The sequence below is a fragment of the Triticum aestivum genome, chromosome 1D, assembly GCF_018294505.1.
Source record: "Triticum aestivum cultivar Chinese Spring chromosome 1D, IWGSC CS RefSeq v2.1, whole genome shotgun sequence".
Taxonomy (NCBI): domain Eukaryota; kingdom Viridiplantae; phylum Streptophyta; class Magnoliopsida; order Poales; family Poaceae; genus Triticum; species Triticum aestivum.
In genome coordinates, this window is record NC_057796.1 from 378,998,794 (window position 1) to 379,142,972 (window position 144,179).

Sequence of the window (144,179 nt, forward strand, 5' to 3'; positions counted from 1 at the left end):
CTTTTCTGCGAAACACTGAAATAGGCAAAAAAACAGCAATTTGCATTGGGCCTTTGGTTAGTAGATTAGTCCCAAAAATAATATAAAAGCGTGTAATAAAGCCCATTAAACATCCAAAACAGATAATATAATAGCATGGAACAATAAAAAATTATAGATACGTTGGAGACGTATCAGGCCCCCGGGTCTATTTTTCGTCATATAAGTTTCCGATTTAGTATTTTGCAATCTTTTACTTTCCGATCTATAAACCAAAAATATTTACTTTATCGTTTGTTACTTTCATCTATATCTATCAGATCTCACTTTTGCAAGTAACCGTGAAGGGATTGACAACCCCTTTATCGCGTTGGGTGCAAGTTGTTTGATTGTGTGTGCAGGTTGTCGGCGTTCTGGGAACGGGGGTCCCAGACCTGCCTGCCTGCGGCCCATGTGGCACCCCGGCTCAGAGCGACCGGTTTACCCTGCATTGCCAGCCCAGAGATCATGTCTTCTGGCAACACACAACATATTGGTACAGAAAACAACCGCTTTATTGATGCTAGCGGAACAGAGTTCATATTACAACAGTGGTCGAGGCCAAGCGGCACACTCGGTGCGGCGGAACAATATGTACATTATTTAGTGAACATAAAGGGGCCTCGACTCGAACAACTACGTGGCAGCGGAATAACGTCGTAGCGGAAGCTCCATATCACAGGGACACTGATGTGGACACGATCTAGACTCGAACAGCGCTCCTTTCCAACGAGACTTTCCTGAAATCTGGCATGACACGCCAGGTTAGTACATTGAATGTACTTGCAAGCTCACCACAAGCATAATCATAATGACAAACAATACCATGATATTTAACCAATTATTAATAGTGCAACATTATATGTCAACATGCCGTGATCAAGCCCGAACGTCCCTCAGGACAGCTTACCAACTGTGATCATCTCTGGACCACATACACACCACCATAGTGGTCTTTCTCAAGAACAACTCGTGATCCTTATGGCGATCACAACCACGACCATCATTTGGTCCCAAATACCTCGATGGCCTTTCTGCCATCCATTGACAATGCAAAGTTCATAGCTTAGTGTGCAATTTTTATTAAACGTTGACTCATGGTGGGACCTAGTACGAGGTGCCCGTGACCGTGGACTCAGCTATCGATAGATAATACACTCTGTAGAGGTAGCACACTGTACCCACACCACGGAACCCATGACCTCGCATTCCCATTCGGGTGGACCAACGGCATTCCGACAAAACCCCTCCATTGCCACAGCACTCTCCCGGCCACTCTGACCCAAATCCCCAACGGGCTGGTCCTGGGTGGCCCCGTGTCTACCAAAGACACCCGACCACCGTCGTGGTCAAAACACTCCCACTCGGGGACTCGGTACCATAATCTCATCAACGAGCACACAAGATTATGTGTGCTTACCGGGCCAGGGCAAACATGACATAATCTTCCCTAGATGGAGGCACCGACCAGAGGCCGTGTCAATGGACCGAATCAAGGCCTTCCCACAAGGCAAATGTGGTTGCACTGGAAAGAAACTCGATTCAGCGGCACAATGACCCAGTCAACGGTATATTCAAGTTGAGTTATATTCAGGATTAACTTTTAACTAAAAATGACCAGTGTCATAGCATGCCATGAAATGCAAAACAACACATGCATCACATATTGATAAAAATGACCGACGTCATCCATATGCACACCAAGCATAAACGTCAACAACTCATATTACTCTACTTGCTCAAAATGACTCACAACTTAACCAAAATATTTTGCAACAAGTTTTATTAATTTCCTACGCAAGAAAGTAACTCCGATAAATTTTTCATATGCTTGACCAAAAGATATCATTATCAACAACTCTTAATTTCTTTATCACTAAGTTGGGTTCAAACATTCTATAAGACAAGTAATATGATTAAACAAGTATTTGACAGAATATTTTCTAACAAATTTTTATCAATTTAAGAATGCAAACACAAAGCTTTAAATAATTACTCACATGCATAACAAAATTATTTCTAACATCACCTCAAATAAATTTTAACTTGCTTTACCCACTTAAACTAGTTTCAACTATTCTGTAAATCAAGCATAACAACTGACCAATACTTAACAGAATACAAATAATTCAATAATTATTTAAATGCATGGGTTAATCATTTCATTTAAGTGAGAAAAATCACAAATATTGAAATGGCATCATAAAAATGTTGTTGTGGCTTGCCTTAGTGTAGATGAGGTTCACAAGCCTCCTGGCAATCCTCAAGACAAGCCTCACCTTCTGAAAATAATTTTAAACACAAAAGGAGAATATCAAGAACACTTCTGAAATTCACCAGAAATTCTAAACAGCTCAGAAAAATCTCATCTTTGGTGAGCTGTTAGATTTCCTTTCAAAGAACACAATGCAAAAAGAATCATCTCATTTGGACTTATGGTTAAAAAGTTAAAATTGTTTGAAGCTCTCTGGAATATAAATGAATTTGAATAAAAAGAAACAGCTGGGGGGTGACGTCGAAGGCGTAAAGCCCAGGGGCGCCACCACTCGTACCACTTCGCGCGTGTACTGAGTCGCTGACTAGCGGGCCCCGCTAGTCAGGTGGGGGAGGAGGGAGAGAGAAATAGAGAGGGTCGCGGCTTCGCCGGAGCTCTCGCCGGCGACGAGGGCTCCTTGGCCCAAACGAGAGGGAGGGATTGAGAGAGGGGACGATGGCGCACCTGCCCGTACCCGTAGCGTGGCTAGGGGTGGTCGGACGGCGTCGGAAACTAGCTCGCAAGCGGAGGCAGAACATGGAGGTCGCCGGAGTTGAGGAAGACGGCGAGCAGAGGTCACTCCAGAGGCTCCAAGTGGGCGAGATGGCCTCACCGGAGAGAGGCGGAGGCCTTGGAGGGGTCGCCTAGGCCTGGGAGGGGCTGGAGCTACCGCGGCGACCAGAGGGGATCGCCGGCGAGCTCGAGCTCAGGGACGGCGGCCCGAGGCCTGCCCGGCTGGGCTACGGCTACCTACTCGATCATGGGGTGTGTGTGAGTGCTGGATGGTGCTCGAGGAGGCCGGGGGTGGCTCTATTTATAGGCGAGCGGCGGGGGTGCTTTGGGCTCCGCCGGTGGACACCTGTCCACGGCGCCCGGCGACGAGCGGCGTCAGTGAGAGGGGGAGAAGGCGACGGAGGTCACGCGGCCACTGTGGGCGAGCGGAGACGAGCACAGGATCAAGGGGATGGTGACGAGCACAGTGCGCTCCGCACTGTTGGGCTGGCCGGACCTTACCCGTGCTCGCTGCGGCGTGCTCCGGCGTCGGCGAGTGCCAGGGAGGAGTTAAGGACGTCGAGACGATGATGGTGGCGGGGTTTGGCATGGTTGGGCAGGCGGGGGAAGCGAGCACGCTCGAACAGAGCACTCGGCGTCACCCAGAGCGCGTCGACACGCATGCCTGGCATCATGGACACGCGTGGTCACCGCGCGAACTCTCTCCTCAGGCCAGCCTTCATCCAAAAATCATGTCTGGCATGTTGTTCGTGGTAGTTTTGAAGTTTACCACGGTTTGGTTTGGATCCAGGTGCAGTAGAGAAGATTTTACAAGCCAGGTGAGTTTCTGGTCAGTAACTTTGTGATGTTACTGTGGTCAAATGGCTGGGAGTTTGGGGCTGTGCTTTGGAGGCTAGTTATAAGTTACTAAGGTAAAGATGCACAAGAAAGTTCAGGTCAAATGGAGCAAGTAAAATGGTAGTTGCTGTAGAAACCACCATTTTGTCTAGAACAGAAAAGATTTTCTGTAGCAAAAATATTCCAAAAAGTGATGAGATATTTTTGCTCAGGGAGGTGCCCTAGGTCCCTAGAATATTTGTGAATTATCTTAGAATTTTCTGAGCCATAAAAATTAGGGTTGCCTTGAAGCAAACAGATGTGGCTTAGGGTTTTTGAGAGAAAATGAATATTTTTCATTTAAGAAAAATATTCCAAAGGTTATTTTGTGGTGGATCAGAAGTGAAGTGATGGTTTGGGAGAGAAGTGAACACTTGGGTGAAAGCCAAGGACGCCCAAGTGTTTAAGTCCAAATGAAAAGATTCAGAAACTCCAAGTTTCAAAAACTTTCAAATGAAATTTCAAGCAAATAAGAAAAGGGCAAAAACCAGGCTGTCACAGCCCACAGCGTGGCTAGGCCAGCAGGCCGTACGGCCCATCTTCATCAACAAGGCATCCAAGACCCTCGCGAGGGTCCAAGCCTCGCGAGGCGGACGACACAAGACCTCCTCGGGAGTGGCCTAGCCAGGCAGGCTCACGAGGAGCGGAGATATCAAGGCGGGGAAAAACCTCACGAGGCTCTTGTGACGTGAACCATGACGATCGACACCAGGTGGGCGCCAGCGAGCGCAGCGTCCTTGTTTCCTCTTTGGTGCTAAGGAGGCCAGCGCGGGCGAGGAGTACCGAGGCATCAGGCAAAGGTTGCTATATTGGTGCAACGAGACCAAGACCAGGAGGACGGCAAGGCGGAGGTCATCGTGGAGCCCAAGACGGCGTCACCACCAGAGCTTTACACAGGCGAAGACCACTTTTGTCAGGATAGCTTGTACTAGCTGTCCGCCTTCAAATTTGCCCGCCGTTGTTGGCTCCCTTCCCCCTCGATATTTGGGAAGAGGACCAGGGCCTATATAAGTAGAGCTAACCACCACAGTAGGGAGAGAGTTCTGATCCACCAGCTCACCGAGCACAAGAACACCTCAACCTCAGGAGGCTGTTCTTCCCTTGTACTGTTCTTCATCAGCCCAAGAGGCAATCCACCACCACCACACTGGAGTAGGGTATTACACCACAACGGTGGCCCGAACCAGTATAAACCTCGTGTCTCTCTGTGTTGCGAGTTCGTTGAGTTCGTCCACGAGATCTTAGCGAGCTAGGGCGTAGATCGGTAGGAGGGAAAGACTTCGCGCGCACCCCAGTGTTCGAACCTTAAGGGTTTGCCGGAACCCCACATCCGACATTTGGCGCGCCAGGTAGGGGTGCGCCGGAGCTTCTTCTCCACCAACCAGCTCGCCGACGCTCCACAGCCACGATGTCCGGCGACTCAAGGGCCGGCTCTGACCGCTGGGCAGCCTGGCCAGCCCGGGCAGCGCCGCCTGCCCATGAAGATCTCGACCCCGCGCTCTAGGCGGCGCGAGCGCCGCCAAACTCCGCCGGGCGCGGGCAGCGCGGCCAGGCATCGTCCACGCTCACCTCGCGGCAAGTACGGGCCGCAGCAATGGCGCCGCACTCACGGCGGGAGCAAGCAAACATACGGGCAGCGCTCACCGTGGCAAGGGAGCTGCTGCAATGCAGGCTGATGGAAAGCGGCCGGGATACACTGCTGGAGCGTGTTCCCGAGCTGCTGGATGCAGCGGCGTCAGGAGCACCACCCTTCTGCTATCGACTTCCTCCTCAGGCCACTGCAGGGCCACGCGGTGAACCTCACCACAGCCGCGCGCCATCAACTACGCCCGGGGGCTTCATCAACACCAGCACAGCCAGCGGCGTAGGGGGCTCCGCCGCCCCCATGCCGCCCGCGACAAGCACGAGCGCAAGTGTCACCCCCATGGTCCCAGCCGGATGCCACGCTACCATCCTCAGGACGCCACCCTGGGCCGAGCAACATGGAGCGTGGGGCACCACGACGAGCTGTTCGGGGTGACAGCCCCGGAGGCCTACGTGCCCCGCATGATGGACCAAGAGTACGCACCGGAGGACGACCCCGGCTCATTCATTGGAGAAGATTGGGGAGAGGGTGCGCTAGGAGCCGAAGCCTTCCAAGAACCACGATGATCGTGCCGGCAACGGCAACTACAGGGTACCGCTAATCTCTCAGGAACAGGCTTATGCTAACCATGGGCTGCAGATGAATCAGGTTGCAGTGTCGATCGACGACCCTGGCACGGTAGCACCCGTTCCAACAAGGGAGACATGCTGGGGGCCACCAGGAGGGAGCCAGGAGCAAGGCCCCTCCCTGCGACGCGCGACGCCTGGCGACACCCGGAGGTAGGCCCTTTGCCGGGGAGGCCTCGACAACCCTTCCCCCGGCAGAGGACCTGTGGTCGCCGAGGGCACCGCTGGCATCCTCTTTCCCTCCTTTGTGTCATCCCGGTGACCGGTCGGCTCAAAGGAGGTCAAGGGTGGCGCAAGGCGGGGCCCTCGTCTGGCGATATGAAGCAAGGCCGGTACTTGTGAAGAAGGCCCAGTGCCGCCCGTGACACTCTCACGTAATAATGAGTTGGGGTTGTACACGCCCCGGAGTCTCAGGGGTGCCGGCCTCAGGCCCTGGGGCTCCATCCCACGCCTAGTGGCAGCACTTAGCTCCGCGCTGGTGAGAAGACTTGAAGACCAGAAGACTAGACTAGGTGTCGGATGCAGCCTTTTGCTTTGGATCTCTCTTTCTGTAGCTTTGCTTTCTGGATCTGGATTTGAGTTGAAGCTGAGTTTTTATCGATGCGCGCGGGGGGAGCCTTTTCTCGTTCGAGCAATTTCTTGCCTTCTGGATCTCGTTTTGTCTGGGACTCATGTCCGTCGCCTTCCCCTCACGAGCTCCTCGCGGGCGGGACTGTGCGAAGCACGTGCACGCCAAGCGCGCGCTAGCACTGCAACTGGTGCTCACCTCTCGTGGGGCCCCTTCTGACGGGGCGACAAGCTCCGCAGGATTCTTAGAAACTCGACGCCTTGCGACCCAGCTCAAAGCTGACGCTGACTAAGGTAAACCATGACAGAACTCGCACCTGGATTCATGAGTCCGCGAGGATACAAACTCACACCGCATAGGAAAGTAAAACTGCAATTTGCTTACATGAGGGGCTCCCCCTCCCAAAATGCTCTTACTAGTTTTCCAAGGGCCATGCCCGAGCTTCGTGTGCAGGACGAAACGACGGGAGAACATGGGATCAGCCAGAAATGTCGCTCGCTACATCACTCGCGGATGTGTCACTCGCGTCATCATCGTCTTCATCGGCATCGTCGCCGCCATCGGCGACGCCCCCGACGCCGTCGTTAACCACGTCGCCTTCGTCTGCGGCGACCACCACCCCGTCATCTTCCGAAGTGAAGGCCCTGACCAACGCGTCCACGTTGTCTTCAACCCAACGCGCCAGGTCATCCCGGACGACTGTGGGAATGGGGGCGATGGCGGCGTCGAAATCAAAGTTGGGGTCGGCATTCGAAAGGTGGCTGAAAACATGGGAGAAAGCGCGCTCAAGCAGGCCACGCCCCCTTTCCTCCACAAGCTGGCGAGCTCTGGCAGATCGAGCCTCCAGGCGCGTCACCACCTCAGTGAAGAAGATCAGATGGCTGGCATAGTCATTCGAGTGAGGGGCCGGCACCTCCACGTCGCAAATATGGCCCAGGGTGGTGTTGGCCCTGTTCCGGAGATCCTGAAGCATAGGAGCATGCTCGCGCTCTAGCGTTCGTCGTTGGAGCACTTCCTCCGTGTTCTGCCGTGCAACGGCCTCAGCGTCATCAACCCGCCTACGAAGGGAGCACAGCTCGGCGCGGGCGGAGGCCAAATCCGCCTGCGCCATAGCTAGGGCGGCGGCCATGGCCTCCGCGCGCCTCTCAGCCTCATCCAACCTGGGCCTGAGGGCAGCGGCCCTGCCTGCATCCTCCGTGCCCGCGAGCTCCAGCTTCAGGTCATACCTACCCTCCAGGTCCGCGCGAACCTCGGCCACCCGGCGATTCACCTCCTCCTCAACTCCGGCCTCGCGAGCCCCGACGGCATCTTCTGCTTGAGCAACTTGACGCTCCCTCGTCTCCAGTCGCTCAAGCTCGAGGCTGTGCTCCACGGCTTCCAGGGCCAGCGTCTCACCACGCTTCCGGACCTCCTCATCCTCCGCGGGCGTCCCCCTCAGCGATGCAAGAGCGGCCCTATGCGCCTCCACCTGCTGCTCAAGGGACGCGCTCCAGGCCTGGAGCTCCCACGCGCGTTCCTCCGCAGCCTCGCGGCGGCGGTCAGCCTCGCGAGCCTCTTCCAAGGCTCGCGAGCGGGCTTCATGGGCGATCTTGAGGGACGCCTCGGCCTTCGCATTCTCAAGGTCGTGCTGGTAGCGACCGAGGTTGATGGCCACCCTCAACTTGTGCCGCTCCTCCACCAGCCGGAGACCTTCAGCCTCAAGGTGCGAGTCGACACCCGCGAGCTCTTCACCAAGTCGGCTCATCGCGCCCATCGCCTCCTGGAAGAGCTCGTGACGAACTACGCTCCGCACGCGCTCGAGCTCGAACGCTCGACCCACCTCATCCTCCACCTCGGGGGCTACGGGTGGGGCGCCAAGTGGCGCGCCACTTCCCGGCAGGGGGCTGGGGGCTGACGCCGCACCTGCCGCCAGCCCGTCCTCGTGAGAAGCTCGAGCCAGATGGGGCTCGCTGCTTGAAGAGGAACCAAAGATCGAAGCCAACCAGCTGCTGCCCATGAGCAAGGGAGGAGTCTTGGGCACGCCCGCCAAGCTCCACGCCAGGCCAAGGGGGAGGGGTGGCCAAGTTGCGGGCTCAGCGCGCCACGAAGGCAGAGATGCTCCTCCAACCGGCCCGGCTCCAAGGGCGGTTAGAAGGCCAGGAACGCTCAAGGCCGATGGGAGAGTTGATGGAGGAGGAGGCCGCTTCTCGGGAGACGCAACAACTTCAACGGAAGGGGCCCTAGAGAACCGACGTCAGGATAAGGAGACTACACGCAGGAAACCGTGACAACAAGATACTTACGCTTCAATGGCGATGTACTTTCGCCGCTTCAACGACCCGAAGATGTTGCTGCCGCTAGGGGATCCTTTCCTCTTGCAGAGCTCCTCGAAGTCCACACAAAGATGACCAAAACGCTGGACATGACGGCCGGTGCGCGGCGGGGCCGAAGAAGAGCCTGGAAGGATGTCTTCAGGGGTGCTCGGTTGCGGCAAACAGCCGGGCACTGTCTCACCGCAACCTCCCGAGGCTCCTGGAGCCTTGGCCTCGGGAGCCGTGTGCTGCGCCTCCTCAATAATCGGCGCCTCAGGAGGGGGCCGCAGGCCCCCAAGGATGACGCCCCAGGATCACCACTCAGCATGTGCTCTGCAGTACTCGAGCCACAGGCCCCCGTCGGAGCTTGCCCTCCCGCACCCTCACCTGGGGCGAGCTCGGCGCCGGCGGCGAAGAAGGGAACCACGACGAGGGGGTTCTTGCGGGGGCCCACCAGTCCGACCGGCCCCAGCCCCCATTCGTCGAAAGAAGGCATGCTCGCTGCCAACTCATCCTTGTTCTTGCAGCGATACAGCAGGCAATTCTTCCCAGGCATTACGACCAGTAGAGGGACACCCGTCAAGACCTTGAGCACTGTCTGCCGCGTCGCGAGAGGGAGCCCAGACTTCTGGAACCTCATGTGGTCCTGACTGTTGAGCAAGGTCCACATTGGGCGAGAGTGGCGCTGAAGTGGAGCAACCCGTCGTTTGACGAACTCCTTCACCACCATAGGCGCGGTCATGCCGCGGTCCTTCAGCAGCCTCGGCCTGGCCCAGACGAGAGCGAGGCGGGGGCTCGAGAGCTTCTGATGGCCCCAGCCGGAGTTCGGAACAGCAGGCCCCGCCGGAACTTGGAGCAGAGGGCTGAGCACACCGGCATCAACGAACACCCATCGCATGCGAAACCCGCTCGTGGATGAAGGGAGCTCGAAGTCAATCTCCGTGCCCGCAGTCGCAGCCACGGCCTGGAAGCCCACACACCCCGAGATCTGCCGGGGATCGGTTAGATGCAATGGGAAGAAGTGGCGAAGCAGGGCCACGGAAGGAGAGATGCCCATCATGGCCTCGCACAAGAAGGCGAAGACGGCGAGAAGGGTCACAGATTGAGGGTCGAGATGAAGCATGTGGATCTGGTAATGCTCGAGTACCGCATTGAGGAAGGCGGAGAAGGGAGGAATCAAGCCAGCCCAGAGGGCGTCAATGAAGATCGGGACCTTAGTGGCTGCCCGATCCATGCGGGTGCGAGACGCGGGCCAAGCCATCGTCTCTCCCCACTCGTTGAAGCTGGAGGCAAGCATGGGGCGCACCTTGTCCATGGCCTCGTTGTTGAGCACACGAGGGCGGCCGAGCGCTGGCTCAAAAGACGGAGGCGCAGTTGGCAACGACAGGGGTTTCTTCCCCTTTTCAGCTTGTTTCGGCGCCATGGCGATGAAGCAGGCGGAGCGTAAGCCGGATTGGCAGGGCAGAGCAGGGCCTCGAGGAAGCAGGGAGATTGGAAGAGACAGGCATGGGTGAAGGAAGAATAACTGTGTAGGCCGCGGGGGCCGCATAGCCAGGCGGATTCGAAGGCATCATGGGGAAGCGGAGACGCCCACGTCCAATCGACCGCCACGCGTCAACCGAGGCCGCAGGCTTTTGGGGCCGGCGGTGCTCCGAACTTGACCCTTGGCTTCGCCGCGAAGCCAAGCCCGAGCACACCTTGGGCCCGGGGGCTACTGTCGGTGTTTTGGGAACAGGGGTCCCCAGACCTGCCTGCCTGCAGCCCACGGTGTGGCTAGGCCAGCAGGCCGTACGACCCATCTTCATCAACAAGGCATCCAAGACCCTTGCGAGGCGGAGGACGCAAGACCCCCTCGGGAGTGGTCTAGCCAGGCAGGCTCACGAGGAGCGGAGATATCAAGGCGGGGCAAAACCTCACAAGGCTCTCGTGACGTGAGCCATGACGATCGACACCAGGCGGGCGCCAGCGCGCGCAGCGTCCTTGTTTCCTCTTTGGTGCTAAGGAGGCCAGCGCAGGCGAGGAGTACCGAGGCATCAGGCAAAGGTTGCTATATTGGTGCAACGAGACCAAGACCAGGAGGACGGCAAGGCGGAGGTCATCGTGGAGCCCAAGACGGCGTCACCACCAGAGCTTTACGCAGGCGAAGACCACTTTTGTCAGGATAGCTTGTACTAGCTGTCCCCCTTCAAATTTGCCCGCCGTTGTTGGCTCCCTTCCCGCTCGATATTTGGTAAGAGGACCAGGGCCTATATAAGTAGAGCTAACCACCACAGTAGGGAGAGAGTTCTGATCCACCAGCTCACCAAGCACAAGAACACCTCAACCTCAGGAGGCTGTTCTTCCCTTGTACTGTTCTTCATCAGCCCAAGAGGCAATCCACCACCACCACACTGGAGTAGGGTATTACACCACAATGGTGGACCGAACCAGTATAAACCTCGTGTTTCTCTGTGTTGCGAGTTCGTTGAGTTTGTCCGCGAGATCTTAGCGAGCTAGGGCGTAGATCGGTAGGAGGGAAAGACTTCGCGCGCACCCCAGTGTTCGAACCTTAAGGGTTTGCCGGAACCCCACATCTGACACAGGTATTCGGTGATTTATGCGTTGTCTCCTACTAGATTGATACCTTGGTTCTCAAATTGAGGGAAATACTTATCTCTACTTTGCTGCATCACCCTTTCCTCTTCAAGGGAAAAACCAATGCAAGCTTAAGAAGTAGCAGCCCCCGGCGCTGAGCCTCCATCGCCCTGGCGCGCTCATGTCGGGGGGCGCCGGATAGTTCGCCCCATGGAGGAGGCGAGCTTCCCGCTCGTGTAGAGAGCGGAGGCCGAAGCCGTTGGCCATTGCCGCGTCACCGGGGAAACGTTCACCCATCGGGCTGTGCGTGCATGCGATGGCTATACGGGGGGAGAGAGGGAAAGATAGGGCGTCTGCGGTGAGAGAGGGGGGCTGCGGGCGGGTGCTTACACCCGCGAGGGAGGGGCGGCTTTTATAGAGGCCGGGGGGCGGCAACGTGTGTACGCATGGCGGGAGGCGGGAGGGGGCGCGTCACCGCACTGCACCACCCGCGAGGAATCAATGGAAGGCTGACCGGCGGCAGCCTTGGCATTGATTCCCTGTGGGAAACTGAGCCGATGAGGACGATGAGGCGCGGGGGTCGCTGACTTGGCGGGCCCGCCGTTCTTTCGCGCCAAAAACGATTGCCCCGACGCACCAGGTTCGGTCTGGGTCCGCGGGCGCCAGTTTCGGGCCTAACCGACAAAAAAGGGCTCCTGGGGCGCGACTGGGCCGTTTTTCTGCGCTGACGCTAAAAAATGGCCCTGGGGGGGCCTGTTGGGGGAGCGACTGGAGATGCTCTTAGGACCTTATATGAACAAACTTACATAGTTTCGGGACACAAAACTGCACTTTCAAACTTATAGCACTAAACTAACACACCTCCAATAGTTTTAGGACCCAAAACTACAGTTTTGAAGCTATAATACTAAACTGACACGCCTTAAATAGTTTTAGGGCTTATGATGGATTTTCCTCTTTATGAAACCTCAAACATTTTTCAAAATCATGAATATTTTTGGAATTCAAGGACGTGAACAACTTTTAAAATTAAGAACTATTTTTGAAATTGCAATCATTTTGTTTAATTTGAGATTCGTGAACAGTTCTCAAAGTAAAGAAACAACTGAAACAAAAAGAGATAGTGAAATAAGAAAAAGGGGGAAAACCTTTTTGAGGGATCCCTGACTTTATTAATTTGAAGCAAAACTCATAGGGATACAAAGGGGGTCAGGTGGATGTAGAAGCCACAAGTGGCGACCCTGAGGAAGCAAAACAGAAAAATTTACAAGATTATGTGCCTCCTTGTTCGAACCTCGGCCTTCGAACATAGAATCACAACTAACAAAACTTGCTCTCCTTATATTTATCTCCTTCACAATTGTGATAAGTAGGCCTCCTAACCCTTTTTGATATTGTCCACAATCAGTTTGCAATTGCATGCAATCACTAGATGACTCAAAGACAAATCAACCGCTAGTGCCAAGCCCTCACGACATGCCATGGCTTCAAGACTTGTTGGATTATTCACTCCGGGTAGAACGATCGCTGAAGATCCAAGGTAATTACCTTGTTCATCTTTGCACACTGCCGCAAGTGCACCCACACAACCATCATGAGACATTCCACCATCTACATAAATCTTTGTGTGGTCGTTCGGAGGAGGGTTTTCAAGCATTTGACGTGCTGATCGCATGAGCGTGTCTCCTCGACATGGTGGTATTTGTGATCCTTCTCAGTCCATCCAACTTGGTAATGAATCTTTCTATAAAGAGGTGAATCGACGTTGTGAAGGCAATAAGCCCTAGAGGTAATAATAAAGTTGTTATTTATATTTCCTTATATCATGGTAAATGTTTATTATTCATGCTAGAATTGTATTAACCGGAAACTTAGTACATGTGTGAATACATAGACAAACAGAGTGTCCCTAGTATGCCTCTACTTGACTAGCTCATTAATCAAAGATGGTTAAGTTTCCTAACCATAGACATGTGTTGTCATTTGATGAACGGGATCACATCATTAGAGAATGATGTGATGGACAAGACCCATCCGTTAGCTTAGCATAATGACCGTTAAGTTTTATTGCTATTGCTTTCTTCATGACTTATACATATTCCTTTGACTATGAGATTATGCAACTCCCGAATACCGGAGGAAAACCTTGTGTGCTATCAAACATCACAACGTAACTGGGTGGTTATAAAGATGCTCTACAGGTGTCTCCGAAGGTGTTTGTTGGGTTGGCATCGATCAAGATTAGGATTTGTCACTCCGAGTATCGGAGAGGTATCTCTAGGCCCTCTCGGTAATGCACATCATAATAAGCCTTGCAAGCAATGTGACTAATGAGTTAGTTACAGGATGATGTATTACAAAACGAGTAAAGAGACTTGCCGGTAACGAGATTGAACTAGGTATGAGGATACCGACGATCGAATCTCGGACAAGTAACATACCGATGATAAAGGGAATAACGTATGTTGTCATAAGGTTCGACCGATAAAGATCTTCATAGAATATGTAGGAACCAATATGGGCATCCAGGTTCTGCTATTGGTTATTGACCAAAGAGGTGTCTCGGTCATGTCTACATAGTTCTCGAACCCGTAGGGTCCGCACGCTTAGCGTTCGTTGACGATATAGTATTATATGAGTTATGTATGTTGGTGACTGAATGTTGTTCGGAGTCCCGGATGAGATCACGGACATGACGAGGAACTCCGGAATGGTCCGGAAATAAAGATTGATACGTGGATAGTAGTGTTTGATCTCCGGAAGGGTTCCGGAATTCACCAGAAGGGGTTCCGGATGTTTCCCGAAATGTTTGGGCACCAGAACACTTTATTTGGGCCAAAGGGGAAAGCCCACACGGTTTTTGGAAAGCGCAAAAGGAAGTTTTGCGGAGTCCAGGGGCCAGACGCCAGGGTCACTGGCGTCTGGGTCCAGACGCCAGGAACCCTGGCGTCTGGCCCTGGAGTCCGAGAAGGACTCTTGCCTTTCGGCTGAAACCGACTTTGTGGAGGCTTTTACTCCAAGTTTCGACCCCAAGGCTCAACATATAAATAGAGGGGTAGGGCTAGCACCCAAGATACATCAAGAAACACCAAGCAGTGTGCCGGTAACCCCGTCCCCTCTAGTTTATCCTCCATCATAGTTTTCGTAGTGCTTAGGCGAAGCCCTGCGGAGATTGTTCTTCACCAACACTGTCACCATGCCGTCGTGCTGCCGGAACTCATTTACTACTTCGCCCCTCTTGCTGGATCAAGAAGGCGAGGACGTCATCGAGCTGAACATGTGCTGAACGCGGAGGTGCCATACGTTCGGTACTTGATCGGGACGGATCATGAAGGTGTACGACTACATCAACCGCGTTGATAAACGCTTCCGCTTTCGGTCGACGAGGGTACGTAGACACACTCTCCCCTCTCGTTGCTATGCATATCCTAGATAGATCTTGCGTGATCGTAGGAATTTTTTTGAAATACTGCGTTCCCCAACAGTGGCATCCGAGCCAAGTCTATGCGTAGATGCTATATGCACGAGTAGAACACAATGAGTTGTGGGCGATAATAGTCATACTGCTTACCACCAACGTCTTACTTTGATTCGGCGGTATTGTTGGATGAAGCGGCCCAGACCGACATTACATGACCACGTTCATGAGACTGGTTCTACCGTTGTGCTTCGCACACAGGTGGCTGGCGGGTGTCTGTTTCTCCAACTTTAGTTGAATCGAGTTTGACTACGGCCAGTCCTTCTTGAAGGTTAAAACAGCAGACTTGACGAAAAATCGTTGTGGTTTTGGTGCGTATGTAAGAACGGTTCTTGCTGGAAGCCCGTAGCAGCCACGTAAAACTTGCAACATCAAAGTAGAGGACGTCTAACTTGTTTTTGCAGGGCATGTTGTGATGTGATATGGTCAAGACGTGATGAGATATAAATTATTGTATGAGATGATAATGTTTTGTAATAGTTATCGGCAACTGGCAGGAGCCTTATGGTTGTCGCTTTATTGTATGAAATGCAATCGCCATGTAATTGCTTTACTTTATAACTAAGTGGTAGCGATAGCCATAGAAGCAATAGTTGGCGAGACGACAACGATGCTACGATGGAGATCAAGGTGTCAAGCCGGTGACGATGGAAATCATGACGATGATTTGGAGATGTAGATCAAAGGCACAAGATGATGATGGCCATATCATGTCACATATTTTGATTGCATGTGATGTTTATCCTTTATGCATCTTATTTTGCTTAGTACGGCGGTAGCATTATAAGATGATCCCTCACTAAATTTCAAGGTAAAAGTGTTCTCCCTGAGTATGCACCGTTGCTACAGTTCGTCGTGCCGAGACACCACACGATGATCAGGTGTGATAAGCTCCACGTTCACATACAACGGGTGCAGGCCAGTTTTGCACACGCAGAATACTCGGGTTAAACTTGACGAGCCTAACATATGCAGATATGGCCTCGGAACATTGAGACCGAAAGGTTGAACGTGAATCATATTGTAGATATGATCACCATAGAGATGTTCACCATTGAAAACTACTCCATCTTACGTGATGATCGGACATGGTTTAGTTGATATGGATCACGTGATCATTTAGATGACTAGAGGGATGTCCATCTAAGTGGGAGTTCTTAAGTAATATGATTAATTGAACTTTAATTTATCATGAACTTAGTCTTGATAGTATTTGCAAATTACGTTGTAGATCAATAGCTCGCGATGTAGCTCCCCGTTTATTTTTGATTTGTTCCTAGAGAAAAATAAGTTGAAAGATGATAGTAGCAATGATGCGGACTTGGTCCGTGATCTGAGGATGTCAAAATTGCATTCCTTCATGGATTTATTAAAGAAGAGTTGTATATGATGCAACCAGAAGGTTTTGTCAATCCAAAAGGTGCTAACAAAATGTGCAAGCTCCAACGATCCATCTATGGACTGGTGCAAGCATCTCGGAGTTGGAAAATACGCTTTGATGAGTTGATCAAAGCATATAGTTTTATATAGACTTGCGGTGAAGCCTGTATTTACAAGAAAGTGAGTGGGAGCACTACATCGATCCATCTAATATTGCTGTTTTGGCGCCCACGGAGTACAAATGGGGAAATGGAGGGAGAGAGGAAGGGGGGAACCATGACTTCAGGGCGCGCTTGTCTCAAATGTGAGGAAATTTACAAACTTAGCCCCCGTTTAAAATTTCCTACATCACAACAATATTAGTCGGTTGGGGATAGGACGGTAATCTCGCATACACCGAATATTTGCCGACAAGAGTTTGTTTTGGCACCCACCGTGTATGAATCGGGGAGGGAGTCGATTTCGGCCGAGGAGACACTATGTTTTGGCGCCCACCATGTATGAATCCGGGTGAGAGGCGGTTATGTCACGTCTGAGTGAAACTACAAACCTACCCCTATCGAAACCTATAGAAATCGAGCCGATAGGCTTTGCGTGGCAGGGATAGGCAGTAATTTCCATCTCGCAGATTTTGGTTTCGGGCGGTTACTGCAACTTTCCCCGCTTCGTTCAAATTTTTGCAGAGCAAGAGTGCATGTTTACCATGCCAACTCAATTCAAATACAGTTTGTATTCTATTTTTGTTCGGGCAGAATCCATTTTTGATTGGAGTAAAATTCTATATACATCATTATATATATACTTTCAAAAGCACAGCAAAGAATTCTGCTCCTTTATATGTATAGTATGATTTACAAATACAATGATCTCAAAATCATGAGGTTGAATTCAAAAAATTTAAACCAAATTATGTTCTACTAAAATGTATGGATCAGTAATATCTACATATTAAATAACATAGATGCGCGTGAATTCATATGAGTATGCATGTTTGATAGATCAATTTTGGTTCGAGTATGAATTACATGTATCATCATCTCGAATTCAAATATTTGAATCCCTTTTATGTTGACTCCTTTCACGCCCATCTCTCTCGCATGCATGCTCCTTCATGTAGCTATCACTCTCTTTTCTCCAGCTCACCCGCACGCTCACTTCATGTTTCTCCTATCTCGCAAACATTGTCTCTCGACGTCTCCCTTGAGAAGTGTCACACTCTCCCTATAGTTATACATTACACGGTTTTCATTATCTCTCACGTCTCTACCGTTCTCTGGTACCACTGGGTACCTTAGCTTTCTTTTTTCACCGCCACACACACAGTCTCACTCGTCTTTCACTTTGTCTTTCTCTCTATGGGGTTCTCTGACACACCCTATATGTCTCTAGATATGACTCATACCACTAAAATTACTCTCTCCTACAGACACAACATTTGTTTCGGTCTCCTTTCCGTCTCCATCCCTGTTATAAAACTAACATTGTTCATTTGTTTACCGATCAGACAAACTCCCCCCTCTCTCTCTCACACACACACACAACTCCTGCCTCCACTCCCCTTCCCGACTACCATCTCTCTCTCTCACACACAAGACTCTCGCTTTCGCACCCCAACTTGTATTTCTCTCACAAACATTTATCGACTAGCCTCTAGATAGGTTTATACACCCGCACACTCGTGCTTCCACTATCGCATACATGTCTCTCTCGCTCTCCTTGTATCTATGTAGATTTTTCTTCCCTTCTTGAGGCACGCCCTCTCGATTGTGCACACACACACTATTGCCTCATTTTAAGCTGATACCTCTCGCACACACACTCTTTGTGTCTTTGTCACACATGCACTCCGTCCTCCTCCTCTCTCCCTCTCTCTCACACACACATGGGCTTTTTGCAACAACTAGCAAGATGCCCATGCGTTGCATGGAACATCAAGATGCATTTGTATGAGTAGTTTATCTTGTGGTAGAAAAGGATGAACGAGGGAAGGCCTTATTTGCAAATGTGGAGAGGGGTGTGGGTATCTTTTTGCAAAATTGCCATAGTTTCCTTCCTATCCGCCAGATATAAATCGGATGGCCTATATTGCAGGATGGCAGGCACACCATCATCACCAACTCTGTTTTTTTATCTCTACTCTTATAAAAAGCATAGTCAGTGATGATGGTGTGCCTGCCATCCTGCAATATATGTCGTCTGATCTATATCTAACGGATAGGAAGGAAACTATGGCAATTTACCCGCACTCCTCTCCACATTTGCAGATAAGGCCTTCCCTCGTTCATCCTTTTCCCCCACAAGATCTTGATGTTCCGTGCAACACACGGGCATCTTGCTAGTAAGAGTAGAAATTAGACATATGCCACTTCTCGAATCTTGAAACCAAAAACATTCCTCCCTTATCTCATCAAAACCGCCAAAGGAATATATTTTGAAACATAACATATTTTTAGTGATATACGTATTTCAAAACTAGACTCTTTTTTTCTATCAAATCGGTGAATATGTATTAATCAACTTTGATCGTGTGGCAACGCATCGTTCCACAATGTAGTGCCTATAGATTTTTTAAGAAGTCAAACTTTGCAAACTTTGGCCAAGTTTGTAGAGAAAAATATTTATATCTACAATAGCAAAAATATATAATGCGAAACTAGATCATATGATGAATCTAGTGATATATGTTTCGCACTCTAGATGTAAATATTTTTCTCCACAAACTTGGTCAAAGTTTGTGGGGTTTGACTTTTCAAAAAATCTATAGGCACTACATTATGGAACGGGGGGAGTAGTTATTACCACTGTATAATTTTTTGGACACCAGACAAACGGTGGAGTACATATACGAAGAGAAGAGGCGCACGCACGCAGTCGGTCTCTCACTGTCTCGCACACATGAGAGTTACGTAAAGGCACCGTTAACAAATAAACCCTAAAACCCTAGGTGCATGATTGCTGCATGCGCGGGTACCGGCTACGTGGTGGAGCGCACCTTTGTAGGAATAGTCAGCTCGTGTGATAATTTGATCCGTAGGAGTTGATGGTCGGGGCCATAGGTGAACGACCTGGAGGCGGTGGCTCGCCAGTTGCCACAGATCGAGTAGCCACGTTAAAAATATCATTTTTTTTAGCGGAGTAAGTAGTTTTTAGAATGATTTGTATGGTGCGAAAATGGAATTCATAACTACTACCTCCTTGGCGTATGGTTGTATGGGTTTATGTTGCGAGATGTTGAACCTGGTAGTTCTAGGGCAAATACTATGGTTTAGATGTTGGTTTTCAGTAATGAAAATCAGAAGGGGGAAACACTTCTTTGATAAAAAACTACTACCTCCGTTCCATTTTACTAGTCCCCATCGTAGTTTGGGTCAAAGTTTGTCCATGAATTTTACTTGTAAAATGTGAACAGAAAACGAAATTTTGTTATACCCAAACAAAAAAGGACTGGAGGGAGTGATTGCTCTGACACGGACACAACATCTCATAGCGCAGGCATTGAACCGGCGCGCCGGCCAAGAGGGCCCCACTCGCTGCAGGCCCGGCTGAACACGCCTCCTCGCAGAAGGAAATATGCCCTACAGGCAATAATAAAGTTGTTATTTATATTTCCTTATATCATGATAAATGTTTATTATTTAGGCTAGAATTGTATTAACCGGAAACTTAGTACATGTGTGAATACATAGACAAATAGAGTGTCACTAGTATGCCTCTACTTGACTAGCTCGTTGAATCAAAGATGGTTAAGTTTAATAGCCATAGACATGAGTTGTCATTTGATTAACAGGATCACATCATTAAAGAATGATGTGATTGACTTGACCCATTCCGTTAGCTTAGCATTCGATTGTTTAGTATGTTGCTATTGCTTTCTTAATGACTTATACATGTTCCTATGACTATGAGATTATGCAACTCCCGAATACCGGAGGAACACTTTGTGTGCTACCAAACATCACAAAGTAACTGGGTGATTATAAAGGTGCTCTACAGGTGTCTCCGAAGGTACTTATTGGGTTGGCATAGATCGAGATTAGGATTTTTCACTCCGATTGTCGGAGAGGTATCTCTGGGCCCTCTCGGTAATGCACATCACTATAAGCCTTGCAAGCAATGCAACTAATGAGTTTGTTGCGGGATGATGTATTATGGAATGAGTAAAGAGACTTTCCGGTAATGAGATTGAACTAGGTATTGAGATACCGACGATCGAATCTCGGGCAAGTAACATACCGATGACAAAGGGAACAACGTATGTTGTTATGTGGTTTGACCGATAAAGATCTTCGTAGAATATGTCGGAGCCAATATGAGCATCCAGGTTCCGCTATTGGTTATTGACCGGAGATGTGTCTCGGTCATGTCTACATAGTTCTCGAACCCGTAGGGTCCGCACGCTTAACGTTCGGTGACGATCGGTATTATGAGTTTATGTGATTTGATGTACCGAAGGTAGTTCGGAAGATGTGATCAAGGACATGACGAGGAGTCTCGAAATGGCCGAGACGTAAAGATTGATATATTGGACGGCTATATTCGGACACCGGAAGTGTTCCGGGTGGTTTCGGAGAAAACCGGAGTGCCGGAGGGGTTACCGTAACCCCCCCGGGGAAGTATTGGGCCTTAGTGGGCCTGAGGGGAGAGAGAGGGCAGCAGCCCAGGAGGTGGCGCGCCCCCTCCCATGAGGAGTCCGAATTGGACTAGGGGAGGGGGCGCGGCCCCTCTTTCCCTCCCCCTTCCCTCTTCCTAGTTGGACTAGGAAAGGGGAGTCCTACTCCTACTAGGAGGAGGACTCCCCCCTCCTTGGTGCACCCCAATGTCCGGCTGGCCTCCCCCTTGCTCCTTTATATACGGGGGCAGGGGGCACCCTAGGAGACACAAGTTGATTGTTCCAAGCCGTGTGCGGTGCCCCCCTCCACCATAATCCACCTCGGTCATATCGTAGCGGTGCTTAGGCAAAGCCCTGAGTCAGTAGCGACATCATCACTGTCATCATGCCGTCGTGCTGACGGAACTCTCCCGCGAAGCTCTGCTGGATCGTGAGTTCGTGGGACGTCACCGAGCTGAACGTGTGCCGAACTCGGAGGTGCCGTGCGTTCGGTACTTGGATCGGTCGGATCGTGAAGACGTACGACTACATCAACCACGTTCTCATAACGCTTCCGCTTACGGTCTACGAGGGTACGTGGGCGACACTCTCCCCTCTCGTTACTATGCATCACCATGATCTTGCGTGTGCTTAGGATTTTTTTTGAAATTACTACGTTCGCCAACAGTGGCATCCGAGCCAGGTTTATGCATAGATGTTATATGCACGAGTAGAACACAAGTGAGTTGTGGGCGATACTAGTCATACTGCTTACCAGCATGTCATACTTTGATTCGGCGGTATTGTTGGATGAAGCGGCCCGGACCAACATTACGCGTACGCTTACGCGAGACTGGTTCTACTGACGTGCTTCGCACACAGGTGGCTGGCGGGTGTTAGTTTCTCCAGCTTTAGTTGAATCGAGTGTGGCTACGCCCGGTCCTTGTGAAGGTTAAAATAGCACTAACTTGACGAAATGTCGTTGTGGTTTTGATGCGTAGGTAAGAACGGTTCTTGCTCAGCCCATAGCAGCCACGTAAAACTTGTAACAACAAAGTAGAGGACGTCAAACTTGTTTTTGCAGGGCATGCTGTGATGTGATATGGTCAAGACATGATGCATGAGATGATCATGTTTTGTAACCGAGTTATCGGCAACTGGCAGGAGCCATATGGTTGTCGCTTTATTATATGAAATGCAATCGCCATGTAATTGCTTTACTTTATCACTAAGCGGTAGCGATAGTCGTAGAAGCAATAGTTGGCGAGACGACAACGATGCTACGATGGAGATCAAGGTGTTGCGCCGGTGGCAATGGTGATCATGACGGTGCTTTGCAGATGGAGATCAAAGGGACAAGATGATGATGGCCATATCATATCACTTATATTGATTGCATGTGATGTTTATCTTTTATGCATCTTATTCTGCTTTGATTGACGGTAGCATTATAAGATGATCTCTCACTAAATTTCAAGGTACAAGTGTTCTCCCTGAGTATGCACCGTTGCCAAAGTTCGTCGTGCCGAGACACCACGTGATGATCGGGTGTGATAAGCTCTACGTTCATATACAATGGGTGCAAGCCAGTTTTGCACACGCAGAAATACTCGGGTTAAACTTGACGAACCTAGCATATGCAGATATGGCGTCGGAACACTGAGACCGAAAGGTCGAGCGTGAATCATACAGTAGATATGATCAACATAGTGATGTTCACCATTGAAAACTACTCCATCTCACGTGATGATCGGACATGGTTTAGTTGATATGGATCACGTGATCACTTAGATGATTAGAGGGATGTCTATCTAAGTGGGAGTTCTTAAGTAATTTGATTAATTGAACTTTAATTTATCATGAACTTAGTCATGGTAGTATTAGCATATCTATGTTGTAGATCAATAGCTCGCATTTAGCTCCCCTATTTTATTTTTGATATGTTCCTAGAGAAAACTAAGTTGAAAGATGTTAGTAGCAATGATGCGGATTGGATCCGTGATCTAAGGATTATCCTCATTGCTGCATAGAAGAATTATGTCCTTAATGCACCGCTAGGTCACAGACCAATTGCAGGAGCAGATGCAGACGTTATGAAAGTTTGGCAAGCTCGGTATGATGACTACTTGATAGTTTAGTGCACCATGCTTTACAGCTTAGAATCTGGGCTTCAAAGACGTTTTGAACGCCACGGAGCATATGAGATGTTCCAAGAGTTGAAATTAGTATTTCAGACTCATGCCCATGTCGAAAGGTATGAGACCTTTGACAGGTACTTTGCCTACAAGATGGAGGAGAATAGCTCAGCTAGTGAGCATGTGCTCAGAATGTCAGAGTACTACAATCACTTGAATCAAGTGGGAGTTAATCTTCCAGATAAGATAGTGCTTGACAGAGTTCTCTAGTCACTATCACCAAGTTACTAGAACTTCATGATGAACTATAATATGCAAGGGATAACGGAAATGATTCCCAAGCTCTTCGTGATGCTGAAATCAGCGAAGGTAGAAATCAAGAAAAGCATCAAGTGTTGGTGGTTGACAAGACCATTAGTTTCAAGAAAAGGGCAAAGGGAAGAAGGGGAACTTCAAAAAGAACGCCAAGCAAGTTGTTGCTCCCGTGAAGAAGCCCAAAGCTAGACCCAAGCCTGAAACTGAGTGCTTCTACTGCAAAGGAAATGGTCACTGGAAGTGGAACTGCCCTAGAAACTTGGCGGATAAGAAGGATGGCAAAGTGAACAAAGGTATATTGGATATACATGTTATTGATGTGTACTTTACTAGTGTTTATAGCAACCCCTCGGCATTTGATACTGGTTCAGTTGCTAAGAGTAGTAACTCGAAACGGGAGTCGCAGAATGAACAGAAACTAGTTAAGGGCGAGGTGACGATGTGTGTTGGAAGTAGTTCCAAGATTGATATGATCATCATCGCACACTCACTATACTTTCGGGATTAGTGTTGAACCTAAATAAGTGTTATTTGGTGTTTGCGTTGAGCATGAATACGATTTGATCATGTTTATTGCAATACGGTTATTCATTTAAGTTACAGAATAATTGTTGTTCTGGTTACATGAACAAAACCTTGTATGGTCATACACCAAATAAAAATGGTTTGTTGGATCTCGATCGTAGTGATACACATATTCATAATATTGAAGCCAAAAGATGCAAAGTTAATAATGATAGTGCAACTTATTTGTGGCACTGCCGATTAGGTCATATTGGTGTAAAGCGCATGTAGAAACTCCTTGCTGATGGGATTTTGGAATCACTTGATTATGAATCACTTGATGCTTGCGAACCATGCCTTATGGGCAAGATGACTAAGACTCCGTTCTCCGGAACAATGGAGCGGGCAACAAACTTGTTGGAAATAATACATACTGATGTATGCAGTCCGATGAGTGTTGAGGCTCACGACAGGTATCGTTATTTTCTGATGATTTGAGCATATATGAATATATTTACTTGATGAAACATAAAACTGAAACATTTGAAAAGTTCAAATAATTTCAGAGTGAAGTGGAAAATCATTGTAACAAGAAAATAAAGTTTTTACGATCTGATCGTGGAGGAGAATATTTGAGTTACGAGTTTGGTCTTCATTTGAAACAATGTCGAATAGTTTCGCAACTCACGCCACCTGGAACACCACAGCGTAATGGTGTGTCCGAACATCGTAACCATACTTTATTAGATATGGTGCAATCTATGATGTCTCTTACCAATTTACCACTATCTTTTTGGGGTTATGCATTAGAGAAAGCTGCATTCACGTTAAATAGGGCACCATCTAAATCCGTTGAGACGACACCATATGAACTGTGGTTTGGCAAGAAACCAAAGTTGTCGTTTCTTAAAGTTTGGGGTTGCGATGCTTATGTGAAAAAGTTTCATCTTGATAAGCTCAAACCCAAATCGGAGAAATGTGTCTTCATAGGATACCCAAAGGAGACAGTTGGGTACACCTTCTATCACAGATCCGAAGGCAAGACATTCGTTGCTAAGAATGGATCCTTCTAGAGAAGGAGTTTCTCTCAAAGAAGTGAGTGGGAGGAAAGTAGAACTTGATGAGGTAATTGTACCTGCTCCCTTATTGGAAGGTAGTTCATCACAGAAATCTGTTCCTGTGACTCCTACACCAATTAGTGAGGAAGCTAATGATGATGATCATGTAACTTCAGATCAAGTTACTACCGAACCTCGTAGGTCAACCAGAGTGAGATCTGCACCAGAGTGGTACGGTAATCCTGTTCTGGAGGTCATGTTACTTGACCATGACGAACCTATGAACTATGAGGAAGCGATGATGAGCCCAGATTCCGCGAAATGGCTTGAGGCCATGAAATCTGAGATGGGATCCATGTATGAGAACAAAGTGTGGACTTTGGTTGACTTGCCCGATGATCGGCAAGCCATAGAAAATAAATGGATCTTCAAGAGGAAGACGGACGCTGATAGTAGTGTTACTATCTACAAAGCTAGACTTGTCGAAAAAGGTTTTTGACAAAGTTCAAGGTGTTGACTACGATGAGATTTTCTCACTCGTAGCGATGCTTAAGTCTGTCCGGATCATGTTAGCAAATTGCCACATTTTATGAAATCTGGCAAATGGATGTCAAAACTACATTCCTTAATGGATTTCTTAAAGAAGAGTTGTATATGATGCAACCAGAAGGTTTTGTCTATCCTAAAGGTGCTAACAAAATGTACAAGCTCCAGCGATCCATCTATGGACTGGTGCAATCATCTCGGAGTTGGAATATACGCTTTGATAAGTTGATCAAAGCATATAGTTTTATATAGACTTGCGGTGAAGCCTGTATTTACAAGAAAGTGAGTGGGAGCACTACAACATTTCTGATAAGTATATGTGAATGACATATTGTTGATCGGAAATAATGTAGAATTTTCTGGAAAGCATAAAGAAGTATTTGAAAGGAGTTTTTCAAAGAAAGACCTCGGTGAAGCTGCTTACATATTGAGCATCAAGATCTATAGAGATAGATCAAGATGCTTGATAAGTTTTTTCAATGAGTACATACCTTGACAAGATTTTGAAGTAGTTCAAAATGGAAAAATCAAAGAAAGAGTTTTTGCCTGTGTTACAAGGTGTGAAATTGAGTAAGACTCAAAGCCCGACCACGGCAGAAGATAGAAAGAGAATGAAAGTCATTCCCTATGCCTCAGCCATAGGTTCTATAAAGTATGCCATGCTGTATACCAGATCTATTGTATACCCTACGCTGAGTTTGGCAAGGGAATACAATAGTGATCTAGGAGTAGATCACTGGACAGCGGTCAAAATTATCCTTAGTGAAATAAGGATATGTTTCTCGATTATGGAGGTGACAAAAGGTTCATCGTAAAGGGTTACGTCGATGCAAGCTTTGACACTAATCCAGATGACTCTAAGTCTCAATCTGGATACAAGATTATTGACTCTAGTGCAAGTGGGAGACTGAAGGAAAAATGCCCTAGAGGCAATATCTAGTGACAAAAGGTTCGTCGTAATGGTGATGTGAACTATTGGTGTTAAATCACATGGCGATGTGAACTAGATTATTGACTCTAGTGCAAGTGGGAGACTGAAGGAAATATGCACTAGAGGAAATAATAAAGTTGTTATTTATATTTCCTTATATCATGATAAAATTTTATTATTCATGCTAAAATTGTATTAACCAGAAACTTAGTACATGTGTGAATACATAGACAAATAGAGTGTCACTAGTATGCCTCTACTTGACTAGCTCGTTGAATCAAAGATGGTTAAGTTTCCTAGCCATAGACATGAGTTGTCATTTGATTAATGGGATCACATCATTAGAGAATGATGTGATTGACTTGACCCATTCCGTTAGCTTAGCATTCGATCGTTTAGTATGTTTTTATTGCTTTCTTCATGACTTATACATGTTCCTATGACTATGAGATTATGCAACTCCCGAATACCGGAGGAACACTTTGTGTGCTACCAAACATCACAAAGTAACTGGGTGATTATAAAGGTGCTCTACAGGTGTCTCTGAAGGTACTTATTGGGTTGGCATAGATCGAGATTAGGATTTGTCACTCCGATTGTCGGAGAGGTATCTCTGGGCCCTCTCGGTAGTGCACATCACTATAAGCCTTGCAAGGAATGCAACTAATGAGTTAGTTGCGGGATGATGTATTACGGAACGAGTAAAGAGACTTGCCGGTAACGAGATTGAACTAGGTATTGAGAAACCGATGATCGAATCTCGGGCAAGTAACATACCGATGACAAAGGGAACAACGTATGTTGTTATGCGGTTTGACCGATAAAGATCTTCATATGTGGGAGACAATATGAGCATCCAGGTTCCGCTATTGGTTATTGACTGGAGACGTGTCTCGGTCATGTGTACATAGTTGTCGAACCCGTAGGGTCCGCACGCTTAACGTTCGGTGACGATCGGTACTATGAGTTTATGTGATTTGATGTACCGAAGGTAGTTCGGAGTCCCGGATGTGATCACGGACATGACAAGGAGTCTCGAAATGGTTGAGACGTAAAGATTGATATATTGGACGGCTATATTCGGACACCGGAAGTGTTCCGGGTGGTTTCGGAGAAAACCGGAGTGCCGGAGGGGTTACCGGGACCCCCCGGGGAAGTATTGGGCCTTTGTGGGCCTGAGGAGAGAGAGAGAGGGCAGCAGCCCAGGAGGTGGCGCGCCCCTCCCATGAGGAGTCCGAATTGGACTAGGGGAGGGGGCGCGGCCCCTCTTTCCCTCTCCCTCTCCCTCTCTTTCCTTCCCCCTTCCCTCTTCCTAGTTGGACTAGGAAAGGGGAGTCCTACTCCTACTAGGAGGAGGACTCCCCCCTCCTTGGCGCGCCCCAAGGGCCGGCCGGCCTCCCCCCTTGCTCCTTTATATACGGGGGCAGGGGGCACCCTAGGACACACAAGTTGATTGTTCCAAGCCGTGTGCGGTGCCCCCCTCCACCATAATCCACCTCGGTCATATCGTAGCGGTGCTTAGGCGAAGCCCTGCGTCATTAGGGACATCATCACCGTCATCACACCATCGTGCTGACGGAACTCTCCCGCGAAGCTCTGCTGGATCGTGAGTTCGTGGGATGTCACCGAGCTGAACGTGTGCCGAACTCGGAGGTGCCATGCGTTCGGTACTTGGATCGGTCGGATCGTGAAGACGTATGACGACATCAACCGCGTTCTCACAATGCTTCTGCTTATGGTCTACGAGGGTACGTGGACGAGACTCTCCCCTCTCGTTGCTATGCATCACCATGATCTTGCGTGTGCGTAGGAAATTTTTTGAAATTACTACGTTCCCCAACACTCACCGCATGCAACCGGCTTTAGACTGCCCCGCCTGCCTCCGTTGAATCCGCGCGTGTGCCGGCAACACGTCCTTCCGCGAGCCGGCCGGCATTTTAGAACACAAAAAATGACCAAAATATAATTAATTACGCATGGTATTGACTTTTTGTGCTCGCAGTGGTAGCAGGAACTAGAGTTTTTTCTTTAATTATAACTCTCCTCACATTTTTTTGGCTTTGAAGTGAATCATGGTTGTGGACATTATCTATGAATGTGCAGATATCCGTGAACATGAGTTTGATGTGGAAGTTTAACTTGGAATGTCGGGCTTGCGCGTGAACTATACCATGTCCAATGCTTCATCTGTTATTGTTTGGAAAGTAATTGTTGTTATTACATGACCCCCAAAAAATTATTTTGTGCCAGATCAGTAGATGCACGGACATCACAACAGGCATCCTGACGGGATAAACATTTGAACCTAGCTATTATGAAGGAAATTTTGTATTGACAACATTTTTAGATAGCAGGAGACGCCTAGCCTGCTGTGCCTCTGCTAGCTTATTTCTGGCTTCTTCCATCTCTTCTTTTGCTTGGGTGAAGAGAGCATCTGATTGCTCTTTTCGCTTCTTCAGGAACTCAGCTACATTCTCAAGGGCTGTCGCACGCTTTCTTTCAGCCTTTACTAGAGCCACGAGGACACGAACAGCTGATGACTCCACCTGGCTTGTGTGTAATCCAGCATCATCTGGGAATTTGCACCTTGTATCTAATCCAGCATCATTAGGGAACTGGCACCTTGTGTGTAATCCAGCCTCATTTTGGAAACATGATCTCGAGGTTGACCATACTTCCCTCCTCGCCGGAACTGCATCCTGACATGAAGTTACTTCTTTTTTAGATCAATACTCAGAGCAACCCAGATCCATTTAGTAGAAGCCAGATAAACAGGACTCGCATAAGTGAATTCAAAAGGAAAAATATAAAAACAGACTACAAGGTGAGAACACCCACTTCCTACATCAAGCTAAAAACCAAAGCATTAGGACGATTAAGACTCTTCTTATTACACATCCAAGAACACGAGGCTAAGAGAAATAGAAACTACAACATATACACATCAAAGAACACGAGGCTAAACGAAAGTAATTGAAAGGGTGTTACTTACCAAAGCTTGTTTTACAGGTTCGGTGCAGCTCCTCTTTAACTTGCCACGCTCCTTGAAGATGTCCCCAATATCTCGTGTTTGGTCTTCATTGCTCCTCTGCATGTTCGCACTCGTGGTTTTAAAATCTCAACATGGCAAGCAAAATATACTACTAGTAATACTCACGCATCTTGTGGGCAACATTAAAGCACTCGTCTGCCAAGTTAGAGCATCTCCAACAGAAGCGCAACGCGCGGAGCTTTAAAAAAGCGTTTACAGTGCTGAGATCGAGAAGTGGAGATAGAGAGTAGAGACTAGAGAGTAGAGGATAGTTCTCAGCATAGATATAGCATAGATAGATAAAAAAATAGATAGTTCAACTACTCCTCGTTGTCCGACTCCTCCTCGGTGATGTCCTCCTCCGACGTCTCAATGTAGGCGTGAAGATACCGATCATCATCGGATTCCCAGGGTGATGCTACTCCTAGCCTCATGTTGAATTGAGTGTCCTCTTTTCGCGTACGCTTGTCCTCACGATAAGCGGCTCGCTCCGCCCTCCTCTTCTCCCTCTGCGCCCTCCTTTGCGCGTAGAACTCGCTCGTTGATGATGTCCTATGGGAAGCGTTGGTGCCACAGCGCCAAGGCTTCCTCGTCCATCTCGGCGATGCCGAGACGGTGCTCCCGCCTCCGGTTGTCGCGACGATACTCGTCGGTGATAAGCCGCGGCAGAGGCGCGAGCTCCTGCGCCCGCTCCCGCGTCGGCACGTTGGGGAAGTTCAATGTTCTATGAGGCCACCGGAGGCGCCACGCCGCCGCGTCGTACGCGCGGGTGGCCTCGTTGGCGGTGTCGAAATTGTCGAGGCCGAGGCGCATCCCGTGGAACCGGATCTCGGTGGAGAATCCGCCGGAGGAGCGCGCGCGGACGTCGCGGTATCCCCAAGTTTCCCGGTGATGCGGCGGCATGATGGCGCGACGGCGGCGAGGCGAGAAAGAGCGGGGAGAGAGCGGTGGCAAGGAACAGAGCGGGGAGAGAGCGGTGGCAAGGCACAAAGCGGTGGGAGGGCGTTGGATTTTATAAAGCGCGCCGGACGCTGCACGCCAAAACTAGCGCGCGCCCGGCCGATTTTTCCCGCGCGCGCGATCCTTTCCCGACGTCCCTGCTATCTCTAATCTCTTCTCTATTGTTATATTTATTTTATATTTAATATTTATCTCTACTTCTCTACTCTCTACTCTTTTTTTCTTTTAATTATAAAACAGAGTTTGTGATGATGGTGTGCCTGCCATCCTGCAATATAGGCCGTCCGATTTATATCCGATGGATAGGAAGGAAACTATGGCAATTTTGCAGAAAGATACCCGCACCCCTCTCCAGGTTTGCAAATAAGGCCTTCCCTCGTTCATCCATTTCTCCCACAACATAAACTACTCATACAAATGCATATTGATGCATGCAACGGATGGGCATCTTGCTAGTTCTAAAAAACTTTTCATCATTTGCCACACTACTGGTTGCAGATGAAGAACCTACCCAAGCACAACGCGATACAGGAGCGACGCACAATTACAAGCTGATATTCTGTTGGACAATGGAGGCTATAACCAATTACTTTTACAGGAACAATAGCAACCAGGAAATTTGAAGGGTAGGTATGAATAAAATTGGAACTGCACATGTGCTGCTAAGTGATTCAATACACACATTACTAATCGAGGAGGAGAACGATGGTCGCGGCGGCCTCTGTGCATTATGGTCGGCAACGGGAGTCAGTTCATTTTCCACGACGGTGGTGCTTCTGCGCTTGGCATCGGCTTCCGGGAAGCAGATCCGAGATCGTGGAAGACGGTGCCGGGGAAGAGGCTCCATGTACGACGACGACGGTGGACCGGCTCCAGTGCGTCGTACGAGGTCATCGATGAGGCAGATGCGCTGCGGTGGACGAGTGCGCCGATGTAGAAGGGGAGGAGCACGAAGGCTGCGGTGCCGTGGAGAAGTCTATTTTGCGGTGGGTATAGAAAATGGGGAGTATTCAGGTGTACTACTCTGGGTGCCGGGGTGGGGTTGGCTGGGTAGGGTGAACTTGAAGTTACGAAAAGCCCCCTACCAAGCGTCATCTGTAAGCCTGTTCCGAAGGCTATGATGGTAACTTCTCACTACTCGAATTAGGGTCGCAGGAGATTTTCCCGCCAACCTCAAAATTTTGTGACACTGAACTCCCCATGTGGCGTGTTGGGTGATTGGGCTAAGCAACTAGCGAGTAGTACTAGTAACTACTAGTACTCCCTCCGTTTTTATTAACTTTGCATATTAGGTTTGACCAAAGTCAAACTTCCTAAAGTTTGACCAAGTTTATAGAAAAATATAAACATTTACCATAACAAATATGTATGATGTGAAAGTACATTCAATAATGAATCTAATGGTATTTATTTGTTACTATATTGTATATGTTAATATTTTTTGTTATAAACTTTCTGAGAGTTTACAAAACTTGACTTTGACCAATGCTAATACATGGACTTAAATAAAAACAGAGGGAGTACACATTTACTTTCTTAGTTTGTACTGAATTAATCATTTGCTGTAATTGTGAAATAAATATATTAGGCTACTAACTTCGAATGTAATGGTCTATACAATTCAATAGTTGCAATCATTGTTGACTTCCAAGATGTATACGGGGTCTATAGTACTTCACAATATGCTCAAACTCACATTATCCCAGTCAAGTGAGAATCTAAATGCATTTCATAGTTATTACTTTGTAGGATGCAACAAAACCAACCATAACTCTACATCATCCATTATAAAAAGCAACATTTTGAACACATCCCAATGTGGGAATGAAACGTGTAGAGAGAGCTTGCCAAGATGGAGCAGATAGGGCGGGAAAGATTGTATGTATGTGGACGAGAGAGTAGGAGACAAACCTAACGAGACAGAGAGGGAGATAGAGAGAGAAGGAGAGAGGAACAAGTTAGGTCATTGAGAAAGATGGAGACATGTAATATACATGAGATGTGTGTGCATCGGGATTCTGTACACGTGGAAGGAGAAGAGACAACAGGTTTGATGAGAGAGCTGGAAAACATGCACGAGAGGGGAAGGATCTCGTGGGTTGAGGGATTGATCATTTTGTGCGGGGGAGAGAGGGGTTGGTAATTTTGTGCGGGAGAGAGAAGGGGGGAGGAGTCAGTCAGCCGTCGTCACATCATCCTGCTTCCAAATGGCCCTGCATTATCTAGTGCAGTGTGGTCTCCGTCTTCGATCTCCTCGATGCCCTCTTTGAAGATTGAGGTGTTGTGCGTGGTGGGGTGCAGAGAAGCACAAGCGAGAGTGGTCGCCATATAACCTTGGATGGGGATGAATTGTGTGCTCGGGGGAGGGTGTGTGTGTGTGTGTGTGTGCGCGCGCGCGCGTGTGTGTGTGTGTGAGAGAGAGAGAGAGAGATATTGGGTTTTCACAAAGAGATCGTGCGTGCGAGATAGAGAGCGATGTGCGGGCCTTGAGGTGGGCAGGGGATGGGTGAGGGTGTCAAAATGTGTGCGTTGATGCATGTGTTACATGCGATCGTGCGAGGGACGGACGAATTGAGAGAGATGGTTGTTGTGTTACGGATGCTCCCTCTCTCTCTCTCTCTCTCACACACACACACAAGTAAAATAGAAGACCGTTCTCTCATGTATACACAACGTATCGACATCTGTCTATGTCTCACTCATGCATGATCATTTGCACATTCACACCTCTTTATGTCTCTATCACACGCACACCGTCTCCACATTGCCCTTTCGCCACAACACACATATGGACACATACACACGTTCTCTCTCAGTCACACACAAAAAATCAGTATTAAAAAAAACTAGGGCGCACCTAAAACATCCAAATCCAAATAAATACGAACTGGAGCTAAATTCAAATATATGGAAATATTGTAGCGTCAAGAACTTTTCCAGGAAAAAAGTTGAGTAATATTCGGGGATTGTTTTCACACACACAAAAAGGTTCGGTGGATGTCCTTCGAGCGTGACACGCTGACGCACCGTTCGATCGACCGCGCGGCCATGGTTCACGCGCTTGCACAGGATTCCGTATCATGGCTGTGGTAACTAATATAAGCGCTGCCTCAGCCTAATGTTTACGTGTACTAGTACAGTTTTCTTTTAAGTCTGACCAACCCTATATAAAACTAAACTAAGCTCCCATACGCGCACTCATCAATATGCCGCCACCGCCGTTGCGCATGCCGGCGCCCGCCTGCTCCGGCCAACAATTTCTCGCCCATCACCGCCGTGTCGCCGCCATCCCTGTGCCATGAAGCCGAAGGCTTGCCCGCTCACATCGTCTGCAGTCCCTCCTCGCGATGCCGCCGCGCTGCCAAGCACGCGAGCAGCTGGTGGAGCCGCGTCTATGCACGCAGCGTACGAAGAGGAGGACGAGCGCGTGCTCCAGCACGCCGGCGAGGAGGAACTAGCGTGCCATTGTCGTCTCCGCCTGCGCGGAGGAGGCGGGCATGGTGGCTGTCACAGCGGAAGCCGGTCGCGCCCGTGCCGAGCCCGCAAACCGGGTGCGGACGCGGAATCTACCTTCGAGACCTTGAATGCCACGTGGATCCTGTAATCTGAAGGAACAATTTGGGTCAGTCGACTCTTGTGAGCCGTTGGATGCAACATGGATGGCTAGAAGGGCTTCTTCAACCTCCAAAACTGATGCACTGTTCATCCTCTCAGCCCGCCACACGCCTAACCGCCTGCCGCCGCCGCCCCGCCCTCCCCTGAACCGCCTGCCACCGCCATGCTCCTGTTGGGGAACGTAGTAATTTCAAAATTTTCCTACGCACACGCAAGATCATGGTGATGCATAGCAATGAGAGGGGAGAGTGTCGTCCACGTACCCTCGTAGACCATTAAGCGGAAGCGTTATGACAACGCGGTTGATGTAGTCGTACGTCTTCACGATCGACCGATCCTCAGTACCGAACGTACGGCACCTCCGCGTTCAGCACATGTTCAGCTCGGTGACGTCCCGCGAACTCACGATCCAGTAGAGCTCGAGGGAGAGTTTCGTCAGCATGATGGCGTGGTGACGATGTTGATGAAACTACCAACGCAGGGCTTCGCCTAAGCACCGCTACGATATGACCGAGGTGGATTATGGTGGAGGGGGGCACCGCACACGGCTGGGAGAGATCAATGATCAACTAGTGTGTTCTAGGGTGCCCCCTACCCCCGTATATAAAGGAGCAAGGGGGGAGGCCGGCCGGCCCTGTAGGGCGCGCCAGGAGGAGGAGTCCTCCTCCTAGTAGGAGTAGGACTCCCCTCTTTCCTACTCCTACTAGGAGGGGGAAAGGAAGGGGGAGAAGGAGAAGGAAAGGGGGGGCGCCGCCCCCCTCCCTAGTCCAATTCGGACCAGAGGGGGAGGGGGCGTGCAGTCTGCCCTGGCCGGCCCCTCTCTCTCTCCACTAGGGCCCAACAAGGCCCATTAACCCCCGGGGGGTTCCGGTAACCACTCCGGCACTCCGGTAAAATCCCGATTTCACCCGGAACTCTTCCCATGTCCAAATGTAGCCTTCCAATATATCAATATTTATGTCTCAACCATTTCGAGACTCCTCGTCATGTCTGTGATCATATCCGGGACTCCGAACTACCTTCGGTACATCAAAACATATAAACTCATAATACCGATCATCACAGAACTTTAAGCGTGCGGACCCTACGGGTTTGAGAACTATGTAGACATGACCGAGACACGTCTCCGGTCAATATCCAATAGCAGAACCTGGATGCTCATATTGGTTCCTACATATTCTACGAAGATCTTTATCGGTCAAACCGCATAACAACTTACGTTGTTCCCTTTGTCATCGGTATGTTACTTGCTCGAGATTCGATCGTCGGTATCTCAATACGTAGCTCAATCTCGTTACTGACAAGTCTCTTTACTCGTTCCGTAATGCATCATCCCACAACTAACTCATTAGTCACATTGCTTGCAAGGCTTATAGTGATGTGCATTACCGAGAGGGCCCAGAGATACCTCTCCGATAATCGGAGTTGCAAATCCTATTCTTGATCTATGCCAACTCCACGAACACCATCGGAGACACCTCTAGAGCGCCTTTATAATCACCCAATTACATTGTGACGTTTGGTAGCACACAAAGTGTTCCTCCGGTATTCGGGAGTTGCATAATCTCATGGTCATAGGAACATGTATAAGTCATGAAGAAAGCAATAGCAGTAAACTAAACGATCAAGTGCTAAGCTAACGGAATGGGTCAAGTCAATCACATCATTCTCCTAATGATGTGATCCCGTTAATCAAATGACAACTCATGTCTATGGTTAGGAAACTCAATCATCTTTGATCAACGAGCTAGTCAAGTAGAGGCATACTAGTGACACTGTGTTTGTCTATGTATTCACACATGTATTATGTTTCCGGATAATACAATTCTAGCATGAATAATAAACATTTATCATGATATGAGGAAATAAATAATAACTTTGTTATTGCCTCTAGGGCATATTTCCTTCAGTCTCCCACTTGCACTAGAGTCAATAATCTAGATTACACAGTAATGATTCTAACACCCATGGAGTCTTGGTGCTGATCATGTTTTGCTCGTGGAAGAGGCTTAGTCAACGGGTCTGCAACATTCAGATCCGTATGTATCTTGCAAATCTCTATGTCTCCCACCTGGACTTGATCCCGGATGGAATTGAAGCGTCTCTTGATGTGCTTGGTTCTCTTGTGAAATCTGGATTCCTTTGCCAAGGCAATTGCACCAGTATTGTCACAAAAGATTTTCATTGGTCCCGATGCACTAGGTATGACACCTAGATCGGATATGAACTCCTTCATCCAGACTCCTTCATTTGCTGCTTCCGAAGCAGCTATGTACTCCGCTTCACACGTAGATCCCGCCACGACGCTTTGTTTAGAACTGCACCAACTGACAGCTCCACCGTTCAATGTAAACACGTATCCGGTTTGCGATTTAGAATCGTCCGGATCAGTGTCAAAGCTTGCATCGACGTAACCATTTACGACGAGCTCTTTGTCACCTCCATAAACGAGAAACATATCCTTAGTCCTTTTCAGGTATTTCAGGATGTTCTTGACCGCTGTCCAGTGATCCACTCCTGGATTACTTTGGTACCTCCCTGCTAAACTAATAGCAAGGCACACATCAGGTCTGGTACACAGCATTGCATACATGATAGAGCCTATGGCTGAAGCATAGGGAACATTTTTCATTTTCTCTCTATCTTCTGCAGTGGTCGGGCATTGAGTCTGACTCAACTTCACACCTTGTAACACAGGCAAGAATCCTTTCTTTGCTTGATCCATTTTGAACTTCTTCAAAACTTTATCAAGGTATGTGCTTTGTGAAAGTCCAATTAAGCGTCTTGATCTATCTCTATAGATCTTGATGCCCAATATATAAGCAGCTTCACCGAGGTCTTTCATTGAAAAACTCTTATTCAAGTATCCTTTTATGCTATCCAGAAATTCTATATCATTTCCAATCAGCAATATGTCATCCACATATAATATTAGAAATGCTACAGAGCTCCCACTCACTTTCTTGTAAATACAGGCTTCTCCAAAAGTCTGTATAAAACCATATGCTTTGATCACACTATCAAAACGTTTATTCCAACTCCGAGAGGCTTGCACCAGTCCATAAATGGATCGCTGGAGCTTGCACACTTTGTTAGCTCCCTTTGGATCGACAAAACCTTCTGGTTGCATCATATACAACTCTTCTTCCAGAAATCCATTCAGGAATGCAGTTTTGACATCCATTTGCCAAATTTCATAATCATAAAATGCGGCAATTGCTAACATGATTCGGACAGACTTAAGCATCGCTACGGGTGAGAAAGTCTCATCGTAGTCAACTCCTTGAACTTGTCGAAAACCTTTCGCAACAAGTCGAGCTTTGTAGACAGTAACATTACCGTCAGCGTCAGTCTTCTTCTTGAAGATCCATTTATTCTCTATGGCTTGCCGATCATCGGGCAAGTCAACCAAAGTCCATACTTTGTTCTCATACATGGATCCCATCTCAGATTTCATGGCCTCAAGCCATTTTGCGGAATCTGGGCTCACCATCGCTTCTTCATAGTTCGTAGGTTCGCCTTGGTCAAGTAACATGACCTCCAGAATAGGATTACCGTACCACTCTGGTGTGGATCTTACTCTGGTTGACCTACGAGGTTCGGTAGTAACTTGATCTGAAGATTCATGATCAACATCATTAACTTCCTCACTAATTGGTGTAGGTGTCATAGAAACCGGTTTCTGTGATGAACTACTTTCCAATAAGGGAGCAGGTACAGTTACCTCATCAAGTTCTACTTTCCTCCCACTCACTTCTTTCGAGAGAAACTCCTTCTCTAGAAAGGATCCATTCTTAGCAACGAATGTCTTGCCTTCGGATCTGTGATAGAAGGTGTACCCAACAGTCTCCTTTGGGTATCCTATGAAGACACATTTCTCCGATTTGGGTTCGAGCTTATCAGGTTGAAGCTTTTTCACATAAGCATCGCAACCCCAAACTTTAAGAAACGACAACTTTGGTTTCTTGCCAAACCACAGTTCATAAGGCGTCGTCTCAACGGATTTAGATGGTGCCCTATTTAACGTGAATGCAGCCGTCTCTAAAGCATAACCCCAAAACGATAGCGGTAAATCAGTAAGAGACATCATAGATCGCACCATATCTAGTAAAGTACGATTACGACGTTCGGACACACCATTACGCTGTGGTGTTCCGGGTGGCGTGAGTTGCGAAACTATTCCGCATTGTTTCAAATGTAGACCAAACTCGTAACTCAAATATTCTCCTCCACGATCAGATCGTAGAAACTTTATTTTCTTGTTACGATGATTTTCCACTTCACTCTGAAATTCTTTGAACTTTTCAAATGTTTCAGACTTATGTTTCATTAAGTAGATATACCCATATCTGCTCAAATCATCTGTGAAGGTGAGAAAATAACGATACCCGCCGCGAGCCTCAATATTCATGGACCACATACATCAGTATGTATGATTTCCAACAAATCCGTTGCTCGCTCCATTGTTCCGGAGAACGGCGTTTTAGTCATCTTGCCCATGAGGCATGGTTCGCAAGTACCAAGTGATTCATAATCAAGTGATTCCAGAAGTCCATCAGTATGGAGTTTCTTCATGCGCTTTACACCAATATGACCCAAACGGCAGTGCCACAAATAAGTTGCACTATCATTATCAACTCTGCATCTTTTGGCTTCAACATTATGAATATGTGTATCACTACTATCGAGATTCATCACAAATAGACCACTCTTCAAGGGTGCATGACCATAAAAGATATTACTCATATAAATAGAACAACCATTATTCTCAGATTTAAATGAATAACCGTCTCGCATCAAACAAGATCCAGATATAATGTTCATGCTTAACGCTGGCACCAAATAACAATTATTCAGGTCTAAAACTAATCCCGAAGGTAGATGTAGAGGTAGCGTGCCGACGGCGATCACATCGACTTTGGAACCATTTCCCACGCGCATCGTCACCTCGTCCTTAGCCAGTCTTCGCTTAATCCGTAGTCCCTGTTTCGAGTTGCAAATATTAGCAACAAAACCAGTATCAAATACCCAGGTGCTACTGCGAGCTCTAGTAAGGTACACATCAATAACATGTATATCACATATACCTTTGTTCACCTTGCCATCCTTCTTATCCGCCAAATACTTGGGGCAGTTCCGCTTCCAGTGACCAGTCTGTTTGCAGTAGAAGCACTCAGTCTCAGGCTTAGGTCCAGACTTAGGTTTCTTCTCTTGAGCAGCAACTTGTTTGCCGTTCTTCTTGAAGTTCCCCTTCTTCTTCCCTTTACCCTTTTTCTTGAAACTGGTGGTCTTGTTGACCATCAACACTTGATGCTCCTTTTTGATTTCTACCTCCGCAGCCTTTAGCATTGCGAAGAGCTCGGGAATTGTCTTATCCATCCCTTGCATATTATAGTTCATCACGAAGCTCTTGTAGCTTGGTGGCAGTGATTGAAGAATTCTGTCAATGACACTATCATCCGGAAGATTAACTCCCAGTTGAATCAAGTGATTGTTATACCCAGACATTTTGAGTATATGTTCACTGACAGAACTATTCTCCTCCATCTTGCAGCTGTAGAACTTATTGGAGACTTCATATCTCTCAATCCGGGCATTCGCTTGAAATATTAACTTCAACTCCTGGAACATCTCATCTGCTCCATGACGTTCAAAACGTCGTTGAAGTCCTGGTTCTAAGCCGTAAAGCATGGCACACTGAACTATCGAGTAGTCATCAACACGCGACTGCCAGGCATTCACAATGTCTGCAGTTGCCGGCGCAGGTGGTACACCTAGCGGTGCTTCCAGGACGCAATTCTTCTGTGCAGCAATGAGGATAATCCTCAAGTTACGGACCCAGTCCGTGTAATTGCTACCATCATCTTTCAACTTTGCTTTCTCAAGGAACGCATTAAAATTCAACGGAACAACAACATGGGCCATCTATCTACAACAACATAGACAAGCAAAATACTATCAGATACTAAGTTCATGATAAATTTAAGTTCAATTAATCATATTACTTAAGAACTCCCACTTAGATAGATATCCCTCTAATCATCTAAGTGATCACGTGATCCATATCAACTAAACCATAACCGATCATCACGTGAGATGGAGTAGTTTTCAATGGTGAACATCACTATGTTGATCATATCTACTATATGATTCACGCTCAACCTTTCGGTCTCAGTGTTCCGAGGCCATATCTGCATATGCTAGGCTCGTCAAGTTTAACCCGAGTATTCTACGTGTGCAAAACTGTCTTACACCCGTTGTAGATGAACGTTGAGCTTATCACACCCGATCATCACGTGGTGTCTCGGCACGACGAACTTTGGCAACGGTGCATACTCAGGGAGAACACTTTTACCTTGAAATTTAGTGAGAGATCATCTTATAATGCTACCGTCAAACAAAGCAGAATAAGATGCATAAAGGATAAACATCACATGCAATCAATATAAGTGATATGATATGGCCATCATCATCTTGTGCCTTTGATCTCCATCTCCAAAGCACCGTCATGATCACCATCGTTACCGGCGCGACACCTTGATCTCCATCGTAGCATCGTTGTCGTCTCGCCAACTATTGCTTCTACGACTATCGCTACCGCTTAGTGATAAAGTAAAGCAATTACAGGGCGATTGCATTGCATACAATAAAGCGACAACCAAATGGCTCCTGCCAGTTGCCGATAACTCCGTTACAAAACATGATCATCTCATACAATAAATATAGCATCATGTCTTGACCATATCACATCACAACATGCCCTACAAAAACAAGTTAGACGTCCTCTACTTTGTTGTTGCAAGTTTTACGTGGCTGCTACGGGCTGAGCAAGAACCGTTCTTACCTACGCATCAAAACCACAACGATAGTTCGTCAAGTTAGTGTTGTTTTAACCTTCTCAAGGACCGGGCGTAGTCACACTCGGTTCGACTAAAGTTGGAGAAACTGACACCCGCCAGCCACCTCTGTGCAAAGCACGTCGGTAGAACCAGTCTCGCGTAAGCGTACGCGTAATGTCGGTCCGGGCCGCTTCATCCAACAATACCGCCGAACCAAAGTATGACATGCTGGTAAGCAGTATGACTTGTATCGCCCACAACTCACTTGTGTTCTACTCATGCATATAACATCTACGCAATAACCTGGCTCTGATACCACTGTTGGGGAACGTAGTAATTTCAAAATTTTCCTACGCACACGCAAAATCATGGTGATGCATAGCAACGAGAGGGGAGAGTGTCGTCCACGTACCCTCGTAGACCGTTAAGCGGAAGCATTATGACAACGCGGTTGATGTAGTCGTACGTCTTCACGATCGACCGATCCTCAATACCGAACATACGGCACCTCCGCGTTCAGCACACGTTCAGCTCGGTGACGTCCCCCGAACTCACGATCCAGTAGAGCTCGAGGGAGAGTTTCGTCAGCACGACGGCGTGGTGACGATGTTGATGAAGCTACCAACGCAGGGCTTCGCCTAAGCACCGCTACGATATGACCGAGGTGGATTATGGTGGAGGGGGCACCGCACACGGCTGGGAGAGATCAATGATCAACTAGTGTGTTCTAGGGTGCTCCCTTGCCCCCGTATATAAAGGAGCAAGAGGGGAGGCCGGACGGCCCTGTAGGGCGCGCCAGGAGGAGTAGGACTCCCCTCTTTCCTACTCCTACTAGGAGGGGGAAAGGAAGGGGGAGAAGGAGAAGGAAAGGGGGCGCCGCCCCGCCCCTTCCTAGTCCAATTCGGACCAGAGGGGGAGGGGGCGCGCGGCCTGCCTTGGCCGGCCCCTCTCTCTCTCCACTAGGGCCCAACAAGGCCCATTAACCCCGGGGCGGTTCCGGTAAGCCCTCCAGCACTCCGGTAAAATCCCGATTTCACCTGGAACTCTTCCGATGTCCAAATGTAGGCTTCCAATATATCAATCTTTATGTCTCGACCATTTCGAGACTCCTCGTCATGTCCGTGATCATATCCGGGACTCCGAACTACCTTCGGTACATCAAAACATATAAACTCATAATACCAATCGTCACAGAACTTTAAGCGTGCGGACCCTACGGGTTCGAGAACTATGTAGACATGACCGAGACACGTCTCCGGTCAATAACCAATAGCGGAACCTGGATGCTCATATTGGTTCCTACATATTCTACGAAGATCTTTATTGGTCAAACTGCATAACAACATACGTTGTTCCCTTTGTCATCGGTATGTTACTTGCTCGAGATTCGATCGTCGGTATCTCCATACCTAGCTCAATCTTGTTACCGACTAGTCTCTTTACTCGTTCCGTAATGCATCATCCTGCAACTAACTCATTAGTCACATTGCTTGCAAGGCTTATAGTGATGTGCATTACCGAGAGGGCCTAGAGATACCTCTCCGATAATCGGAGTGACAAATCCTATTCTTGATCTATGCCAACTCCACGAACACCATCGGAGACACCTGTAGAGCACCTTTATAATCACCCAGTTATGTTGTGACGTTTGGTAGCACACAAAGTGTTCCTCCGGTATTCGGGAGTTGCATAATCTCATAGTCATAGGAACATGTATAAGTCATGAAGAAAGCAATAGCAGTAAACTAAACGATCAAGTGCTAAGCTAACGGAATGGGTCAAGTCAATCACATCATTCTCCTAATGATGTGATCCCGTTAATCAAATGACAACTCATGTCTATGGTTAGGAAACTCAACCATCTTTGATCAACGAGCTAGTCAAGTAGAGGCATACTAGTGACACTATGTTTGTCTATGTATTCACACATATATTATGTTTCCGGTTAATACAATTCTAGCATGAATAATAAACATTTATCATGATATGAGGAAATAAATAATAACTTTATTATTGCCTCTAGGGCATATTTCCTTCAGCTCCCCCCACCCCCGCCATCCGTTTAACCCCGAGCACGATCCATTTTTTCCGGTGAACTGCATTCCACACCCAACACTCATAAGATAGATCATGGGCACCCTGCCACCCTAATATAGATACTGGGGTAGCTTCTCTACCGTCTTGTTCCTTCGCTCCGTCGAACTTCTTTCACAAATCGACTGACCCAAATTATACTACTAGTACGAACATATTAAGTACAGTAGGAACACGAAGATACGAGCAGTAGTACCAACTGCAAGAAGAACAGTAGTTAGACATACTAGTACTAGTACTACTGTACATACTAAAGAGTTCAAATAATGAGAAAGAACATAAAGTTAAATAATGAGAAAGAACATAAACATAGTTCTGCTGGGGGCTCAGCACAACACACCCCTGAAATAAAACTAAGCAACTAGTCTGCTTGACACTGTAGTAGAACCAGCATGAGCGGCGGCACTGCCACCTTACTCGGAGTCCGAGTCCGAGTCCACATCCTCGACTTCGTCCTCGTCCCTCTTCCTCTTCCTCTTCGCCGACGCTTCTTTGCTTGAACCGGACACTGGGCTCTGCTTCTTCATCCAACCCTTGTAGATATTTAAACAAAGGTAGGCATCCATTGCTGCGTACAGGATGTGATCTTCATCTAATGTCTTCGACTCCCATGCATGATGAAACTCGTGGTGAGGTTTCTTTAGTTTAGCGTATGAAGGATCAATCATGGCTGCTGCCAGGGTCAGCATTGAAGGCTGAGAGCAGGACACCAGGCTTGCCTTCTAGAGATTGAAGGGCTGGCCGACAACGAGGCCTATCCGACCCAGGACATCCCTGTCGTTCCTAAAGTCTACAGTAACGAATTTCACTCTTTTGTCCTTGATGAAGTTCTTAAAATCCTGGCACTCAACGTCAGCATGGCATATGTGGTAGACCAAGCACACGTTATGTACGCAAACCTGGATCATGGCGAGCTTCTTCTTCTCTGCCTCCTTTAGAATCTTCTCTCTTTCCAGGACTGTGGTGTACTCAACATCTAGCCCAGCGACCCACTCATCCTTTGAACTGTTGAACATGCGTAGGAAGCGAGCAAGGCATGCTTTCACCGTCGCGGATCCACATGTGTAGATGACGATGAACTCATCGTCGGTGATGGCTCTAACCTGGTACTCAGCAGCGACCATGGAGATTTGGGAGGCCATGGATTTTGGAGGAGGGTTAGGAGAAGTTGAACTGGTGTAATGTGAAAGGACGGGATGACTGGGAGCGAACTGTTGTAAGGTAGTAGTAGAAGACGGGGACGAGTAGGGCGTGCGAACGGCGTGGGGTTGTTGGCTTGCCCGGTGGATAAACGGCTGCAAGCCCCCAAAGAGTTCTCGAGTACTATGTGGGACCCACTAGATGTCATGTCTACTAGACCCATATCATAGGCCTGATGGTATAGCTTCTGCCTGTTCGCATGCCATGCCGGCGCGTGGATGTAACTTCACTTAATTCCGTCAACCATCGCGCCTCCCATGACCTTCGCCTCCCTCGCGCGGTCGCACCCTTTGAGACTTCGACCGGCTATAAATGAGCAAAAAAAAATTGCCTAGTCCGCATGCATCATACTCCCTCTGGTCCTTTTTACTTCCGTCAACCGTTTGCAAAGTGTTTGACCAAATTTATACTAAAAATATCAAGACTACCATACTGATTATAATGAGTATAAGAACTACGCTTCATAATGAGTATAAAAATATTGATTTGACATTGTGAATGTTGATACATTTTTCTATAAGTTCGGTCAAAGTAGAGGTACATTGACTTCAGACAAAACTTAAATGCACATTGCAGACTAGTTCCTCCGTCTAGGTGCGTGCCATGTCCTATCTAGTCATCACAACAAGGTTAGCTATTAGAGTACTACCCCCCTTCTACTTTAAAGGGCTCGATTCAAAAATTTCACCTACTCTTACCAAGATAGAGGCGGTGGAATAGTTTTTGTAGTATGCAAAAGTACTCAACTAATGTTGTCGTTCTTCACACAAAAATGTGTTTACCAATGCATTATCGCATTGCATGCATGCATGAACACTAGTTACTCTAACCCCCCCTCTTCTTTAATTCTTTGCCACATCAGCATGTTTGCTATTCCCGTGTGCATGATACCAGCTAAGATACCACCATTATGGCCAGCCTTAATCATCGCATGCAATAATTTAGTGCACCTTGAAATATGAACATGTGTGGGGCGTGTATGTTTTTAATGACTTGAGACTATACCTAGCCCGGCATGCAAGATGACTTATTATGCACCGTTCCCCATACCTGCAGGAAGCCCGTTCGTCTCCAAATCTTTTCATCTCCATGTGTGAAAACAATATGCCTGCTTGACTCTCCTTCTCCCTCCAGCGGTCCAACCACTCCACCCCGTGTGGAAAAAATCTGCATGCATGACTCTCCTCCCCCCGCGCTCGTCCAATCCGTTGTGACCAGCAATATTTCCACCCCTTCCCTCCCCCGTAATTTACTCCAACAAATATGCCCACCTAGCTGTTATGTTAATCATGCAACATATCTTACGGGACGCTGCTTCAGTTACTTAACTGCAGGTGCATTGGGTCACTGACATATGGGCCCAACAGGGGTCTGGCCCACATGTCAGTGACGCAACTGGACCTGCAGTTAAGTCAGTGCAGCTCAGTCCATATCTTACGTAGGTGTGCCATTGCTCGCTATAAATACTGCGCCTCCCACGGCATTCGGAAGAACACTCAAGTTCATCACTATCTCCTCCCCCTCCCTCTCACGTCGACCACCATGGCATCGCCCCTCCCAAGCCCTAGGCGCCCCACGCTGCACCGCGCGGACGGTCACGCGTCGCCGTTCCGTTCCTCGCCGCCACTAGTCGAGGAAGATGCTTCGGCATTCCGCTCCTCGCTGCCACACGTCGAGGTGGACGCGTCGGCGTTCCCAATCTCGCCAGCACGCGCGCTGGAGAACGCGTCGGCTCCCCGCTACGAGGAGAACGCCGCACCGCCCGCCGAGCCCCCCCAGCCTTGAGGAGCTTTGGAAAGAAATGGATGTCGCCTTGTGGGAGGCTTTGCCTCCGGCAGAGCGCGCCAAAATAGAGGCAGAGAAGAAGGCCGAGGAAGAGAAGCGCGCCGCGGGACAAGCTGCCTGGCAGGCCTATGTCACGTCCGAGAGAGTCAGGCAATTGGCTCTTTGGCAGAAGGCTCGTGCGAGGGTCGTGAGGGTGGGGGAGGACGCCCGTGCCAAATCCCTGAGTGCAGTCGGGCCCAAGTGCCTCATCTACGCTTGGCCGTACGTGGACCGGGTGCACGCTTCCAGCAAGGAGGAGTACCTGTTGGCGCCGGATCACCACACCGGTGAGATCGCGCTCGCCTGCCGGCAAGCCGCCAATCAGCACCTCGCGAGTTGCGAGGCTGAGGAAGAGGCGTTGTGTCGGCGCGCTGGGAAACGGCCGCGCACCAGGGCACTCGTGGCGCGCCGCAAGCGCTCCTGCGAGCGTCGTGGCTTTTAGTAGGAGTATAATTTAGTTTCGTAAGGCGATCTCATTAGTTTTGGGACGCAAATGATAAATCCCGAACGTTCAGGAATTATTAGCGTCCTTAATTAAGTATGTAAAAGGGAAAGTTTGGAAACCTTGTGTATCCGTACGCATTTTGTAAGTACGTGCATATAGCACAAACTTTACTACTCCTATATACTATCGCACTACACTTCTCTCTATATATATGCTTGCAGACTGTGCTACTCCCTCCGTCCAGGTGAATAAGTCATCTTTGGTTGTGCACCGTGACCAAGAAGGAGGGAAGACTTATACACCTAGGCGGAGGGAGTACTACTATTACTTATGTACGTGCAAATGCAAGTTTTAACATTACGATGCGGTTTTTGTAAAAGTAGAAAAACAACACTAGTCAAGCTTGTGAAACGATTCAATGCAAAACAAATGCAAAAATGCTCGTTTGATTGTTTACTTTTAGCTTCCTTCTCTGTGGTTATTTCTCTATCGTACTTTGTACGGAGTATCTCACTGGTCGGAAACACATGCGAATTCCCAAACCGCTTCCTACACCCTGTATCAATTTTTTTGCCTAAGGCTGGTCATAGTGGGGAGTAACTTATACTAGTGTCATACATATGACACTAGTCTAAGTTACTATCTCCATAGTGCAAAGTAACATAGTAGTAGTGTCATAGGTTGCTTCATTTATTAGCTCATAGACTCATTTTGCCTCGGAAAACGCTATGTTACAGTAACATATTATGTTACCACAAGCACCTCTTTCCTCATTAAATACTTGCCACATAAGCAAAATTGTCTTGGGATGTGTTAAGTTACTATCTAAGTTACCCCCACTATGGCTAGCCTAACAAGTTGTGTCGTGCAATTGGAATTCCAACTTGAGTACTACTACTAGTAGGAGTACCAGGGGCCAGTTCTTTTAGGCTTCTAGATTAGTAATCCCATAACTACTACATCCGTCCTGGTTTATTGGTACCCATTGTAATCTGTGTCAAATTTTGATCATAAATTTAACTAATGAAATGTTAGTGCATGTCACATGCACTAACATTTTATCAATTAAATCTTTGGTTAAAATTTAGCACACAATGGTGATGAATAAACCAGGACGGAGGTACTAGTAGTAGTTTAGAGACCCAAATAAATGAGTGAGGTGCCTTAGGGGGTGTTTGTTTCCAGGGACTTTTTGGTGTAGGGACTAGAAAAAGTCCCTCTTAGAGACTTTTTAACCAAACAGGAGGGACTACTAGGGACTAAAAGTTGCTTTTTGGGACTAAATGAAGAAGACTCTCAAGGAGAGTCTTTTTTGGGACTTTTTGAGACTTTTCCAACAATGCCCCTCCCTGCACCCATTGCTCCGCCGGCCCATGGTGTTGTTTGGTTGTTATTTTTCTGTATACTAGGGGTAACATGGTCATTTAATAACCTCCAGGGAGGGACTAGGGACTTTTTAGTCCCTGGAAACAAACAGGGAGGGACTTTTTAGGGACTAGGGACTTTTTAGTTGGGACTAGAAAAAGTCCTAGGACTTATGAACCAAATAGGGCCTTAATGTTACTCTCCACTGTGACTAGTCTTATGGGAAAAGCCGGGGAAGAGACGACTTATTTTTTAAGCCGCCAAAAGAACTGGCCCTAGGAGTAGTAGCTAGGGATACTAGGAGTAGTAGCTAGGGATCGAGTGTGCGAGATGAACCGGAGATGAAATGCAAAAAAGACGGAGGGATGTGATGGTTGCTTGTCCGTTTATTTTACAAGGCCACTTATTACTGGGAGTGGTTGGGTTTTGTGAAATGACGGCTTTACTGCCGTGCCACGAGCGGGGTGAGACTCGCGTGCAGCGCCGCCCTCTACACTAGTACTACATCGGTCGTGGTTTATTAGTCCCCCATTGAATTTGACTGAAGATTTAACTGACAAAATGTTAGTGCATGTCAACAAAAACTATATCATTGGATTCGTATTTGAACATAGTTTTCAATGATATAATTTTAGGTGACATGCATCAGCATTTGTCGTACTATATATAATTAGTTCAATTTTTGGTCATACCAATCTATAGTAAGGTGCTCGTGCGTTGCATGGAACAGTGAAATGCATTGATCGGGGAGTTGTTTATTTTGACAAAGGATGTGGGGGTCATCTCATGTGTAACGGGTATCGATAGGTTTCTTTGGATATTATTTCATCTCTAGAGCTCACAAACATCCGGGTGAAATAGATAAAAAAGTATCTTTTGCAAACAAAAGCGTTCAACTGTTCAACCTGCATCCAAAACTTGTGAAGAAATAACACTTATTGTGCTTTGCAAGAAATGATCTTTAAGAATTAGTTTTTGAGTATCGATTGTTATACATGTTGGCTACAGATGACATGGCACTTTCTTATAGTCAACAGTTGGCTATACTATTAAGTATTAACCATGCCCTTATACACCTAGACGGAGGCATTAAATCAGGATGACTTGGAAGGGGGCAGAGGAGATGTAAGAAATGGTTCATCATAAGTCTTTCACCAGTACTGTAGTAAAAATTTCATACATGGAAGATTCTAGACTAAACCATAAATGGATACACTTTTATTCATGCGCGATACTCCAATAGAGCAAGATCATGCATGGAAGTCTCCACATGCTTAGACAGCGGATTACATTGAGCGAAGACTAATGATCAACATTTAACTTGGTAATGCATATGTCTAGGTGAACCTCCTTGGAGTCCCCGTGCACATTGTTGGGGGTCAAATCATGCCATGCGTCTTCCATGTCCACATCGGCGGGAAGGTCCCAGCTCGGCACAGTCCTAGTCAGCTTAACGTAGCCAGTGTCGCCACCCACATACCTCCGAGAGGTAGTAATAGTGAGCATGCACCCGTACATCGGCCTCATGTCAGTGTCAGTGTCAGCGGCGTCGCCCCTGACGCACACTACAGAGATGGGGCGGCGGTCTGTGCGGGCCTCGCCGGTGCCCACGATCAAGAGGAAGATGTTGTCGTCCTCCTCTGAGACTAGCAGGCGGCAGTGATCCTGCAGCGACTTCAGCACGGTGAACAGGTAGCACGTCTCGTACTTGATGTTCTCCGCCAAGGGCCAGTAGTGATCGCCGCACGCCTGCGTGAGGTGATGCAGGATGTCCGCCGGCGAGCCCCAAAACGGCATCGGGCACTCATAGCAGTAGACGAAGGGCTCCTTGGAGGCATCGACCAGGCCGTCCATGAAACGGGAGTGGCTGTAGGGGACGTTCCGCCAGTTGAATATATGAGCAAGTTACTACGAGATTTAGTCTGAATAAGCACAAAATAAATCATGCCGCTATAACAGAGATTAAACTAATCATGTGGACTAGCATAGTAGATGAACAGATCGAATCTAGGACACAGACTAGAAACATGAATTCTACCACGATTTCGAACAGGAAGGATAGAAACACATACGGTGCAACGGGAGCAGCACCGTTGGCGTTGAGGTTTGTCGCCCATGTCGTTGAGGAAGAGGTTGCCGAGGTCGGGGAAGAAGTCGTCGCTGCTAGCAGTCACGAGAGTGTGCTCCCCAAATTTCAATAGCGCCCGCCGAATGGAGCGCAGGAGGGAGTGGCTATAGGGGATGTTGCGGCCGCCGAATGGAGCGCAGGAGTAGCCCACGAAGCAGTAGATGGTGCTCCTCCCTAGTCTCTAGTCTTATCTCTATCTTTACTACTCTTCTTTGTTTTTATATAATATACTAGTTGTAGCTGTCAAATCGAATAGTACTGCACCGTCCGCTGCACGCCCGGCTGAACACGCCTCCTCACCTCCATCAAACCCCTCCGTTAAACCCGCATGCAAACCGAGAAACCTACTCCGGCCCGCGGGAGGAAATTTGCCGGTTGCCGTTGGAGAATAATAGAGTCACGTCCAATCCATTTGAGTTAATTGCGTGTATGATTAGTACTCTGTGGGTTCCACTGTCAGTACAGTGTACATGACTTGCAGGCTGGCTACAGATTCGTACCGAAAGTTAAAATGAAACAAATCCATCCTTAATCTTGTATTCTAAGTACTCTGTGGGTTCCACTGCCAGTATAGTAGTGAAAGAAGTATATATTAAAAAATATATAAAAAGCTAAAGTTTAGGACAGAATTCGAACTCGGGTCACCACGCTGCGAGCATCCAGCGCGGACCAGTACACTAGGTGTTCGCTGCGGACAATGCAAGAGATAAACCTTTATAACAATGAGCCTGTCCATTGCAACGGATCCAAAGTAGAATAAAACATAATCACAAATTTGAAAGAAAACAGTTTAGTTTTGATATACATATCACTAAAAATATCTTATGTTTCACTCCAAATATATTCTTTGGGCTGTTTTGATGAAGTGAGGGAGGAATGTGGTTGGTTTCAAGATACTAAGGGGTTTTGTGTAAACTGGAGCAGAGAAGTGGGAATTTTTGCAAAAGGCCACAACTTACATCACAGCCATTAGATGCAGATCTAATGGTCAGAAATGGCGGATGGCAGACACAACATCATCACCAACTGAGTCTTTTATAGGAGTAGGAGTAGAGAAAAAACCGAGTTGGTGATGATGGTGTGCCTGCCATCTTATAATATAGACTGTCCGATCTAAATCTGACGGATAGAAAGCAAACAATGACAATTTTACAAAAGATACCCACACCTCTCTCCACATTTACAGATAAGGCCTTGCCTCGTTCATCCTTATCTCCCACAACCTCATTGCTGAGCAATTAAAAAAGGAAGTCTCTAGAATAATCTGGCATGGTGGCCGCTGCCAGCGCCGTCCATCCCCATGCCTCCGCCCAGTCCGACCACCAGTCACCACCATGCCCCACTCCTCCTCACCTTATCTATCATCTTTCTTGAGATATCATTATTTCGATGAAATGGTCGACATACCATTTTCCGATAAAATTCTCAAGATATCATTAGTTTTTACACATGATATTACTCCTGCATGGGTCAATCACAACAGGTGTTTTGTAAAAAAATGCATCTTGATGTTCCGTGCAATGCACGGGCATCTTGCTAATTTTTCTGCATATAATTCCAAACACCACGTAGACACGGTCTTTAACCATTTTACAACTATGTTGGTATCATTGTTAGTGGTCAGCCGGTGCAAGTTATAGCCCCGGGTGTTTTAACCTTTTTTTAGTAATGATATCTGGCGATTGTTCACCACGAGCTCAATCCTGGAAAATCCCACGTAACCGTCAGATTTCCATCCGACAGTGGCCTATTTTTAAGCCATAGTATTTGACAAAACCGCCACCCTTACACACGTACTGTAACTGCGTCGCGGGCGTTTGCAACTGCCATGTCTCCTAGCGAACGTTTGCTGGGGATTGGAGTTAGCAGCGATGGCGGTTCGTAGTCGTTCCACGCTCGGGCATTGAACTTTGTAACTATTTTAGATTAGAATATACTACTCCTCCAGTCCTACTCCACTACTACTCTACTCAAGCAAGTTAGGGCGTAGTAGTAGGTACTGTAGGGAGTACCAGTACTGTGATCACTCAAGCAAGTTGTCTGGCATCGATATGACCCTACGGTGCTGGTATGTGTCTCGTAAGTCAAGCGGCATGCTGTAGTCATCATCACCTGTCCACTTCCCGCAGCACATATTCGCTTCTCCATCTTTGTCCGCACATAATCTCGTCCAATCTTCCATCCCCGCTAAGGCGCCTCCCCCCTCGTCCGAAACCCAAGCACTAACAATGGCAGAACCGAGCAGCGTCCGCCGAAAGAGTGGCTGGAATTCGCTCACCACAGAGGTAATCAAGCTCATTGTTTCGCGTGTGGACAATCTTAGTACCATGCCGCACGCCGTGTGCTCGTCGGGGCTGTATTGTTTACTCAAAGCCCTCAGGCTGAAGCTTTTTAAGCCAGCTCCTTGCTTGCTGATGCTGCCTAATCTTCAGAAACGGCGTGTCACGCAGCATAACGATCGTAGGGTGGCGAGCATCAACCCCCTTGACTGCGATCCGATCCCCGTCACGCTCAACTACATTAACGGTATGTACTGGGTCGGCATGAACACGTCTTGGATGGTGCTCGTCGACGGTCGCGGCAGCTGGATGCTCGTGGAGGTCTACACCCGGCGATTGATCCCCCTTCCTTCGATTAACACTGCACTGCTTTGGCACCGCGGCCCAGAATACTCGGAATCTTACAGTAGCCAACATGATACCAAGTTTGATTTGCTCAAGGTTGTAATCTGCCAAGTGCCCACAAGATCTGCGAATTATAAAGACTTCAGGCTAATTGCGTTCTTCAACCGCGGTCTCGCCTATCTGACAGGTCACTGCGGTAAGTGGATAAATCTGCACGTCCATCGCAGGATCATACATCCTCCATGGTTCTCTGATGCCATTGAACACAAGGGCTTCATTTACGCTGTCGACTCCTTCTATGGCTGGACGTATTGCTGGCCTACTCCAGTCATCGCTACAAACGGCTGTTACAGCAGGATGTTACTTTCCTATGATATCATGATGGCTTGCTTATATTACTGTCAACATTTACTGAAAATATTCATGCTCATAACATGCTGTTCTTAAGATTGACTACATTAAGAGCCCTTTTTTATTTGACTCCAACTTGATATGATGTTGTAGGCCACCTGGTGTCCCTACCCTTCCTAATCCCAGAACCTTTCAAAGAAAAGCGGCATGGCAGTTGCAGGTGGTTCCTGGCTCGATCAGACGATGCGAACGATTGATGATCGTTCGCACGTACCGGACGTGTTGTTTCGCGGAATACAATCACAGTCACTGCAAGGTCTTTGAGCAGGATCCCAGCTTCTCTGGGCCTTCAGGAATTTTTGACTGGAGGTTGATAAGTAGCCTTGGTACACGCTCTCTGTTTCTTGAACTAAATTATCCGATTAACTAGGAGATAACCGACGGCAAGGATCATGATGGCAGCGAGGTTTCGTTCATCAGGCAAAACTGTGTGTACACAGCGTACCATGCGTCTCTGCATGCACCATACCCTGATATGTGCCGCCACGCTCTGCAGCCAAAGTAGGAGAGAGGGTCGCAAGTATCAGACTTCGACCTGCTGGCTGGAGTTTCCCCCGTCAGGCACCCATCTGGTTCAAGCCGTGAGCCAATCTCCATAGCTTAATAAATAGTAACGTCTAACTAAGCCAGTTAGTTAGATGCGTACACTTGGTGTAGTAGGATCTTTATTTAGTTTGATGCATACACTTGTTCTTTTTTGGTAGCCCTTTTGTAATGATGGCTGATGTTTGGTTTGGAAGAGAGAGCTGCGTCTTTACTCTTCTGGCCTGCTTACTGCTTCTGTTGCACCCCCAGCCCTGGTTGCTGCTGCTGCTGTTTTCAATGTACAGTCAGTAGTATATTTCGTCTGTTGGTTGAATAAATGTGTTGTTAGAATGACAAACACAATGTTTTGGAAGTCGTTGCACGGTCCGATCCTTTAGCGCCCCGTACCGTACGTAGCGCATACTATTTTTGGTACAGAACACATTTTCCACTTGTTGATAACATGCAACCCACTGATGAAGGCCCAATAGAGGAGCCCATAATTAACTGGAAGGGAGACTCTCACATGAATTTGGCCCAGGTACATGCTCATGTTCCCCTAAACATAAATAAGTAAATAAATTAATTAATTAATTAAGATAAATGCTCATGCACCAGTTCTTTAAATTCATGATTTAACAGGAGGATATTATTTCCTATGATAGTGTCGTTACATTCAGTCGATATTATTCTTAGGCAAAGATAGCGACCAGTCTTCTTTCTCCCACCATTTTCTTCCTGCAACTAGCGGACCCATGCAAATCGTAGTCAACGTCGTAAATAGTTCCGGTCCATTTTTATTTTTCAATAAGAATGTCCAACCCAGCCTAGCACATTGGCGACAACACTTTATCCTCCGCCTTGGTGCGCTCGCCGCGGCGCCGCCGTCCGGCCCTGTCAACATAGTGAATCGGGAGAGGACTGTAGTTGTGAGTATGACAGTACGGACCCACCAGGTCCACTCCCGAACACAAGCAAGCGCCTCTTTTACTACTCAGATGCACCCCTCGTTTTTTACTCTAATCCACCCTGCTGATATCTGGGACCCACATCATTTTCAACGTATAGTCAATTAACGACAGAATTGCACAACTTTTTTTGAGTAGTAATTCGGAGGAGCAGGCTATAAACTGGGTTGTGCGGTCTCTGCGGCCCGTCTAACAACATGACCAGCCCAGCAGTTTTTTCTTTGGGAAAATAGGTAGCCCAGTATTTCTTTTTGAAGAATACCCAAGCTAGGCCTATTTGTTTTCTCCGACTTACTGGGCTGCAAATCTTTCAAGACGAGGAGGGATGCATTCCGGCCTGGCCAAAGAGTATGGTCAGTGTCTGTTAAAAGTAATATCAAAGGGGTTGAAAATTCCAAAAAAATTATAGCAAATGGGAAATTAGTTTCTTTTTTGTTTTTGTTCTTCACTGATATTTTATATTTCATTGGATTTAACATGACATAGTACTAATTTATTTTTAAATTTGTTTTAGTATGGCTACTAATTTTTGGATTAAGAATATTTTGTTCCCCAGCAAAATTTGCGAATTTTCAAAATTTCGCACATATTTAGTTCAATTTTTTAACCCTGGTACTGACCAGAAAATGGGCAGCAATTCTAAAAATGGAAAATGGGCTGCAATAAATTCCATATGAATTAGAAAATGAGTAAAATTATAAAAATAATAGCAAATGGGCTGTACACGCCACAGATTTCGAGGCTGACTTGTTTACGCAAGGCTTTGTCAGTCAACACACGATTCTAGCAGCAGTGACTGTTGGATGTCCATCCAACGGCCGACGTGCTTCTTCAATCTCTGATCTTCCTGCTCCAGCCGCCTAAACTAGCGCCGGCGGGACTGCCTGCTCCCACCTCTTGTGGCCCGCTGTGATGCCGCGCAGGCTTCACCGGCCCACCCTACTCCCTCCGCTGGCCTGGCCGCACGCAATCAACTGCCTCCTTATTACGTGAAAAAAATGATTCCTCCCACTGACATCTGGGGCGCACCGGTTGGGAGGCTGACCTGTGGGCCTACTAAGTTGACGCGTACGCAGGGCTTGTCAACTTAGTCAACAAACGATTCTAGCAGCAGTGACCGTTGGATTTGAATCGAACGGTCCTGCTGCTTCTTCAATCGCTGCTCTTCTTGCACCAGCCGCCCAACCAGCGCCGGCGAGACCGCCTGCTCCTGCCTCCCGTGGCTGGCTGTGCTGCCGCGGAAGCCTCACCGCCCCCTACTACTCCCACCGCTGGCCAGGCCCTGCGGCGACGGCAGCCTCACACCGCAACCGAACCAGTGAACCCTCGTACTCCTCTCTGCGTGGGCTTCCACTGCCGCGTCTTCCCCGGCTCCGCGTCATCCCCTTCCTAGGCCTCGCCGTCATCCACCGCCGTGGTGCTCTCGGCGCGGCGTGGTCAACGTGCTCAAGGAACGACTTCCATCGGAAGAGTACTGTATGTGGAGACGCTGACAGCTCGGTCCACGGCCGCAGCAAGGAAGTGCCTCCTTATTACGCGCAAAATAATTATTCCTCCATCTGACAGCAGGGACCCACCAGACGGGCCATCGTATTTCGCGAAACAAATGTTTCCCCTAACTTCTGGGACCCAGCAGCTACATCTTCGCACGCAAGGAAGTGCCTGACAGTCGGGACCCACCCGGTCGAAGCGTACGTAGCGTTGTCATTCTGGTCGCGAACGTGTATGTACATATTGGTCGATGTAGAGGCGCGCACGTGTCGTAGTAGAGGCGCACACGTGTCATAGTAGAGGCGGGCATGTGTCGTAGTAGAGGCGCGCACGTAGCATGTACACGTACATACAGTGGCCAGGGTGCAAGAAAGTAAATACGGCCACATACGTACATACGGGCGGGGTCTCGAATGCCTACTCGCGCATACGTACGGCCAGGGCTCGTGTACATGGCTGTGGCTGGGTCGGAACGGAGAAACTGCGTCGTCGTCGTGTTCATGGGAAGGCAACGGAATGCGTCGTGTTCATCGGGAGGCAACGGAACGCGTGCTGTTCATCGGGAGCCAACTGGCTTGGACGGAACAGGCGATGGAAATGAGGCCTGGCGTACTGCAGAACGGAGGAAACGGCCTTGTGTTCGACCGGCCACGGTGGAAACGGGATCCTGTTCATCGGGAGGGGTCTGGCGTACCGCAAAACGGAGGAAACGGACCTCCTACGGTCGAAACGGGGTCCTATTGATCGGGAGGGGTGTGGCGTACTGCAAAACGGAGGAAACGGACTTGTGTTGGAGCACTACGGTAGAAACGGGGGTCCTGTTCATCGGGAGGGGTGTGGCGTACCGCAAAACGGGACTCCACGGGATACTGTTCATCTCCACCGTCGACCTCCTCCAGCCTCCACGGGCTACTGTTCATCCACCGTCGACCTCCTCCAGCCTCCACCTGCGACTGTTCATCCACGGGCTCCTATTCATCCACGGGCTCCTGTTCATCCAGCCTCCACCGCGCGCTCCTCCACCAGCTACTGTTCAACCAGCCCTCTCCACGGGGGTCCTGTTCAACCACCCCTCCACGGGCTACTATTCATCCAGCCCTCCACCGGCTACTGTTCAACCAGCCCTCCACGGGGTCGTCCTGTTCATCCAGCCCTCCACGGGGTCTTGTTCATCCAGCCCTCCACGGGGTCCTGTTCATCCACCGGCTCGATCGATCGGGGTACTGTTCATCCAGCGGCAACGGCCTCTACTACCACGGGTTCCTGTTCATCCAACCCCCACCTGGAACTGTTCATCCAAACCCCCCAACAACGCTCACTGTTCATCCAGAGGCAGCATATATCGGCTTCAGTTAGCAGCAGTAGCGAAGGAATCACTCGGGTTCAGTTAACAGCAAGGGATCGATCGGTCGCTCGGGTTCAGTAACGCGTAGCCTGTAGTGCAATCGCTCGGGTTCAGTTAGAGCCCAACGCCTCGCTCGGGTTCAGCTAGAGCCCAACACCTCGCACACAAGCGCGTACGTACGAGAGAAACGTGCATTGCTCGGCCCCCGACCACCCACCGTAACCGGGAACTCCCCGATATTTTCCTCGCCCTCGCTTCTACCATGGTTTTTTCCGTCATGGACGGCCCAAAGAATGTCATGCAGCTGCGTCTCTAGCCCGCCCAGGATGAAAAGCCCATTTTCTGTCATGATTTTTTGTCATAGAAGTAGGACCCCACCACATCTATGATGATACCGGGTTTTGTCACAATTATCGTCATAGAAGTGTCATAAGTATGACATTTTTTTTTCGTTTGGCCCAAAATGTCACGGATGTGTCTTTTTTGTAGTGATAGCAACGAGCGGGGAGAGTGTGTCCACGTACCCTCGTAGACCGAAAGCGGAAGCGTTAAGTAACGCGGTTGATGTAGTCGAACGTCTTCGCGATCCAACCGATCAAATACCAAACGCACGGCACCTCCGCGATCTGCACACGTTCAGCTCGGTGACGTCCCTCGAACTCTTGATCCAGCTGAGGTCGAGGGAGAGTTTCATCAGCATGACGGCGTGATGACAGTGATGATGAAGTTACCGACACAGGGCTTCTCCTAATCACTACAACGATATGACCGAGGTGGAAATCTGTGGAGGGGGGCACCGCACACGGCTAAACAATCAATTTGTGTGTCTATGGGGTGCCCCTCCCCCTTATATAAAGGAGCAAGGGGGAGGCCGGCCGGCCCTCATAGGGCGCGCCCAAGGGGGAGGCCGGCCGGCCCTCATAGGTTCCGTAGTGCATCATCCCGCAACTAACTCATTAGTCACATTGCTTGCAAGGCTTATAGTGATGTGCATTACCCAAAGGGCCCAGAGATACCTCTCCGATTCACGGAGTGACAAATCCTAATCTTGATCTATGCCAACCCAACAAACACCTTCGGAGACACCTGTAGAGCATCTTTATAATCACCCAGTTACGTTCATTTAAACAGAGTGTCCCTAGTATGCCTCTACTTGACTAGCTCGTTAATCAAAGATGGTTATGTTTCCTAACCATAGACATGTGTTGTCATTTGATGAACGGGATCACATCAATAGAGAATGATGTGATGGACAAGACCCATCCGTTAGCTTAGCATAATGATCGTTAAGTTTTATTGCTATTGCTTTCTTCATGACTTATACATATTCCTTTGACTATGAGATTATGCAACTCCCGAATACCGGAGGAACACCTTGTGTGCTACCAAACGTCACAACGTAACTGGGTGATTATAAAGATGCTCTACAGGTGTCTCCGAAGGTGTTTGTTGGGTTGGCATCGATCAAGATTACGATTTGTCACTCCGAGTATCGGAGAGGTATCTCTGGGCCCTCTCGGTAATGCACATCATAATAAGCCTTGCAAGCAATGTGAGTAATGAGTTAGTTACATGATGATGTATTACAGAACGAGTAAAGAGACTTGCTGGTAACGAGATTGAACTAGGTATGAGGATACCGATGATCGAATCTCGGGCAAGTAACATACCGATGATAAAGGGAATAACGTATGTTGTCATAAGGTTCGACCGATAAAGATCTTTGTAGAATATGTAGGAACCAATATGGGCATCCAGGTTCCGCTATTGGTTATTGACCAGAGAGGTGCCTAGGTCATGTCTACATAGTTCTCGAACCTATAGGGTCCGCACGCTTAACGTTCGTTGACGATATAGTATTATATGAGTTATGTATGTTGGTGACCGAATGTTGTTCGGATTCCCGGATGGGATCACAGACATGACGACGTACTCCGGAATGGTCCGGAAGTAAAGATTGATATGTGGATAGTAGTGTTTGATCTCCGGAAGGGTTCCGGAATTCACCGGAAGGGGTTCCGGATGTTTCCCGAAATGTTTGGGCACGAGAACACTTTATCTGGGCCAAAGGGGAAAGCCCACAAGGTTTTTGGAAAGCGCAAAAGGAAGTTTTGCGGAGTCCAGGGGCCAGACGCCAGGGTCCCTGGCGTATGGGTCCAGACGCCAGGAACCCTGACTTCTGGCCCCGGAGTCCGAGAAGGACTCTTGCCTTTCGGGTGAAACCGACTTTGTGGAGGCTTTTACTCGAAGTTTCGACCCCAAGGCTCAACATATAAATAGAGGGACAAGGCTAGCACCCAAGATACATCAAGAAACACCAAGCAGTGTGCCGGCAACCCTGTCCCCTCTAGTTTATCCTCCGTCATAGTTTTCGTGGTGCTTAGGCGAAGCCCTGCGGAGATTGTTCTTCACCAACACCGTCACCACGCCGTCGTGCTGCCGGAACTCATCTACTACTGCGCCCCTCTTGCTGGATCAAGAAGGCGAGGACGCCATCGAGCTAAACGTGTGCTGAACGCGGAGGTGCCGTACGTTCGGTACTTGATCGGGACGGATCGTGAAGGTGTACGACTACATCAACCGCGTTGATAAACGCTTCCGCTTTGGGTCTATGAGGGTACGTAGATACACTCTCCCCTCTCGTTGCTATGCATCTCCTAGATAGATCTTGCGTGATCGTAGGAATTTGTTTGAAATAGTGCATTCCCCAACACGTTGGACTTTGGTAAATGACCTCGTGTATTGCTTTTCTTCATGATGTCCACACTACCCAAAGGGTCACATTCATCTTCACTAAGTCCGCATTCGCATTTGGTTCGTGTGACTCAACAATGTGATCAGTCAACTATTCGTTGCCCAACGCCCAAACAAACCTCACAGGAGTGCAGTCTATCAAAGAATGACTACAAGAACCAGCACCGCCAAAAATTTGGCAAATAACCGTGTCGCACATCTTTCTATGGTGACACACATCCGACGGAAGTGTTTTGCCAACCTCTGAAGGAAGGTTATGATCTTACCGAGAACCTGGGTGTTCCATAAAGATTTCCAACTGTACTCTTTTGCCGTGCCATTAGAAATAGCTCCTCTCTGACCCAACAAATTGTCCCTGCAATTTCTCATACTAACCAACATGCGGTATGCTGATCTAACGGAAAAATCTCTTTTTTCTTTTGAATTTGCCATGCCCGGAAATCTGTCAATGGAATTGTGCAAATTTTGTTTTCAAGATCTGCAAAAAAAGGAGCGCCCAGCCCCCACATGGGCCGGTCCAAAATGCGCGGGGTGGCGCAGGGGGTTCACGATTGGTGGCTATTCGCCGCCCTACGCGTCAAATAGGGGCTCACAAGCGAGACATATCCCACCTTTTTTTTGACTGGTAGACATATCCCGCCACCGTGTGTGCTCCGGTCCATAAAAGGTCTGGGCCGTGTCGCTCCATGCCAGCCCAACTCATACCATGGGCTTTCGAAAGAAAAAGGAATCGGAGCCAGCCTGCTTCTTGTTCTAACCGTCCGTCTCTCTCCCGTCAAAAAAAAAAACCGTCCGTCTCTATCTCCTCCTCCACTCCGGCAACCGGCCGGAGCCGTTCTCCGCTCCAGAAAAGGACAGGGACCGGAGCCGTTTTCCCAGTGGCGGAATCAGAACTCGTCAACTCGCCGTCCGGGCGAACTGGGACCGCAGACCCGTCCGGACTCGGCTTAATTTCTTCTCTGGTCGGTAAGGAACCCTAGCTCGCTTGCCTGTTTTTGATCCGTGAGAGGATACACCATCAAATCCATGGTTCTATTAGGTTTGTATATATTTTCTTCAGAGCGCGCGATCGATCTCCTCCCACCCGTAGGGGGGGTCGCCCGTTCGGTACCCGACTGAATCACCATAGTTCTCCCTCGTGCAGTTCTTTTCTCTTTCTTGGTTCATGTATACATATGTCGGGATAAAACAGCATAATTCATAATCAGTGCAGGATTTATACCGTTATAGGAAAATTTAATTGGAAAATCAGAACTGCTGTGATTAAACTTATTTTGAATGGGGCTGTTTGTGTCCGATTAATTTGCTGCAAGCCCAGGCAATAAAGATGGGTTGCCTTAACGGAGGGACTGCGACAGTAGGATGTATCACGCCAAGATCATAATGCTCTCAGACAATCCTCCTGGTCATTAAAAAATAAGCTTATGCCGGATGAACTCTCGTGCGCGATACACCATACTAGGATTCATTCTGTGGAAGAGGTTATGGGTTAGGAAATGTTTCAGACAGAATAAGGTGCTGGAGTGAAGAAGCTACAAAAGCACCTTTAGAAAAAGGACCGAGAACTACATTACAATTGCAATCTATAATGAAGATTTGGAAACAAAATTCAGAGGGTTAAAAAGGACTGTGTTATGGGCTCCTTTCCTTGTGACTGATGTCCGACTGTGATCCCTTCTTATTATGCAGGCATGGGGCTGTGGTCATTTCTTGAGGGTGTCCTGCTTATTGCTAATGCTTTGGCAATATTGAATGAAGACCGTTTTCTTAATCCCAGAGGATGGAGCTTCGCTGACGCTAGAGGCATGCATGGAGCAAACACTTTCAAAGGACAGATGATTGGCCTCATATACGCGGCTCAATACATGAGATTTCCATTGATCCTTCTTGATGGAATCACTATACTTGTGAAGTTCGTTACATTCTGACAGTGGGAAGTGGTATGCTATACAGTTCTTCCATTTGCTTCCTTGAAGATTGAGATATTTGGCTTTATGCAAATTTTCTCGTGCTTCACCCCTTCTTCCAATACTCTTTTGTTGATGGTTGTATAGCTGTGCCTTTTATATGCACACTGTTGACATGTGCAGTTGTGCTCAGTTAGTAATTTATTGGTTGTCCGCAACACACTAGACGGTAGGTGCCTAACTGTGATCTTTCATTGTTCTTTTGTATGTACATGATGTATTTGCATTTGTCCATTGTAATTTTTTCTTGTTATTCCTGATAAATTTTTGCATGATGGGATTTTTATTATCAAGCAAATGGAACACTCATGTTTCCATTTTCATAGAAGTATCAGAGAAGTTCTTATGTGTATGATTTAGAGTGCCTCTCATAAACCAGACACTGTATAGTATTATATGGTTGGGTGTCACCACTTCTATGATAGAGTATATTTCATTAGTTATTATTGGGTTTTTTATCATATGTGTTCAATGTCAAACGTGGGTTTCATTTATTGGACGTTGGAGTGATTGCTCTGAATAAAGGTTATGGCCATTCCTATTGTGTAGAATTTCTGAAGATACACGAGCTTAGAAGCCATTGATGGAATATACATTTAGAAGAGGAAATTTAGTTATATTTAATTAAAAAATATAATCCCTTGAAATTTGAATGTTTTTTTCTCAAACTATAAACTTGAATGTCATCATCAAAGACGGAAGCAACATTTGGATAAATTCTTGCATGTGCTCATGACGGAGTATAGAACCATGATTTTGTAATTTTTTTAAACTAAAAATACAAATAAAATGATAAATTATGATACACAATTGCTACTAGTCGTCATATTTACTGTACCATAAATATACATAAAATTTTCCAAAATCTCCATGCAAAAAATGAAAATCTTCTATTTTTAGTATGAATCTATTTTTCCTAAGAAGAGGACGATTTGTAATTATTTTAAACTTCCAGCCTTAAATCTGATCAGTTAGCCCAAAAGAACAACAAGCCATTCAGTTCCGACGTAAGCCTGCTAGACTCCAAGGCCCATCACGTGCAGCATTAGGGTTAGGACGCCTCCTTTCCTTTATAACCTCAGACAAAGCCACCGACCGTCATTGCCGGACCATCCGTTCCACAATATAAGATGTTTTTTTTAGGTAATACAAAACTTTATTACATCATATGAGTATATTGGATGTACTAACATCTTATATCATGAGACTGAGGAATATCATGTAGAGTGCCTCTTAAAAACCAGCCACTGTTGTATTATGGTTGGGTGCGACCACCTCCATGATGGAGTATTTCACTAGTTAATTTATAGATGTATAACTTCACAATTATTGTTATTTTTATCATGTGTGCAGTGTCAAACTTGTGTCAAGATACACGAGCTTAGAAGGCATTGATGGAATATCTATACCACTATATAGTGTATGAATAACTTTGAGTACTGGCTGTTGGATGAAGTTGATCCAACGGTTGAGAGGTGGCAAATCCGAGTGCTATTGGCCATTGGATATTCTCTCCGCCACATTGGATTTTGCCATGTGTACTAATCTAAAATATTCCACACCTGTGCTTATATGCACAAACATGAAAACAAAGACAGTTCTCCTTTGTTCTAACTCTTCCATACTTCAATTCTTCAAGGGTTTTCTATGTTAAAAGAATCACCATTCACGTTTATTCTATCATTTACGTTGTATAATATGCACATAACACATACACTTCTCATTTCTTCTAGACTCTTCTATACTTTAGCTCTCACAAGATTTGCTCTTCTGAAAGAATTGACGTCTATTTTTTACTTGAACTTGTTTTGTTTTGGTTCAAAGCCAATGTAGCATCTTTCCCAAACCCAATTTTCTTTGCAAATGGAGTAATCAATTGTTCTTATATATTTCATTTCATTCATTGGAGCTAATTTTGTGTAGTATATTCTGCACAGTCATCAAATATTAGGTAGTTATAATTTGATTTTGAATGAGATGGGCAATGATATTTAAACCTACATATTAAATTCATTTGTGTATGACTTGAAATGTATATGTTTGTCTGCTATAATGTGGTACATTTACGTGGTCGCACTTCACTCTCGCGTGGCACATGTAACTTACCAGTACTTTTAGAAGAGGAATTTTAGTTATATTTATTTTAAAAAATATATGACCCCTTGAAATTTGAACATCCTCTTTTTTCCTTGAACTATAAACTGTCCGTCATCATCTCTTTAGACGGAAGCAAAAGTTGGATAAATTCTTGGATGTGCTCGTGACAGAGTATACAACAACAGTATGATTTTAAATTTTTTGAAAACTTAGAAAAAAATGATGATAAACTATGGTATGCAGTTGCTGCTAGTCACCAATTTATTGTACTACAATAATTATATATAAAAATTTCAAAATCCTCCTATAGAAAAAAAATGAAATTTATATATTTATCACAAATATATATTTCCTTTTTTATGGGAACAAATACTCTATATGTTTCTGAGAAGAGGAAAATTTGTAATTATTTTATAATCTTCCAGTCCTAAATCTGGCCGGTTAGCCCAAGAGAAGAACAACCCATTCTAGTTCCAGCATGTATATAGCCCGCTAAGACTCCCAGGCCCATCACGTCCCGCCACCGCGTGACCGCCTATAGTCCCGGCTATAGCTGGCCAAATGGGCCGGGCCAAACAGGCCAGCCCGCGAGCACGCCGGCATGGCCCGCCATGGGCCAGGCACGGCACGGGCTAAACGGGCCGTGCCCGGCACGCGGCACGCCTTGGGCCGTGCCTAGGCCTGGAGCCTGGGCACACGGGCCGGCACAGCACGGCCCGTTTATTTTTTTTATATATTTCAGAATTTTTTATAAATGTATACGTAAAATATAGCCCAATAGGCCTAAAACCAGCCCAACAGGCTGAAAATATGCAGCCCAGCGTGCTAAACGGGCCATCGGGCCGGCCCGTTTACTAATCAGGTCGTGCCTGGGCCAAGGAGCAGCGCCCGTGGGCCGGCACGGCACGGCCCGGCTATTAAACGTGCCACGGGGGGCCGTGCCGGGCCAGGCACGATTAGCACAGGCTGGGCCGTGCCGTGCCGGGCCGGCCCGTTTAGCCAGGTATGGTCCCGGCTCCCCAACGTTTAGGGTTAGGACGCCTCCTTTATATAACCTCAGAGCCACCCTGCCGCCGACATGGCCGAACCGCCGATCCGTTGGCATCAGGTAAGGACCGGATCCGCCGTCGGCGTCGGCGGCATCCGAACCCGGCGAGTTACGCTTCCGCTGCTTCTTCTCCACGCTATGCGCCCGTTTATTTGCCTACTTTTGTTTACTTGCTGCGAGATTCAGATTGCATCTCCCGTATTTGATCTGTTCTCGAGAGCATCCGTGATGTTACATCCACTTAACTCATCCTTGCACTTTGAGTTGCGACAGTGAAGAAAAACATTGGGGAATATGTAGTCTGAGATGCTCTCATGTTCTTCCTTTTGCTTAGATCTGTTTGCCTTTTTCCCCCGTGGATCTGCGTTGCTTCTAGTCGTGGGTCGATGATGTTATTGTTTACTGCGTTATCTTTCTCGAACTTCTCAAGTAATGAGGAAAGCATTGCCTACTGAGATCCAATCACGCTTAAAGATCTGTTTTGTAGGATTAATTCGACAGTTAATCCGATTTTTATTTCTCTTTGGGCAATATACTAGTAGTTGTTTACTTTTGTTTATTTTGTTATATTTTTTATGTTTCTTTTAATTTTCTGTGCTTCGTCATCTGGTCATTGGGAGGATCAGTCTCTGATCGGTTTCCACTGGACTCGTTCCCTTGAAGCAACATTAACCTGTTGTATCCTGAGCTACATACTGTTGTGCCCTGGGATGTTCCTCTCCAAAGGGCACCGTGGCTCTTACATACATATCCTAATTATAATTATTCTGGCACTCCACTCTGTTTAATTGATTGAATCATTAATTATGGCCCTAGACCCATCAAAGCAAGCAAGCATCTAGTTCAATCTTTGTGACCCAACCTGTTGGCATACAAAATCGTTGATATTCAGTTCTTGCTCTTTGTGATAATGTTTTTTTAGCAATTTGACTATCAAATTGCCTGAGTAAACAAGAACTTTGCTATTGACTGCTGCTCTTAGGTTTCATGTTTTTTTTTAGTTTCTGATTTGAGTTATTAAGATGGAAGCGAGGATCCTTTCCCCAGCTGATCGACTATGATTATACTGTGCTCAAATGTAATCCTTTATCAGAGGATTCCAAGCCAGAAATCTGATCCATCCACTTGAAAAATATCGCATGTTTTCGTTAGGGTCCTTTGTCTAGTATATTCATTGGTACATTTCAGTTGGAAAGTTCAGTGTCATACTAGTTTGACTAATATTGTGGTATGCATGTGATGAGAAACCATATGCAACTCACGACGGTCGTCTGAGACACTTTGTGTGTAATGGTGCATTCATATGTTCTCTGATGCCTTGTCTATTTCTTCAGTTTGTGTGTGATTTGGGTTCTCCCCTGGCTTCTATTTGTAGGAAGTGCCACATCTTTGTTCTCGTTTGTCTTCACTGGCATTTATTTGCCTTGCCAACCATCCTCCTATATCACCAGGACGCCACCATATTCCGAGTTCTCTTTTTATATATTATCAGTTGAAATTCGTTTAGACTGAAATAATCTTGTAGAGTACAAGAGGAACATAGTTAACAGATCTTTGTTGTAGTTATGAGGATGATGATTTCAAATTTGTCGCCCCAGTCTTAGGGTCCACTTAGGTGGATCTGTGCTGATGGACATATTACTAAATCTGACTCGGCAAATCTAAGTTTGAACAGTTAGTTTTTTCTTTTACTTAATTTCCTCATGATGGCAGTGACGATATGCAAATATTCAAGCTCAACAGACCAAATCACAGGTTTTCTCTCAGGAGTTGATTTGTATGCCGATTAACCCGCTGAACCGAGCCATCTGTATCCTTTATGTTCAATGTGCTGTTCATTGTTTGTTTCCTTTGGAGAGTGTAGTTGCCATGAGGATAAAAAGCTCCCTCTTCTGAAAGCATTGACGACATTGCTGGCAGAATCGAACCAATTAAACATTGCCACCACTGAGCAACTACATCTTCACTGGCCATTAATTTTGCCTTTCAATTAAGACATTCTTTTTGCATTGTGAGGAGGTATTGATGCATAATCCAACACTTGATCCAAGGGGTGACATGAGCTGCCTGTGTGATGTCAACTTTGCAAGTGAATCCGGAGATCAGTTTTTTATTATTTATTGTCTTCTTGATTTTTCAGTGTCGAAACCCTAATCAATCTTAGGGCACCTTCTGACACAGTGCCTATTTTGATGATACGCTATGTTTTCTTACCATCTTAGTTTGGTGGTATTGGCTGGTGAGCTGTGTTTTCTTTTACACTAGTGACGTATAATTTAATTAAAGCCCATGATGATTAGCTTTATGTTGGAATTACCGTCTGATCCGAATGATGATATTTTTGCGGCTTTCTGAGGCATAAACCAAGAGCTTAAGATATTATTTATTTAATAATATTGTTAATTTTGTTCAACTTAAATTATCCCAGTGAAAATTCTTAGACCAGGAATGCCGTATGACACTGTAAACAACAGCTGTAACTCACCACTGCACATGTCTTCCTTTGGCTATAACCTTTGTGGTTTGGTCAGGGCTGGATGTCCATTTGTACCTGGTTTGGTTCATCTGTGTGCTTGATTTTAAATCGGTCTCATATTGTTTCATATTGTTTGCTCTGTTTTTTGTGTGTTGATAGCAACCTGAGTCTGTATTTTGGTTGGTATACACTCTCCAGAGCTGGTTATTGTGGTTGATATATTTTTGTAGTGGCTGGTTGGTATACACTCACCAGAGCTGGTTATTGTGGTTGATATAGTTTTGTAACAAGTTCTAGTCAATATGATTTGATCAGTTTTGGGGATATGGTGATGATGATAAATTTAAGGCTTGTTTCTCAAAACATTCGCAGATGCCGCCTAAGAGCTTTCGCCCAGCCAGGCTTGAGAGCTAATGCTGCTAATTCCTTCCTTGGATGTCTGAGCCTTATTAATATCCTCATACTTTGTTATCTTTAATTTGATGTTCTCATCTTGTTATAGGGGGAGCACTGTTTCAATGTTTGGCTGCTGTTCTTTCATCCGAGTTTACATCGCTCTTGAGATGTATTCAGGTGGCGCTTGGAGCACAAATCCGTCCAGATGGATCTTGGGTTACGCTCGCCCCCAAATTCAAGTTTAATCTCTGTTTCTGTTTTTGTTGCATTATGTTCTGTAATTATAGCTTTTGTGGGACTGCTGATTGGTGAATTGAGCCTTTTTCGGTGCAGTGATTATAAAACATTCACTGACGGGAAATCCCTGAGAACGACAATACACCCATAGAATCTGCGTTTGGAGATTGAACTATATTTCTGGTTTCATTTTTGATGGAAACTTGCTTTTTCATTTACAGTTAAAACTCAGCTTAGATGCCTACCACATTTCAGGTAGAAACTCTGTAGCACCGTTCAGTTTTGTGGACTGTATCACGACCTGAGACAGTACAACTGGAGGATCATTACAAACTCACTGCTAGAGTACTTATCCGTGAGTGACATTGCTCTGTTTTGAAGCATTCATTGTGAAATAGAGATGATGTAATGATATTGTTGCAATTTCTGGTTTAGTGATTCGTTATCTATGATGATAATAAATTTCAGTACTTAAGTTCTTATTTCACAATCAATGTAAGAGCTGGTATTGACTTCGAAGTACTATCTCAGATTTTTATGCAGACAAATATAGAATGTACATCACCGTTCACCATAACTGAGATTGTATATGAATATTCTCAATTCAAGAGCTGATCATTTATGCTTGTCAAATTGTGAGTACAGTACTCTTGTCAAGTTGTGTACTGAGCTTGCCCCTGTTCTGAACTTGTATTTAAGTTATCCTTTCTACCAACAGAGCTCCTGCCAATATTTCGGAAACAAATTGTTAACAAAATTTGTGAGCTTATCATTGATGTTGTCAATTGGAAATCATTGTAATATAGTGCAGGTGGCAAAGGAGATCAATTGAACTATCAAACTGAATTTTGAGAGATGTACTGCAGGAGACAAAAGAGATCAACTATACTCGACTGAAGTAAACTATGGCACAAAATAAACACTTAACATTACATCATGGAAATGTTCCAGATGATTGCTTCTTTAGGATCACTCAAGTTAGAGCATTTGATTTCCAAGTACAGAAGTACATCACCATAACCCAGTAAAAACATCATCTTTGATTGGTCCCTGTAAATTAAATGTTGAGCACAGTACTCTTGTCAAGTTGTGTACTGAGCTTGCCCCTGTTCTGAACTTGTATTTAAGTATTCCTTTCTACCAACAGAGCTCCTGTCAATATTTCGGAAACAAATTGTTAACAAAATTTGAGACTGATGCTGTCCATTTGTGAGCATATCTGTCAATTGGAAATCATTGTAATACAGTGCAGGTGGCAAAGGAGGCAAAAGAGATTAAATAAATTAACTGAAGCGAACTGGTCCATAACACTAAATTAAAAATCATTGTAGTCAGACAAAGGAGATCAACTAAAGTTGACTGAAGTGAACTATGGCCCAAAATAAACACTTAACATTACATAATGGAAATGATCCAGATGTTTGCTTCTTTAGGATCACTCAAGTTAGAGCATTTGACTTCCAAGTACAGAAGTACATCACCATAACCTAGTAAAAACATCATCTGTGATTGGTCCCTGTAAATTAAGTAAAAAAGTAAGATTTTTTCACATTAGCATATCCTGATTTCTAAAGAAACTATGAGTGAGGAATATTACCATGAACAGCTAAGATTGGCGATGTAATCTTCACACGACTTCCCTTTGTCCCTAGAAACACTGTCATCTACTATGATATGTACTTGTGCAAGGGACATTTAATGTACAAGGGACACATGTAAAGGAACAAGCAATGAATAGTTGTTCTTAGGGACATGAAACAATCCATGTAATCTTTTGCTAAAAAATGGGAAACTCATGCGAGAGAAAATAAGCATGCAAGCAATAGTACTTGGACAACTGAGATCTATTTGATCTCTCATGAGAAATAACAAATTTGGTGTTGTATCACTTATATATTGGAACCATGGCGTACTATGCTTGCCTCTTATATATTGAAGAGCACAGCGTAGAATGTATGTGAACTGTATTGGAATGGCTTAACATGGTGTTTCTATATTTTCTGCTTAGTTCGTCTGGACATTTGAAAGCATGCACACATCCTATCTTATGAACAAGAGTCGCCTCCTCTCATTGAACGCACATCACTGAAAGGGCTGAAATAAATCCAAACTCGTGGTTTAGTTCCACCATAGCGAACCTAACCATTTGAGCTAAGTTTAGTTCGCTCCTCCAGAAACCTGCTAGTTGCTGACATCTCCCTCCCATCCTATGTAAATGGTCCACATACACTTTATAATTCATAAATGAAGTGCATACTTTTTTGAGATTCATAAATGAATCGATCTGCATAACTTTTTCTGAGATTCAAGTTTGATACGAATACTAGTATTTTAATCTTATGTGTCACCAAATTAATTCATGTTCAGAAGTAGTTTTCATCGTACGTGCCTTTTTTACTTTTCGCATATATAGGCGGTCAAACTTCATAAAGTTTGACCATATTTTTATATTAAAAATATTAACATTTACAATATTAAATATATGCAATATGAAAACTAAATTCATGGTGCATCTAATGTTGATATTTTTTCCAATAAAGTTGATCAATTTTATGAGGTTTGACTTCATAGACAAAGGACCAGCACCAGAGGGAGTACCATATACATTATGCGGACCATAAGTCAGTTTGCTAGAAAGAGAAATCATCTACAACCGGACCTCATAATGGAAATGGCCGTCGTTACCCATTGGGAAATTGGTCCGGCCGTAATTTAAGGTGGATGCTCAGATCAACCCAAGAGCCAAGACTGCTTTTGTTTTAAAGTTACAAATATGTTACCTTATGATACAAACAATTCATGGTAGAAATAGAAATGGAGCTGCCTATTTTTTGAACAAATAAATTGAAATAATGTTGTTGTAAATACTCTTCGTTTTTGTGCACTATTACCATGTTGTCCAATGAGGCATGAACTCATTATTGGACCATTGGGTCGGCTCCATGTCCCTAAACAGAAGAGGGGCCAGCATGGACCAGGTTCGGACAAAAGAACTGGACCCCACAAACTCATTATTGCCATTGGTCGCAAAATCGCCATCCAACCCAACCCCACCTATCTTGTCTCTATATGCATTGCATCATGGATCGAACCCTTGCCATTTTTGCCACTCCACCCCGCTTCCAATCCACTTTGCCCAGCTCCTCTTTGGTGATCTTCGGTCATTTTCGACATTGCAGGCAGCGAATTTAAGTACGTCAACTTGGATCTGACTGGCTTTCCGTCGGTTCCAAGAGGATACTCAACCACATGGCTTCGCTCGCGTGTTAGCGCCAGTGGGGCTTACATTCAATGGCGGTGATGCGCCCGTCGATGGCTTGAGGTGTGTGTCTGCTTCGGACCCAGAGCCAGCAGTGTCCGAGGAACCCGTGTGTTGGGTCCTTTCCCCATGGTGTTAGGCTTCGAGTTTGGGGCCAAACGTGCCCATGGTGAGAGGGCAAGGCGCGTCGTGTTGCAGAACGTGAGTCGCACCGTGCCACTTCAGACAAGGCCACGAAGGATATCCATGCTTGTAACCTAGCGAGCGATAAGCTCAGGCGGCACGTTCGTTCACGGTGGAGCAAACCCGTATTGTCCATGCCCTCGCTGGCCCTGCCCCCCAAAGAGGAAGAGAAGAACGGTGTTGCATTCGACACCTCCATGCGCAAAACAGACCCGCCTTGGTCACTATGTCATCTTCAAGCGCTACAATCTCTATAAACCGGACAAGTGCAAGGGCGGCAATGGATGAAGTTTCTCCATAGCTCGTAGAGCATGCCTAATTTTGATAGTCAAGTGACATGTATGATGAACTACCCTATGCTATTTCCTGTATGACCACGCTATGCTCTATACGAATTATAAAGTAAATTGTTTGCTCTACATTGCATGAGATTATATGGATTTGAAGGGCATATGAGGGGACAGATAATAATCTATCTTACAGCCCGAATGAATGATACAAAAAGATAGGAAACCAAATAAAACCCCCCAGATGTTTATGCCAGTAGTTTACTTGATTTCCCATTAGACAAGTTCAGGAATTCAAAGCCTATAAGCAAAAGGTGAAACGCTCAGCTACAGCTCGACTAGAGAGCAGATCCAGAACTTCTTCCCACTTTTTTAAAAGAAAACAAAGAACTCCTTCCCCCTGCAAACAGTTACTCAGCCTTGGTGTTGAGAGACATCTTGCATGGCATCATAAGCTTTCCTGCATATTCAAAAGAGGACCATCAGAGACCTGCTTCAGTCACTTGTAGTAACACTTAGGAGCAAAAGCACAACAAGAACTTAATAAATACTAATATAAGTATGTTTGGTTCCTCACAATGCATAATGCAACCAATGATGGGTTTGCCACAAACAACAAAAAAGAGGCAGATGGGATACCGTAATGCATCCTCAATCTCAGTGTTAGCTGGGTCCAACTTGAGTCCATCCAGGAAATGTTCGCAAGCACCCTTGTAATCCTGATGATAAAACACAAGTTAATAGCCAAAAACAATTCACACACAAACTCATATAGAGGAAAAAACATCTGACGGTATCTTTTTTTTAGACGGTATCTTCTATGTAACCTTCAGTAACATCAGAGCCGCGCCTTGCCGGTAACAGGCTGTTGGCCAATCAGGCCGCATTTTCCTGCATTCGTTAGCATCTATCAAAGCCTTGTCTCCGTCACCCATGCGGAGCGAGCAAAGGCTCCTGTTTGAGTACATGGTCGCATCATCTGGATCAAGCATCATTGCCTACAAGCAACGAGGAAAATATTTGGAATTTGTGGGCACTGACAATGAGATAGAAAAACTACCACATGACTCAAAAGAGACTCGACATAGTAGATTAATACTGAATGAGTAAGGCTGGAAAACAAAGCCAATTAATCCGACTCACAGTTAACAAATATAGCACAATGTTGACGATATACCACACGTGAATTAAAGTGGCAATGCATAAATTATGTTTCCACTATGTCCTCCTACAAGTGGCTTTCATGACGCTTTTTATCACTTCATTCATTATCCACTATGCCCTAACCAGATCCAGAAGCCAGTAACTGCTAAAATATTACAGTTATACTTAATTTATTCTCAAACAAATGCATCATCATCAGATTAACACACTACTAATCTACCCTCTTCATGTTTATGACAAGCTGGAAGCTCAAGATGTCTTAATTCTCCCATGATTTGTAACAAAACCAGCTCCGGCAATAATAGGCTGCAGACCTGTGGCACCGTGGGTAGGAACCTTTGCTGCCCCGTTCTTTGATAGAAGCCCCCCAGCTCGATGTGAAATTTTTGGTATTTGAATAAGTTTTGACCAAAAGAATATTTTAGATCAATGTATTCGTATTAAAGAATAATGTAAAACCAAATCATAATGAAATCAGAAGCCTTGCCCGCTGAATCTCCCTGCGCCCGTGACGTCCACCCCACCCCCCGTGACCCGGGCGAAACCCTAGCTGCCGAGCCAACCACCCCCTCTCCAACCCTCTCTCCCCTCGCCGCCACTGGCTGGCAGGCGCCGCCGGGCAGAGTCTGCGCGGCGGCGGGACGCTTCGTTACTTCCCTCTCACGAGGCTGGGGTGGCGCGGGGCCGCTAGGCCAAGGAGAGGTGTGGGGCGGCGCGGCGAGCTGGCGTCGGTTGGCGTGGCGTGCGCGGCCGGTTGTGGCGCTGTGTGTGTGTTGGTGGGCGCTGCAGGTTAAGGGCGCGTCAACGTATTGCCGCAGCCCGACCCAGGGCGGCGTGTGCGCGTGGTGCTCATGCGTCATTCTCGACTCGGAACTGCTGCATACTGGGTGGGGGATGCGCGCTTGCGGCCCCTACGGTGCGCCGGTGGCCGGATCTTGTCCTCAGGGCCAAGTCTACCGCTGCTCCGCCAGAGGCGGCGCGCCCTTGCACGCAGAAGGTTGGACGACACGTGCGTGGTGTCTGGATGCTGGGGTGGCGACCCCAAGGGATCTCAATGGGGTTGCGCCATCACGGCTGCAAGGGCAGCGTGGGGGTCGGTCGTGGACACCGGTGGCGGCGGATCTGGGGTTCTCCCTGCACAGATCCGTTGGCTGCGGGTGGTGGTGGCTCGGACTCCGCCGGCGGCCCGGACGACGGTAGTTTGCTCCACCTGCATGGTTGGGGAAGGTCAGAGATCGCGGTGGAGGTGGTGGCGTCCCGTGGGCGCGCGGTGGAGGTGGTGCTGTTGTGGCGGGTCTGATCCAGGAAGGGATGTGCCCTGTTCTTGCGTGTGTATGCGGTGCTACGAGATATGCTCTCCTCCCACTGCGGTAGTCAGCTCGTTTCGAGAAATCCCCGGTGGACTTGGGGATTCGTGGTCTAGGGTTGGGAGAAATCCTTGCTTCGCGATGTCCAAGGCTGACAACGGCAACACCCGCGGGCGCCGTTCCCTCCATGGAGGCGTTGTCTTGGCCCTGATCCGAATCTCTCCCCCGTGCTCGGGGGAAACCCTTGGTCCGGCCTCCGGACCAAGCGATGGCTGCGCCATGGCGTCGTTTCCCTTCTTGGAGGCATCGCTTGTTGCTCGAGGGGACCCGTCTGTGTGGCTCGAGTCGGTATCGGCAATTGCTCTGGTGTGAGTCACCGAGGCGCAATGTACATCATCGCCGCCACTCTCTCGACGACGCCTTCTCCATGTCTGCCCGGGCCCTGCCATCCACCTACCGACTTCTTCTTGGCGCAAATGGGTGGGGGTATGTTGGTTTGTGTCATCCTCGGGTCTTGGTCGTGTTGTAGAGGTCTTTGGCGTTGGTTGTGACGCGGCTTGGTAGCTCTGTGATTTGCCTCATTGCCATTGTCTTGGGCTTGATCTAGGTGATGCATATTTCATAGTTCGCGTGGGGTGTGTGGCTGCTAATCCTGGTTGTAATGGCCGAAAGTCATTGTACCCGGCTTCTTTGCCACTTCTTCTCTAATGCAATGATACACATGCTTGTACGTATTCTAGAAAGAAGCCTTGCCCGCTTCAGGTTGAAAGTTCGACAAGAAAAAAGGTGATACACAATCCATTTATAACATATGGACTAAATGAAATGTTAGAAAGGGACAATGTAAGAAGTATATGATGCTTTAATATTACCACACTGTAGGATCCTGCTGCAGAAAAATAATCCTTCTTCTTGAAAGAGTTGTTCGCAAGTTTCTTAAACCCTGCCGCTCTAGTTTTGCTTTTAGACACAGGCTCATCCTGGATCATCACGATATCGAAGTTAATGAAAGACTTCAGATGCACAAAACTGTACAAGTTCTAAAATACTTCGAATTATGATGTAAATATTTGGAATCGCATCTCATTACATAAAAATCCTTTTGCTCATATATCTAGTGACTGCATATTTGTGAGTACCTCCAAGCATCCCTGCTGTGTTGGTACCAAAGAATTTATCGCCTAAATTGTCAACTAAATTCACACAAATTTGTGATATCATGCTATGGTAACTACAAATATGAACATGCATGCTACATAAATCTACATACATACAACATCGCCAGTCTCCACCGGCCTTACCTGCCAATGTGAAAGTCACATTTTCATTGTTAATAACTGGACTGATTTCCTCCATTTAAACTTCCCACGCACATTGTATGATACCATGTACCATCTGCTATCTTATACATAATCTTGTTAGAATTCCTTGTAACTACTTCCACAGAATCGGGGATTGCCGATTGCAGTGGTATTATTTAATATTTATTTATTTCAACTAACCGAACTTGCCTTGTAGTTAAGCCAGAATGTCCCTGAAATATTTATGAAGGCAACCGTGCAAATAAATTTCAAATGGCACGATTTTTACACTGTAAGTTTCACAACTGTGATGATTAGGTAGTGGCCCTTACACCCATGTTTGGCAAAATCCCATTACAACCATAAAGCATGGTAACTTCTGTCTATGTCAGTTATCTGGTAGCATGAACGAAATATTAACGTGAGCCATAATCACGTGAATAATATTCATCCAGTCCTGAGCCCTTGTCTCTAGAAAGATTGCAATAGGAAATTGTCTACTTAGTACTTAAACTTTTTAATTGTCGCCTGTCACTATATTTCTTATTTGTCTGCGCTGTTTTTGGCTTGTAAGAAACTGTGTAGTAAGATTTAGGCTGCATCATCATTGATGCAAAGCCCGGGGGTAATGAACACTTCCCTTTTCTCCAAAAAGAAAATTGCATTATCTTCCTCTTTTTGCCAATGCATGGCATGCCTTGCTTCTTCTGTTCACGTGGGAGGAAGTTGTGTGCTATGGTTAATCCGACAAGCCCAGGCTTTAATTTCAACTGTGCCATCCCAGTATCAAAGCGACTTGGAATTTTGGTTTCCTATTTTTGGCAGGAATTATTCGAATATGCCATGCAAGTACCGGAGCCTTACGCAGTACCCGATACATACCTAGAGACTGTTTGGATGACGCCCCACCACGCCCTGCCAATCCATGGGCAAGCCAAAATTTTGGCGTAGCTTTCAGCCGCCCATGACCCTGCCAACTTTGGCGAAAAAATGAACTGGAGAAGCCCCCCATAGCCAGGACGAGCCAATTATTTGGTGGCCATTCAAAGGAGCGTCAGCACTTGGTCAACTACCAATTTTTTGGAGTAAATTGCAAAAAACCATCATAATTGGGACCCTAACTCATAAAACCGCCATTATTCGATTTTTTTTCAAAAAACCACCAACATTGTGGTGACAGTTTTCAGAAAACGCTGATAGCAGGATTATAGCGGTTTAACTCATAAACCTGCGCCTCGGGCCCGTTGTCAGGTGCCAAGTGTCCCGGGGCCGAGACGGCGCTACCGGTCAACCCCGTCTCCCCTGACCTTTTCTCTACACGCAGTCGCCAGAGAAGAGGAGCACATCACGCCTCCATTACACGCATGGCCCCGCCGGCTCCAGCAGCCCGACCGCCGGCGGACGAGCATCCCAGCACCGCCGCCTCCAGCCCTCCCCTCAATTTCTCTCGGCTCTCTCCGACGTCTCGTCAGAGTCGGAGGAGACGGGGAGGCGCAGCTCCCCGCGGCCCAGGATCCGCACCACCGTCGCGCCGGATTTTTGCACGCCCAGACCTCCCTAAATCGCCGCCGCCCATCCGGTGGAGCGCTCCAGCACGGCGAGGTGGACCGGCAGCTAGGAGGCAGGCGATGGGACGGCTCCTTTGACCCGGGCCACTCCTGTCCGCGGCTAGGCCGGCGTGGACCCGGCGGTGCAGCTGCACATCGGCGAGGCGCTCTGGACCCCGGCGATGCAGCTCCCTCCAGCTGCTGCCCGCTGCTCCCTCCCGCCCTTATCAACCCTGCTGTTGCTGCTGCTCCTTCCAGAATCATGGAGCCAGGAATTGGCGGAGGCGCAACAAAGAACGGCGGGGCGGCGGCGGCGGCGGAGAAAGAACGGCGGGGCGGCAACAGCTTGCCTCGCCGGCGGCTACTGGCGTTCCGGCGCGGGATCCCCTGCTTCCGGATCAGGGCGGCGGGGGCTGTCGTGTGGATCAGGAGAACGACGACGACTGCGAGTGCGACTAAGATCTACTCGTTGGTTGACCGGGATATTTCCATGTACTGGTAGTTTTTTATCAGAGGAGAAATTCACACTGACATGCGGGCCCATACTATTTTAACGGTCAATCAAACTCCAGTCACATGCCGTTAGTTTTGGTTGCCATGTCATCCCTTACAATGGGACCTATCTGTCAGTTTTAGAGTCAATAAGTGTTTATCTGAACAATCAGTGTTTTTTGAAAACTGTCACCACAATGTTGGTGGTTTTTTGAAAAAAATTCAAATGGTGACGGTTTTCTGAATTAGGGTCCCCAATTATGGTGGTTTTTTGCAATTTACTCCAATTTTTTGGCTTGGCAGCTCCAGGCTCCAATCCAAACAGCCCCCTAGATCTTGGAGGATTGTCGGCAACTAAAGGTCTGAAAGAATAGTGTCTTTTGTTCCCCCTAGAATTCCTAATATGCGTGCAGGGGTTGCAACTTGATAGGGTCAAAGTGTATGCATGTAGAGTTTTAAAACCCAGTGCCTAGCCACCATGTTTGCAATGCTGATTAGAACTCTACATGAATGATTCGCCAAAAAGACATAGTGTCAAAGAGGTAAATCTTACATCATCTGGAAGAACACGGTTGGCAGCAGCGTCCTCCTTAATGCAATTGACGAAGTCAGTTGAAACAAGTTTTTGAGAATGGAGATTCTCCGCAGCATAGGTTAAAGCTCCCTTGGTGTCAGCACCAGCCTATATCACAAAAAAAGATGTTCAGTGTCTGTATCAAGAAAATATGGGGATAAGTCAGTCAGTCCTCAAGATGAAACTGGGTAGCATTTCAAATTTCTGAACTTGAAGGAATGAATAGCCACCATTTCAACTAGATCATTTGGTTGAGTTCACTCTTCACTGTCATCATAATTGGTAACCGATAAAATGGTTAAGAAAGTATCTACTGCAAGTGGGGCAAATTGCAGAGTACTAAAACTGCAGCCAAGTTCACAAAACAAAGGCCAGCATAGAAGTCAAGCGCTCTCAACTTCACCGAGAAAAAAAAAATGTCATTACATAGCAAACGGAATCATCAAAATTAAAAGACTTGAAAAGGCTAAGATGAAGGTGCAATACCCTAATCAGGAGAAGCATACAGTTCCTTGAGTCAGCATCTACAGCTGCAATGAGAGGCGTCTTGCCATTTACCTCTTTATTGCGCTGTTGAGAGACAATTAAGATATCAGCTCCTATGGTCAAAATGATAATCAAGGGATAAAGATAAAAATGGATACATAAATATCACTAAGGTCAAATAGCTTTCAGGGCATTACAAAATACACAAGCATACTGAACTTATTGATCCAACATATTTTATAGCTTACTAGAATTTGGTCAGACCTTGGAATTTTAGATGGCACATAAAAGTGAGCATCAGCACAAGATAGAGAAGACTATATTGTGGCAAATACGCAAAAAATACAAGAAGTTATTTCTAATTATCGTTGTTAACATTCAAGGGACTGGAAGTGACGACATGTGCAGTGGTACATATCTTGTATTCCATACAAAAAAGTAAGCAGGAGAAGAGCTATTACTACAGCAAGGAAATAGATCTTAGATTTGATAGTATATTACTATGAATTTAAATACAAGTGCATGAAGTACGTCGAATCGTTGACACATGTTACGATGGTGTGATTTGAACCAGGGAAAGAAGAAAGAAAACTGTAATCAAGATTTCAAGAGTTACAGTGGCACGATCTCAACAATGTGGAAGATTTGGGGGCTTTGCAATGGCTGCACGTTTGAGAATGAGACTCGAATTGCCAAGAACCGGAAGATTCCATTCTCCATGAGCTTATAAACTTACGTCTGCATTGTGGTCCAGCAAAATCTTCAAAATGCCGTCATGCCCTTGAGTAGCAGCGCAATGAAGTGGTGTCCCACAAAAGGCTACCGGGTCAATATAGGCTCCTTTAGCAAGCAATAGTTTAACAGTTTCACAATCTCCTGAAGATAATGCACAAACTTAATGGATAAGAGGATATGTATTTCTGTCACATTCTCAATCCATCCCCCTGATTTCCATTAATAAAATAACAAGCTGCAAAGACTTAGAAACAAAATGAATCAATGAATTTATTACAGCAGAGCATATGTATTTCTTGGGACATCTTTCTTTTCAAAAGTCTCATGCACCTCACTCTGCCTTGACCATGTGCCATAAATAACGACTTAGTCTGGTCAGGAAGGCATTCATTAAAGCCAATACATTCTGTGGCTAGATAATTTATTACCATATTAAACAAAGGAAAACATATCCTATTAATAAAACAATACTAAACCACACCATAGTACAACTTTAAAATTCAAAGGACAACTTAAGAAAACTTAGGCAGCATACAAATGCAAAACAGAGGCTTGCGTTTCTAGAGATAGACCTGATGCAGTGGCTTCATGTAAAGGGGAAAGCCCATCGTGGCAGCTTTTGTTTGGATTGGCACCATGATCAAGAAGATATTTGGCAATACCCACACCCTTACAAGATATCGCAAAAAACAGAGGTGTTCTACCTGTCAAGCACACAGTAATGTAGCTTATTGATGCAAAACCTTTCAGGGTTTAGCAAAGAAATAAACGCATAACTTTTAACCCCCCACAGAAAAGTATGAAGTAGAATGAAAGATTTTAAAAGACAATATGGCCCAAATGGGAACGAATTTAACTTTATAATTTAGACGTCTCCACAACAGATGATTGCATATATACACCTGCAGCATATGCATATGTCCGAGAAGTAAATAAAACAATCCTGAAGAAATAATAATTTACCCTCGATGGGGCCTACTTACATTGCCATGCTTATGTAGGATATGGCCTGAGATATCATTAACTGTGCATGGTCTATTTCCATAAGAAGCTATATGACCACTTATTGAAATAAACAGGCACGTCACAGACATATCTTAACGTTAAAGAGATAAAGTCAGAGTGGCAAATATGCAGGGCAGCAGAGATGTTATATGATCAATTATGAGTGAGATAATCATAATTTAGCAAGCTCAAAACATCAAGCACGGCGAAATCATAATTTCGATCTACAGATCAAGCAACTCATACAAACAATAATAATTATTTGGAGGACATGAAAATGGAAACAGAGGTTCCATTCCCGCTTGACCCCACTGCAAATGATAGCACTTTGTGAAATCTGGCAAGCTCATATATACTTCAATAAAAACACGGAGCAAACAAAAATAAAATGACAACAAAATCCTAAATCGACATAGGATTTTGGAGGGACCCTGACCTCCCTTGTCGACGGCGTTCACATCAACCTGCAGTTCCTCGACCAAGTACCTGCACACCTCCAGCCTCCCTCGGTTAGCGGCGACGTGCAGTGCCCCGAGACCCTGTAGCAACCCGGCATCCTCCACCCTCAGCGCCTCCACCGTCTCCTTGAGGCGGCCCCTGCCCATGTCCAGCATCGTCACCAGCCCTGCAGCGGATTGGACGCGAAAAATCAGCACTCAAATCTCCCAACCAAGATCCGAGACGAGGAGATCGAGGGCCACAGCCACGTACTCTTGAAGAGGGGGAGATCTCCGTCGGACGCCGCTTGGAATATCATGTTCAGCACCGGCCCGCCGACTGCGGCACGAGAAGCAGCGTTAGCGTCTGGGGCTGGGGGTTAGCGTTGGGGTCGGGGTCGGGGTCGGGGATAAGACGTGAAGGAGGGGCTCACCGGTGAAGGGAGCGGGCGAGCCCGGCGGCGCCATGGCGTGGATGGAGAGTAGGAGTTGGTAGGGTTTTGGGTGGGGAGAAGAGAGAGAGAAGGCAGCGAGATGAAGACGATCCGCGTGAACGGAGAATCTATGCGGAGATAAAAAATGGGCAACCGTCTGCCGGCTGTCAACCACGACGCCACCGGCTGTTCGACTACCCAGCATTGAATTGTACTGCGAGAGCATCTCCAAGTAGATTTTGGGTCTAACTGATTGCGAGCACAACGCATATCCCGCCCATACATGCCTGGACCTCTGTTCTCTCTCCAAAACATATCCATCCTTATGGACTCTCGTAACTAGCGAACGTTTGTCAGGTAGGATGGCGCATGTGAACATTTTAGGTGTCATTTTTAGTTTTTAGGGGGTGACAGTTTCTTTAGAGTGGCAATTTCTTCAGAAAAATTACTTTTTCACTTGAAAACTGTCGTCATTTGATTTTTCTTCACAATTAAAACTGCCATCAAATGACATTAGTTTGCCACCCCCCTCCCAGCGAACGCCAGCTGGGTAACATTACCGTTTATTATCCTTTGTTAACTTAAAACATTTTATATCTTTTAAGCCAATATTTCAACTTTATTTTTTTTATATTTGAACTCCAGGCGGAAAGACCTTTGAAACAAGACCAATCTTCCCGCAAAAAGGAGGAACAAGACCAATCTTGATTATATTTTGCCTAGTTTGATTTTTGTTTCGGTCTGTATTTTGAAACGAGCGAAATAAGTTTTTTAAAATGTGTGAAATCTGTTTTTTTAAAACACACTAATTTCACTCAAATAAAAAACAATTTCATTTATTTTAGAAGCTTATATTGCTTGTTTAAAACACATATTTCACCATTTTGAAACACTGGTTTCATTATTTTCAAAAACTGATTAATTTGACTTAAAAAAATAAATTTCACTCATTCCAAAAGTTGATTTCTATCAAATAAAACAAGCAATTTCACTTGTTTAAAGAATAGATTTCACTCGTTTCAAAAAAAAGTGATTGAAACAAAAAAAAGTCAAACTACTCAAATATCTAAGATTGGTACTATTCTAAAGGCCTTTGCGCCAGTGGTTCAAATATATAAAATTTGAAAAATCAAAATGTTGGTTTTAAAGATATAAATGATTTAAATAGGCAAAAGTGGAATAAAAGGGTGGATTTGTTTGGGAGAGAGAAGAGAGAGAATGGGGATGTGCATGGCATGGCTCATATATGGATGTGATAGAAGTTGTGCACACAGCTGGTTAGACATAGCCTTATGCTCTCCAGCAACTCTGCTATCCATAAAAAACTACTGTTTAGAGAGAGTGCACTAAAAAAATGCCCTCCAATTTCCCCGAACTTCCCGCACATGTACTAAGAGATGGCTCTTCACCTAAAATTTAGGCGGGCGACAACCGTTTGAAGTTTCATGCCGCACCTTCCCGTGGCATCGTGCCACTTGTGGGATGGTGACGGCCAACATTGCACGTGTCAATGACTTGAAGACCCTAGGCCATTAGCTAGACTTGTTTAATGAAAAATAGAAAAAGTATATGTTTGGAGAAGATGCTTACGGAACTGGAAAAAGATGTCACTAGACAACTTCCTCTATTATATAAACACCCATAAAACCACTTCTACATGGAGGTGTTTACATGAGTAAGGATGATAATGGGTCAGCCCTCTCTGGACCTGAAACTAGACAACTGCCCCTATTATATAAACATCCCATAAAACCACTTTTACATGGAGGTGTTTACATGAGTAAGGATGAGAATGGGTCGGCCCTCTCTAGACCTAACACTCGTTTGGCCCCTCCGCTTTGTCCAGGGACATGGAGCCGACCCAATGATCTATGATGACTGGCCTCATGTCCCATTGGATAACACGGTCTGACCCATTTTAATATTAATTTTGCACAAAATATGGAGTAATAACACAACAACATATTTTCAAATAATACCATTTAGCGGTAAGAATTTTTAGCATGTTAGGATGCAACCTCGTTTCTTTTTCTAGCATGAACAAAAGTTAATTTCGAGTAATACTTGAAAAAATTGGATGAGCACAAGGCTAACAATCCTCGCACATCTATATGCTTCCACGGGCTACGACGGAGAACACGGGCACCACATTCATTCTGCACACGCCTAGCTTGTTGTTGGCCTAGCAGAGGAAGAAAGTAGCCCTTGGGGCAATGGTGCGGAGGGCTTGCGGTGGCAACCATTGGGGTTTGGTGTAGCTCAGAAGGCAGAGAGATGACGCAGGAAGGCGGGAATCGATGAGAAGGAGCACGAGGATGAACAGCGTGGTGGCGAAAAAGGCTCCATTGGTAGCCGACGACAGTGAAGGACAAAGGCAGCGCAGGTAGTTGAGGCATGTCATCCTTTCCCTTCATCCCTTCATACAACTCGAGAGGCGGTTTGACTAATCATCATGGGCCAACAAGGCAATGCAGAGCTCATGAGCACGACGATGGTGGTTCCTTGGGTGATCGTGGTGCGACATAGGTGACGAAAAAGATCTATGGGATGCAATGATGGCGATGAGCTTACGGTCGTGGGCCTGAAGTAGCACCCTCCACCGGTACTACTTTGGGCACGCCACTGGTACTTAGGTTGCCAATCACGAGCGTAGTTTTGTGCTCCCCACTGCTAAGGTTTATGGGAATGAAGACGTCCATGTCATAGTTGTCGTATCCTAATTGATGTTCTATCAAACACCGCTGACGATCCCAATATCGTTGTAGCCATTCACTTCCGACGAGCCCCACCGTCGTTGTCGGTGTCCACGGCTGGATCCAGCAGCCATTGACGGTGGCCACACCCTTGTGCCTGATACGTCTCCATTGTATCTATAATTTTTTATTGTTCCATACCAATATTATACAACTTTCACATACTTTTGGCAACAATTTATATGATTTATTGGACTAACATATTGATCCAGTGCCCAGTGCCAGTTTCTATTTGTTGCATGTTTTTTGTTTCGCATAATATCCATATCAAACGAAGTCCAAACGCGATAAAACTTTACGAAGATTTATTTTGGAATATATGTGAATTTTTGGAAGAAGAATCAACGCAAGATGGTGCTCGAGGATGCCCTGGTAGGCATCCCACCTTTCTTCATCAACAACTATCGGTTAGTCTCGGTTGAGCCTTAGTTTTTTCCTTCTTCACATGATGTGTGCTATTCTTGGAATGTCATTTTATTTTATTTTGCTTGCTGTTTGATTAAAATATTGAGATATGAAATTCTTAAATGAGAGAGAGTCCTCACATAGCTACTTAATTATTAACTACTCACTTGATCTTCACTTATATCTTTTTCGAGCAGTTTGTCATTTACTCTTGTGCTTCACTTATATCCTAAGAGTAAATTGTTGAATGAATTGAATATCATAAAGTTGAAACTATATGTGCTTCATATGCTCGTCCCATGGGGAGTAATGACTTCACATATAAGAAGTATAGGTGGTAAAATTTATTGAAAGCTAACAAACACAACATTGGTCACTTGAACAATTCATGAATGAATATACTATCTTGGACATCTTCTATGATTGTGAGCCCCCATTAATTATTTTCAAACTTGATCAAGTAGTTGATGTTGGACAAGGAAGACAACATAATGAGTTATGTTTGTTTATATTCACATAGAAGTTATATTGTCATGGATCCTCTAACATGTGGTGCTTGCCCAATATCTTTGCTAGCCAAAAATCCGCACTATCTCTACTTGTGCATCAAAAACCCTTAAACCCAGTTTCATGTCACAAGAGTCTAGTATACCTACCTATGGATCGAATAAGATCCTTCAAGTAAGTTGTCATCGATGCACAAGGCAATAAAAATTGCTTCTAAATATCTACGATCTTTTATTGTAAGGGAAAATAAGTGTTGTACGAACTTGTGATGGTAAAGAAATAAAAGCGACAGACTGCATAATAAAGGTTGCCATCACAAGGGCCAATATAACGTGACGTTCCTTTGCATTAAGAGCTCGCGCATCCAAAAATAAAAAGCGCATGACAACCTCTGCTTCCCTCTGTGAAGGGCCTATCTTTTACTTTTATGTATTTACTTTTCATGCAAGAGTCAATAGTGTTCTTCTCTATTCCATTTCTATCTTTTTCTCTTTGCAAGCATCATGTGGTGGCGAAAGATCCAGACACATATATCCAGTTGAATATAGGTGATCATGAGTTATTATTGTTGACAATTATCTCTATGATAAATAAGTTGGGAGGCAAAATATTATGCCCTATCTTACTCTGTGTTCGATGGATGCTATTTGTTCTAAAAATATGCTCTGAGTGTTAGCAATCATGGAAGACTATATGATACTTGAGTATGTGGAATTTGCTAAATCAAAGCTCTTACATAGACCCTTTCTGAAAATAAGATGAATTGCAATTGTTTGATGACTGAGAACATAGTTTGTTAGTTTTCAAGAAAGTCTATGGTCTATACTTTAACATGTGAATAGCTTGCTACTTGATCATGAGAAGTTTTATGAGATGAGCTACTGTTTTATTATGCTAGAAAAAGTGATCGAAATTATCATTGATCAAACTTATGCACTATACTAGCATTCAGACTTCATAAATTATTTCTTTTACCATTTACCAACTCGAGGACGAGCAGGAATTAAGCTTGGAGATGCTTATACGTCTCCAATGCATCTATAATTTATGAAGTATTCATGCCATGTTTACAACAATTTTATATGGGTTGGGTGCAATTTTATATGATTTAAATGAGACTAACCTGGATTGACGCTGTTTTCAGCAGAACTACAATGGTGTTGCTTTTTGTGCAGAAATCAAAGTTCTCCAAATGCAGCAAAAATTTTGACGATTTTTTGGGAGAAAAAAAGACACTAGAAGCTTCGTGGGAATGCCAGAAGAGTCACGAGGTGGCCACCGCCCATTAGGGCGCTCCTAGGGGGGTAATGGTGCGCTGGTGGGTGGTGGGCTCCCTCTGGGCCATCTTAGCATGAGACCGACGCCAAAAAAATCCTATAAATAGAGAAACCACCAGAAATAACCCTAGAACTTGGACTCTGTCGCCGCACGCCTCTGTACCTTCGAAATACCATCTGGAGCCCTGTTCCGGCACCCCGCCAGAGGGGGAAATCATCACCGGAGGCCATCTTCATCATCCCGGTGGCCACCATGATGAGGAGAGAGTAGTTCACCCTCAGGGCTTAGGGTATGTACTAGTAGCTATGTGTTTAATCTCTCTCTCTCGTGTTCTTGATTTGGCACGATCTTGATGTACCGCGAGCTTTGTTAATATAGTTGGATCATATGGTGTTTTCCCCCTCTCTATCTTGTTGTGATGAATTGAGTTTTTACCTTTGAGGTTTCACTATTATCGGATTGAATACTTTTGTGGATTTGAGAACACTTGATGTATGTCTTGCATATGGATACTCGTGGTGACAATGGGGTACTATATTGATTCACTTGATGTATGTTTTGGCATTCAACTCGCGGATTCCCTAGGCGACAATGGCGTAATCTATGCATAGGGGTTGATGCATGTTTTCATCCCACTTTCCCCGGTAGAAATCTTGGGGTACTCTTTGAAGTTCTTTGTGTTGGATTGAATATTATGAATCTAAAGCTGTTTGATGTGTATTGTATAATTGACTCACGGATACTTGTGGTGACATTGGAGTATCTAGGTGACATTAGAGTTGGTTGATGCGTATCATATGGTGTTATTTTAGTACGAACTCTTGGGCTGTTTGTGATACGTATAGGAATAGCTCGATAGATTGATCGGAAAGGATAACTTCGAGGTGATTTCGTACCCTACAAACAATTTATTCTTATGTTCTCCACTAGATAAGAACTTTGGAGTGATTCTTTATCGCACGTTGAGGGATGGTTATATGGTTCAATTATGTTAGCACTGTTGGAAGATTGCACTAGTGAAAGTATGAACCCTAGGCCTTGTTTCTAAGCATTGCAATACCGTTTGTGCTCCGTTTTATCACTTGCTACCTTATTATTTTATATTTTCAGATTACAAAAACCTATATCTACTATCAATACTACACTTGTATCACCATCTCTTCGCTGAACTAGTGCACCTATACAATTTACCATTGTATTGGGTGTGTTGGGGACACAAGAGATTTCTTGTATTTTATTGCAGGTTTGTTTGAAAGAGACCATCTTCATCCTACGCCTCCCACGAATTGATAAATCTTAGGTCATCCACTTGAGGGAAAATTGCTATTGTCCTACAAAACTCTGCACTTATAGGCCCAACACGAGTCTAGAATAAGTTGTGTAGTAGACATCAGACATAGACTGATTAGCTATAGGGAGAGGTGGGGGACGCATCTGTTGGTGGAGAAGGAGGATAAGATAATAGGAGGAGAAGAGAAGAGACGAGAAGGGAGAATAAAGAGGAGTAGACCAAGGCGATCTGGGATGCTGGGATCAACCAATCAGAACACAATATTTCGACCACGCATGATTGACCCAAGTACAAGTGGCGCGAGTATCGGCTACCGTTATTTCTTTTATTATTTTCACTATTATTTACTAAATTACTGGGACTCTTCACCTCGCACCCCCTGCGCAAAATGCCGGCAAGAAAAGGGCTTTGTCCCATACACCAGTTGCCCTTTTATTCTCATAAAATCAAATGAAGCACAAAAATCCTAAGAGTTTGGCATCGTGACATATCATGATATGTCTACTAAAGGCTTCGGTAAAATTTTGAGAATGTTTCACAAATGTTGTCACATGGACTGCTTACAAACCGGACCAACTTCGAGGAAGAAATTAGGTTTCGAGACGAAACAAGGTCAGGTTTGGATGTGAAATGACTGCTACTTCTTCGGTTGGCCTTTAATATTTTTTCACGCAGTTATATGTATCATGTCAAAATTTGAAATTTCACGAGTTTGCTTGATGTACTTAAAATATTAATGCATATAGGCATTTAATGAATATAATTCAAATTTGAACGGCAGGTACATAAAATAATTGCCAAAAATGGATTGAAAACCTAATTGGTGGCCCTTACTCTATGGTTAGGCCTTATGTAAGGAAATGAGAGCAGTTCGAGGAATCGGGTGGTTGAGACACCGATGCCAACGTTGCCCGGGGTATTACCCGCGGCAGTCCAAGACATGACCCGACTATACTAGAAGGCCCTTGCCCGGGTTGTCCAAGGCGCCATACGGGCCGGCTCTCCATAGGCCGGGAGCCTGGAAGGACCCGGCGAGGGAAATGAGACCCGGCCGATGAAAGACCCAGCCTGGGTTGATTAGTGCGAAAGAGAATACGGGTGCCTGAACGTGGCCTAACATGGAGGTGGCCCAATAGGCCCGCTTTGGACCGTTCGAATAAGACCCGGACTAATATCCAGCTTGTAATAGAAAAGAGACTAGTTGTAGTCCTACTAAGACTCTACATATAAGCCGGCCCCTTCAACTTATATAAGGAGGGGCAAGGCACCCCAAGACAGACAAGTTTGAGACATACAAATTAATAGCTCTCGAGATAGAGGTAGCAAAAGAGCACCCTTGTAATCGAGATCATCATCATCAATAGCAATGAAGTATGATGTAGGCTTTTACCTCCACTGTGAAGGACCGAACCTAGGTGGACTTGCGTCTCTCGTTCCCGGTCAACCCCGTTCAAGCGATCGCCTAGGAGCGATGGGCGACTTAGTTCTCTCACGAGGACATCCGCCGTGACAAAACCACGACAAACGTGGTGGTTATTGACATTTTAATTTTGAAAATTTCAAATAAAATCCAAAAATCAGGAAACTTGATATGGTGTCATGATATGACTGCTATATGTGTGCTAAAAGTTGGAGAATATTTTAGAAAAGTTGTCACATAGCCTGCTTACAAACCGGACTATCTCCCACGAAGAAACTTTCGGAGAAGGAACGAGCTAGGTTTGCATGTGGAACGATCGATGCTTTGTTGGTGGTCCTACATTTTTTTATCATGTCAAATGTTGACATTTTTCGTGGTCCATTTGCTATATTTAATCCTTTAAATACATTCTAGCCATTTAATTGATATAACTCCAATTTGAATTGCATGTACATAATCGCCAGAAATGGGCTGACAATCCTATTGGTTGTCTATAGTGTATGTTTATATGCCTTATGCAAGAAAATAAGTGGAGTATCAGACACTAGGAGGCCAAGACTCAGGCACCAACATGGTAGTTATTATCATTTTAATTCTTAATAATTCAAATGAAGCCAAAAATCAGAAAATTTGGTATGGTGTGGTAATATTCTGAGAATTTTTCAAACAAGTTGTTGCATGCAAAGCCACCTCCCCTTCCTCGGTTGACTTTAAAACTTTATTCACACACGCACGCAAGCACGCACGCACGCAGGCACACACGCGCACGCACACACACACGCGCACACACACACACACACGATTACATGTGATCAAAATTTGGCATGTGATCAAACTTTATTCACTCCTCAAATTACCAATGGCGGGCACAAACACACACTCCCCATTGGTACTTGAGTTACTAGTGGCGGGCAACTATACATACCAGGCACTGGTATTTTAGGTTAGAATAACCACGGGCCAGAAAACACCAAGGCACAAATTTCAGCACGCCCCTCGTAACTCAAGTATCAGTGACGGGCGCGGGTTTGAAGAGCGTTGTCAGCGCTTAACAGGCCAGATTACACAACGGTGCGTAGGTCGTTGCCCGCGTGGGCCAGCCCGATAAATCGCTTGCACGTTCGCTTGCCTAAAAAAGAATGCTCTCTTGCTTGCTGCCCATTCATCTAAAGTGTTCGTGGTTAGAAAAAAGTTTGCTGTCTGGTGGTCTACTGTCTTAGAAAAATCATAAATAGTTCATGGGTTTATGAAATGTTCATGAATTTGAAAAACTGTACAAGGATTTAAAATAAGTTCATGAAATAAAAAAATCATGAATTTGAAAAATGTTTATGGACTTGAAATAAAGTTCATGGATTTGGGAAATGTTCGTAAATTTGAAAAAGTTTCATGGATTTAAAAAATGTCCACAAATTTGAAAAGAGTTCGTAGCTTTCGAAAATATTCATGAATTTTTAAACAGTTCACAGATTTCGTGGATTCAAAAAAAGTTCATTGTTTTGAAAATAGTTTACAAATTTTGTGGATTCAAAAAAAAGTTCATGGATTTAAAAAAATGCAAATTTGAAGTAAAGTTCACAAATTTCACGAAAATGAAAACCATTCATTATTTTAAAATAATAAAATAAAAATAGAAATAAAGAATGAACACAAAAAATGTTCACAAATTTGAAAAGAGTTCATAGATTTCAAAAACATTCATGAATTTTCAAAAAGTTCATAAATTTTGCGTATAAATTTCATAGATTTGAAAAAACTCAAGGATTTGAAAAAAAAGTTCACAAATTTTTTGGATTAAAAAAAGTTCATGGATTTTAAAAATCTTTGCAAATTTGAAGAAAAGTTTGCAAACTTAAAAAAAAGCGAAAATGAAAATATTTCATTATTTTAAAATGAAAATAGAACTAAAACATGAACGCAAAAAAAAAAAAGAGACGGAAAAGTAAAAACAAAAAGAGAAAGAGGAAGGGAAAAAACGCATTACCAAATAGAAAAACTTGTGCAAAAAAAAAAACCTGCAGAAAACCCGGCCCAGAAAACCGTTAGTGCAACATGGGTTGTGCGCCGTGTATCATTTTGTAATCTGGAGCACACTGATAATTTTGGCCCACAGCTAATATGGGTCGATGTTACCAGTGGCCGCGCAAACTGGCGCTTGTCAAGTAAGTGGCCAGATTACCAGTGACTTGTAACGGTCCACATATAATCATTTTCCAGTAGTGGCAGCGGACATCTGCAACAATGGTGCGAGATGGGGATGAGCATCTAGGCGGCAAATCTCACGTGACAAGGCTAGATGTGCATCGGCTACGCTAGGTAGCGGTTGGAGATGGAAAGATCCCCCAGCCTATTTTTTTGACTTTTTTTTCAGCATGCAAAACCCCCCTAGTAATTGAACATATAAAGCCTGCTAGGCTAGCCGCCCACCGGAGGCCTTTGCGTCGCAAGATCGTTTTCTATCGAACGATTTCACATAGACAGGATTTTTTACGGTGCTGTCAAAGTCCTGGCTGTTGGTCCTTGTTGACTCCTTTATTTTGCTTTTTCGTGCATGACAGGTGGGCCTCAAATGTCCCCGGGCCCAGCGTCTCGTGTGTGTCCCGTGTGCGTCCTGGGTAAGAGAAGGAGAGAAGTGGGGGTGCACGGTGAAAACCTAGTCACCAATCCCTCGCATCCCTGAACAGCCAATCCGCCCGCTCCCCTCTTCCCCTGCCCTCCTCTACGCCGCCGCCTCCTCCCCTTCCCTCCTCTGCGCCGCCTCCTCCTCCCCTTCTCCCCTGCTTTCCACCGCCTCCTCCTCCCCTGCTCTCCACTGCACCGCCTCCTCCTCCCCTTCACTTTTCTCTCCTGGGGCGGCGACAACCTACAGGCAAAAGGCGACGGCGATGTCGCTCAATTTGATCTGCAGGAGAGAGAGAAGGAAGGAGAGGAGGGAGAAAGGAAGAGGAAAGAGAAAAGGGAGGTGCGGCGACGGATGGGTGAGGGTCACCGGAAGGAGCGCCGCCGGCTCGTCGCCTTTCACACCGAGGTGGAGCAAATATGCCTCTGTACAGCCCTCATGCTCGCAGGTTCCTCCTTCATTCCTGCCTCCCCTCTTTTGATTTTTGATTAGTAAAGTTGTACCTGCTTGTCCCTCAAGTTTCCTCCCTTTGGCTCATGGATGAAGCTGTCGGCTGCAGGGGCCTTGCGAGAAGTGGAAGGTAGAGGTCGTACGCCAGCCGGAGCAACAGGAGCAAGGATCTGGCGTCATCTGCCTCCCGGTTGCACAACACCACTGCATCTCCTTCCTGTTGTTGTTGGTGGCATCCGCCTCTCAGTTGCATGCTGCCACTGCATCTCCTTCCTGTTTTATTTTTAGATTTTACATGTTCAGCTATAGGTTGGCTTGATCTCTTGTGTCGGGGAGGTGCGAGGTTAGGCATTTAGGCAATGGCAGCCACAGTTTCAGTGAAGGATGTCCATGCCATGTGCAATGAGGGATAGGCCATCAGCACAACCGTATGCGTGTTTTAGTTTTCCTTATTTTCCTAATTTTAGTTCTCTACGGTCTTCTATTTTTATTTTTATTGTTCTTATTTTGTATAGGTCCTTTGGGTCCTGATGAAAGTCACTGTCGGTGGCAGGGAATTCGTCACCGGATGCGTCCTATATGTGGTGATGATCTCCTACTTTCTTTTCTTGACTTGTGTTTTGTTCTTCCTTTTTGTCCAACTTAGTAATCGTGCTCTTGCTTTTCCTTTCGTCTCCGTTGTAGATGGGTGTGTTCCCATCTAGTCGTTGGTGAGAAACGATTTCTTCTAGGCCAGTGGTGTTCCTTTGTGCTATAGCCAGTGCGCTATCTCCTAGGTAGTAGTTGTTTTCTTCCACTACCTACATGTACTCCTTAGGGCTCCTTTGATTGGAAGGATTTTCATAGGAATGGAGGAGGATTTGAATCCTTAGGATTTTTTTTTCCTATGTTGGTTGTTTGATTCAGGGATACCTATTTTATCTTTCATTTGCCCTTCTGCTCTCCTATTACCACTATCTTTCCCGAGTGTGTGCCCTTGCTTTATGACATCTTTCACTTAGGGAGCAGTTTACTTCATTGGCTTATTCCTTGCGTTTGAGCTGGTCATTGTTTGTAGCTAGAGTCAGTGGAATAATGAAACCATTTTAGATTTGAATTTACTCTGCATTTAAAGTGATGTTGAACTCTGGGTGATGAGATCGATCGTTGAGCTTGAGGAGGTCTGAATTCATTTTTTTTTCAATTCTAATTTAGTCCAGCCTTTTAAACAATCATTGTTACTTCACAATAAATTTGATTATTTTTACTTTTTTGTCCTTGTTGTAGTGTTTAGGTCTTTGAAAATTCACTACTATTTGTTTCTGAAGATAAGATTTACACATCTTCGAAGTTGCACTTCCATGGTACTTCGCTTTTGGTTTTAACCATAAGAGCATCAGCATCAGCCAGGAGCTAGGCCTACCTCTCATTTATGTTTTGTTCATGTAAATGCCCCTCTTTCACTCTTATTACATTTATCTTGGTGTGAGTCATGAGATTCTTTTCAGGTGATATCAGTCTATATGTTTACCAAATCAATTTTCCAATCTATTTTTCCCTGCCAAGGCTTCAACTTGCCCAATACATTATAGAAAGCAATATTAGATAGGGATAAATGTAAAGGCTTGTGCCGCTGCCTGTGGGTCTAGGTGCCTACGTGTCTATGTTGCTATGGAGGCTCATCGCTTGCTCTATGTCTAAAACAATCGCATGTGTTACTGTTTCTTCCTCCCTGCCCCTTCTCTTACCAGCCAAGCTCATCAGTCCTTCCCGCCTCACCCTCCTTTCACTCCCTCGCTTCGTCTCTCGCTCGCTCTGTCTGCAACTCGTCTACGGATATATGTGTCTGGATTTAGTTGATACTCCTACTGTGTTTCAGACGTGGTGTTCTTTCTTGAATAAATTAGCAGATGCTTGCTTCTGTTAATTAGAGCTCTTGCATTAGGAGTACTACGCTGTGCTTGCATGCAATTCTCTTGGTTTAAACAGCAGCAGTGCCCAGTCAACAATTAGTAGAAGTGGTTATGAGATGAGGCAAAGGAGAGCAGAGAGGGCCAGCCGTCGTATATGCAATGCATGGAAGTGGCTAATGATTCCATTCAAGTAATGAATGAATAGTAGTTGCTAATTCTATTATAGTGATTACAAGCATAGTTGACCTATCGTCTGTGTGGTGTGGTTGTTATACACACTCTTTACATTTGTGTTTTCCCCTTCTAGCTTTCATATGCGTGCTTCCAATGTACATACGTCTGGGTTCATCTCCGCCCTAGATGCCCGTGGCTTTCCCTCTTTTGGTGCGGTTTAGAAATAGAGAGTTGAATGATAGGAAAAACAGACAGAAGAGTGAAAATTATGTGGCTGCATTGCTGATGAATTTTACAATCTGAAGTTATTGCTTATGGATACCAGTATTACATTGGCATTGGTTTTTAGATCTGCTTGTTCTTACCTCTTTGCCTATATGCTCTATAGGGGAGCTTTTATTCTCTGTTTGAACTGTGATTTCTGAATTTGGTTTCTTACTAAAGAAATAACTAAAGCTTTGCTTTCTTCGAAAAAGAAGCTTTGCTGCTGCACACTATTTTCTTGCCTTTCCTTGAAGATGATTATATTGATTAGTTGCGGGCTTTTATCTCTCTACGTTTTTTGCCTCTGTTTCCAGGTTATTTCATATAAAGCCATGAACCTAGCATGAACTCGAAATATGAACCATTGTATATGAAGATGCTATCTGAGTACGTATTTGCATGTTCGTAGATCTACTACATATGCTTTATTATGTATAAATATGCCATGTAAGTATCTACCTTTAGGTCATTATTGCTTGCACATATAATGGTTCCAGTATCTGGTTTGATTTTGTTTTTATGTGTGAACAGAACCTATCATGGAGGAGGTTGACATCACAGACAAGTTCATGCTTGAGGTCATTTTCATTAAGCCGCAGCTCGCACAACCACTATTTTTACTACTGCAAAGTTGGACAGAGTTTTGCATAACAATCAAGTTCCGTACCAGCACGCGGCATCAGCGACATGATGCTGAAGCAATGGCACTATCCGGAAATTCATCTAATTCCATAGAAGTTGCAACGGATGTTGCAGCGGCTCGAGTTATCAGATACATGGAGGCTGTGTGTGCCAAGGTGCTCAAGGACTATAGTTACAACAAATTGCAAACAAAGGAAAGAGAATTGCATCTAATTGGTTTGTTAATAGACAAAGAAAAGTAGATCAAAGAGCAGAATTGGAAGATCAGAGAGCTTAGCAAAGGCTTTGCAGACAATATGTATCAAGTTAAAAACACTTTTGCTGGGATTCATCACATAGCTAAAGACGGTGTATACTCAACCAGTTCTACAAACGGCAATGACCCCACAAGGCTGCTGTTGATGTGCAGAATGAACTTGCTCATCTGCAGTATGCAGTTGACTGACTGATGACTCTATGCAGCTGATTCGAAACACATTGGTTTATCCCTTTTAAATAGAGTCTACTTCCATAGCCTATGTACCTTTGGAAGATGCTTACCGGCTATAACAACTTTATTTAAATGACCAGCGATACCGCCTGCATCTCACCGTGCTAACTAATTAGTCTGTGAAGTTTTGTGTATAGGTTCACCCAAAGAACATGTTTACTTTTGGCACTACTCTCTGGTCATCATGTTTACTCTACTAAGCTACCTAAATAGCCTATGAAGCTTTGTGTGTATAGCTTCACCCTAAGAACCCGTTTGCTTTGGCACTACTCTCTGGTCATATATAAATTTTGAATGCATGATGCTATATTGTATCCATGTGATATATCTATGCCGACTGAGTCTACTCAAGCTTTCTGCTTCTGTGAAATAAGAAATCCACTTATATTGCTCTATATCTGAATATCCACTATTTGTAATACAATCCACATTGCATCATCTTGCCATCTACATCTCCTATTTACTCAGTACTAATAACATTCCTTCTAACTCGCTCCTTGCGCCATTGGCGCAACCAGGTCATCTAGTGGGGAGAAAGGATGATTGCTGAGAGCTCCATTCCTCTAAATGCCGTTTTTTTCGCAGTCAAGTGTTTTTTCGGATGGTTAAGAGATGCTCTTACTACACCTAGACCGTCAGATAAGAGAGATGAAAGCCAATAGAAATCAAAAAACATCAACTAGATATTTATGCATGCAAGCATGACAGAATTACTTGATTCCCATCAGATTACTTGATATCCCAACAGACTACTTGGTTCAGGAATTCAACAGATTACTTAGTTCAAGAATTGAAAGTCTTTAAGCAAAAGGCGAGACGCTCAATGACAGGCAGCTCAAAAGGTGAAAATCTCAATGACAACCCGACTAGAGACCAGATCCAGAAATCTTCCCTGTAACACTCAGACAGTTGCTCAACCTTGGGGCTCCGAGACATCTTTCATGGCATCATAAGCTTTCCTGCGTATTGCAATGAGAATCATCAGACATGGACGCCCAATGGCATCTGTAACTAGTAACACTTTTGGAGCAAATGCACAATAAAAAATGTGGACAAGAAAAGGCCAGGCATATTTCTTTTGATAAAAACAGCAAAAAAGCAATAATCTAAGGTCATATACAGGAACTGAAAATAGAACAGAGCTTAATTAACACATCCCCAATTTCTGAAGGTAAAGACAGGTTTTTATCTACGGCATAGTAAAAAAATGAATAACACTATGTAACTAACAATAAGATGGGCTGAAACATGGAGTTCAGTACACGTCAAGTTAACCACCAATAACGAAAGGAAATCTTAAAAATGCATAATGTAAACAATGAAGGTTCTGCCCAAATGAAAAAAACAGTTAGGAAGATGGGATACCGTAATGCGTGCTCCATCTCAGTGTTGGCCGGGTCCAACTTGAGTCCATCCGAGAAATGTTCGCGTGCACCCTTGTAATCCTGATGGTAAACCACTAGTTAATGGTCAAAAATATTTAGCAGACAAATTGACAAAGAAGGAAAAACATCCGATAGTATCTTCTATGTAACCTTGAGCAACATCAGAGCTGCACCCTGCCGGTAATAGGCTTTTGGCCAGTCAGACCGCAATTTTCTGCATTTGTAAGCATCCAACGGAGCCTTGTCGCTCTCGCCCATGCGAAGCCAACAAAGGCTCCTGTTTGAGTACAATGTTGCAATTTTGGGATTAAACCTTATTGCCTACAGCCAACAACTCAAATCAATAGCGACCATAAAATAAATAAACTGTTTAGAATTTGTGAACAACGAGGTAGCAAATCAGCATGCACATGGCTGGAAAGAGATCTGAAATAGTATAGATGATTACTTGACTAAAGCAAGAATGAGCAACAATGAAAAACAAGGCACTCAACATACAGTTACCACCATGCCCAACATGAATAAAAAAAGTACTTATATTATAATTCCATGTGTCTTCCTACAAATGACTATCATGATGCTTTTTATCTCTACTCATAAACAACAGTTTTATACGAGTATATGGCAGTTGAGTTGTAAACAAAACACTGAATATATGCTCAAACAAATTCAGCATCATTAGATTAGCACACTATGATAATCTTCCCTTGTCATGTTTATGACTTGGGAAGCACATTGTCTCATTCTCCCTATGATTTGTAACAAAATCAGCACTGTCTAATAGCTCCCGACCTTGCGGATTTGGACCTTGCCACACTAGATTCAAAATCATTGAAAACAACTACCTAGTTCAGTCTTCAGTGTGAAAATTTGGGTAGTTAGATAAGTTTTCCCAAAAGAATATTTATGATCAAAAGTAAATCCAGGAACCATGTCTGCTTTAAGCCATAGAGCTTGAAAAAAGAGGTACAATCAATTATGATATTGGACAATATGAAATATGGGAAAGGACAAATATAAGATGAAATATGGGAAAGTATATGTTGCTTTAATATACCACAGTGTAGGATTTTGCTGCACTAAGATAATCCTCCTGCTTGAAACTACAGTCCGCAAGTTTCTTAAAGCCTTCCGCTTTAGTTTTACTTCTAGACTCAGGCTCATCCTGAATCATCAAGAAATTGAAATTTATGAAGAGTTCAGATGCACAAGAATAGATAGATTTTAACAAACATATTTAAAATTGCGACGTAAAGGTATGGAAATATGGATCTCACTATACAAAAATCTTTTTGCTAACATATACAGATAACCATACCAGTTTCCACCCTTACCCACCAGGAAAGTCACATTTTCATCGGTAATAACTAGCAAGATGGTATTGATTTCCACCATTTAAACTTCAAGCGCACATTGTAGGATACTATGTACCATATGCTAACTTATACATAACATAGATAAAATTTCCTTGTATATTCTTGCGCAAAAGGGATTAAATCTTGAATTGGTATTACTTAATAGTTATTTAATTCAATTAGCATGAAATTGTCTTGCATTTGAGACATATTGTTCTGAAAATACTTGGAAAGGCGACTTTGATAATAAATGGCAACTTCTCTTTTCTGTCTTGTCTGGTAGCATGAACAAAATATTAACGTGAGCCCATGTAATTAATATTGACCCATTCCCAAGCCATTGTCTCTAAAATACTGGAATAGGTATTTTGACGTATAATCGTTTATACCAAATCATTAGCCAACAACTTGCTCGTTCAGAATTTTGACCTATAATTGTTGCTTGGAACAGCGGTGTGGCTGTGCCTAAGTAGCTCAACATCTCTGCCTAACACCACATTTGCCAGGCTAGATGGCTTAGTCACATGCAGTTTGTTGCCAAATTGTTGTGGCAAGGTTGACCACCCCCAGCAAGTTTTAGAACCCTGCTTTGTGGTGGGCTGGTTGTCCTACAATGGTCACAACACAAGGAGCGAATGGAGGTTGGCACCAAGAAGCTAGATTTGTTTGGCAGGATCAGCTCTGCAGGCTGTTGACCCACATGATTAAGGTTGGAAGTTGATCTCACATATACAATCTAATCATGGCACATGACTCACACATGTGTGCTAGGGACTAGTATATTTAGACTCGGAAAACTGACATGTTTTATCATGGTTGGTAACATGGTACAGGAGTCATACGGATATTTCCGAAAACTGGTGGAATATTAAAACACCTGGAATTGGAGTCTATAAATAGGTCCCTACCCTCTAGCCTCAATACGCATTGTGAGCGGCACCACGGATAAGGCAGGGGAATTAGAGGGTAGACCGTATAGTCCACAAATTCCTAACATGGAGGGCTAACCAATTCCTTAAACAAACACTACATCCCTTAAAAAACACGTATTGTTTGCTCTTTCCGCTTTTTGGTTTTCATGATGTTGGTCTCGCCCACTTTCAGATGAGGCCAATATCTACCTACTTTATAATAAAAATTGTAATAAGTTAAGATATACGCATATGCATCTATGATGCAGAGGCAAGGGGTAATAAAAGCTCCCACTATACTAAAAAAAGTTGAGAGAATAGCGTTTCTGTTCTCCCTAGAATTCCTAAAGTTTATGTGAGGATTGCAACTTGCTAGGGTTCTAAAAAGCATTGAGTGTGTACACCATGTCGCAGGGCTTACTAGAACTCTAGAAAAACAGAACTCAACCAACATTTAGTGTCAAAGAGGTTAATCTTACATCATCAGGAACAAAACGGTTGGCAGCAACATCCTCCATAATGTAATTGACGAAGTCAGTTGAAACAAGTTTTTCAGAATGGAGATTTTCCATAGCATAGGTTAAAGCTCCCATGCGATCAGCACCAGCCTGTCACAGAAACAGATGTTAATTGTATGTCCTCAAGATAACCTGGGTAAGTCAGTAATAAAGATTTACGGGGTAGCATTTCAAATTTCTCCACTTTCAGGTATAAATAGGAACCATAGTGTTACTAGTTCAGCACTAATTTTCAACTAGTTCATCTGGTTGAGTTCACTGTCATCATACTTGTGGTAACCACATTGACCACAAATTCAAAAAATAAATGGTTAATAAGGTGTCTACTTCAAGTGGAACAAATTGTCATTGTGCACAAAACAAAGGCCAGCATAGGATGTTGAAAGTTCTCATCTTTAGTGAGATTTTTTTGTCATTACATAGAAACTGGACTCATCAAAATTGAAGAACTTGACAAGGCTAAGACGAGGGTACAATACCTCAATCAGGAGAACCATACAGTTCCTTGAGGTGGCATCTATAGCTGCAATTAGAGGTGTCTTGCCATTTACCAATTTGTTGCACTGGTAAGAAAAAAGATATCAGCTTCTATAGTTGAAATGATAATAAAGTGATAATGGCAAAATGTATACATAGAGATCACTAGAATCAAACATGTTTCCAAGCACTATAAAATACATGAGCACAACTTACTGGTCCAAGAAATTTCATGGCTTACTAGCATCTGATTAAACCTTGATATTTTAGGTGGCACTTTAAAAGTGAGGGACATCACAAGATAGACAAAATTATATTGTACCAAATATGTAAAAAGGCAATTGGATCAACAAAGTTTATTTTTAATGTATCGACACTGAAGGGACCGATGGTGACAACAACGTTAGTAGAACGTTGCATGCATCGACAACAGAACTATTACTAATGCAAGTTAACATATTTAACAGTATAGTAAGGTAAATTTGTTTTCCTGACCGCTGCAACAACACGATCTTAAGAGTTAGGCAAGGTGTTTATTTAAAAAGAAGCTGATGGCATGATCTGAACCAGGAGAAGAAGAAAAATATAACCAAGATGTCAAGAGTTAGCTGTTCAAGAGTTATGATGGCATGATTTTAACAATGTGGAAGATTTGGTTGCTTCCCAATGCCAGCGGGTTTGAGAATAGAGGCCGAATTGCCAAGAACTGGTGGATTGCATTCTCCATGAGGCTAGCCTTTGGAAAGGGGCAAGGCCAAGGTGTGACACCTCTTGCGGCACGCAAGTTCTCCTAATGTTGCCGCAGTTTTGATCCACGGTAGGCACGGTTGTTTACTTCTTTGGTGGGTTTTTGATCCAAGGTAGGCACGGTTGTTTACTTCTTTGGTGTGTTTTTGTTAGCTAGGCCATAGCTTTTTTGCTAGATTTTCATTTTGCTAGATTTGGCCCTTCAGCCTTTGCTTGTTCTTTGCGTCATCTTGATGTTCTCTCTAATACAAAATGACACCTCATGGTTGGCTGCTCCTTCCCGCGCACAATCTGGTATGAGACCTCTCCTAGTGCCGCTCAACTACCACCGTGCTCGACCCTGCGTCACCTTTCACGGATTGGTGAGCGGCCTCCCCTCGACACTGTACGACCTGGTGGATTTGGAAACACCAGAATGGTTGCGTCTTAGACTCGTTGCAACCCTCCATGTCCCGCTTAGTGCATGACATTAAGGACGAAACACGCCTATGGGCCAAGGCCGGCGCCAAAGGGATCAACATAGTTATTCCAGAGAGTTAGCATTTTGAGCTTCTGGGCTGAACACCCCAGCATCTTCTGCTCGAGCATCGGTGGACGTGCCCTTGTGTGTACGCGGTCCGCGATGCTCACTCCCCATGTACTTCTCCTAAACTCCTTCTATCAATGAAATGATACGCAAGCCTTTTGCGTATTCACAAAAAAGAGTACAAAATGCCACACATTTGAGCTTAACAAGTAGAAACATACTCCCTCCGTCCCACCGTAAAAGGCTTGCGTATCATTTCATTGATAGAAGGTTGAAAAATGATCTTATATTATGGGATGGAGGGAGTATGTTAATAGAGGATGAGAAAAACAGCTAATGACTTTTCTTTAGCAGAACACAAGAAAAATTAAAGTTTACCATGTACATTCACCTGTCCAATGTGAAACTTAAGGCAGAAACGTATGCACTTATAAACTTACATCTGCATTATGGTCCAATAAAATCTTCATAATGTCATCATGCCCTTTAGTAGCAGCGCAATGAAATGGTGTCCCACAAAAATCTACCTGGTCGATGTAAGCTACCGGGTCGATATAGGCTCCTTTAGCAATCAGTTGTTTAACAGATTCACAAGTTCCTGAAAAAAGATGCACAAACTTGCTGGATAAGAGAATAGGTATTTCTGCCATATTCGCATTCTGAAAGAAAATGAACTCATGAATTTATTACAGCAGAGAATAGGTATTTCTTGGGACGAGATCTTTCTTCTGAAAAGTAACGATTTGTTCAGTGGACAATCAAATGCAATACATTCTGTGGCTAGATGTTTATATTTATTACCATATGAAATAAACAAAAATAGATCATAGCATAGTACAACACTAAGCCACACCATAGTACACCTTAGAAATTGAAAAGCCATGAAGAAAAATTGCAGCGCACAAATGCAAAACAGAGGCATATGTATTCATAGAAATAGACCTGATACTGCGGCTTTGTGTAAAGGGGAGAGCCCATTGATGTTGAATATGTTTGGATTGGCACCATGATGAAGAAGATATTTGGCAGTACCCGCATGATAACAAACTATTGCAAAAAACAAAGGTGTTCTGCCTGTCAAGAACATAGTAATTTAGCTCGTATTGATGCAAAAGCCTTTCTTGATTTAGGAAGGAAATAAGATGCTTCTCTTAAAGAGTAAGAGGGTGCTTGGATACGTTTTCACCCACATAAAAAGACACGGAAGTGTCATAATAGTGCATTATCTTTTCTGAGAGCATTAAATGTAGAAACAACTACTCAAGACACACAAAGTATATCCATGGTTCTCTATATTATATACAATAGAAAAGGGAACGAGTTATAAAAAAACACAATAGAAAAGGGAACAATTTATATGCATCTGTCTAAAACGTAATTAATTCGACCATGAAAAAAATATCCTCGATGGGAACCGACTTATAGAATATATCAGCCATGCATATGTAGGATTTTTTTTGCGCTGATGCATATGTAGGATATTACCTGCGGTATCAAGAGCATGGTCTATTTCCATACGAAGCTATATGGTCAACTTTTTGTTTTCTAAAACAGGCATGGCACAGAAATATCTTAGCTAGCATTAACGAGACAAACTGGTGGGTAGCAAATATGCAGAGCAACATAGATGTTATATGATCATTGCTTCGTGAGTGAGCACAATAGCTATTTCCTTAACACTACCATGCATAAGCTTAGCAAACCCAACTGCCCAAAAAGATCATGCACAACAAAATCAAATTTTTGATGAAGCAACTCATATAAACAACAATTATTTGGAGGACAATATGCAAAGCAAAACAAAGCTGCCTTCCGGCATGACCCCACTTCAAATGCAAAATAGCACTTGAAGAAATTTGGCGAAGCCCCTGGCGGCGACGGGGGAACCCTAGATCGAGCGGCCCAGCCCCCTCCCTACCTTCCTCCTTACCTTGCCGCCACCATAGGAAGGGCCGGCGAAGCCCGCGCCGGTTCCCGGGATGGTGGCGGCGGGGCGATTTGGCCGGGCCCAGCCCTCCCACGACGAGCTCCACTCCCCCACTGTGTGCGGCGGTCATGGCACCTCTGGCGCGGCCTGGATCCCGACGGGAAGCTTCTCACCTGCGGTGATGTTGGCCCCGGTTGGGTGGCGTCCCCCCTCCCCCCCGATGTGTGCTGCGGTTTTGGCTCGTCGACGCGGCCTGGATCTCGACGGCGGCTCCCCGGCGGCGGCTGTCCTGACTGGGTGGCGTCCCTCACCCACCCCCACCATGTGGTGAGGCGTTACCCGGTGGCGTCCCCTGTGGTGTGGGCGCGAGGCAGTGGCAGCAGGACCTGCACTCTCCAGGTGCCTCGCTTGTCAACGTCCTCGGCCGGTGCGGCTCCGGCCCTGGCGCTTCAAAGGCTGCGTTCCTCTCCAGCTTCTTCGGTTCGCTGGTCCTCGCCGGTGTGGCTCCGGCCCGGCCGCCCAAGACCTGCGCTTTCCAGTGTCTTCAGTTTGCCGGCACCCCTACTCATGCGGCTCCGTCCCCGGCGCCCTCGTTGGCTGCACCCCTTCCAGCCTCGTGGGCTTGCTGGTGTCTCGGCGGATCCGTCCCGTGGCCCGGATCTGTGTTCCTTCCAGGTCCTCGCCTACTTGCGGCGCCACCCTCCTATGCCAGCTTCCGTCGCCTTCCCTGCCCCGTCCGCCTCCTTGCCTCGTCCACTCGTCAGATCCGAAGCACGTGTGCCCGCAGCTCCCCTACATGTGGTGGCAACTTCGACCAACATGTTTACTTCCTCGGCTCCTGATCTCAACCCGGTGGATGTGGGATTGTTCAAACTTGGCCAGGGTGAAATCCCTGCTTGGCTTGCCTATTGTGACAGCAGCGACGCTCGCGTGTGCCGTTACCTTCTTGGAGGCGCTGTCATGGCCTATACCTATGCCCTTTGAGCATGGGGGGAAACCCCAGGTCTGGCTCTCCAGATCGGACAACGACGGTGCCATAACGTCGTTCCTCTTCTTGAAGGTGTTGTCTTGTTTGCTCGGTGTCCTTGGCGTTGGATTTTGAGTTTTGGGGACGATTGTGTCGGTTCGGACTACATCTCATGGCTAGGTGGTCTTAGTTGCGTGTGTCCTCTTTGGGCTGAGCATCCCTCTTCCCTCTGCTTCGGGCACAATACTCGCGCCTTCTTGCTTTCGTGTAGTGTGTTGTACCCTATCATGTACTTTCTCTATCATCTTCTATCAATGAAAAGGTACGCAAGCTTTGCGTATTCGCGAAAAAAAGAAATTTGGCGAAGCCATAACATCTACTACTTTCCTATAACGCTGTTAACGAGGAACAAAATTGTCGACAAAATCCGAAATCAGCATGGGGTTTCTGAAGGAGACCTTCCTTGTCGACGACATTCACATCAACCTGGAGTTCCTCGATGAGGTACTTGCACACCTCCAGCCGCTCTCCGCCGGCAGCACAGTGCAGTGCCCCGAAACCCTCCAGCCGTGCATCTTCCGCCCTGAGCTCCTCTACCGTTTCCTTGAGGCGGCCCCTGCCGTTGTCCAGCTCCATCAGCAGACCTGCAGCGGATTGGACAGAAAAAAATCAGCACTCAATCTCCGGACCAAGATCCAAGACGACGAGAACGCCACGTACTCTTGAAGAGGGGGAGATCTCCAACAAAAGCCGCTTGAAATATCCTATTCAGCATCGGCCCGCCGACTGCAGCACGAGAAGCAGCGTTAGCGTTTGGGGCTAGGGTTCGCACTTAGCAACGAGATATTTGGGTTGGGGCCAAGGATGAAATGTGAAGGAGACGCTTACCGGTGGAGCGAGCTGGTGGGCGCGGCAGCTCCATGGCATCGATGGAGAGTAGGAGATGGTAGGGCTTTTCGTGAAGGAGGAGCGGAGAGGGTGGGTTTTGCTTTTTAAAAGGGAGGGGGGGAGCCGAGAAGGCAATGAGGAAGGCGAAGTGATCCGCGCGAACGGAGAATGTGGGCGGAGTCCCACTCCTCGGCATTGAATTGACCTACGTTGGACGTGTTTGGTTGCCTGCATACTGATAGACTTTGGGATCGGGTAGGGTAGATTAATCCGGTGAACCTACCTTCTCCTTGTGGCTCGAGGAGGTCCCGGTGCCGGCCATGGTGACGGTGGCCGGTGATGGCAGAGAGTAGCGGTGGCGGTGCTTCCCGTCAGCACTTCACTAACCCTAGATCGGTAGGGGATGTAGGTGGGGTGTACTGTGTCGTGACGAACCTCGTATTACGAGCCGCGACTCCCACCACTTTATATAGTGCAGGTGACAGGGGCCCGTCAACCATAGTGGGTTGAGCGCCCCCGATCAGGGCACGGATCTAAGGGCCAGGTGGGCCGTTGGGCCCACACGGTGGAGATCATCCTAACATTCTCCCCCTTGATCTCAACTTTTTACTTTTGACCTTATACTTTTACTTTACTCGTTTCATAATGATGTCTACTACGCAACCTTCTTCTTATAGACGTTGTTGGGCCTCCAAGTGCAGAGGTTTGTAGGACAGTAGCAGATTTCCCTCAAGTGGATGACCTAAGGTTTATCAATCCGTGGGAGGCGTAGGATGAAGATGGTCTCTCTCAAGCAACCCTGCAACCAAATAACAAAGAGTCTCTTGTGTCCCCAACACACCCAATACAATGGTAAATTGTATAGGTGCACTAGTTCGGCGAAGAGATGGTGATACAAGTGCAATATGGATGGTAGATATAGGTTTTTGTAATCTGAAAATATAAAAACAGCAAGGTAGCAAGCTATTAGTGACTTTGGAGTGACTCTTTGTTGCATGTTGAGGGATAGTTATATGATCCAATTATGTTATTATTGTTGAGAGAACTTGCACTAGTGAAAGTATGAACCCTAGGCCTTGTTTCCTAGCATTGCAATACCGTTTACGCTCACTTTTTTTTGATCGATCTATTCAAGAGTCCGTAGTAAAATAACACGAAGCTATTCTTTTCGTTCGATCTATCATAGAGTTCGTACTAGAATAACACCTTAAGACACAAATCAACCAAAACCCTAATGTCACCTAGATACTCCAATGTCACCTCAAGTATCCGTGGGTATGATTATACGATATGCATCACACAGTCTCAGGTTCATCTATTCAACCAACACAAAGAACTTCAAAGAGTGCCCCAAAGTTTCTATCGGAGAGTCAAGACGAAAACGTGTGCCAACCCCTATGCATAAGTTCACAATGTTACGGAACCCGCAAGTTGATCACCAAAACATACATCAAGTAGATCACGTGATATCCCATTGTCACCACAGATAAGCACATGCAGGACATACATCAACTGTTCTCAAATCCTTAAAGACTCAATCCGATAAGATAACTTCAAAGGGAAAACTAAATCCATTACAAGAGAGTAGAGGGGGAGAAACATCATAAGATCCAACTATAATAGCAAAGCTCGCGATACATCAAGATCGTGCCAAATCAAGAACACGGGAGAGAGAGAGAGAGATCAAGCACATAGCTACTGGTACATACCCTCAGCCCCGAGGGTGAACTACTCCCTCCTCATCATGGAGAGCGCCGGGATGATGAAGATGGCCACCGGTGAGGGATCCCCCCTCTGGCAGGGTGCCGAAACAGGGTCCCGATTGGTTTTCGGTGCCTACAGAGGCTTGCGGCGGCGGAACTCCCGATCTATTGTGCTCCCCGATGTATTTAGGGTATATGGACATATATAGGCGAAAGAAGTCAGTCAGGGGAGCCACGAGGGGCCCACGCGGGTGGGGGCGCTCCCAGGGGGATAGGGCGCGCCTCCCTGCCTCATGGCTTCCTCGAAGCTTCCCTGACGTCTACTCCAAGTCTCCTGGACTGCTTCCGTTCCAAAAGTAACTCTCCCGAAGGTTTCATTCCGTTTGGACTCCGTTTGATATTCCTTTTCTTCGAAACACTGAAATAGGCAAGAAAACAACAATTTGGGCCGGGCCTCCGGTTAATAGGTTAGTCCCAAAAATAATATATAAGTGTTTAGTAAAGCCCATAAACATCCAAAATAGATAATATAATAGCATGAATACTTCATAAATTATAGATACGTTGGAGATGTATCAGCATCCCCAAGCTTAATTCCTGCTCGTCCTCGAGTAGGTAAATGATAAAAGAAATAATTTATGAAGTGTGAATGCTAGCAGGTGCACAAGTTTGACCAATGATAATTTCAATCACCTTTTCTAGCATCATTATATGTCATAACAGTAGCTTATATCATAAAGCTTCTCATGATCAAGTAACAAGCTATTCACATGTTAAAGTATAGATCATAAACTTTCTTGACAACTAACAAACAGTTCTCAGTCATCAAACAATTGCAATTCATCTTATTTTCAGGAAGGGCCTATGTAAGAGCTTTGATTTAGCAAATCCCACATACTCAACTATCATATAGTCTTCCATGATTGCTACCACTCAAAGCATATTTTTAGAACAAATAGCATCCATCGAACACAGAGAAAGATAGGGGCTTAATGTTTCGCCTCCCAACTCATTTAGCATATAGATAATTTTCAACAATAATAATTCATGATCAAATATATTTGAATGGCCATATATGCTTAGATCTTTCTCCACCACATGATGCTTGCCAACTAAAAAGTAGGTTGGAATGAGAAGGAATACTACTAACTCTTGCATAAAAGTAAAAGATAGGCCCTTCGCAGAGGGAAGCAGGGATTTGCAGAGGTGCCAGAGCTCGAAGCTAAAACAGAGATGAAAATAATTTTGAGAGGTATGCTTTCATTGTCAACATAACGACCAAGAGTTCCCAATATCTTCCATACTAGATATATTATAGGCGGTTCTCAAACAGAAAGGTAAAGATTTTACTCCCCCTCCACCAACAATCACACTTCACGGCTTGTCCGAAACAACGGGTGTCGTCCAACTATCAACAATCCTGGGGGAGTTTTGTTTAAATTATTTGAGATTTTGTTTTTGATCTTTTGATCATAGGACTGGGCATCCCAGTTACCAGCCATTTTCTTATGAATGATGAGCGGAGTCCACTCATCGTGAGAATAACCCACCTAGCATGGAAGATACTGACAGCCCCTAGTCACTACATGAGCGATTCAGGCATACAAAACAGATTATTATTTGAAGGTTTAGAGTTTGGCACATGCAAATTTACTTGGAACGGCAGGTAAATACCGCATATAGGTAGATATGGTGGACACTCTAGGAAGAAACTTGGTTCAAGGAATTTGGATGCACAAGCAGTATTCCCGATTAGTACAGATATTTTGGCTAGCAAAGGATTCTAAATAGCAAGCACCACATGTTAGAGGATCCATAACAATATAACTTCTATACAAATATACCCAAGCATAACTCATTATGTTGTCTTCCTTGTCCAACTTCAACTAATTTGCTCAGGTTTGAAAATAATTAATGGGGATCACAATCATAGAAGATGTCCAAGATAGTATATTTATATGTGAAATCTCTCTTCCTTCAATATTCTTTCATGAATTGTTCAAGTGACCAATACAATGTTTGCTAACCTTCAATAAATTTACCACCTCTACTTCTTATGTGTGAAGTCATTACTCCCCATGGGATAAGCGTATGAAACATACATAATTTCAGATTTATGATATTCAATTCATTCAACCATTTACTCATAGGATATAAGTGAAGCACACGAGTAAATGACAAACTACTCCAAAATGATATAAGTGAAGATCAATGAATAGTTAAATAATTATGTAGCTATGTGAAGACTCTCTCTCATTTAAGAATTTCAGATCTTGGGATATTATTCAAACAGCAAGCAAAACAAAATAAAACGACATTTCAAGGATAGCACTCATCATGTGAAGAAGCAAAAACTTAGGCTCAACTGATACTAACCGATAATTGTTGAAGAAGAAAGGTGGGATGCCTACCGGGGCATCCCCAAGCTTAGATGCTTGAGACTTCTTGAAATATTATCTTGGGGTGCCTTGGGCATCCCCAAGCTTGAACTTTTGCGTCTCCTTAATTCCTTTTATACCATGGTTTCCTAAATCCTGAAAGCTTCATCCACACCAAACTCAACAAGAACTCGTGAGATAAGTAAGTATAAACAAGTGCAAAAATCTTATCATTCTCTACTGTAGCAAATCACAAAAATTATTATTCAACATTGCATACTAAATATATCTGCATATTTAATACTCCTATCCTCAAATAGAATCATTAAACAAGCAAACATATGCAAACAATGCAAACATAACAGCAATCTGCCAAAACAGTACAGTCTGTAAAGAATGCAAGATTCATCATACTTCCCTAACTCCAAACATTATGAAATTATACCGCACTGTAGAAAATTTATCAGAGCTCAATATGCAAAAAATTTCAACATTTTATCATATTCTGACTTTTCTAGGGAATTTTTGTAACAGCGGTAAACTTTCTGTTTTGAAACAGCAACATGTATACTTGCAAAATAAGCATGGTAAAGGCTATCCTTGACATTTTTATTGAAAATAGAGATGCAAAACATTATTCTAAATAACATCAAGAAAATACTAACAAAATAAAATGACGCTCCAAGCAAAACACATATCATGTGGTGAATAAAAATATAGCTCCAAGTAAAGTTACCGATGAACGAAGATGAAAGAGGGGATGCCTTCCGGGGCATCCCCAAGCTTAGGCTCTTGGTTGTCCTTGAATATTACCTTGGGGTGCTTTGGGCATCCCCAAGCTTAGGCTCTTTCCACTCCTTATTCCATAGTCCATCGAATCTTTACCCAAAACTTGAAAAGTTCTCTTTCCTTCCCCCTTAAGGCTTAGTGTAGTAAGGCTTTTATGCCCCCTCCTCTCCTTTTAGTTTAGCTTCTTTTTCTAGATTACTACTTGTAATCAGCTTTTGTATCTTTGTTACTTTGTTCAATAAAGTTTTTGATATGCTGTGGGGGTTTGCCCCACAGTTCCCAGTCAAAAAAAAGAACTTGAAAAGTTCACAACACAAAACTTAACAGAAAACTCGTAAGCTCCGTTAGTATAAGAAAATAAATCACCACTTAGGTACTGTTGTGAACTCATTCTAGATTCATTTGGTGTAATATCTACTGTATTCCAACTTCTCTATGGTTCATACCCTCCGATACTACTCATAGATTCATCAAAATAAGCAAACAACACATAGAAAACAGAATCTGTTAAAAACAGAACAGTCTGTAGTAATCTGTATCAAACGTAAACTTCTGGAACTCAGAAAAATCTGCCAAAATAGGAAGACCTAGAAAATTTTATTATTGATCTACTGCAATTGGAATCAGTATTTTATCACTTTCTGGTGATTTTTAACAATTGTTTTCGTGAGCAGAAAGTTTCTGTCTTTTTCAGCAAGATCAAATAATTATCATTCAAGAAGATCCTATAGGTCTTACTTGGCACAAACACTAATTAAAACATAAAACCACATCTAACCAGAGGCTAGATAGATTATTTATTACTAAACAGGAGCAAAAAGCAAAGAACAAAAATAAAAATTGGGTTGCCTCCCAACAAGCGCTAACGTTTAACGCCCCTAGCTAGGCATGATGATTTCAATGATGCTCACATAAAAGATAAGAATTGAAACATAAAGAGAGCATCATGAAGCATATGACAAGCACATTTAAGCCTAACCCACTTTCTATGCATAGGGATTTTGTGAGCAAACAACTTATGGGAACAAGAATCAACTTGCATAGGAAGGTAAAACAAGCATAACTTTAAAACTTTAAGCACATAGAGAGGAAACTTGATATTATTGCAACTCCTACAAGCATATATTCCTCCCTCATAATAATTTTCAGTCGCATAATGAATGAATTCAGCCATATAACAAGCACATAAAGCATTCTTTTCATGATCTACTTGCATAGAAATTTTACTACTCTCCACATAAGCAAATTTATTCTCATCAATAGTAGTGGGAGCAAACTCAACAAAATAACTATCATGTGAAGCATAATCCAATTGAAAATTAAAATCATGATGAAAAGTTTCATGGTTATCTTTATTCTTTATAGCATACGTGTCATCACAATAATCATCATAAATAGGAGGCATGCTTTCATCATAATAAATTTGCTCATCAAAACTTGGGGGACTAAACATATCATCTTCATCAAACATAGCATCCCCAAGCTTGTGGATTTGCATATCATTAGCATCATGGGTATTCAAAGAATTCATACTAACAACATTGCAATCTTGCTCATCATTCACATATTTTATGCCAAGCATTCTATGTAATTCTTCTTCTAGTACTTGAGCACAATTTTCCTTCCCATCATTTTCATGAAAGACATTAAAAAGATGAAGCATATGAGGCACCCTTAATTCCATTTTTTTGTAGTTTTATTTTATAAACTAAACTAGTGATAAAACAAGAAACTAAAAGATTCGATTGCAAGATCTAAAGATATACCTTCAAGCACTAACCTCCCCGACAACGGCGCCAGAAAAGAGCTTGATGTCTACTACGCAACCTTCTTCTTCTAGACGTTGTTGGGCCTCCAAGTGCAGAGGTTTGTAGGACAGTAGCAGATTTCAACTCAAGTGGATGACCTAAGGTTTATCAATCCGTGGGAGGCGTAGGATGAAGATGGTCTCTCTCAAGCAACCCTGCAACCAAATAACAAAGAGTCTCTTGTGTCCCCAACACACCCAATACAATGGTAAATTGTATAGGTGCACTAGTTCAGTGAAGAGATGGTGATACAAGTGCAATATGGATGGTAGATATAGGTTTTTGTAATCTGAAAAATATAAAAACAGCAAGGTAGCAAGCGATAAAAGTGAGCGTAAACGGTATTGCAATGCTAGGAAACAAGGCCTAGGGTTCATACTTTCACTAGTGCAAGTTCTCTCAACAATAATAACATAATCGGATCATATAACTATCCCTCAACATGCAATAAAGAGTCACTTCAAAGTCACTAATAGCGAAGAACAAACGAAGAGATTATGGTAGGATACGAAACCACCTCAAAGCTATTCTTTCTGATCGATCTATTCAAGAGTCCGTAGTAAAATAACACGAAGCTATTCTTTCCGTTCGATCTATCATAGAGTTCGTAGTAGAATAACACCTTAGGACACAAATCAACCAAAACCCTAATGTCACCTAGATACTCCAATGCCACCTCAAGTATCCGTGGGTATGATTATACGATATGCATCACACAATCTCAGATTCATCTATTCAACCAACACAAAGAACTTCAAAGAGTGCCCCAAAGTTTCTATTGGAGAGTCGAGACAAAAACGTGTGCCAACCCCTATGCATAAGTTCACAATGTTACGGAACCCGCAAGTTGATCACCAAAACATACATCAAGTAGATCACGTGATATCCCATTGTCACCACAAATAAGCACATGCAAGACATACATCAAGTGTTCTCAAATCCTTAAAGACTCAATCCTATAAGATAACTTCAAAGGAAAAAATCAATCCATTACAAGAGAGTAGAGGGGGAGAAACATAATAAGATCCAACTATAATAGCAAAGCTCGCGATACATCAAGATCGTGCCGAATCAAGAACATGAGAGAGAGAGAGAGATCAAACACATAGCTACTGGTACATACCCTCAGCCCCGAGGGCGAACTACTCCCTCCTCGTCATGGAGAGCGACGGGATGATGAAGATGGCAACCGGTGAGGGATCCCCCATCAAGCAGGGTGCCGGAATAGGGTCCCGATTGGTTTTTGGTGCCTACAGAGGCTTTGATGTAGGGTGGTGAAGGAAATATGCCCTAGAGGCAATAATAAAGTTATTATTTATTTCCTTATATCATGATAAATGTTTATTATTCATGCTAGAATTGTATTTACCGGAAACATAATACATGTGTGAATACATAGACAAACATAGTGTCACTAGTATGCCTCTACTTGACTAGCTCGTTGATCAAAGATGGTTGAGTTTCCTAGCCATGGACATGAGTTGTCATTTGATTAACGGGATCACATCATTAGGAGAATGATGTGATTGACTTGACCCATTCCGTTAGCTTAGCACTTGATCGTTTAGTATGTTGCTATTGCTTTCTTCATGAATTATACATGTTCCTGTGACTATGAGATTATGCAACTCCCGTTTACCGGAGGAACACTTTGTGAGCTACCAAACGTCACAATGTAACTGGGTGATTATAAAGGTGCTCTACAGGTGTCTCCGAAGGTACTTGTTGAGTTGGCGTATTTCGAGATTAGGATTTGTCACTCCGATTGTCGGAGAGGTATCTCTGGGCCCTCTCGGTAATGCACATCACTATAAGCCTTGCAAGCAATGTGACTAATGAGTTAGTTGCGGGATGATGCATTACGTAACGAGTAAAGAGACTTGCCGGTAACGAGATTGAACTAGGTATTGAGATACCGACGATCGAATCTCGGGCAAGTAACATACCGATGACAAAGGGAACAACGTATGTTGTTATGCGGTTTGACCGATAAAGATCTTCGTAGAATATGTGGGAGCCAATATGAGCATCCAGGTTCCGCTATTGGTTATTGACCGGAGACGTGTCTCGGTCATGTCTACATAGTTCTCGAACCCGTAGGGTCCGCACGCTTAAAGTTCGGTGACGATCGGTATTATGAGTTTATGTGTTTTGATGTACCGAAGGTAGTTCGGAGTCCCGGATGAGATCGGGGACATGACGAGGAGTCTCGAAATGGTCGAGACGTAAAGATCGATATATTGGATGACTATATTCGGACATCGGAAAGGTTCCGTGTGATTCGGGTATTTTTTGGAGTACCGGAGAGTTACGAGAATTCGCCGGGGAGTATATGGGCCTTATTGGGCTTTAGGGGAAAGAGAGAGGGGAGGCTGCGCGCCCCCCCAAGGCTTAGTCCGAATTGGACTAGGGGGAGGGGCGGCGCCCCCTCCTTCCTTCTCTTCTCTTTTCCCTTTCCTTCTCTCCTACTCCTACTACTTGGAAGGGCTCCTAGTTCTACTAGGAAAGGGGGAATCCTACTCCCGGTGGGAGTAGGACTCCCCTAGGGCGCGCCATAGAGAGGGCCGCCCCCCTCCTCCACTCCTTTATATACGGGGGAGGGGGGTACCCCATAGACACAACAATTGATCATTGATCTCTTAGCCGTGTGCGGTGCCCCCCTCCACCATATTCCACCTCGGTAATATCGTAGCGGTGCTTAGGCGAAGCCCTACGTCGGTAGCATCATCAACACCGTCATCACGCCGTCGTGCTGACGGAACTCTCCCGCAAAGCTCTGCTGGATCGGAGTTCGTGGGACGTCATCGAGCTGAACGTGTGCTGAACTCGGTACTTAGATCGGTCGGATCATGAAGACGTACGACTACATCAACCGCGTTGTCATAACGCTTCCGCTTTCGGTCTACGAGGGTACGTGGACACACTCTCCCCTCTCGTTGCTATGCATCACCATGATCTTGCGTGTGCGTAGGAATTTTTTTGAAATTACTACGTTCCCCAACAGTGGCATCCGAGCCAGGTTTTATGCGTAGATGTTATATGCACGAGTAGAACACAAGTGAGTTGTGGGCGATACAAGTCATACTGCTTACCAGCATGTCATACTTTGGTTCGGCGGTATTGTTGGATGAAGCGGCCCGGACCGACATTACGCGTACGCTTACGCGAGACTGGTTCTACCGACGTGCTTTGCACACAGGTGGCTGGCGGGTGTCAGTTTCTCCAACTTTAGTTGAACCGAGTGTGGCTACGCCCGGTCCTTGTGAAGGTTAAAACAGCACTAACTTGACGAACTATCGTTGTGGTTTTGATGCGTAGGTAAGAACGGTTCTTGCTCAGCCCGTAGCAGCCACGTAAAACTTGCAACAACAAAGTAGAGGACGTCTAACTTGTTTTTGCAGGGCATGTTGTGATGTGATATGGTCAAGGCATGATGCTATATTTTATTGTATGAGATGATCATGTTTTGTAACCGAGTTATCGGCAACTGGCAGGAGCCATATGGTTGTCGCTTTATTGTATGCAATGCAATCGCCCTGTAATTGCTTTACTTTATCACTAAGCGGTAGCGATAGTCGTAGAAGCAATAGTTGGCGAGACGACAACGATGCTACGATGGAGATCAAGGTGTCGCGCCGGTGACGATGGTGATCATGACGGTGCTTCGGAGATGGAGATCACAAGCACAAGATGATGATGGCCATATCATATCACTTATATTGATTGCATGTGATGTTTATCTTTTATGCATCTTATTTTGCTTTGATTGACGGTAGCATTATAAGATGATCTCTCACTAAATTTCAAGATAAAAGTGTTCTCCCTGAGTATGCACCGTTGCCAAAGTTCGTCGTGCCGAGACACCACGTGATGATCGGGTGTGATAAGCTCTACGTTCATCTACAACGGGTGCAAGCCAGTTTTGCACACGCAGAATACTCGGGTTAAACTTGACGAGCCTAGCATATGCAGATATGGCCTCGGAACACTGGAGACCGAAAGGTCGAGCGTGAATCATATAGAAGATATGATCAACATAGTGATGTTCACCATTGAAAACTACTCCATCTCACGTGATGATCGGACATGGTTTAGTTGATTTGGATCACGTGATCACTTAGATGATTAGAGGGATGTCTATCTAAGTGGGAGTTCTTAAGTAATATGATTAATTGAACTTTAATTTATCATGAACTTAGTCCTGGTAGTATTAGCATATCTATGTTGTAGATCAATTGCTCGCGTTTAGCTCCCCTGTTTTATTTTTGATATGTTCCTAGAGAAAACTAAGTTGAAAGATGTTAGTAGCAATGATACGGATTGGATCCGTGATCTGAGGATTATCCTCATTGCTGCACAGAAGAATTATGTCCTTGATGCACCACTAGGTGACAGACCGATTGCAGGAGCAACTGCAGACGTTATGAACGTTTGGCAAGCTCGATATGATGACTACTTGATAGTTTAGTGCACCATGCTTTACGGCTTAGAATCGGGGCTTCAAAGACGTTTTTTGAAACGCCACGGAGCATATGAGATGTTCCAAGAGTTGAAATTAGTATTTCATACTCATGCCCGTGTCGAGAGGTATGAGACCTCTGACAGTACTTTGCCTACAAGATGGAGGAGAATTGCTCAGCTAGTGAGCATGTGCTCAGAATGTCTGAGTACTACAATCACTTGAATCAAGTGGGAGTTAATCTTCCAGATAAGATAGTGATTGGCAGAGTTCTCTAGTCACTATCACCAAGTTACTAGAACTTCGTGATGAACTATAATATGCAAGGGATAACGGAAACGATTCCCAAGCTCTTCGTGATGCTGAAATCGACGAAGGTAGAAATCAAGAAAAACATCAAGTGTTGATGGTTGACAAGACCACTAGTTTCAAGAAAAGGGCAAAGGGAAGAAGGGGAACTTCAAGAAGAACGGCAAGCGAGTTGCTGCTCAAGTGAAGAAGCCCAAGTCTGGACCTAAGCCTGAGACTAAGTGCTTCTACTGCAAAGGGACTGGTCACTAGAAGTGGAACTGCCCTAGATACTTGGCGGATAAGAAGGATGGCATAGTGAACAAAGGTATATTTGATATACATGTTATTGATGTGTACTTTACTAGTGTTTATAGCAACCCCTTAGTATTTGATACTAGTTCAGTTGCTAAGATTAGTAACTCGAAACGGGAGTTGCAGAATGAACAGAGACTAGTTAAGGGTGAAGTGACGATGTGTGTTGGAAGTAGTTCCAAGATTGATATGATCATCATCGCACACTCCCTATACTTTTGGGATTAGTGTTGAACCTAAATAAGTGTTATTTGGTGTTTGCGTTGAGCATGAATATGATTTGATCATGTTTATTGCAATACGGTTATTCATTTAAGTTAGAGAATAATTGTTGTTCTGTTTACATGAATAAAACCTTCTATGGTCATACACCCAATGAAAATGGTTTGTTGGATCTCGATCGTAGTGATACACATATTCATAATATTGAAGCCAAAAGATGCAAAGTTAATAATGATAGTGCAACTTATTTGTGGCACTGCCGTTTAGGTCATATTGGTGTAAAGCGCATGAAGAAAATCCATGCTGATGGGCTTTTGGAATCACTTGATTATGAATCAGTTGATGCTTGCGAACCATGCCTCATGGGCAAGATGACTAAGACTCCGTTCTCCGGAACAATGGAGCGAGCTACTGACTTATTGGAAATAATACATACTGATGTATGCGGTCCGATGAGTGTTGAGGCTCGCGGCGGGTATCGTTATTTCCTGACCTTCACAGATGATTTGAGAAGATATGGGTATATCTACTTAATGAAACTGAAACAGTTGAAAAGTTCAAAGAATTTCAGAGTGAAGTGGAGAATCATTGTAACAAGAAAATAAAAGTTTTTCTGCGATTTGATCGCGGAGACGAATATTTGAGTTACAAGTTTGGCCTTCAATTAAAACAATGTGGAATAGTTTCACAAACTCATGCCACCTGGAACACCACAGCATAATGGTGTGTCCGAACGTCATAACCGTACTTTATTGGATATAGTGCAATCTATGATGTCTCTTACCGATTTACCACTATCGTTCTGGGGTTATGCATTAGAGACAGCTGCATTCACATTAAATAGGGCACCGTCTAATCCGTTGAGACGACACCGTATGAGCTATGGTTTAGCAAGAAACCTAAGCTGTCGTTTCTTAAAGTTTGGGGATACGATGCTTATGTGAAAAAGTTTCAACCTGATAAGCTCGAACCCAAATCGGAGAAGTGCGTCTTCATAGGATACCCAAAAGAAAATGTTGGGTACACCTTCTATCACAGATCCGAAGGCAAGACATTCGTTGCTAAGAATGGATCCTTTCTAGAGAAGGAGTTTCTCTCGAAAGAAGTGAGTGGGAGGAAAGTAGAACTTGATGAGGTAACTGTACCTGCTCCCTTATTGGAAAGTAGTTCATCACAGAAATCTGTTCCTGTGACTCCTACACCAATTAGTGAGGAAGCTAATGATGATGATCATGTAACTTCAGATCAAGTTACTACCGAACCTCGTAGGTCAACCAGAGTGAGATCCGCACCAGAGTGGTACGGTAATCCTGTTCTGGAGGTCATGTTACTTGACCATGACGAACCTACGAACTATGAGGAAGCGATGATGAGCCCAGATTCCGCGAAATGGCTTGAGGCCATGAAATCTGAGATGGGATCCATGTATGAGAACAAAGTGTGGACTTTGGTTGACTTGCCCGATGATCGGCAAGCCATAGAAAATAAATGGATCTTCAAGAGGAAGACGAACGCTGATAGTAGTGTTACTATCTACAAAGCTAGACTTGTCGAAAAAGGTTTTTGACAAAGTTCGTGTTGACTACGATGAGATTTTCTTACTCGTAGCGATGCTTAAGTCTGTTCGAATCATGTTAGCAAATTGCCACATTTTATGAAATCTGGCAAATGGATGTCAAAACTACATTCCTTAATGGATTTCTTAAAGAAGAGTTGTATATGATGCAACCAGAAGGTTTTGTCGATCCTAAAGGTGCTAACAAAATGTGCAAGCTCCAGCGATCCATCTATGGACTGGTGCAAGCATCTCGGAGTTGGAATATACGCTTTGATGAGTTGATCAAAGCATATAGTTTTATACAGACTTGTGGTGAAGCCTGTATTTACAAGAAAGTGAGTGGGAGCACTACAACCTTTCTGATAAGTATATGTGAATGACATATTGTCGATCGGAAATGATGTAGAATTTTCTGTAAGCATAAAGGAGTGTTTGAAAGGAGCTTTTCAAAGAAAGACCTCGGTGAAGCTGCTTACATATTGAGCATCAAGATCTATAGAGATAGATCAAGACGCTTGATAATTTTTTCGATGAGTACATACCTTGACAAGTTTTTGAAGTAGTTCAAAATGGAACAATCAAAGAAAGAGTTCTTGCCTGTGTTGCAAGGTGTGAAGTTGAGTAAGACTCAAAACCGACCATGGCAGAAGATAGAGAGAGAATGAAAGTCATTCCCTATGCCTCAGCTATAGGTTCTATAAAGTATGCCATGCTATGTACCAGACCTATTGTATACCCTGCCCTGAGTTTCGCAAGGGAGTACAGTAGTGATCTAGGAGTAGATCACTGGACATTGGTCAAAATTATCCTTAGTGGAATAAGGATATGTTTCTCGGTTATGGAGGTGACAAAAAGTTCATCGTAAAGGGTTACGTCGATGCAAGTTTTGGCACTGATCCGGATGACTCTAAATCTCAATCTGGATACATATTGAAAGTGGGAGCAATTAGCTAGAGTAGCTCCATGCAGAGCATTGTTGACATAGAAATTTGCAAAATACATACGGATCTGAATTTGGCAGACCCGTTGACTAAACTTCTCTCACAAGCAAAACGTGATCACACCTTTGTACTCTTTGGGTGTTAATCACATGGCGATGTGAACTAGATTGCTGACTCTAGTAAACCCTTTGGGTGTTGGTCACATGACGATGTGAACTATGGGTGTTAATCACATGGTGATGTGAACTATTGATGTTAAATCACATGGCGATGTGATCTAGATTATTGACTCTAGTGCAAGTGGGAGACTGAAGGAAATATGCCCTAGAGGCAATAATAAAGTTATTATTTATTTCCTTATATCATGATAAATGTTTATTATTCATGCTAGAATTGTATTAACCGGAAACATAATACATGTGTGAATACATAGACAAACATAGTGTCACTAGTATGCCTCTACTTGACTAGCTCGTTGATCAAAGATGGTTGAGTTTCCTAGCCATGGACATGAGTTGTCATTTGATTAACGGGATCACATCATTAGGAGAATGATGTGATTGACTTGACCCATTCCGTTAGCTTAGCACTTGATCGTTTAGTATGTTGCTATTGCTTTCTTCATGACTTATACATGTTCCTATGACTATGAGATTATGCAACTCCCGTTTACCGGAGGAACACTTTGTGTGCTACCAAACGTCACAACGTAACTGGGTGATTATAAAGGTGCTCTACAGGTGTCTCCGAAGGTACTTGTTGAGTTGGCGTATTTCGAGATTAGGATTTGTCACTCCGATTGTCGGAGAGGTATCTCTGGGCCCTCTCGGTAATGCACATCACTATAAGCCTTGCAAGCAATGTGACTAATGAGTTAGTTGCGGGATGATGCATTACGTAACGAGTAAAGAGACTTGCCGGTAACGAGATTGAACTAGGTATTGAGATACCGACGATCGAATCTCGGGCAAGTAACATACCGATGACAAAGGGAACAACGTATGTTGTTATGCGGTTTGACCGATAAAGATCTTCGTAGAATATGTGGGAGCCAATATGAGCATCCAGGTTCCGCTATTGGTTATTGACCGGAGACGTGTCTCGGTCATGTCTACATAGTTCTCGAACCCGTAGGGTCCGCACGCTTAAAGTTCGGTGACGATCGGTATTATGAGTTTATGTGTTTTGATGTACCGAAGGTAGTTCGGAGTCCCGGATGAGATCGGGGACATGACGAGGAGTCTCGAAATGGTCGAGACGTAAAGATCGATATATTGGACGACTATATTCGGACATCGGAAAGGTTCCGAGTGATTCGGGTATTTTTCGGAGTACCGGAGAGTTACGGGAATTCATCGGGGAGTATATGGGCCTTATTGGGCTTTAGGGGAAAGAGAGAGGGGAGACTGCGCCCCCCCAAGGCTTAGTCCGAATTGGACTAGGGGGAGGGGCGGCGCCCCCTCCTTCCTTCTCTTCTCTTTTCCCTTTCCTTCTCTCCTACTCCTACTACTTGGAAGGGCTCCTAGTTCTACTAGGAAAGGGGGAATCCTACTCCCGGTGGGAGTAGGACTCCCCTAGGGCGCGCCATAGAGAGGGCCGGCCCTCCCCCTCCTCCACTCCTTTATATACGGGGGAGGGGGCACCCCATAGACACAACAATTGATCATTGATCTCTTAGCCGTTTGCGGTGCCCCCCTCCACCATATTCCACCTTGGTAATATCGTAGTGGTGCTTAGGCGAAGCCCTGCGTCGGTAGCATCATCAACACCGTCATCACGCCGTCGTGATGACGAAACTCTCCCGCAAAGCTCTGCTGGATCGGAGTTCGTGGGACGTCATCTAGCTGAACGTGTGCTGAACTCGGAGGTGCCGTGCGTTCGGTACTTGGATTGGTCGGATCGTGAAGACGTACGACTACATCAACCGCGTTGTCATAACGCTTCCACTTTCGGTCTACGAGGGTACGCAGACACACTCTCCCCTCTCGTTGCTATGCATCACCATGATCTTGCATGTGCGTAGGAATTTTTTTGAAATTACTACGTTCCCCAATAGGTGGAATCCTAGGTGGCCGACCTTTCATGATTGGAGTGGGATCCCTCGAAGAACACGAAGAACACGGGGAAGAACGGAGAGAAATCACAAGGGGAAACACTCAAGAACAAGTCCAATCACACATCCACTAGACAATCAAACACACAAGATCCACAAGGTACATGAACAACAAAGGGAAAGATACTAGGTAAGGTTCATCTCCAAGAGGAGGTCTTGATGATATCCCGGAGGATCTTCTCACATGCTCACATGGAGGTCTTGAACTCCATGGGAGTGGTAGTCTCTCTCTCTCAAGAGTAGAGGTAGGTAGGAGCAAAGCTCACATACAAATGAGCTATCACTTTGCTGACCCTAGAAAGGAGGTGGAGGTGGTCTATTTATAGTCTAGTGGGCGAAGGGGTAAGTGAGGGGGCGAAACAGGTACATGGGCCTCGGCCCGGAGGCATGCACGCAGGCAAGGCCGGATGATCCGGATGGGGGTCTGGATGATCCGGGTCCTCGTCCGAATGATCCGGCTTCGCCGAGCAGATTCTGCAAGGTTCGGCCGCCACGGTGTATGGATTACCCGGATGATCCGGCTCTGCGTCCGGATGTCCGGCTAGGCTCCAACAGCCGCTCCGTCTTCTTCTTCTCCTTTCTTCCATCTTCTCTTCCACGCTTCCCTCGCGGACGGTGTAGTCGTTCCTTGGCGCTTGCACTCCTCCTCGACATCCGTGAAGCTCCGACAATACCTATGCATGCACACCGGAGGAGTGTCAAGTAGTATACCATCCTCGAGAGGGTCAACTGAACACGTGTAAAGGAGATGATTCACCTTTGTGTATGCGAAGTAGATGTCGCACGTGTCACTTGCCAAATGGACTCTTGACATGGTGATGTCCGTAGGATGCTCCGCATCATCCCCTCCCCCTTGGGAACGATCCGACCTCGGATCGAAATCCAAATCACCATGGGAAAGAGATGGCGTCGCCGTGTAGGAGTGGTCGATCACCAAGTTCTCGTCATCTTGAAGCTCGAAATGGGCACTCTCCAATGTCGCACCGTCTTGGGATTCCTTCAAAAGGAGCAAGGAGAACAAACACTTGGAAAAACAAATGTGGTTAGCGTTAGTGCAAAACCAAGCATTCAAGAGGTGATTCACCCAACAAGTGTCGTCATCAAGCATAGCATATGGTGTGACAAAGGATTGTGACATGGCATGTAAGCACATAAATTGAGCACAAAGAAGGACATCATGGAAACAAGCATGTAAATGTGAGGTAGTGATGCCAACATTTGTGATAAGAGAATAGGCATCTACCTCAAGTTCATAGCAAGCAAGCATAAATTGCTCAATGAAAGGTCTATGGTAGGCATAGGAATCATTCACAACACCAAATAAAATGAAGTGTCTAAACACATGAGTCAAGTGCAAGACAATCCAAGCATAATGTGCATACGGTGTAGTGAAAATAGTGTGGCACTCAACACAATAGAAAGAGCAAATTGTTCAACATGTGTGAGGCAATCAAGACAAGCATGTAGCAATCAATGGGACATGGCATATGTGAAGTGATGACATTGTTGCAACCAAACATGTGAGAGGGGAAAGTAATCCAAGAAATGGATGCAACACACAAGGCATATATATATATCATGATGCATGGAACGGTGAAAATAACAAGTCGAAGCAAGATCTCTAACATGTGTGCAATCAAGTGGTCCAAGATGAACAATAAGTCTCATGGTGCAAGCAACACAAGTAGTATGATCCATAATATCCAAGCTCATGGTTTGGGGGTTCTCAAAAGAGAAGAATATCACGTTGAAAGCATGTCCTTGTGCGTCCTTCACAATGCCGAAGCACAAGGAAGTGCGATGTAGAAGTGAGTCGGTCGCAAGTGGTTCGCTCTCAAGAGCTCGAATGGTCAACTCACGGGAAGTGGAAGTCGACACAAAGTCCAAGTATCCTACACATGCACTGTGACGCCCCCGATTTGACCGTACACTAATCATGCACGCAAATGTGTACGATCAAGATCAGGGACTCACGGGAAGATATCACAACACAACTCTAAAACATAAATAAGTCATACAAGCATCATAATACAAGCCAGGGGCCTCGAGGGCTCGAATACAAGTGCTCGATCACAGACGAGTCAGCGGAAGCAACAATATCTGAGTACAGACATAAGTTAAACAAGTTTGCCTTAAGAAGGCTAGCACAAACTGGGATACAGATCGAACGAGGCGCAGGCCTCCTGCCTGGGATCCTCCTAACTACTCCTGGTCGTCGTTAGCGGACTGCATGTAGTAGTAGGCACCTCCAGTGTCATAGGAGTCGTCGTCGACGGTAGCGTCTGGCTCCTGGACTCCAGCATCTGGTTGCGACAAACAGATAGAAAGGAAAGGGGGAAAAGAGGGAGAGAAGCAACTGTGAGTACTCATCCAAAGTACTCGCAAGCAAGGAGCTACACTACATATGCATGGGTATATGTGTAAAGGGGCATATCAGTGGACTGAACTGCAGAATGCCAGAATAAGAGGGGGGATAGCTAGTCCTGTCGAAGACTACGCTTCTGGCCATTTCCATCTTGCAGCATGTATAAGAGAGTAGATTGAAGTCCTCCAAGTAGCATCGCATAGCATAATCCTACCCGGCGATCCCCTCCTCGTCGCCCTGTTAGAGAGCGATCACCGGGATGTATCTGGCACTTGGAAGGGTGTATTTTATTCAGTATCCGATTCTAGTTGTCATAAGGTCAAGGTACAACTCCGGGTCGTCCTTTTACCGAGGGACACGGCTATTCGAATAGATAAACTTCCCTGCAGGGGTGCACCACATAACCCAACACGCTCGATCCCATTTGGCCGGACACACTTTCCTGGGTCATGCCCGGCCTCGTAAGATCAACACGTCGCAGCCCCACCTAGGCTCAACAGAGAGGTCAACACGTCGGTCTAAATCCTATGCGCGCAGGGGTCTGGGCCCATCGCCCATTGCACACCTGCACGTTGCGAGGGCGGCCGGAAGCAGACCTAGCCTAGCAGGCGTTCCAGTCCAATCCGGCGCGCGCCGCTCCGTCGCTGACGTCAAGAAGACTTCGGCTGATACCACGACGCCGGGATACCCATAACTACTCCCGCGTAGATGGTTAGTGCGTATAGACCAAAATGGCCAGACTCAGATCAAATACCCAGAACTCGTTAAGCGTGTTAAGTATCCGCGAACGCCGACCAGGGCCAGGCCCACCTCTCTCCTAGGTGGTCTCAACCTGCACTGTCGCTTCGCCATAAAGTAACAGTCGGGGGCCGTCAGGAACCCAGGCCCACCTCTACCGGGGTGGAGCCACCTGTCCTTTCAGCCCCCTCATCAGAATCACTTGCGGGTACTCAAGGAGCCGACCCGACTTTAGTCACCACATGTGTCATGTATATAATGTATATAGTATATACCCGTGATCACCTCCCGAAGTGATCACGGCCCAGTAGTATAGCATGGCAGACGGACAAGAGTGTAGGGCCACTGATGGAACACTAGCATCCTATACTAAGCAGTAGGATAGCAGGTAAGGGTAACAACTGTAGCAACAATGACAGGCTATGCAACAGAATAGGATTAACCGAAATCAGTAACATGCTACACTACTCTAATGCAAGCAGTATAGAGAAGAATAGGCGATATCTGGTGATCAAGGGGGGGGGCTTGCCTGGAAGGTCAGCCGAGAAGGAGGGGTCGTCAACACCGTAGTCGTACTGGGTAGCGGCGGCGTCGGTCTCGGTGTCTAGCGAGAGAGAAGGAGGGGGAGAGAAACAATAAATTCACGGCAATAATGCAAACAATATGCAGGACATGTCTAAATGGTATGCCGAGGTGCTCTACTGCCTAACTAAATGATTTAGTTGATTTAGGAATTTATTTGGATTTATCTAATTAAAGTTGGGCACTATTCATTTACTGAAAACGGTCTAAAAGTTCCATGTTCATATAGCTACGGGCATCTAACAGGAATACGGAGGGCGTACTTGGGTTCGTATCGAAATTCTAAGCAAGTTTCATATATAAATTATTTTCATCGGAGTTACGGATTATTTAATATGATTTTCTAAAGTTTATATTAATTTATGGATTTTATTTAATTAATTAAAACAACATTAACCGAAACAGTAGCAGGGTGACGTCAGCATGACGTCACTGTGACGTCAGGACCAGTGGGTCCCACCTGTCATAGGCTGTTTAGCTAATTAGTGGTTAACTAATTAATTAATACCTAATTAAACTAATAACTAAATTAGATTAACCTAATCAGGGTTAATTAAACTTAATTAATTTAGTTAGTTAATTAATTAATTACTTTAATTATTTATTATTATTATTATTAATTCCTTTATTTTTTTAACGTTCTCAGGGGGGTGTGGGGCCCTTAGTCAGTGGCCCAGAGGGCCACCGCGGGGCGGGTGCTAGTGGGTAACGGGCGCAGGGCGCGTGGGCGCCAGCGCCGGCAGAGGGCGTAGCCCGGCATGGCGGGGCGAGGCTCGCCGGCCGGCCGCGGCAGGCGGAGGCGGGGGGGGGGGGCGAGCGACGGCGTGCGGCGGCTTGGCCGGAGCAGAGCCGCAGCAGGGGACGGGCAGCGGCGGCCATGGGCCGCGTGTGGGGGCGAGGGTGCGGGGCGAACGGACGGCGTGCGAGGCCACCGCGGGCGGGCGGCTGTGGGCGCACGCGACGGCACGCCGGGCGAGGAGAGGCCGCGGTGAGCGCGGTCGGTGCGCGTACAGGCGATGGTCAGGGGCGTGCGAGCACGTACGGGGACGAGGGGAGAGAAGAGGCCGGGGGCCTCACCGGTGTTCGTGGGGTCTGGGCAGCGGGCTCGGAGAGGGGGACGAGGAAGGGGCGGCGTTCGGGTCGCCGGCGACGAGTGCGGCGGGGTGACGGGGTCGAGGGCGCGGCGCCGGAACGGCGGCCTCGGCTCGGGACGACGAGGAGGTGAGGAGGCGAGGGGCTTCAGCGAGGTGGTGGTGGCGACGGGCGACACGGTCGTCGCGGCGACGGGGGCGATTCGGGGGCGAGGTGAGGCAGCGGCGGCGGGGTCGAGCCCTCCCCGATCCAGATCGAGGGGAGAGGGGAGTGAACGTGGGGGAGGGCGAGTGGGGAGTGGGGAGGTTAGGTGTAGGGCAGGGGTGGGCCGGCCTGGCTAGCAGCTGGGCCGGTTGGCCCAGTGGGGGGGGTTTCTATTCTTCTACTTTTATTTATTTATTTTCTTTTTAGTAGTTTTTTATTTTGTTTTCTATTTATCTTAGTTTTATAAATTAGGAAAATAGTTTCTAAATTAGTGTTATGGTTTAACCCACTGCCACAAAAAGTTTCACTCCTAACTGAAATAGTTTGATATTTTATAAATGGTAAAAGGCATTTAATTAATTGTTTTGCCACTGTTTTATTTATGTTAGGACATTCAAACATTTTTAAGGATGTTGGTTTCTCCACCATTATTATCTAGGTATTATTTGTCACACCTGGAATATTTTAGTTTTGACTTTTGAAAACTTTAATTGTTTGACTTGTTTTTGAATTTTGAATTTTGAAACGGTTTTGAACTAACGAGAGATTAGCAACAGTAATCGACGTGACGTGGCATCATTAGCAGAGGTTACTGTAGCTTGATTATCCGGGCGTCACAATTCTCCTCCACTACAAGAAATCTCGTCCCGAGATTTAAGAGGGAAGTAAAGGGTGAAGGTCCGGGTTACGAAATTCTAGGGAGTGTTCTTGGTCTTGGTTGTTCTTCTCGAAGAGGTTGATCCATTACATTGATGTCTTCATTCTGCTGTTTCAGGTCATCATGATAAAGTTGTCGTCCTTTCTTCGGGAACTCAATCGTACTTACGAAGGAATGAAGGGTGGGTATTCCGGGAGAACGGACCTCCGTAAGGTTGACTATCTGGTCGATAACATCGGCGAAGGTGGCGGAAAGTAACTCTCGAATTGCAACTTAAGAAATTATCGAGAGCAAAGTAAGAAGGTACAAAAATAGAAGTTTTCAAGCGCATAGGCAATCGTTCGTTGCCTGAAACAAAGTGTTGAAGGGGTTTAGAGCAATGTGAATAAGCATTGCATCTAATACGAGTATAGATCACTAGGCAGGTGGCCCGTGAATTACATACAAAGTCAAGAGCGAGGAATAACTCTGACAACATGGTGTATAGGAGAGTCAGTTTTCGATCCTGTGGAACTGTGGGTTATGGGCCCACCATGTGGGGTTTTTTTATAGGACCAGTGACATGTTGCACGGTCATGATAGCAAGTCATGTCAGAGAGTACCCTGTCAGTTATGTCGGCAACACGTTGGTACCAAGGGCGAGGGACGAAGAGAACCATTTTCCTGCTCGTTGAAACGAGGCGGACCATAAGGCAAAGTTCTCGTCCATCGGTGGCTACCGGGATGTCATCAACAATAGTAACAGGGTCTTGCTGACAGAATTGTACACCGAGGTGTTTACATAAGCAGGAGAATATTACTGCTTAGATCATATAGATCACCAGAAAGGTTAAACCAAACAATGGAAAGGAAAATATGATTATCAGATTAAACAGAAGAATGGAAAGGAAAATGTGTTTAAACACATATTTCAAGGGTGTATCCTTCCCAAGGACAAGCAGAGCATGATATCCAGGACAGGATATAATGTAGAAAACTCTTTAGGTAAGGTGAGAGAAATTTCATGACATCACCCATACAACGGTGTTTGGATAATGGACAAAGAAAATTTTGCATTGTTCTTCAAATGTTCCTGTTGAAAATCGGAGTACCATAGACATGCTTCGAGATAGTATTGACATGGTCAACAGGTGAAGATCAGGCTTTGGAAACAAAAAGGATCCATCAGGAACAACTTATAGAATAAGTCTTACAATTTCCTCTTGGAAGAATAACTAACCTTGCTAAAAGGGAAAACTTATAACAATAGGTCCTCCCGCCAGGTGTGCTAGGTATCATCACCTTACCGGGTCATAAATAGGCCAATGTTATAACTCTTGGAAATAGGTTCCAACCATCATATCTGACCGAGATTCAGATCTGATTGGTGTCAGGATAACTCAGACTCAGGATGCCTGAGAAGAAAGGTGCAACACAAATTGTCGAAACGACATCGAAGATTCTCGGTAGATGAACTATGGAAGCGAGTTCCGAACAAGGGTTCATCATTACATCAAGGAGAGGTGAGGAGGTGACTGATTAACTCAGCGACAATCCATTGAGATTTCCAAAAGATGGATTTCCACCACTATGTGAACAAGGAGATAACATTAGCTAGATCGAATGACTCAATGATGTATGCTCGAGGAAAACATACACAGTTAAACATTGGTTGAAATGTGCACCCGAAATATGGGCTAGGTAGCACAATCAATGTTCGAATGATGATTCATTAAGCCATAGACGTAGAATGAAACTATAGACCAATAACTTCAAAGTAATAGGGTTGCTAGAAGTTTAGAATTTACACATCACAGACCATTTATCGGTATTTCGTTTAGAAACTACACGGGGACCAAGAAAGAATGGTGATGGTGAGAAGTATCACTGTACCAAGAATTCTTAATAGGTGGAGTAATGTTCACGACATTCTTTACATCAAAGATGGTAATACTCCACGGTAGAACATAACATAAGTTGGATAGTAGGGGAAATCAAGATACAACACAAAATATGAACAAGTTTGTGTTGGGGGGAGGTAAGAATGTTGTCGTTGATAACACAATTCATCGAGGGGCAAGGATGGTATTTCTCATCCTGAATTTCGACACACAATTTGGAAGAAGTCAAATTGTTGACAAAGATCACGACAAATTTGTCGAGAGGTTTTCAAGAAGATGTAATTGATCGACGATGACATCAAGTCAAAGGAATGATGAAAGCGAAAGGTTATTGGAACCACGGGTAGGGCACAAACTCGAAATCAAGTTTGCTATTCAAGGAGAAGTGATATGACGTGGGAGATCGACGCAAGATTAGCTCACTGTCGAAATTTGTGCGCTGGGAAGGTCCAGGTAGCACAGTTAAAATCATCAAGATAATGATATAGCCAAACAGGCTAGGAATGGCGTGATCGGGTACAAACTCATACTTAAAGAAGATTACTAAGAGTTGTTGAACCGTAGTGCGGACTCGGTTCAGTTATCAGTGTCTTTGCGTGATTAATAACTCAGAGCCCGTGGAAAATTGGAATCAATGAGAATGTAGCACTTGATGGAGAACTCATAATAAGTTATGCAGTTCCGTGATAATCTCGAGATACCAGGGGGTAATGCTCGACGACAGATCAAAGTAGAGGTTGGACTAGGGTATTGCTCTGCAGAAGACAAGTGCTTAAACTTGCACGAGAAATGGTATTTAAAGGAGAACATGGTCGGAACCACGATTGAAAAAGGCCAGATCCCAGATATAAGATGAACTTATACCAATGGAATAATTAATTTAAGAAAAGCTTTAATGATAAGATCTACATCGTGTCCATGGGCATGAACGCAAAGTTCAAGGTCGACTCCCACTTCTCCAATGCATAACCTTTCATTTACTTCTCGCGTTCGATGAAGTTGTATGGTAGAAAATTATCTGGTAAAATACCAGAAGGGTATGGCTTGTGAAAACCTTCGGGTTCATACGGTTTTTAGGGAAGGTATAGGTTCAACCCATCAGGGCATCTTAGGAACATATACCACGAACTTCAAAAGTAAATAACACAAGCTCAAAAGTAGAGCATGGTTGACAAAGCAGAAGATACAATTTACCAAAGGCATTATATACCCGTGGAAAGGCTCACAAGGTTATTCAATATGAAGGACACTGTCGGATAAATTCCAACAAAGGAACCGATGGTCCACAAGGGATCTTATGTGAGCATCGGTACTCAACCAAAGGAAGAAGAATGCAAGGAGATCTGATTATAGAAACAACTGACTAACCCAAAGTTCAAATGCAAAAGAATTATGATTTCCAAATCAGGGGGTCAGAAGCTACGCTCTGATCAAGGATGGATAAGTTGAGTAGGCTTAGGGGTACAATCGACAGTAATTTGATTAGTCGAGAACCAGCTCCTGTTCAAATGACATCTGAGCCGGAAGGATGAGTTCTAGGATTCGACTGAGGAATGCGAGCATCGCAATAAATTGAATCAACGGAATCAAAATGATAATGACAAGAGATGCCAATAAGATTACGAGACTTAAGATTAATCATAATGCAAGTAAGCAAGAATTTCAAGAGCAACAGGCTCCTGAAGATTTTCGGAAGAGCGAATGATATTTTGAACACTTTTGTGAAATACTTGAATCAACTGGGAATGAGCGGATACTCGGTAAGTGCGAGGATTATCCGTAGGGGTATTCAGGTGACAATGAACAGCAAGGTAGTAAGCTCAAAGGATTCTCGGAACAACAGAGAGAATTTCGGGGTATCTTATAATAACAAGATCATCTGGGAAACATTGTATGAATGGCGAGTATACGCGGTTATCCATAGGAGTTTATCGATGAAAGGGAATTGCAAAAGCGATGAACACAAGTTCTCGGGTTATCAGTGGAGAGTATCTTCAGGGCCTTCACGTGCAACAGACGATCATCAGTAATAAGGGGCTCTCCGGGTGAAAGTGATAACGAGATCCTAATGTTAGATTTAGTAAAATCATTTAACCCGAATAGAAGAGAGATCAGAGTCCCAGAGTATAGGCAAGGAGTAAAGGATCCTAATACCACCCAATGGCGACGTGGGCCCTTAAGCCACACAGCCATGTTAGTAAAACAGTTTTCACTGACTAGACTCGACTTCGGCCAAGGAGTGTGGAAGGGGGATTCCTACAGGCAGTTGGCTCTGATACCAACTTGTGACGCCCCCGATTTGACCATACACTAATCATGCACGCAAATGTGTACGATCAAGATCAGGGACTCACGGGAAGATATCACAACACAACTCTAAAACATAAATAAGTCATACAAGCATCATAATACAAGCCAGGGGCCTCGAGGGCTCGAATACAAGTGCTCGATCACAGACGAGTCAGCGTAAGCAACAATATCTGAGTACAGACATAAGTTAAACAAGTTTGCCTTAAGAAGGCTAGCACAAACTGGGATACAGATCGAACGAGGCGCAGGCCTCCTGCCTGGGATCCTCCTAACTACTCCTGGTCGTCGTTAGCGGACTGCATGTAGTAGTAGGCACCTCCAGTGTCATAGGAGTCGTCGTCGACGGTAGCGTCTGGCTCCTGGACTCCAGCATCTGGTTGCGACAAACAGATAGAAAGGAAAGGGGGAAAAGAGGGAGAGAAGCAACTGTGAGTACTCATCCAAAGTACTCGCAAGCAAGGAGCTACACTACATATGCATGGGTATATGTGTAAAGGGGCATATCAGTGGACTGAACTGCAGAATGCCAGAATAAGAGGGGGATAGCTAGTCCTGTCGAAGACTACGCTTCTGGCCATCTCCATCTTGCAGCATGTAGAAGAGAGTAGATTGAAGTCCTCCAAGTAGCATCGCATAGCATAATCCTACCCGGCGATCCCCTCCTCGTCGCCCTGTTAGAGAGCGATCACCGGGATGTATCTAGCACTTGGAAGGGTGTATTTTATTCAGTATCCGATTCTAGTTGTCATAAGGTCAAGGTACAACTCCGGGTCGTCCTTTTACCGAGGGACACGGCTATTCGAATAGATAAACTTCCCTGCAGGGGTGCACCACATAACCCAACACGCTCGATCCCATTTGGCCGGACACACTTTCCTGGGTCATGCCCGGCCTCGTAAGATCAACACGTCGCAGCCCCACCTAGGCTCAACAGAGAGGTCAACACGTCGGTCTAAATCCTATGCGCGCAGGGGTCTGGGCCCATCGCCCATTGCACACCTGCACGTTGCGAGGGCGGCCGGAAGCAGACCTAGCCTAGCAGGCGTTCCAGTCCAATCCGGCGCGCGCCGCTCCGTCGCTGACGTCAAGAAGAACTTCGGCTGATACCACGACGTCGGGATACCCATAACTACTCCCGCGTAGATGGTTAGTGCGTATAGACAAAATGGCCAGACTCAGATCAAATACCCAGAACTCGTTAAGCGTGTTAAGTATCCGCGAACGCCGACCAGGGCCAGGCCCACCTCTCTCCTAGGTGGTCTCAACCTGCACTGTCGCTTCGCCATAAAGTAACAGTCGGGGGCCGTCAGGAACCCAGGCCCACCTCTACCGGGGTGGAGCCACCTGTCCTTTCAGCCCCCTCATCAGAATCACTTGCGGGTACTCAAGGAGCCGACCCGACTTTAGTCACCACATGTGTCATGTATATAATGTATATAGTATATACCCGTGATCACCTCCCGAAGTGATCACGGCCCAGTAGTATAGCATGGCAGACGGACAAGAGTGTAGGGCCACTGATGGAACACTAGCATCCTATACTAAGCAGTAGGATAGCAGGTAAGGGTAACAACTGTAGCAACAATGACAGGCTATGCAACAGAATAGGATTAACCGAAATCAGTAACATGCTACACTACTCTAATGCAAGCAGTATAGAGAAGAATAGGCGATATCTGGTGATCAAGGGGGGGGGCTTGCCTGGAAGGTCAGCCGAGAAGGAGGGGTCGTCAACACCGTAGTCGTACTGGGTAGCGGCGGCGTCGGTCTCGGTGTCTAGCGAGAGAGAAGGAGGGGGAGAGAAACAATAAATTCACGGCAATAATGCAAACAATATGCAGGACATGTCTAAATGGTATGCCGAGGTGCTCTACTGCCTAACTAAATGATTTAGTTGATTTAGGAATTTATTTGGATTTATCTAATTAAAGTTGGGCACTATTCATTTACTGAAAACGGTCTAAAAGTTCCATGTTCATATAGCTACGGGCATCTAACAGGAATACGGAGGGCGTACTTGGGTTCGTATCGAAATTCTAAGCAAGTTTCATATATAAATTATTTTCATCGGAGTTACGGATTATTTATATGATTTTCTAAAGTTTATATTAATTTCTGGATTTTATTTAATTAATTAAAACAACATTAACCGAAACAGTAGCAGGGTGACGTCAGCATGACGTCACTGTGACGTCAGGACCAGTGGGTCCCACCTGTCATAGGCTGTTTAGCTAATTAGTGGTTAACTAATTAATTAATACCTAATTAAACTAATAACTAAATTAGATTAACCTAATCAGGGTTAATTAAACTTAATTAATTTAGTTAATTAATTAATTACTTTAATTATTTATTATTATTATTATTATTAATTCCTTTATTTTTTTAACGTTCTTAGGGGGGTGTGGGGCCCTTAGTCAGTGGCCCAGAGGGCCACCGCGGGGCGGGTGCTAGTGGGTAACGGGCGCAGGGCGTGTGGGCGCCAGCGCCGGCAGAGGGCGTAGCCCGGCATGGCGGGGCGAGGCTCGCCGGCCGGCCGCGGCAGGCGGAGGCGGGGGGGCGAGCGACGGCGTGCGGCGGCTTGGTCGGAGCAGAGCCGCAGCAGGGGACGGGCAGCGGCGGCCACGCGCGGCCACGGGCGTGTGTGGGGGCGAGGGTGCGGGGCGAACGGACGGCGTGCGAGGCCACCGCGGGCGGGCGGCTGTGGGCGCACGCGACGGCATGCCGGGCGAGGCGAGGCCGCGGTGAGCGTACAGGCGATGGTCAGGGGCGTGCGAGCGTGTACGGGGACGAGGGGAGAGAAGAGGCCGGGGGCCTCACCGGCGTTCGTGGGGTCTGGGCAGCGGGCTCGGAGAGGGGGACGAGGAAGGGGCGGCGTTCGGGTCGCCGGCGACGAGTGCGGCGGGGTGACGGGGTCGAGGGCGCGACACCGGAACGGCGGCCTCGGCTCGGGACGACTAGGAGGTGAGGAGGCGAGGGGCTTCAGCGAGGTGGTGGTGGCGACGGGCGACGCGGTCGTCGCGGCGACGGGGGCGATTCGGGGGCGAGGTGAGGCAGCGGCGGCGGGGTCGAGCCCTCCCCGATCCAGATCGAGGGGTGAGGGGAGTGAACGTTGGGGAGGGCGAGTGGGGAGTGGGGAGTGGGGAGGTTAGGTGTAGGGCAGGGGTGGGCGGCCTGGCTAGCAGCGGGGCCGGTTGGCCCAGTGGGGGGGGGGGTTCTATTCTTCTACTTTTTTTTATTTTCTTTTTAGTTGTTTTCTATTTTGTTTTCTATTTATCTTAGTTTTATAAATTAGGAAAATAGTTTTTAAATTAGTGTTATGGTTTAACCCACTGCCACAAAAAGTTTCACTCCTAACTAAAATAGTTTGATATTTTATAAATGGTAAAAGGCATTTAATTAATTGTTTTGCCACTGTTTTATTTATGTTAGGACATTCAAACATTTTTAAGGATGTTGGTTTCTCCACCATTATTATCTAGGTATTATTTGTCACACCTGGAATATTTTAGTTTTGACTTTTGAAAACTTTAATTGTTTGACTTGTTTTTGAATTTTGAATTTTGAATCGGTTTTGAACTAACGCGAGATTAGCAACAGTAATCGACGTGACGTGGCATCATTAGCAGAGGTTACTGTAGCTTGATTATCCGGGCGTCACATGCACACAACAAAACAAAGAACGTATGCGCATGGTAGATAAACACATCATCCATCATGATGGCTCTCTTCTTTTGCACATAACAGTGCATGAATAATATGATGCAACAATGGCTATATTCATGACACTAGGAATATGGTGCAAGGAGGTAAGACAAGCATGCTTCACAAGAATTATGTCAAAATCTCCAAATATATGTGAGAATGCTATGGGGGCAAACTCATTATCAAGACTAAAGGCATAGTTGCACTCAATACATGGAAAATCATCTAGCATGAGGGAGGCAACATATGGAGAGATATGACAAGAAGCAATAACAATCATGTGCAAAGCATGTAGGTGGTTGTCATCAACCGCATGAAATAAGCAAGTATGAATTATCGGTGATGCAACAAGACAAGCAATCATAGTAATTAAGTCATGCAAGCTAGTAGTGCGAAGATGCAACATACTAGAGGAAATCATGGCAATCATGTCATGTGAGCAAATAATAGGCATATGCAATGCACATGACATATCGCAAGCACGAGCACAAAGCAAGATCATAGTATCATCATAGGAATGGATCATAGGATGAGCATGGCAATAACAAGCAATATCTCCACCAAGCTTGCAAATACACATACAAGTACTAGAATCAATCATCATGTGTAATGCAAAGCATGGGTCACAAATGCATGGCAAAGGCATAGGAATGAGCATATCATGCAAAGTGAACATGGCAAGATGGGCATATAATATGTAATGGACAATAACCCATAGCCAAGTGAGAGCCATGTAGAAGAAATGCGTGAAGACTTCGCGTGAAGAGAGCGGTGGGAAAGGCAATCCATGGGATCCCAAGTCATCATTGCTCTCTAGAGCTCATTTTGTCAACTCGTGGGATTGCGAGGTTGACAAGTAATCATGGGTACCTACACAAAATAGACACAAACCAAAGAAATTGTGTGCATGGTGAATGTACACATCATCCATCATCATGTGTATGTGCATGTGAGTGTTAGCACAAGATAAGCATCGCTCAAACAAATTTGATGCATGGTATAAGAACATGTCATCCATCATGAAAGAATAGTTATTGTGTATGACACGATGGGGATGCAAATTGAGCATACAATTATATGGCACATCAATAGCATTTTCATTCATGGGAAGCATATTGTGCACGCAAGTATTGGGATCATGCAATGGATAGGATGAAGCAAAATCTCCTGAAATGTATGAGGAAACTATGGGGGTCTCCTCATGAGCAATATCGTAAACATCACATGGAGAAAATGGACAACATCCAAAACAATGCATATCCAAAGCTAGGTGGTCATGGCATGGCATATGAGATAAATGATGCAAGGGGAGCATATCAATATCATCACAAGAAAAACAAATGCCAATAACCATGGGCTTGTCGTCTATGCCATATGTGTAAATTGGGTTCATTTTAATGGCATATGCATAGTTACTACGTAGAGATTGCAAATATGACATATGATTGATCTCATGCATAGCGTATGACAAGTCAAGCGGATTGTCAAACATGATGTGACCTAAAGAATTGTCACAAGAAATCCTATGTAACATGGCATCACAACTAATAGACTCGACATGAGAATCATCATACTCATCATAAATGGGCAAGAAATCATCACATGATGAAGTCGCACTAGCATGAAGCATGGAAATAGGTTGATCAACATCATGCAAGCAATCAATGTCAAGAATGTCCACTAGTGGGACTAGAGCATCACCTTCACCTATGTTACCTTTGTCATTCCACTCATGTGGTGTAGGTGAGGTGGGAAAGACCAAATGGTGGTCATCATCATCAACTTGATAGAACCGTGTGGGTGGTGCATCATATTCCACCATGGCCATCGTCTTGTCCAAGGGAAGGACGTAGTCGTCGCGAATCGGCACGTCATCATATATGGGACCTAGCACCAAATGAGAAGACACAATAGAGGTAGAGGTTAAGTCGTTAGAGTTCAAAATGTCCTCACATGACCTATTGACTATCACACTCTCTCTATGTGGTGGTTCAATCACTCCCTCAAAATAGGTGCACTCAACATCACATATGGTGGAGTCACTCATCTCACTCAAGTGGTGGGGGTTGTGGCTCTCCTCACATGGGAATTGTGGCAACACATCATATATGGGGCTAGTGGTGAAGTCACTCTCACTCTCAATATGGTGGCACAAGTCACTCAAGTCATCATACGTCGCCGTGGTCGAAGTGAAATACTGAACCATCTCATCACCGTCGCCGTGGATGAAGGCCGAAGATGGCACATCATCACTCTCCTCCATGACCGAAGGAAAATCCCATGCTCGATCATCTCGTCACCGTCGCTGTGGATGAAGGCCGAAGATGGCACAACATCACTCTCACCTCCTAAGATGGAATTATCATCCTTGCTCGTCACCATGTCGTTCGCCTCCAAAGCTTGGTCCTTGAATGTCTCCGTAGTCGTACTCATCGCCGCACCGTCTTGAAAAAGAGTCGAAGGAGACTCGGCACCATCAATGCCACAAAGAGGGATGGCGGTGAAGTCGAACTTGGGAGCATCGTCTTGGAGCTCGTCGGGCTTGGACATCTTGGTGGTGTTATCCTCATGCTCGTTCTCATGGAGCTTGGTCATCGTGAAGTGAGCTTGAGGTGGAGAAGCCTTGGTCTTCATGAGTTCTTGTTCCGCCCTGAGAGCACCAATGTAGTTGTCGTCGAGGGACTTGTAGTTCTCGAGGAAGATAGTCTTGGAGATGTCATTGTTCAATCCCATCATGAAGTGGAACTTCATTGACATGGGGTCGTCCACGCCGGCTCGTAGCAAGGCATGCTTCATCTCCTTGAAGTACTCGTCGATGGACTTGGATCCTTGGGTGGTGTTCTCCAATTGGCATAAAAGTTGTTCCGTGTAGGTTGGAGGCACGAACTCTCGCCGCAAAGCTCTCTTCGTCTTGGGCCAACTCATGTCGTGGTTCGCCGAAGGTGTGTGAAACCACCATGTCGAGGCGTATGAGGGAGTCCCGGATTAAGGGGTCCTCGGGCGTCCGGCCTGATATCCATGGGCCGAATTGATGGGCCGTAAAGGTACGAAGACCGAAGACTATAACCGTGTCCGGATTGGGCTTTCCTTGGCGTGGAAGGCAAGCTAGGCGATCAACCATGAAGATTCCTTCTTATGTAACCGACCCCATGTAACCCTAGATCTCTCCGGTGTCTATATAAACCGGAGAGCATAGTCCGGATAGGACACATTCATTACCATATACACATAGGCTAGACTTCTAGGGTTTAGCCATTACGATCTCGTGGTAGATCAACTCTTGTAATACTCATATTCATCAAGATCAATCAAGCAGGAAGTAGGGTATTACCTCCATAGAGAGGGCCCGAACCTGGGTAAACATCGTGTCCCCCGTCTCCTGTTACCATCGATCCTGGACGCACAGTTCGGGACCCCCTACCCGAGATCCGCCGGTTTTGACACCGACATTGGTGCTTTCATTGAGAGTTCCACTGTGCCGTCACCAAGAGGGTTGATGGCTCGCCTTGTTCTCAAGGATAATATCATCTCCGGAGGAACCCTGGCCCCAGGCCAAACCCTCCGGCTGGGCGGTTTCGCCATGACCGCCGGATCGGCCCTTAAGCCGACGATGGCCTTTCAAGTCATCGAAAATCGCCTCCGTGTTGATCCCGAATACTCCGCCCGGATGGATCCAACGAAGTTATCGTCATTGAACGAACTCCTGGATCGCATGGCCGCCTTGGGGTCGCTACAGACTACGATCGGGTTGGGCTTAAACCCGACCAGAGAGAAATTAAAACTCCACCGATCACCCACCAGATAGCGGTAGTCGAGGAGCGGAGCAACTCTTCTACTATATTGAAGACGAACTATGTCCGGATCTCCGATCTTGAAAGGCCGGACATTCTCCGGCAGAAAGGCATGCCCCGTCCCCCGAACATGGAGTTGGACAATGAGCCTAAAAAATCAGTCGATATCCCGGAACCCGAACTGCCAGGGCCAGTAGATCTTCAAACTCCGGATCCAAAACCGGGTCAGGGTTTGGATTTTGTTCCACCCACCCACCCGGACACAGAGGCTCTCATGAGCATAAAACAACAGTCTCAGGAAAAGGTCCACCACTTCTGGGCCAGATTCCTCCTTATCAAGGACAAGGTAAAAGATTGCCGTGACGAGGACGCAATATCGGCGTTCTGCAAAAATTGCACGGACGAAGGAATCCTCAACGCCATTAATCGCCGCCGCATACTGAAATTTGCTAACTTAGCAATCATCGTACAAAAATACTGTGCGATGGAAAGCGCCTGGGAAACTCGGGCAGCTCGCTGGGAAACACCTGCCCCAACCCAACTCCCCCTACAGGCGAAAAGGGCGTACCCTCGTGGCACGCCCAGTCCCACAGTAAAAAAACACAAAGCCGCCATACGGCACGACACCGTTCTGGAGGGGTGGCTCGATGGCCCATGCAAAATACATGCAACAACAGATAACATGGCAACCCACAACCTTAGAGCATGTTGGATACTACGACAGGTAGCCAAGAGCGGCGAGGACATCCTTATAAAGGACGCCCCGGAACAGTACCCCCCAGAAGATGACGGCCCAAGAGTATTGACAGTCTTCGAGACATTCGCTTCAAATAACAAGCGCAAACGGGCACTTCGCGAGCTCAACGAAGCCTGCCAAATTGCGGTAATAAACCCATGGAACGACACGGCTATAACATTCAACGCCGGTGACGAACCAAGGTACAGAACGGTACGAGCACCAGCCACGTTAGTCCTCAGCCCCATCATGGATGGGTTTCGACTCACCAAAGTCCTCATGGACGGTGGCAGCGGACTAAATCTCATTTATGAGGACACACTCCATAAAATGGAAATAGACAGGAGCCGCATCAAACAAAGTAACACAACCTTCCGGGGAATTATTCCTAGTCGGGAGGCGCGGTGCGCGGGCAAAATCACACTTGACGTGGTATTCGGCACGCCGGAGAACTATCGGTCCGAAGAAATAACCTTCCAAGTGGCCCCTTTCAGCAGCGGATATCACGCCTTATTGGGGCGGGATGCTTTCACACGCTTCCAAGCTATACCTCACTACGGATATATGAAGCTCAAAATGCCCGGACCAAACGGTATAATCACTCTCGTCAGTGATCCGGACATAGCACTCCGCGCTGAAAACAAAACCGCATCCCTGGCCCTGGAAGCGCTATCCGAAGCCCTCGCGGCCGAAGAATTAGCTGCACTACGCTCCACAGTGGACAGGGACGATGTGATCCTCGACAAACGCCCCAAATCCACCTCATTCAAACCAGCAGAAGAAATAGTCAAATTCCAGGTCCACCCAACGGACCCCAAGAAGACAGCATCTATCGGAGCTCAACTGACACCAACAGTTGACGCCGCACTACGAGAGTTCCTGCGCGAAAACTGGGACATATTTGCCTGGCACCCTTCAGATATGCCAGGGATCCCACGCAAGTTGGCCGAACATAGCCTCAACATATTAAAGGGATTTAAAACAGTCAAGCAAACACTGCGGCGCTTTTCCGAACCCAAGCGACAAGCCATGGGGGAGGAGCTGGCCAAGCTCATCGAGGCCGGATTCATTAGAGAAATCAAGCATCCGGACTGGCTGGCAAACCTGGTGATGGTACCAAAGAAAGATAAATCATGGCGCCTGTATGTCGATTTCAAGGATCTCAACAAGGCTTGCCCTAAGGATCCTTTTCCCCTTCCCCGCATTGATCAAATCATTGACGCCACCGCAGGACACGACTCATTGTGTTTCCTTGATGCATATTCCGGATACCATCGAATCAAAATGAAGGAATCCGATCAAGCTGCAACAGCATTTATTACCCCATACGGGCCATTCTGCTTTAATACTATGCCCTTCGGGCTCAAGAACGCCGGCGTGACATACCAACGCATGATCCAAACATGCCTGGAGAAACAGATCGGCAAAACGGTAGAAGCTTACGTTGATGACGTCGTCGTTAAGACTAGGCACGTCGAGAAACACTAATAGATGACTTACATCTCACGTTTGACAACCTCCGGGCATATGACATTAAGCTCAACCTGGAGAAGTGTGTCTTCGGCGTCCCCGCTGGAAAACTGCTAGGCTTTATAGTTTCCAACAGAGGAATCGAAGCAAATCTGGCTAAAATCCGAGCTCTGTCACAGTTAGCTACACCTACAGACCTCAAACAGGTCCAAAAACTGGCAGGATGCATGGCAGCACTAAGCCGCTTTATCTCCAGACTAGGAGAAAAAGCACTCCCGCTCTATCACCTCTTACGGCGCACGGATAACTTCGAATGGACAGACGCGGCGACTGCTGGACTGGAGGAAATAAAGACCCTCCTAGCAAGCAATCCAATCCTGGCTGCACCAAACGCAGGCGAACCCATGTTGCTATACATATCGGCAACACATCAAGTGGTGAGCGATGTACTCATCATCGAACGAGAACAGGACGGACACAAATTCCCGCTCCAAAAGCCGGTATACTACGTATCCACCGTCCTCACACCATGCAAATCCTGGTACCCTCGCTATCAAAAGATAGCATACACAGTCTTTATGGCATCCCGAAAATTGCGACACTACTTTCAGGAGTGCTCGATCACGGTGGCTTCCGAGGTGCCCCTCAATGATATAATCAACAACCGGGAGGCAACGGGCCGGATTGCCAAATGGGCCATTGAGCTCCTGCCATTCGACATCACGTACAAACCACGTCGAGCCATCAAATCCCAGGTACTGGCTGACTTCGTCGCCGAATGGACAGAGGCCGAACTCCCTAAAGAGTATGGCACATATTCCAACTGGGTGATGCATTTCGACGGCTCCAAAATGTTGGCAAGGCTAGGGCGGGCGTCGTATTAACATCCCCCACAGGAGATATCGTCCAGTACGTACTCCAAATATTATACACAGACTCCAACAACGCTGCCGAATACGAGGCCTTGCTACATGGCCTTCGGATGGCCGTATCAATGGGCATACAACGCCTGGAGGTGCGCGGGGACTCAAATCTCGCAATATCCCAAATTAATGGAGACTTTGATGCAAAAGATCCAAAGATGGCAGCTTATCGCAATGCCGTCTTGAAGATGTCGGCTCGATTCGAGGGACTCGAATTTCATCACGTCGCTCGCGAAAGTAATCAGGCGGCAGACGTCCTTGCTCGCATCGGTGCTAAGCGCGACCCCGGCCCACCTAACATCTTCCTCGAAAGGCTCTTTAAGCCATCCGTGGTGTGGCAAGGGGGAGACAGCAACGACAGCTCCGTTCCGAACACAAACACAGATAGCGAACACGCCGATATCATCGGAAGCTCAGCCACCGAAATAACACCATCGGCCCACCTCATCATGGCAGTAATTGCCCCATGGACCGAACCATTCTTGGCCTACCTTAATAGGAAGGAGCTCCCAGAAGATCAGAACGAGGCTCGCCGCATCGTCCGGCGTTCGAAGGCCTATAAAGTTAACGAGGGAGAGCTCTACAAGAAAAGCACCACCGGAGTCCTTCAAAGGTGTATCTCTGAGAAGGAGGGGTGGCAACTCTTGGCAGAAATTCACGCCGGTCTCGGTGGGCACCACGCTGCAGCTCGGGCACTTGTCAGCAAGGCCTTCCGGACAGGATTTTATTGGCCTACGGCCCGGGCAGACGCACAGGACCTCGTCCAGCGCTGCGTTGGATGCCAACTCTTCGCCAACCAAAGCCATATGCCCCCAACCGCCCTACAAACAATCCCCATTACATGGCCCTTTGCGGTCTGGGGCTTGGACATGGTTGGACCCCTTAAAGGGGGAAGCCATAAGAAAAAATATCTGCTAGTCATGGTGGACAAATTCACCAAGTGGATAGAGGCTAGACCAGTCAAAACGGCCAAGTCCGGACCGGTGATCACATTTATATCTGATGTGGTGCACCATTATGGTGTACCGCACAGCATAATCACTGATAATGGTTCCAATTTCACAGCTGATGAGGTGAAAACCTGGTGTGCTAGTCTAGGCATTAAGCTCGATTACGCCTCTGTCTACCACCCGCAAACAAACGGTCAAGTCGAACGAGCTAACAGTCTTATTATGAGCGGCATCAAACCCAGGCTAGTGCGGTCTTTGAAAGAATCAGACAAACACTGTGTCGAGGAGCTTGACTCCGTACTCCGGGGGCTGCGGACCACGCCCAACCGTACTACCGGATACACACCTTTCTTCATGGTGTACGGTGCAGAGGCTGTATTGCCCTGCGATATTATACATGACTCACCTCGAGTGCGTATGTACGAAGAGAAAGAGGCCGAGTTGGATCGTCAGGATAGCCTAGACGCCCTGGAGGAGGAGCGCGACGTCGCCAAAGCCCGTTCAACATTTTATCAGCAGCAGGCTCAAAGATATCAAAGCAGAGAAGTACGGGCCAAGACTTACAATGTTGGCGAACTTGTTCTACGCTTGCCGGAGAAGAAAAAGGACAAACTGAAGCCCAAATGGGAGGGTCCCTTCATAATTGATGAAGTTCTTACCGGAGGAGCGTACCGTCTTCGTGACACATCAGACAATCGCCTAGAGCCGAACCCCTGGAACGCGGACAGACTCCGAAGGTTCTATGCCTAGCGTCGAACTCTTTGTTAGTCTCCTTCTCCCCTATAGTTTCCATTACTTTTTCTCCATTTTACAGAATTCTTCTTTTCGCCTTAAAGCTCTCATTCGGCTCGACCGAATACTGCTGACGTACACATTTTCACATATGTACGCCCATCATACCCGGGGGTTTCTTTAACAGAAGCTTGTTAATACTATTTTCCGAGCATCAAGCTCATCATACATATGCGTTCTTCCCGTATGTCTTTTCTTCACCATTATATGCATCGATATGACTTAAGTTTT

The 144,179-nt window shown here is 45.6% G+C and overlaps 3 protein-coding genes, 1 long non-coding RNA gene and 9 other non-coding genes across 16 annotated transcripts; 11 read left to right on the forward strand and 2 right to left on the reverse strand.

The window, feature by feature from the left end:
• The first annotated feature begins 60,631 nt into the window (after nucleotides 1-60,631).
• On the forward strand, nucleotides 60,632-62,178 carry LOC123170407 (immediate early response 3-interacting protein 1). Its single transcript, XM_044588274.1, has 2 exons — nucleotides 60,632-60,825; nucleotides 61,549-62,178. Exon 2 carries the CDS (start codon nucleotides 61,551-61,553, stop codon nucleotides 61,785-61,787), a length of 237 nt encoding a protein of 78 aa, XP_044444209.1. The 5' UTR covers nucleotides 60,632-60,825; nucleotides 61,549-61,550; the 3' UTR covers nucleotides 61,788-62,178.
• A 3,009-nt stretch (nucleotides 62,179-65,187) lies between these two features.
• Nucleotides 65,188-65,283, forward strand: LOC123183910 (small nucleolar RNA snoR26). The gene has a single exon (XR_006492897.1). It is a non-coding gene; the product is annotated as a small nucleolar RNA snoR26 (small nucleolar RNA).
• A 710-nt stretch (nucleotides 65,284-65,993) lies between these two features.
• Nucleotides 65,994-66,092, forward strand: LOC123183772 (small nucleolar RNA Z103). Its single transcript, XR_006492798.1, has one exon. It is a non-coding gene; the product is annotated as a small nucleolar RNA Z103 (small nucleolar RNA).
• A 109-nt stretch (nucleotides 66,093-66,201) lies between these two features.
• Nucleotides 66,202-66,290, forward strand: LOC123183825 (small nucleolar RNA Z161/Z228). The gene has a single exon (XR_006492819.1). It is a non-coding gene; the product is annotated as a small nucleolar RNA Z161/Z228 (small nucleolar RNA).
• Nucleotides 66,291-66,538: 248 nt separating this feature from the next.
• Nucleotides 66,539-66,625, forward strand: LOC123183902 (small nucleolar RNA U31b). Its single transcript, XR_006492889.1, has one exon. It is a non-coding gene; the product is annotated as a small nucleolar RNA U31b (small nucleolar RNA).
• A 51-nt stretch (nucleotides 66,626-66,676) lies between these two features.
• On the forward strand, nucleotides 66,677-66,780 carry LOC123183861 (small nucleolar RNA Z107/R87). The gene has a single exon (XR_006492850.1). It is a non-coding gene; the product is annotated as a small nucleolar RNA Z107/R87 (small nucleolar RNA).
• Nucleotides 66,781-66,830: 50 nt separating this feature from the next.
• On the forward strand, nucleotides 66,831-66,926 carry LOC123183740 (small nucleolar RNA R30/Z108). Its single transcript, XR_006492768.1, has one exon. It is a non-coding gene; the product is annotated as a small nucleolar RNA R30/Z108 (small nucleolar RNA).
• A 328-nt stretch (nucleotides 66,927-67,254) lies between these two features.
• LOC123183872 (small nucleolar RNA snoR77Y) lies at nucleotides 67,255-67,334 on the forward strand. Its single transcript, XR_006492861.1, has one exon. It is a non-coding gene; the product is annotated as a small nucleolar RNA snoR77Y (small nucleolar RNA).
• Nucleotides 67,335-67,392: 58 nt separating this feature from the next.
• Nucleotides 67,393-67,571, forward strand: LOC123183838 (small nucleolar RNA Z112). Its single transcript, XR_006492831.1, has one exon. It is a non-coding gene; the product is annotated as a small nucleolar RNA Z112 (small nucleolar RNA).
• Nucleotides 67,572-67,773: 202 nt separating this feature from the next.
• Nucleotides 67,774-67,894, forward strand: LOC123183721 (small nucleolar RNA SNORD14). The gene has a single exon (XR_006492753.1). It is a non-coding gene; the product is annotated as a small nucleolar RNA SNORD14 (small nucleolar RNA).
• A 4,049-nt stretch (nucleotides 67,895-71,943) lies between these two features.
• On the reverse strand, nucleotides 71,944-81,551 carry LOC123182210 (protein TANC2). Of its 2 annotated transcripts, none has more exons than XM_044594709.1 (11): nucleotides 81,292-81,551; nucleotides 81,132-81,197; nucleotides 80,857-81,045; nucleotides 79,988-80,119; nucleotides 79,417-79,460; nucleotides 78,681-78,764; nucleotides 78,174-78,302; nucleotides 75,153-75,260; nucleotides 72,637-72,807; nucleotides 72,449-72,528; nucleotides 71,944-72,269 (listed from the first exon to the last, which is right to left on the reverse strand). In XM_044594709.1, exons 1-11 carry the CDS (start codon nucleotides 81,515-81,517, stop codon nucleotides 72,224-72,226), a joined length of 1,275 nt encoding a protein of 424 aa, XP_044450644.1. In that variant the 5' UTR covers nucleotides 81,518-81,551; the 3' UTR covers nucleotides 71,944-72,223. The 2 variants fall into 2 exon arrangements, with proteins under 2 accessions (XP_044450644.1, XP_044450643.1); XM_044594708.1 differs by having other exon boundaries at nucleotides 79,417-79,556; nucleotides 81,292-81,549.
• A 9,857-nt stretch (nucleotides 81,552-91,408) lies between these two features.
• On the forward strand, nucleotides 91,409-95,153 carry LOC123182211 (uncharacterized). 3 transcript variants are annotated; one of them, XR_006492062.1, is made up of 3 exons: nucleotides 91,590-92,013; nucleotides 92,125-92,599; nucleotides 92,700-95,153. It is a non-coding gene; the product is annotated as an uncharacterized lncRNA (long non-coding RNA). The 3 variants fall into 3 exon arrangements; XR_006492061.1 differs by having other exon boundaries at nucleotides 91,592-92,013; nucleotides 92,125-92,443; nucleotides 92,531-95,153; XR_006492060.1 differs by having other exon boundaries at nucleotides 91,409-92,013; nucleotides 92,125-95,153.
• Nucleotides 95,154-96,390: 1,237 nt separating this feature from the next.
• Nucleotides 96,391-105,500, reverse strand: LOC123170415 (uncharacterized). Its single transcript, XM_044588283.1, has 10 exons — nucleotides 105,462-105,500; nucleotides 105,179-105,242; nucleotides 104,749-104,934; nucleotides 101,837-101,994; nucleotides 100,126-100,209; nucleotides 99,608-99,736; nucleotides 97,920-98,027; nucleotides 97,013-97,183; nucleotides 96,843-96,922; nucleotides 96,391-96,436 (listed from the first exon to the last, which is right to left on the reverse strand). Exons 1-10 carry the CDS (start codon nucleotides 105,498-105,500, stop codon nucleotides 96,391-96,393), a joined length of 1,065 nt encoding a protein of 354 aa, XP_044444218.1.
• Nucleotides 105,501-144,179: the final 38,679 nt, after the last annotated feature.

What these genes read in the sequence shown, in the direction of transcription:
- LOC123170407 (XM_044588274.1), top strand. Translation starts at nt 61,551, where the DNA reads ATGGGGCTGTGGTCATTTCTTGAGGGTGTCCTGCTTATTGCTAATGCT.
- LOC123182210 (XM_044594708.1), bottom strand. Translation starts at nt 81,517, where the DNA reads ATGCTCTCGCAGTACAATTCAATGCTGGGTAGTCGAACAGCCGGTGGC. An exon ending in TGCTGGACCACAATGCAGAC is followed by an intron (nt 78,765 to 79,416) that starts GTAAGTTTATAA and finishes GTCTCTCAACAG; the next exon opens with CGCAATAAAGAGGTAAATGG. An exon ending in ACCGTGTTCTTCCAGATGAT is followed by an intron (nt 75,261 to 78,173) that starts GTAAGATTTACC and finishes GTGATGATCCAG; the next exon opens with GATGAGCCTGTGTCTAAAAG.
- LOC123170415 (XM_044588283.1), bottom strand. Translation starts at nt 105,500, where the DNA reads ATGGCCGGCACCGGGACCTCCTCGAGCCACAAGGAGAAG. An exon ending in GAATGTCGTCGACAAGGAAG is followed by an intron (nt 101,995 to 104,748) that starts GTCTCCTTCAGA and finishes ATCTTTTTTCAG; the next exon opens with GAACTTGTGAATCTGTTAAA. An exon ending in GTATGGTTCTCCTGATTGAG is followed by an intron (nt 99,737 to 100,125) that starts GTATTGTACCCT and finishes TTTCTGTGACAG; the next exon opens with GCTGGTGCTGATCGCATGGG.